At 38.4% G+C, this 144,179-nt stretch overlaps 1 protein-coding gene across 4 annotated transcripts; it reads left to right on the forward strand.

The window, feature by feature from the left end:
* The first annotated feature begins 30,478 nt into the window (after positions 1-30,478).
* ADGRL4 (adhesion G protein-coupled receptor L4) lies at positions 30,479-110,493 on the forward strand. Of its 4 annotated transcripts, XM_062611279.1 has the most exons (17): positions 30,479-30,624; positions 31,135-31,196; positions 32,636-32,785; positions 70,243-70,395; positions 76,333-76,488; positions 76,994-77,064; positions 78,820-78,993; positions 79,093-79,276; positions 81,488-81,604; positions 82,706-82,899; positions 84,143-84,313; positions 85,829-86,032; positions 87,063-87,283; positions 87,378-87,444; positions 106,568-106,659; positions 108,112-108,280; positions 108,812-110,493. In XM_062611279.1, the coding sequence occupies exons 2-17, from the start codon at positions 31,175-31,177 to the stop codon at positions 108,872-108,874; spliced, it is 2,208 nt and encodes a 735-aa protein (XP_062467263.1). In that variant the 5' UTR covers positions 30,479-30,624; positions 31,135-31,174; the 3' UTR covers positions 108,875-110,493. The 4 variants fall into 4 exon arrangements, with proteins under 4 accessions (XP_062467263.1, XP_062467262.1, XP_062467264.1 ...); XM_062611278.1 differs by lacking the exon at positions 30,479-30,624 and having other exon boundaries at positions 30,631-31,196; XM_062611280.1 differs by lacking the exons at positions 30,479-30,624; positions 76,333-76,488 and having other exon boundaries at positions 30,631-31,196.
* The last annotated feature ends 33,686 nt before the right edge of the window (positions 110,494-144,179 follow it).

The following is a 144,179-nucleotide window of genomic DNA, read 5'->3' on the forward strand; positions in this document are numbered from 1 at the left end:
AATGATTTGAATATTAACGTACAAGCAGAAAATATCTTACTTATACTGACAGAAAACTAAATCTGCAGCAAGTTTGAATTTTTATCTCTCAGTAGTTCAAAAGGTATGTGTATCCTGAGCCTTATTTGCACCCCATAGATTATATACCATTTTAATATGTCTGTGCACAAAAGAAAAACAGAAGTTCCAGAATCTGGAAAATATTGGAAAAATAAATAATAATAAAGAATCTCCTTAAAGTACTTTTAATTAATCAAAATTCACTTCAAATTAAAAAATTTCATGAAGATTTATATCTTCAAAATCTTTATGGGACAAAAAATAGCAGTAAAGCATGTTTCTGCATGACTGTGAATACTGATGTCATTTTGTTATTGATGGAAGATTCCATATCTGATTCTAAGTTCTATATAGTACTTTGGGAGTTCTACTTACCTAAACTATGCACATCTCAGTGAAATGTTCTTCAGGCTGTAAAATTTCTCATGTAACTCACCTTGATCCCTTAAATTCATATTATTTATCTATGTGTGCATACCACACCCTTTACAGCCCTAATACTTCAAACATTAAGACAACCATGCAGCATTTATTCATTTTAGCTGTCTCTCTAGTATATGATAGAGGACAGGAATTAAATTGTGAGCCTTCGCCTAAAAAAAGGCTTCAAGACAACCTAGAGTGCAATTTTTATTACAACCACAATAATTTTCAAATGTTTCCACCAAAAAAAAGTTATTAAAACTGAGTTACCATGGAAATACTTGTTTACAGTCCTGGGTCTAAATATTCACTGCTTTAGTTGTCTTCTGCTTCGCCTATACTTTATCGTCGGGTTTTTTCTGACAGCCGTTTGCTTGCTTTCCCTCCCATGACCTACAGCATTTCATTGTCACTTGTGCTTATATAAAATGCACCAGTGGTGTCATTTTTGCAGCCAGGTATGGCTCCTGGGTGGATAATTTACACATTTGCCTCTGCTTGGCCTGCCAGCTTTTCTCTTTAAATGCTGTTGTATCAGTGGAAGCTATGGCGAATAATCAAAGGCTTTCTGGTTTACAGATAACTGATATCACAAAACTACTATTTGATTTTGAAAGCCTAAATGTATTTAGCTTAGTTAACATTGATAAGCTGTATTTCCAGTAACACTGAAATGAGTAAAGGGCCCATGGTGAATCATACACTGTTAGTATGTGTTTTGTTTGATCTTGTTCATAGGTGTATTAGTTTCTTCTGAAGTTTGAGTGTAATTTATTTGTCAGGTTGAATGGCCAGAGAGGAAGTTGTTCATTGACCTGAAGAAGTGTATGGTGTCTTCATGACGATGAAGAACATAAAAGTGTATCCTTCTTGGGAAATATTAGAGTTGATAGGGAGTGTTTGAAGAAGAATGTGTCAAAGAGACTGACAGCAACATGGACAAAAGGAGGAAGGGAAATAGAAGATGAGAGGCTGAATTTGTTCTCTTTGGGATGTCACATTTAGGAATTTTAACAAAGAAAAGGTCGTTATCTGGGCAGCATAACTTCCTTAACCCTGCTTTTATCTCTTCTTGTCCTTTTACGTAACTTAAAAAATGGGTCTTTCACACAGAACGGTGGAGGAAGTGGAGAAAACATGATGGACGCAGGAGAAAATCCCACTGGCACACATCTTTTCAGTGCTTCTCATGTGCAGGATTTGGCAATATCTTTCTTGCACACTAGGTTCAGTGTTCTTTGGAGGCTGGCTGTCTCCCTCTCCCTCTTAAGTTGGAAACTATTTGTTTTGCTCTTTAAATGTTCTCCCTTTTTTTGCTAGTTGTTGCACTTGTCAAGAACTGTGTTAATTCTTTCCACAATGTCTTTGATCTGAGTCTACTCCTTTGCTAATCTATCTCTAATCAAAGAGAAATTCCACCCTTCATTCATAATCCAATTGTAATACTATACATTCAGCCAAATATTTACTATATTGTATGAAGTCCATACAGGTTTGCTGTTTGTTTTTTTTTCCATGTATGGGGTTATTAGATTGTACATCTCAGCAGTGCAAGCTGTGAAAGGCAAATAAGCTCTGAAGTTACCTAATATTCTTTTGGCATTTGATTTATTATTTCTCTTCTTGGCCTCATTCTTAACCCTACCCACCTTAAACCTTTAGATTTGTTAATCTAGTCTAACCCAAACCCTCACCTCTTGCCTCACTTGAGTCTGGTGAATCTCTTCTGGCTTAGTACAAAGGAAACAACTCACATCAGAGAGACAAAGGATAGGGTCTTTCCTGTAATGGGGATTTTGGCCATTGGAATAATAAAAAAAAAGGTAATAAGGAGTTATGGGGCAAAGAGCAGGTCTGCAAAGAAAAGCTTCAGAGCAGTAATGATGAACTGTATATTAGACTCAGATTTTATTAAATTTCACAACCCACTTTTCCAGTCCTTGATTAGCTGTGGGTCAGTTCTGTAATTTTGTCAACCTGCTATTCATCTCTACAACAAAACAGTGTTTTTTCCCTGTGACTGTTATGATTAGGCCATTTTTATGGATCAAAGTATGCAATTGTAAAAAAATCCATGATTGTAACAGTAAGCTTTAATGCAAAAGTAATAATGTTATATACGTGATGAGCTGCCCGGCTCAACACAGAAGAAAAGGCCCAGTGAATGTAAGAGACAAGGGACTTACCTTCATCAAAACAAGAGATGAATGAAGGGTCGCCTCTACATACAGCTCCAGTAGGTTGGTTGGTTTAGCAAAATAGTGGTTTTTGCTTAACTCAGACTTTCTACAATGGTCTATGTTGACAGGTACCAGGTGTAAAAGACACATGAAGGAATGTAAAGTGTGTACTCACACGAGTATGCACTTATGGATTTGTGAACTTTGCTGGGCTTAAGGACTGTAAAACCCAAGAGAATGCGATACAAAAGAAAAGCTGTTTCCTTTACAGCTTTCATTTGCAAATATTTAATAACAACTATCTAGTAAATATTTACTAAAGAAAATAACAAGGAAAAGTCTTCTCTGAAGTTTTCGGTGCCAAATTTAGAGACTACTAAACTATTAAAATGTGAAACAAGGGGATTTCAGCCTTGATTTAAATGCAAATCTCAACCCAGTCTTAACTGGGGAGTCATTAGCAAAATCTGTTATTAAAGAAACCATTCAGTGTATTTACAGTGCTCAGTTTTCCTGCCATCCTTCCTCCATCAGTGTACCATTTACCAGGAAGGAGCGCTTTCTTCTTGATAAGGCACTGAATAAAAGATGAGACTGGCCAAAATCCTATCCTATCATTTATACAGGTTTTATGTGAAACTTTCCTGTTTCTCCTGATATCTTTTTAACTGTTATATATGTCTGATAGCATAATTCATGCTGGCAAGTATGCAGCGTTTATAGCTACTGTGTACCTTTAGAATTGCCAATATTTATGCAAACAGTAATACACTTTTTTTTTGTGTGTGTGTGAAACGCAAGCTGGTTTTGCTACAGCATGCTAGCAGTTCAGAAATGCTCATGAGAGTCAGAGGCTTACCTCTTTCTTTTGTCTGAGGTTTTGGCTACAGATTGTCTCAGGGCAGTATTTCAATGGTTTGCTGAATATTTAAATTCAGCTCCACAGTGGTGAGGAATCCAGGCATTTTAGTTTCTGCTCCAGGTAAACAAGATGGGTGAGAATTCCCCTGACTTTCAGAATTGCACTTAGAGATGGTTTTCTCCCATCTTAGCTGATCAATGAAGTGCAAACTCTTCTGATTGTCTGCAAGTTTCCATTTATAAAATGGTCCATCATACCACTTCTGGGGGTCTTGACTATTTGCTACAGGTCAGTCCAGTTGTAAATCCAGCTTGCATGAAGGCAAGATTTTAAACATAGATTTTTCAGTTTAATGCTCAATCAATTTCATATGACAGTCTAATGGACTCTACTATAGTTTTTAGTGGATATAGAGGAGCAGCTTCAAGGACTGTTCATGAAAGAAAAAAGAATACTTTAATGTTAGGAGAGAAAGGGACTTGATCAGCAAGCTACACGTTCCAGCCCTGACCTGATGTACACGAATGCTCAAAGGTCTTCCATGAAAGTGGTTTTACGGCTTAATTATCTCTTATAAGGAGCTAAATATGGCATCAAAGCAGGATGGTCCCAGGAAGACAGGTGTAAGTACTTAACCTTGCTCTCAGTTTAATTCCTGGGATTCAGCTCTCATGGGCACAGAAATACCATTCATTGAAAACATGGAGATGAGGTAACTCAGCCTCTTTGTCTGCTGAGTTGAGGTTTGAATCAGAGTTAAGTTTTCAGAAGAAACACCAGTATTAGTATCTATCTGTCATATAATACATATATATATGCATATATGTAAAGGAAAGAGAATGAAAGGGGTGTGTCGTTATTTCAGTGTTATTGAGAATAGCTGTCAGTACAGTTAAATAGAATAGTTAAATAAGGTAAACATTTGTGTTCCTCACACATTGCCTGCACTGGAATGCAGATTTTGGCTTCTTTTATAGTTAGATTCATTATTTGAACATATTCATTTTTAATCAGTGTACTTCATTTTAATATAGCTTTGTACTTTCCCCCTATGCCAACACTTTATACTTTATTTAAAAGTGAATGATAGAAGTGAATATCTGATTATGGACATCCACTGCAAAACACTGCCTGCCTACTCATTGTAAAAACAAATCAAACATCCAAACATGATTTTTAATACAAGTTTAAGATCAAAGGACGAAGTGGCTGTGTTCTTTGGAAAACAGCAAAGAATCCTTATTTTAATGTGTTTGAATAGGGCGGGTGGCACTAGCAAATTACATTACAGTCCCTGGGTAATGCAACAAGAAAAATAAGCAATAAAATGCAGCTTATTTGAACTCACTGCTACAGTGAATAGTTGAGTTTGCTTTAAAAATCTCTGTCCTTTTCACTGTACTGTCATTAAAGAAAAAAATTGCTTGACACCTGCTTACATCTTATGACCTTTGTTTTTTATACAAGGATGCTCTTTCTCTGATGCCAACCTTAGTTTTTGCAAGGGACCAACACACAGCTCTGTTTTAGCTATATCATATTTAAGCTGTTGTATGCAGGAGACTGCCTATACAGTGAGTAAGCAGATAATAGGTACTAGTTTCCTAAGGGCCCCTGAGTTGATTTAGGGTGTGGATTTTGATCTGTAGAACTCCAGCGAGTTTGAAATATCTCTAGTGGGATGCACGATCCACCACAGCCATTGCTGTGTCAGTAGCAGTGCACCATCTGCATCCCCAGAAGTTTCTAGTGGGCTAGGCTTCAGAAGACCAGCCTGAGGAAGGTGAAGTACCCACAGGATCAAAAATAGCCTGAGTTGTTAATCTTGTTAACATGCAAGCAGGAAATCTGGATAAAGGACAGAAGGTAGGGTAATGTCTTCAGAGAGATAAACATATCAGCGGTTAGACTCATGATAGGAAAGGAAATCATGTTGCTGTAGGCGGAGTTCTGCTGGGAGATGGAAGTAAATCACTGAATTATTCCTGATGGTTGCTTGTGCTAAGACCCAAGGCTCTTTATGCATTGTAGAGACAATAGATCCAAATAATCGCCAAATAGGTCTAAATAATCTGTTGGGTTGAGGGGGGGAGGAGCTGGGTGGAAAGGAAAGGAAGGCATGTCAGAGTTTCATGGCATTCCTATAGCTTTTAGTGAAAATATTAAAACTTATTGATCATATAAAATTTCACCCACATATGCAAGATAAAAATATGCTGCAAAAACACTGGGCCATAAAAATAAATAAATAAATAGAAGTCAGTAAAACTGCACTTGATAAAAAATGAACTAAAGCCAGAAAAATCTAACTTGACTCAGATCCAAAGTACTTCTTTTCTTTGGATTTGGCTCCTAATTGAAGATGAAAATAAAACAGATGCTAGAAATGTCAATTAAACACATTTTTCAATCTGTTTTTTATAATCTCTAGCTCTTTATACATGGACAGACTTCTGCTTTTCAAATCATTGCTAGTCCTTATTTTTATTTAGTTAGGGAAGGTATTATGTTTATTCCATGGATCATGACTCAGTGTGTATGTGGTTAGTATGTTCCTATAAGCCTGTTTCTCATGTCGTTTCCAAGCATTTAATAATTTCACTTAAAATAAGGGACTTTGTAATTATTATCTGTATTTCCACAATTGCTAGTACAAATTATTACTACCTCTGCTTTATAAATACAAATTATAGAGTTAGACCATGTAACATCTGCTATTCAGGCTCATAAGAGGAAAACCTGAGAAAGTTATACCTGAGAGAATTCAAAAATTTCATTTACTTTTCCACTGTTTATTCTGTTTATTTCCAGTTCTCTTGTACTAAACAATATGACTTGAATAGTCTGGTTTATAGTTTACTTTCCTGTTATATGTGTCTTGTGAGAAAGTTTTGCCAGAATTTTCTCAGGAATCTTTACACCAAAACCTTAGAATATTTATACAAATTGCTCATTTTCTTTTTGGTGTTTTTGTTGGAGGTTTTTTTTTTTTGGTGTTAAGACTCCTGCAAAATGTCAGTCAGGAACTATATTTGATCTTTTTATTCACCTACCTACCATTGGTAGAATGGTTTGAAAGGTTTGCTGTGCAACATTTTAACAATCTGGCAGCTGGTTGTGTAAAGACACATCTGAATTTGGCACTTACCTGCCATTAGATGAGAGCCATGTATGGTCTGGGGTGCCAAAGGGAAGGGAGGAGAGGCTGCAGCTCCTTCCTTCCATCACTCCTGTGGGCAAAATGTATTGCAGAGCCATGCAGAGATCCACTACAATATGTTGTAGCTCTGGGAAAAATTGGCCTGGACCCTCAGACTATTATTTGCAACTTGACTATTCACAGCTGGAATAGCTGTGGGTTTGTTATTTGTAAAACATCCATGAATTTCACCACAGGCCTTTCTAGCAATACTGAAGCATCTGTGAATCAAACTGCTCCCCAGCTGTTCATTCACTACCTGCCGACTCCTCCAGCACTGCAGCCCTATTAATGGTGATGGTTACACTGCACTCCTGGTGAGCTCCTGCCACAAGGCTCCACTCTTACTGCAGCTACAGATGTGAATTCCCAATAAGAGGAGGGGTGTTATTTCTTTCTGTAAAAAGTTCTTGCCAATGGTTGGAGCCCTTGCCAATGTTTACTGTCAGCTATTGATATTTAGATTTCAACTATGTTTTGGTCTAGTGTTTGCAAACCAGTCAGAAACACTCAAGGTGATTTTCTACCTAAGGGAAAAAAAGAAGAAAAAAAAAAGTATTTCCATTAGGAAGGGAAAAAATGAACAGAGGCTGTGGAGAATATACTGAATATCCAACGAATGTTGTTCAGAGCTTATCTTCAAACGAACAAATCAGCTCAGAAGTCCTTAATAAATGGCCTTATCAATAAACCTCAGAAACTGTAATTTCTTTTTACAATAAGGATGTATTTAAGGTTTTATTTAAAAGCTTTTTGTGATAGCTAAATCATCGTAATCAGCTACTTGTTTTTAAGAAACACATCACATTTGCAGATTGGTGAAAAATGTTTGAACCTTTATTTAGTTGGTTCTTTGTTAGATGAGGGCACTGGAAAAAGAGATCAGAAACTAACCAGTGTCTGCACACTTGGAGAGAATTTCTTGGCTTTTCAAGAATACATAGTGTTATTTTTAAGCTGCTAACACATGATGTCTGAAGACTGTGATGCTCAGCTAGGAATTCAGAGGCTTAGGAGCTTTCCCAGGTTTCATCTGAGTCCAAATCTTATTGCAAAATGTCCATGGCTTTTTTATGCTTCATACAGAAAAACACAGGGAAGTTTTTTTATTTTAGAAAGCTTAAACAGAGTTAGTCTGTGCAGTGGATCAAGAAAATTATGGTCTTCTATGGGATGGAGAAGTTCTAGTGCTTCCATACATGGAAGCAGAAACTGACAATTATATGATAAGAACTGCTCTGCCTGAAATATAATGGGTTCTTTAAGGGAAGTTTTACATTTGACCATGATGCAGTCATGATTTTCTTTATTCTCAAGAGATCTGCAGATCTTTTTCAAGGAAGAAGCTCACACCCCATATACTAATTCATAATTTAAGCTATTTTAGACTTCTCAGGTGGCAGGGAAAGTGTAAAAGCAATTAGTTGATTGAAAGAAGGGAGAACTGCTTTTTTTTTTTTTTTTTAAATCTTGATTTCTAGCAAGATAATTTTGTCATGGGAGGTAGCAGCATCCCTTTGCTTTTCATTTGCCTACCTGAGCAGGAGGGGATGCTGAGATGATTATATATATATATATATATATTGTCTGATAGAGCCTTTGAAGAGAGCCATTTAGCTCTACTGACATGCACCCTCTGGCAGATGTGGTTGCCTGGAATCTGAAGCAAAATGGGATTAATACATGCCCAAACACTTCACAGGGACTTACTTACCTGGGAAATATCTTTTAGTTCTGTTTTACAGAGAAACTGAGCCACTGATATGAAGCATTATAATTCCCGGTACTAAGGTGTGAGACTTTTTTTGTTTGTATGATACCAAATCATAGCTCTGTTTTAGCTCTGTTTTACAGAGAAACTGAGCCACTGATATGAAGTGTTATAATTCCTTGTACTGAGGTGTGAGACTTTTTTTGTTTGTATGATACCAAATCTATTATTATTATCATGACAAAGACAATTTTTGCTAATGTTTATTCTGGGGGCATAAATTCATAAAAATACTGTGCCAATCATTTTATTTTGGGCAGTAGTCTTCAAGATCTTATTTAGGGAACTCCATACAGTCTTCTTATGTTATATTAAATGTGTTCTTTACTTCTTGAGATACATCCCCAGGTGCATTCTCTATGAACTTTTGATAGCTTCAGGAAGTACCATTGCTTATTAAAAAAGGAAAATCCTGTGCATCACTCTTTTGGAACTCTGTTTCCAGTGATAACATACGACCCAAGAAGAGATTTCAGTACTTAAAATTCAGAAAAAAAGAACTGACCAGCTGTGCAAAATCTGCCATGGTTTGCTTTCAGTTTCAATTTACAAAACAACAACAAACGACCTCATTCAATGCTTAACATTTTATTCTAGTTTTGCTGTAATCTGTCTTTGGTATTAGGATACTTAGTTCAACCATATCATCTAACAGTGAGGTAGATCTATTTATTTACTTTGAAGTGGTCATCTATTTCCTTTTCTTTTGCATTCTTCAGGTCTACATTCTGACCTTCCACAGCTAAAGGTGCTGGAAGGTTTAGGTTACTTTCTCTGAGAATGTTTCTATACCAGTTTTTGTATCAGAGGCAATACAGAGAATTCAAATCACTTTTATTTCAAAGGTTTTTAGCAAGCTGAAATATTACAGACATATAACAACACTTGGCATTAATGTATTTTTTTTCTCCCTCTGTAATATTTCTACCGTACTGATGTAAATGAAAATATACTGTGAACAAGGGAAGATATTTTTTCTTCCCATTGCCTTGCAATGCACTTTGATGTATAGATTTACTAGAGAAAAGGAGAATGGAATAGCTAAGTGGTAGCCATGCTTTCTACCATTAGCAAAGTATATTTGTGCAGATTTCATCCATGGCTGCCTGGCATTCCAGCTCTGATACTGCACATCCCAAACTGCATCCCAAACCCATCCACAAACTGCTGCTGGACCAGCACTGATTGCTGCAACAGTCCTCACATACACCAAAGGCTCAGCTAACAGTTATGACTATGCTCAGCTGCATTTCTGCAGTTCTTGTCTTAAGATTATATCTTGAAAAGTTTTTTGGGTTTGGGTTTTTTTTTCAATGAATTAGCGAGCATTTCTGTTCACTCAATTTAGAAGCTGAAGATTAAGAGGAACATCATAGTGCAGGTAATATTAGACAGAACCAATGGATATTAAGCCATTATTTGCACATTAGCAAGTTTTCCCTAGGTAGGTTTTATCATTTCAAGACATTTTGTTTTGTGGTGGTGTGTTGTTGTTTTTTTTTGTCTAATCACCTCTAAAATTATGAACACTCAAAGAATAAAACATCCTGAATAGCAAAGCAGCTTGAAATATTCATAACTAAGAATGCAACTGGTAATACTCATAAACAAAGTTATTTGGAGACCCCTTTATTAATTTTTAATTTATTTTCAGTCAATTCCTTATTACTTCCAAATTCCTGTAGGGGATTCTGTTAATTAGTCATGTGTAAAATATTCATTAAAAACAGCTTCCTATTTTCTTCTTTTATTGCAAATTTACATTTCTAATCTTATAACCAAAATAAATGCCATTGGGTAGAGAAACTACATTAATTTTGATCAACCCCTTGAATTAGAAACCCAGAGAAGAAAAGATATGGTAATAAAACCATAGTTACATTGTGATTCCAACTCACTAGAAACAGGTACACATGTATCAAACTGCTGTCTCCTTGATATATAAACAACAGGCTTTTTAGATAATTTTACAAATTGCTTTTAGGGAAGGAAAACAAACAAACAAACAAAACCAACAAGGAAAGAGAAAATCAGTCTTCACTGGCACTTACCATGGGCATTTACCATGCATTTGATAGGTCTAGGTATAGAAAAAAGATACTACTTTTGAAATCTGGCCCAAAAATTGAGGCAAAAATGGTTCCAAAGTAATTGACATTAAGTTTTTCTTCATTCTCACTTTTTATCTAATGATTAAATAGAGGAAATGTACTCCTGTGATTTAGTTGGATGACTGAGTCTCAGAGGTCTGAATTCAATTTTACTTCTGATATATAGTCACTTCCTGGCAACTCACTTAATCCCTCTGGACCTCAAGTTCTCTCCATGTAAACCCTGACTCATATTTCTGCCCTTGTGAATTCTTTGGTCTTTTCTCAACTTTAAATATGTGATGAGGCCAGTGGAAAGGATTTATTAATATTGGTAGAAGTTAAACATGCACAAATGTTTCTCGGGTTAGAATCTTTGGATTGCCTATTCTAATGGGTAGGAAAAGAGGTATTTCTGGTTTTCGACTGTATCAGGAAATGTGGAACATCACCATGTTTTGGACCATAATCTTTTGATATTATGCTTATATTGTGTTATTCCATTTATGGTACGATATTGTGTCTCTTCTATGGAGGTAAGGCTAAAGCAGTGTTTCTTCTTTTTCTTATCTGTTTTGGTATTTATCAGCATAAGCATAGAGGGAAAGCTCTGACAAAACTTTAGGCATCCATAAAAGTTCTGTGTGCAGAATAGAAGCCAAGCTCATAGCCTGGCAAAGATCTCCCTAAAATCACAGGCTGTTCTTTTCTCTCAATAGGACACATCTCCCACTGATGTCAGGCATATGGTTAATTTGCCATATATTGCCAAAGTAAAGCCATCTTGGTTTCTTTCTCTTGTTTTCTGCATAACAGATACTCTATAATAAAATGTTCTTCATTTTCTTAGAGAAAAGGCACTGGAAAAGCAGGAGAAATACTCTGGATATGGTAGGTACTGCTGAGTAGCAATTTTTGAGAAATGGAATAATATTGGCCAAAACCACAGTTTTTAATCTTTTTGCACTAAATACAGAGAGGTTGATGTATTTCCTGCCAGGCAGAGGAGACTGTAAGAAGGAAAAACACATCATGTTAGAGGAATGGCAATACAAAATTTTGTATATTCAAAGGAAAAATCAAGACAACACTGGACCACGAAAAGTGGTGTTCCAGTTCCAGCAGATCTAGACTGGAACCAGAGCAAATGATTTCATATTGAGGCAAATTAACATAACTTTGCTCCTGCCAGTATTTCTGGTTTTGAAAGTTTTTTCCCCAAATAAAAATTATCCAGCTGCAAGAATGCAGGGCTGGTTCATAGTATTCATACAATGATCATAATCTCATATGAGCTGTTATTTGCTCCTCTGGGGGTACCCTCAACAGCAGGAAGTTGACCAGCATGGGAAACAATCAGAACACAGCCCAGAAAGGCTGTTTCTTACCTCATGAGAAGCATCTGAATGCCACCGCAGCAGTAACAATGTCAGGATACTACAGGAGGCACTGTTGAAACTTCTCCCTGCACAAGGGCAAATTAATTACTTCACTCTCCAAGTAGTAATACACTTTGTTCTTCTCTAATTCCCAGCCTGGACATTATAGTGGAGGATAAAGGATGAGACTATGTGGAATGGTGTGATTGGCAAGCAAAGCAGAGCTTTTGTGGGTCTGTTATGGAGAAGGAAAGCTCAGTTCCATCTCAGCTAGGGAAATCTACTTTTCATGTTAGATTTCCATTTCATGTACCGCTTCTCCCTTTGTGATGTCATTACCAAAAAATTCACTTGGACATCAAATGCATAGTTTGTGGTATTCTAGATATAACTGGGACAATTTAGAATTGCTTTGAAACTTCTCTCTGGATTAGGAACCTTGTTGACCTGAATTCTCCCACTTAGTATCTGCAAGTCTGTCACGCTCCAGAAAGCCGTGAGAAAATGCAGGCGCTCTTACTTGGTAGTGTTCTGTACTCAGCTAAAGCAGGTACACATTACTATGCAATAAGCATAGCTTATGTCCCCCATATATTCATCCCAGGAGAAAAATTACTTTTCAATAGCTTTTTTATACATATTCTTCTCCTACTTTACTGCTTTCTTCCCATCACTATCTTTGTAGTCATTCAGTCATTTTCTAAATAACTCTTATAAAAATGGATTTATAAATTGTGACTCACAACCTCTTCCATTCCTTGACATAAGAGGTCATAACTGCTGCTTCATCAAGACCCAGAATTCTCCTTGGACACATTTAATGTATATAACATCACCTCTACATTAGCTCTAAGGAAATAATTATATATTGCTGCTCCTAATTCCAGGAACAGATTTGATCAAGATCAAATTAATCACTGCCTTAAAATCATTAGAGATCATGTAGTACAGTGCTGGCTGAGCCTGAACCATGACTCAGCCAGATAATACTTTATCTGAAAACTAATCACCATCTACCATATCATCATCTTGAGCCAGCAATTCATCTCCATTATCTCAGTGGCTCCTCTGATTGCAACTAGATCAAAACATCTTGCTGAAGTCCAGATTAATTTTACCTCATCCTTTTTTGCCCAATTTAGTATGTGGAAAAAGTCGATCAGTAGTGTTAGCCTGAGTTCAGTAAACCCAGACTGACTCCGATGAGATGCTTTCCACTCCATCAGTTCTCACAAATTAATTCCTCTGTGATCCTTTCAAGTTCTTCACCTGGAACAAAAGCCAAGTTAAAAGTTTACATGTCCTGGTCACTCATCCTTTCCTCACAATTTAAACGTAAGCACTAAATCTTGTTCAGCGTTTGTGTGGTGGAGCCTGGGGAGTCTGGTCTGCAGAATATGTCAGATGCCCCTGCTAATGTCCCTGCTAGTTCCTTGTCCCCAAGGAGCACAGTCCTTCAGATCCTGATTTCTTTGTATCTTTCTTAAGTATATGTTTACATTCTTTTTACTAAAGATCAGTTTTACATTTTGGTTTTTTGGATTTTGCTTCCAATATACCTTTACTCCTTATTTTTTCCTATTAAAAGTATGTAAAAATGTATTTACACAGGAATTTTGCCATGCCTAAGTCCTTGATGGTTGTTCCCCTTTCTGTTACTCAGAAATCTTCTTAGTCTTTTGTTTTTCTTTCCCCTGAACATGTTTGAAATTTCTGTCATTCTTCTAAATTTTTTTTTTGTTACTGCCACACACAGAAGTTCATTACATTTTAAAGCATCTTTGGACTCCTTCAGTTCTTGACTGTTAGCCTGTATTTCAGGTGCATTAGGGGCATTTTTAATCACATTCACTCTCTCTAAAGATATCTTATACAAATTTGTGCTCAGTATATTTCTGTTTCTCTTCTGAAGAAAAAAGGATTTTCGTGTTTTAGTTGAAATTCTTCAGATACAAAATCCACTATACTAAAACGTTAGACGATGAAAAGTGTAACTTCAAATCAGAGCAGTTTTAACAGGGAACTTCCATAGGTCTCAATGAAATAATTAAGGGAACCATGAAATTTATTATTCTTATGGCAAACTTACAAAGTGCATCTCTTTTGAGGTACGAATTTATAGAGGAACTGAGATAATTTCCAAGTAGGTTTATATCTGATTGTTTTGCCCTGTTAATCCAGTCAAGACAGTACAGGAACAAGTTGGTAGGGTTAAGTGCAGAAAAGGCTGCTTTAAATCTCTGAATAGAGTTTGGTGAAGATTTTATATTTCTAATGTTTCCCACATATTGCTGATTCCTCTTACCTACCTCTTTATTTATTATTGATTTCATGCTAGTGTACTAGGAGGATAATTGTGCTAGGAATTGTATACAAAATACATGTTAATTTTTTTCAAGTATATTGTGCTTATGCTGTAGGCTATAATTGTTTTGGAAGATTGCACTGAATTAGGCAGAGTACTTAGATTCAAAATGAGACAATATTGTGCCCTCTAGGACTCCCAAGATATATATTTAGATCCTGCCTTGACAATGGCTTCCTACATAACCTTGGCATGTCCTCTCATCTCTCTGTTCTTCAAGTTCCCAGCTACCCAGCCAAGACAGAAATACCCCCCATCTTTCATCTTTTGGAGGTAGATTGTAGCATGCTTATGTGTTTTGCTTGATTTTTCTCCTGAACAGTCATCTTGATTTTAGTGTGATAATTCCAGTGCATGAAAACTTTGTCAAAGGCATTTTCTTTTTCTAACACTGGTGCTTATCAGCTGTTTAAGAGGTATATAAAGCTTTAACCAATATAATTTTAATGCTATATAAATTATGCTGTATTCAAGAAAAGACTAAACATTTTTCAAACTAGTACTTCCTAATAACAAAGATGGAATTGAATGACATTATGCTCTGAAATTAAAACTATCTGATCATTTTCTTATACTTTGTACCAAAGGCATAAATTTTGATCTTTTCCCCCATAACCTTAATTCCCTTCATTTAGCCCATAAGGTCACTGCCCAGTTGTTTTCTTTCAAAAGTGTATTTCTCTGTTATGAGAAGATATGTCATCTTTATCTGAAGTGCTTAATATACCTTATTGTAAAAACTTTCCCCAAAGAATCAATTTTCAGCCTTAAAGGTTATTTCACTTTAGTGTGCAATATACCACAATTTCTGCTGTGTTTGATCCATTTGAGCTGTGGAGTTGGTAAGATTATACATGGTTTATACTGCATAGATTTTTAATGTTTCACACATTAGGTTTTAAAAATTGCCTTCATATTCCCTATATTGATTTTTGTGGGCCCCAGCGTACAACACCCGCTGAGTGGCTTTGCCAAAGTCTCCTGATGAAAGGATGATATAGGAATCCTCAGCAGGGGCAAAGACAACCATGGATTAAAAAAGAATAGCATTCATTTGACCACTTTTTTTTAGTCTCATTGTAGGGGTTTTTTTTTCTCTCTTTTTTTTTTTCTTTTTATGATGGCATGCACAGTGTAACTGCCTAAGGGCATGCTTATTATAGACTGTATTTTAAAGATGATTAAAAATAAATTCTCCATGTCTGTCTGAAACTTATTCCACAGAGAATCTTGTTTCATATTGGACGAGTAAAAGGATCTGTTGCTTAGTTAACTAGGTTCACCTTTTACCTCAGCACACATTTAAAAATCTCATATCGAATTTCCATTGCGCTTCGTTTATTATCCAGTCTTCCCACTTTCATCAGAGAAAGCATTATAATGACTGTGACTTTGAGAAGTTTTATAACTAATGTGTGTGCTTGTGTGCATATATTTATACATATTATTATATTTTATTTATAATCTATATAAAAATTAGGCTATCAAGTCTGAAAGAAAGATCTTGGTATCATAATAAGCAGACTTGTCTTTGCAATCATTCTGCAGCACACAGGACTTGGCAAATCATCAGATGGCAGGCTGAAGAGGTAAAGCACAGAATCTGCAAATTCTGGCCATGCACGTGGGAATAGGTTCCGGGCTTTCCAAGAACTTGTGGTGAAAATGAAACTTGGCAGGATCCATGCAGAAATTCATTTCATCTGTTTTCATTTTGCACTGTCTGTCATCTAGTTTTTGATCACTAAATGAAAAGGAGAAATGAAATTCTGCCATATGCATTCTATAAATTTCAATTTAGCTATCAGGTATCACACCTGCCACAATTTTACTTTTTGCTGTGTTTCAGACAACAGACATAATCATTTGTTTGTGTTACTGACGTTGGTTTGGGAAAGTTTATTTATGGTAGTATTTGCAGTAAATCTGCTCATTTCCATCCATTGCTGTATAAACCTACCACTTGAAATAGAGACAGTTATGTCAGCTTGTATAGGAAACATATTGTATAATGTTAATTATACGGTAATATTTATACTCTCTGCTTCTCTAGTGAAATGCTCTGAAAGTGACTGCTGTAATGTTTTGAACAAAGTCACATTATACAAGTTTCAGGCCCAGTTTCTCCTAGAACATGGAGGCATCATTTACAGTTTACATTTCTCGTTTGTCTCTCCCCACCAAGAATGCTTTGCCCTCCAAGGGCTGCCCACCACCTCCCCATGGGACTCTTTGTCCCTGATCATAAAGTGTTCTTTTGGGTGTCGAGGATGGGATGTTGGATGCGTGACCATTCAGAAATTTCCTGTTGCATTTGCTTTGGCCATGAAACAGTTGCTATGGACTGCCCCTCATCACCTACCCTTGGGTGCCAGAGCCCCACCACAGCTTTGGGATTTGGTCCTCAAGACATTGCCCACACCCACCTCACACCCACAAAGCCTCAATGCACCTGCATGGTAACAAGTCACTCACTTTTCACTTAATGCCTCCAGAACTAACTGTTCATACTCTCAGGAGGAGAACATTGTGCAGGTTAAATTTATGCTGTTAATAGGCAGAAGGATTAATGGTAGCCAGTTATCTCTCCATGATCTGTCAAATGTATTTATGGTGGCACTTATTCCCCGGTTGTGGATTTTTTTCTGGAAAAAATATAAAAATAAACTTTAAAAAATCATAAATAAATGAATCTTGTCTAGTATCAGGAGAATGGTAGAAGTGGGTCAAATCTTGTTGGAAAATACTGATTGGGTGGCAATGAATTTTTACTTGGTTCCATTTCAATTTCTCTGAATTGTTTATGTCAAGAAGAGATGGATAGAAATTTAAATAAAAAGTGAAACAGAAGTTAAAATTATTTTCTCTAATTCAATTTCTTCATTTTTCAGAATTTTAAACTGAAAGGATTTTTCTATTTGAAGATTTTTTTTCTTTGCTCTTTTAATTTTTAAAAGTAGACGTTTTCAGGCACTTCATGCTTTCTTGTTTTGACTCAGGCTTTTTGGAACTTTTTCAAGCTTTTTGGAATTGCTGGAAAATCAGAAAAGCTTCATGTGGTTATACACAGAGTAGAAATATAACCCTGTTAATTTACCTTTTTTATTTCCTTTTTTCATATGCTTTTGTTTAAAGACTAAATCTTTGAGCCGTAATGTGAGAGCAGGTATGCAACAGGAAATGCAAGCATAATCTATTAAATATTATGCCAATAATAAAACACAAGTCATATAACAGTCATGTTAATGAAACAGCATGATGCCATACATTGTGCTATATACTTGAGTTTCGTTAGTTTGGATTACAGGATCACGAAGTCTTTGTTTTTTTTGTTTGGGATGGTTTTGTTGAGGTTTTTTTTTTGGGGGGGGAGGGAAGTAAGAGGGAAGATTAACAAAAGAATTCCAGTTCATCTTTAATTTACACTTTAGTTTTTAATGACACTTCATTGCAGGCTTTTATACTTGTCGTTGCATAGGTAAGGACTTTACAGGCTTTCCATTAATTACAGTAATTTTGAAAAGTTCTGATTCGATTCATGCTTTGATAAATTTTGGTCTGGGGTTTGAGAAAAATATAATTCACTCTGAGGAAATAAGGGAGAGCATTCATAGGGTGAAAGTGAACATCTGTAGAGTGACTTAGTGGATAAATGGTTTTTTGAAACTAACCCATCTGAGTTATAATGAGAAAGCAGCTGTGGGGGAAGTTGTCATATTGCATACCAATAAGCATTGTGCAGATGGGCCAGCAGTCTCCTTGCACACATACACTCATACACTCTGTCATATCCATCCAAAGGTGAGCGTATCACTCAGTACGTGATTCATAAATTTGTTAGCTTCTTGGAGCAGGAAATTTGGAAAAATATCATCATATCAGTGCTAACAGTTATTTGGCAATTAAACTGAAACAACAGTTAGCCTAAGGTAGAATTTTGTTTTCTTTCTTTCTCTTTGATTTTCTGGTATTTCACAAGCTTATGTATAATACATTTTATTGTAATTTCTTTCATGCAACAATGGCAATCCTCTGTACTTCAATGATATTCAGTTGCTGCCAGCCCCAGCTCTTGCTGTGGTACACCTCTGTTGCCTCAAGAGTTCAGCTAGTGATGGTAGTGCCGGTGCCCATTGCTTGGCATATTCCAGCTCACCTTATGAATCAGACTTTTTTGTGTGCCTTTCATAGGAAATCCACTGAAGTGTAAAAATATACAGTGTCTTATACCTGCATTTCTAAGGAAGCTGAAGTACCATATACTTATTAATAAAACTGTTGAGAGTCAAGTATATCAGAGCATGTATCTCCTGGTTTTTTAGAAACTGACAGATTTGATCAATTAAACTCCAGTGCTCTATTCATAGCTCAGGTTTTTTATGGTACAAAGATTTGCATTCCAATTAGCGCCTGCAAAGAAAGATTTTGTGTTAACCTGATCAGTAATATTTCCCCCTCCTCGGTGTCTATCTTATCCCATTGAGACTGCAGCGATGTGTCAGGAAGAGCATCTCTGTTACCTTCTGATTGAACAAAATTCTCTTAGGCTTCCTTTGAAATCTTGAGGGCTTGTCACTTGAGGTGTTATTTTTTTAAGCATGAACAAATCTTGTCAGCCAAAGTGAGAAATCAGCTGTATTTTATCAGCACTTTGGGATCAAACTTCACATTCAGTATTCAGCACTGGGTGCTGTATGTGAGACAAAACTAGAGGTTACCGTCTGCTTTAGACAGACCACCTCTGGTGGCAGGGGGGATCAGTTTCTTACTGTTTGCAGATGATACTTTAAAAAAAAACAACTCAGATGATACTTCCATTTGTGTGATATATCAAGTGCTTAATACCTTGCAACACTTATTTATGTAGGAGCATTATGTTGAATTAAGTACAGCTTCTTTGGCTTAAAGTGCCTTGAATCCACATGCAACTTTTAAAAGAGAATTAATTGGCATCATAGGTCTTTTGTAATTAATCCTCCTTAAGGCTGAGGTAATGCTGCTTTGCAGCAGGTCTATCACTTACCCAGTTACACACTGATTGCTGCACTCCCTAGTCTTCCATCTGGACATCTGTAGAGCTCTGGGACTTAAAGAGCTGCATTCTCAATCCCATCTGGAGAAGTGTCACAAAGGCAGACATCTACAAGATGCTGTTGGAGTAAATAATGGTAATTCCTGCTCCTACACCCCATGCCAAGTCAAAGGAAAAATGTTCTGTGATAGTGACTAAAGACAGGACAGGAGCAAGCTTGTGTTAATGCTCCCTGTTTTCTTATGAAACAGAGAGTACTTTGCAAGCAGTTCTGTCATGCACACGTACGGTGTGTTTACCAGCACACTGGAAAGTTTCTCACAAATAACTGCAGCCCAACAGGCACCTGAGAAAAGGTGACAGGCTCCCAAGTTACCATAAAGGGGAAAAAAAAATGTAATTTCTGAGTTTGTTCTGTGGAGCTTGTAAAAGCCAGGGATGGAAGCTGGTTCCCAAGACTGACCTGTGTGTCACTGCTGTAGTGCAGAGCGAGTATTGGAACTGAAACGCTGTGTAGGATCCACAAATCAGAATGTATAGCTATCAGCATCGGTAGGCTACTGTTTGAACTAAGAATGCTTCTTAAGAAATTTTGATCACTTTTAGAACAGTCTGTGTACTGTGGGTGCAACGTGAGATGAGTGGTAGTCATAAAGAAGAAGCTTGGTTTAGCATGTTTATTTCAAGACAGGTTCTATCTGTAGAATTGTCCTTCTAACCATGTCGTCTTCTATTTCTGAGGCGTTCTTCTGCTTAGTCTATTTCTTCTTATTTCTCACCCAGTGAAAGCAGTAGATTTGCATAATACCTGTAGGGAACATCCAAACCACCCAGTACATTCCTTGCTTGTTGCTGCTGCTTTTCAAGCTTTTCCTTCTTTGGTATTGTAGGCAACAAGCATATCCCACTGCTTAAATTCTGGGGAGAAAAAGGGTTTCCCATGGATATTCTGTCCCTTCAAATGAACACTAATCAGCTTAGTAGGACTATCACCTTCTCCAGCATAAAATTCTTCAGTGCTGCCTTTCCTCCCAAGATTGCATCCTAGCAGGCATTCACAGCTCGCCAAGTAAAACAGCAATGTTGCACTTTTTGAAATCAGAGAAATGCCTCCAAGGGAAAAAAAAACACAAAACAAACAAACCCAAACCACACACTGCTTTTTACTTCATCCTCCAGATTTCCTTCTCCTGAAACCCGAATGCTACTCCTCCAAGCTACAAAGCCAAATCCATCTGACTGTATGAACGCCAATAGAAGATATTATCCTTTTTATACTGAAGACTGCTGTAAGTGAGCAATGTGTCTTCCAGGCTGCTCTCATGGCAGTTTAGAAATGGAGCTGGCAAAGCACAGCTGAGTTATGGGAGAAGCATCATGGCAGTTTAACATAGCAAGTCTCAGGCCTCCTTCCAATTCTAGGAGGCATCTCATAAAGCACAGTTAGAAAAATCACAGAGCTGACATGCAAAAGTTTGCACTGGGTTCCTTGCCAAAATTGCCAACTATGAAGTCAAACAAACAGAATCTGTAAATGAAATGGTTAACATGGGAATTTCTGTAAATCGGCTTTAGGAAGTGGCGTGGAAGCCCTTGCTTCCTAGAACTGACCTCTTTTCCTCATTTTAAAATCCCATGTAGACAACCTAATATGCTAGTAAAATATCAAGATACCTTGAAGTTTAGAAGACTTGATTTTCATCCAGAATAGCTTAAATCAGCTTCTTTGGCCTTTCATACCTTACATCAGAGAGCAAGAAATATTAAACATTTCTTATTTCATGCAGCATCTTGAGCACACATAAATATATATTTTAAAGACATGCTTAAAACATCTCTTTCTTATGATGTAGACCAGTGTGAGAACCCTGAGGAAAGAATAAATTACAAACTTGCATAACAACCACATGTCAGTTTAAAAACCATGCAATAGCTCGGCATGAAGGGAAGAGTTAAGGGATTATATGTGGAAGCAGTAACTCTCAAATTTGTATTATTCTAGGTTTAAGTCCCACCATTATCATTATTTTTAATGGTGTTTTTATATACTGTTGAATAATAGTTTGTCCACATTCTGGCTTTTATCAAAAGAACTGCTTGTGCAGCACTTGTGCTGGCAATAATGTCTAATACAGTTATGGTCACTTAATTAAACAATTTGGAAGTTTACTTTAGGTGACATTTAAAATTGAAGTTTCAAGTACTTTATTCTATCATGTTCTCTCTCGGTATTGTTCAGTAAAATGCTGTATTCAAGGAAATCCATAAAATTACAATTCAAAAGCTGTGATAAGAATGGATTAGTTCTGTACCATTTTTAGCTCTCATTACAATTTTTGTTGCAAGACTAAGTCTACAGATTGAGTATGAAGTATATCAGGCTTTAAATTCAGTGATAAGTCATTGTTAGGACAGAGAATTTTGTGATAACACAGGCAGAAGATTAATCCACTCTGATGACAGCCTTGCCAGTCTATGCAGAACAGAACACAGAGCAAGATTTATCCATCGCATTGACAAGGATGGTAAGGAGAATGGGAAATGGAACAAAATGAGTCCATTTGCATGACAACCCAAGACTATAATCATATGGTTCCACTCAAATTCTACAGTAATGGACTATAAAGAAAAAAGCATAAACAAGGCACATAATTTAAACTATATTGTACTCATCAACCTTTTCCAGTGTCTGTAGAAAACATAATCAGGGAAGAAAAATTAATTTCAGTCTGGTAAATTACACTTTAAATGCAGAGGGGATACAACAGAATTGTTCAAGCAAAGTTATTCATGTGGCTTTTATAAGTTTGAATAAATTCATTCTGTTCTGTATTCACAAAGATGAGACTATCAAACTAGATCCTCAGCCTGAATAAAGCAGCACAGTTCCTCTGACTCCAGTGAGCTCAAAATCTTCTCAAAATCTCCAAGGAAACTCTCTTCTTGATAGGGAGGCTTTGAAAATACTGAAATAAAAGATAATTTGAGATACCTAGGGGAGAATTTTAAAGAATGGAGATTGCCAAACAGTGTGAAAGATGGAATAGGAAATGTACATGTGCATCTTCCACATCCCTGCAGTTCCCTGAAACTCGCTGGAAAAGTGTGGAACTTCTCACATACATCCATTTGTGTGCCCAGATGTTTCTAGGATCATGGCTGTAAGGCTGTAGGGAAGGGATTTGTGAGCTGGAGTCTGACATACCATCATTTGAATTAAAGCAACAGTGATTCGTGCTAGGATTATAAGCTATATACTATATCATCCGTATACTATAAATCTATAGTTGTTTTATTCTTTAAGCAATTAAAACAATGCGAGCTAAGGCATAGCATCAAGTAAATATGATGTCATTATTGGAAAGCTCTTAGAAGCTTTGTCTAAAGGTCAAAATCAGAATTACATTACTTAGTCATGAACCTTTGCACTTTCTCATCTGAACAATGGAATCTCATTTTAATTTCCTTTCACTTTAAATACAGGCATTTCTGTGAAGGAAGTTGCATATGAATATCTGCACGTCTCCTTTCTTGCAGCCTTATGAAAAAGAGCTATATCATATGATATAATCAACACTCACTATGCCACATACATATAGCACCAGTTATTTTAAAAATATTTTTAAAAGTTAATCTGAAAACATCTGAATTAGTAAGTGAAGACTTTAGTGTACCAGTTCAAGCAGTACATGAATAAACTCTTTGTGTTTCAGTTCCTTTAAAGAACAAGTCCTACAGCCATGCATAAGCAAGATTTCCACTAATTTTAGCTTGCTAGCAGGAATTTACTTGGGAAGTGCCTGCAATACCTAGGTGTTCAAACACTTAACTACATATGACTGAGGCAAATACGTATTTCTTGTTCCTTTTTGAGCATTGCAGACTATATTCCATTCTGGTTTCATCATTGTAATGTGCAGAACAGACCTTAAAACAATTTAGGCTAATCACCAAAAGGCCAACAATGTTCCTGTGAGTGTGTGTGTGAGAACTTTGATATTGTGTTCATCTGGAACTTCATGTGGAGTGTAGATGTGAATTTACTGAGGCAGCCAAAGAAGCTCTTGTCCTTATATGCTCACTTAACATAGTATCAATTCTACTTAAAAATAATAATGGATAAAAGATGGAAGCAATCAAATTAAGCTCCTCAACAGACACCTCCATTCTACATCTTCTTAGCATACAGAAGTCAGATCAATTTACTCTCTGCTTGTGCAAAGTTTCTCATGCATTGTGTCACAGTATTGCAAATTCCCTGCCTCATTCACAGGCTTTGCTTCTCCGTTTTCTCTTCCTAGAATCTTTTTGGATCTCAGAGATAACCTTGATCTAGGTTAGCGCTGCTGTGCAATGTGTAACAGAAGTGGTAACAGACTGGATGGCTTCTTAACCGCTATTATAAAATACCTCATCCTTTTATGATCTTGATTTATGACATATCTCATGATGTTGTTTTAGAAACACACAAGGTAATGTTTAAAAAGAAGCTGTGCCTCATGTAACCAGTGCAATCTCTGCTGTATGGGTGAAGGAGACTCTTCTTGAAATGGCTAAGGTCAGCAGGGCCCTGCAAAGTTCACTTACCTTCCTGGGGCTTCATCTGGGTATGTAGCTGCAGAGGAGAGCAGGGATGTTGTGGCTGGCAGCCTCTTAGCAGTAGTTGCCAATGGCTCAATTGACCAACACCAGGTAACACCTGTACAGCTAAACCTGTTGGGAGTCCATAATCCCCTGCCAGATGGGACTGAACCAGAATGCCAGGATACATGCAACAGCCAATCCACAAGCCAAAACAGTTGGAAGTATGGGATTGGTCAGGAGCCAGTGCAGATGGCAATGGAGGGCTGGTCAGGACTGCAAGTCTTTGCTTGGCATTGGATGGGTGCTGATACAGATGGAGAATGGGATGTGTCAAAAATGCAGTTCTCTCTACTTGTCTTTATAGAATCTATGCATGAGAAAGGGAGACGTCTTCCAAAATATACTCTTAGCTTCTGGGACTCAGTCCCCTCTCTAGAGGTATCCCCTCTACACCTGAAATTAGAGATTTGACTAGAAACATTCAGCTTAAATTTTGTTTGAAGGAATTATTTGTATACAGGAATAAAATGTGGATTTTTTTTTTGATGCATTTGCACTAATAAATCTTTAGTACTCAATTGTTTGCAGAAAGTGAACAAGGACTAGTTACGAATGCTGTCAAAATGGAATTTGCTTTTAACTTCAAATGAATATTCATGAATAATTTCCTCTACTATTTGCTCACCACTCATATTTAATGATATGGGAAATGGGATGAATAACAAGGTGCTGAAATTTGCTGACAATACGCAATTATTTAAGTTAATATAAAACATGGAGCAAAGTAAGGAATTTCAGGAGGAGTTAATAAAACTAGAGTGACTGAATAACAGGATACCAGATGAAGTTCAATGCAGACAAGTACAAGATAATAAACATTGGAAGAAATATTGATGGGGTATGAATTAGCTCTGACCTCTCTGGGTTAGGATAGACATACTGTCCAACAGCGGTGAGGAAGGAAAAATGCCCATGCATCACAGAGTGATGATACAGTTGTTTTTAATGCCAGTGTTTTGTTTTGACTTACAGCACTCTTGGCAGTTCACAGGATGAACTTTCCACTCTAAGTCCTAAATGGTTGTCCAATATTTTCCTCTTCTGAGTATTATTTTGTCCCTCATCACAGTCCTCAAGTGTTTTTCCTTCTGAAAGGGTTCTCAGATAGGAAATTCACAAATTCCTGAGGTGTCACCTTAAGAAAAGAGGAAGGGATGCAGCGGAGGCAATGGGGAGTGGTGAGGAAGAAAGAGGTCGAAGGGCTAAGAGGGCTCTGGATATGGCAAGACAGTGAGAAGTGGGGCAAAGCACAAAAGCAGCATAGGGGCGGTGCTTTTAGGAGCTGTTAACCAGGACGTTCATAACTGTGAGGGACTAAGAGTACGGAAAAGAGCATCTTCTATTACAGCATTGTATACCTCATCTAACCCCAGTGCTCTCCATCCCTGTGGCCACATTTAGATGGTCACACATCCTCTTCCACTCCCTTTTGGCCTGCATCTCTGCAAGATATAAACCCACTGCAGCTGGAGCTTCCTGGGAAGTGTATGACCAAATCCTGAGATCCTCACTTAGGATCTAATCATTTCTCAACAGACATGGAACTTAATTCAATAAGGGCACAAACATTATAATCTGACCATTTTACAGCCTCTTACCCAAGGTAAAATCTAGGATGGTTTTGTGGCATACTGGCCTGCTGGAATATTGCCTGGAGTGTTGCGAGGGTAAAAATCTAGACAGGTTAGGACAGTGACTTGCCACTACTTCAAGTCAAAGAGTATATGATAGATGAACAAGGAGTGTCAGATCTCCTCTCCCATGTGAGTTAAACAGTGTTAGTTTTTGTCTTCTAAGAGCTTGTCTGGTTATCTGGCAGTTAGCATATTAGCACTGCAATGTAAGAGCCCTTCTCTTCTAATGCTCTAGTATAAAATGAGTGTGGATTAAAACAATTGATAATCTGGCATTTCGTTGGTGTAATTATTCATGAGGTTCACTCTATCCTGCAGAGATGTGACTACCATTACAAGTACCATAACATGAGCAGTCCCAGGAGAACATAAACAAAATTGGAAATGGAATTACTTTATCCCTTTTAGCTGTGAGGACCTTTATACTCAGCCTGTACATCTCTTCTGTATTATAGCAGATGTGGAAACAGAGCGCAATTTCAGGGCAGCTAATCTGGCTTTCAGAAACATTGCATTCACTTTAAATTCCCTCATTTCATGACTTCATCCAAGGTAAAGCAAAGAGCAGAAAGAAACTAGCTCTGAGCACTGAAATGTGCAATTTCTTTCAGATGGACATAGCTACGCAGATTTAGTAGGATGTGTGCATGCATATGTTTACGTGTGATTGTGTGTTTATTGCTTCAGAATTGCCTAGAGTGACATCATCCCAGGAGATATATTCAGCCCTGTATGTTCAGATGGAATATGATGTTTGCACATAAAATGATAAGCATTCATGAAGCACTCAGACAGGAAGGTGAGGTGAGGCAGTTATAAAACAGATGCTAACAATACTTTTGAGCTAGAGTCCTCTGAGGTAGGCTGCTCTATGGTAGACTAGTCTGTGTTCAGAAAATGTTTTCCCTGGATTTTTTTATTTGAAAATAATTGTAACCAACCATGTAAATTCATTGTTTTGAGCTGACATTTAAGTACATTTTCAATTGCATCCAGACTTTATTGACTAGAAAAAAAACAACCCTGTAATTGCTCTAGTGACTAGGATAAATGAAATATTTCTGAAGTAGTATAAAGACCATCTAAATTCCTGAAGTGATAGGATTTGGTATGGAACCCATAAATGGATTTAATATTAAAAAAAAATAGAAAGCATCAGAGAAAAAGCTTTATCCAAGACATTTGTGCATCCTCAGTCTGTTTTATATCCCATTTTCCTTTTGGCAGCAAAGCTGGTGGTTCAAATGAAGAGTCATTTACCAAAAAAAGCAAAGGCTGAAAGGGAAGATCATGATCATCTTATTATTCATATCAAATATATATCAGCCCAATTCAGTAACTGATACATATATGTGCTTATGTGATAGAGATAAATTAAGTGTATGCATGTGCATGTGGCTGTTCTGCATGCACAAAATGGATTACGTTGAGCACAATGTTGATGGGTTAGATACCAGAGTCTGAGGGTGCTGAATATATGTGGTACCCAGTGACAAGGAAACTGAAGATCTATGAACCCTACAGGAGCACTCAGGATCTCTCAGTCTGATGCACACTCTTACCACCCCCTCTCAGTATGATCGATCCATAGTGGTCTGAAAGTGCGGTCTGCAACCTCTGGCAGATAGATTTATAAGATGACAATCAGATGACATCCTTTGGCTCTTCTTAAGTATCTACTGGCATACTTACCTGCTAATTTGAAAAAGAAATACAGATCCTTACATACCACACTTGTTTTTCCCTGGTGTAATATAAAACTACAAATGTAGACAGAATCTTTGGCATATATCCAGCTAGCAGTCCAATTTTGATCACACCAAAGGAATAAATGTCTTTCATAGAGTTGGTCATGTTTATGTTAATTTAAAAGAAGCACACCTAATACTAGCACTGTTCAGTTTACTTCCTTTGTTGGTACTATAGGCAGTTTCCAGAATTAAAGCAGTTGTTTTATATTTATCTTTTGAGAGCTACCTGAGACTGAGCTCTAGGAAATGTTAACTTTCTTCCCTCATCAGCTGTGGGTGTTAGTTTTGCAGCATTGTCTGCACAATCAGGATCCCAATTACCTTTAAGCCACTGTGAATAAATGCATTTCTTCATGATAAAAGCTTGCAAAATATACGGTAATTTCTGAGAACAGGCTGATGTCTATCAGTTCACCACCAAAAAAAAAAAAAAAAAGCGCAAAAAACCAACAACCTTGAGAATTCTACACTCACAGTGCAATAAGATGTTGTAATCACAGTGATCAGTAATCAAAAAATGTGTGGTTTGAAGTCAAGCATGTTAGCCTGTGTATATTCATGTCCTCTTAACTCGGTCTTGCAAAGATAAATGAGCCTATTTATAAAACAAACAACACATTTAAGTATAGAATTGAGGCTTTTGCTTCCCACATTTAAGAATGGAAAAGCTGTCTTTTGGAGTGTTTCCATAAACCATTTATTTTTAATGCTTCTTTATTTTGAGGCAAGCAGGGGTGGATTCTACAGTACTGACATTCCACATTCTTGCACCATTTGACTTAGTTTAGACTATTCTCCAGTCTTCCAGGAATATGCATGTTTGTGCATGTCCCTTCTCCCTGCCTGTAAAGACAGACATCCTTCAGTTTTGTGACACCTCAATATTTTATTCTCAGTGTATTTTGAAAATTTTGACAGTACAAATTTGAAAGTGTCTGCTTTCTTATGTGTTCATCTGCTCATCTCCACTTGTTTAACTCTTTATCCCTGTGTGCCAATAGATATTATCAGTAAATCCTCCTGGTTTAATCTCTAAAATGTCTCAGAAATCTCCCCTTTCTTCTTCATTCTCCCCCTAAAATATTTGTCAAGTCCATCCTTCTCCACATCCATGCCTACTACGACCTTGCTGTCTTCAGCCTCTAAATGACACTCACATTAGCCAGTTTTTAAAGTAGTCTAATGCAAAAGTAATCCACTGCTCCCAGTATTGAGATCTCATTAAGATATTCCTAAATCCCTCTTCTTCCCTGTCTCCCTATTGCCTTCTAAATCTGATCGAAGCTCCTTTTATCACCCAGTTCCTCTTAACCTAACCTTCCTTCTTCTGTCCTTGCTCTGTTCTTTGACATCTTTCTTCTTTATGCACTCCCTCCTCACAATGTAAACCATTTCCCAATTAGATCTATGGACTGCCTTTGACGTTGTCCACTATGCCTGTGAGTGGAGTAAGTAGTTTAACAATGTTATTCCAGATGGAAACTATTCTGATGTGATTTGCATATTTCTCTTGATAAGTTTGGACCATTGACTACTAAAAAGCAAGTTGTCATGTGCTTTTCTAGCAGAAAGGAAAGGAGGCATTTGTCTCCTTATAGTGAGATTATGGCTTTTTTTCTGAGTCATCCACAACTTCCCCGTAGCCCTTGAATCAGAAAAGGAATTAAAGTTTTACCTATAAATTTACTATCACTATGGTTCATGAAATTGCTGTCTAACCAGTCTATCCAAACAGCCCTTGCAAGAAGCTGTTGCCTAAATGAAATAGAAATGTATATCTCTGACTTTTAGAAAATATATTTAAAGCTCTTAAGACCTGAATTTTAGCTTGTAACTTCTCTCTCTCTCCACTTACTCATTGTTAAACACATCTTAGCTTGATTTTGGGGAGTAAAAAGACAAAGGGCAATAAGATATAGTTTCTGCATTATAGGTTTCCAAACCCAGCCCTTACTTAGATGAAATTAGCAGCAGGATCTGTAAATTAGTACATACAAGCAAAGCTTACAGTTTAACGTGTCAGCATGAAGGACAGGACATTCAGATCAGAGCTCCACTCAATCCATCTGATTTTCTGTTCCTCTGAGTCTCTGTGCATCAGATTATGGGAAAACTTAAAAAAACAATCTAACTCCTAGTCCCTTCCTCTCTTCCCCTTTAAGTCCTACCCCCTCAAAAAAATCAAACAAGAGAAGAACAGTCTTCCTACACCTGGACCCTTTGTTCATTATTCTGTGGTTCAACAAAATTAACATCCAGCTACTGGAGTTTCCTCTCTCTTTGCCAAGGTGCTACAGAAGTATTTTGTGCCAGCCAGACACCTACGTGCTATTTCTACGTGCCTCGAAACACCCTGGCCCAAGTAGAGTTTAACTCATTGAATTCCAACCAGCAGGAAGCTGGAAAGTGATGGTGAGCAAATAGTTCCTAAGAAGTTTAGAAAAAATGTTGCCACTTCTACAGGTAATTCTTAAAAGCAAGCTGATGCTTCCTTGTCAGTTCCCTAACAAAGTTCCAACCTCAGAACTTTCTTGTCAGACATGAAATATTTTGTCACACTGACTTTCCATAGCCTCACATACATTTTATTTAGTTTAGAGAGATCCTCCACTCATCCAGCAGCATGCTTTTTTGTGCATGTCCCTTGGCTTCCATCTATAAAGACAGGCATATCTCAATGCTCCAGTTTTACAGTGCTTCAGCATGTAAGTCATCATCTCTGGGAAGCTGGGTAATGACAGTATCCACATCAACTATAACAGGATTAGAGAAAATGTTGCCATGTCCACGCATAATGTAAGTACATGCCGAGGTCTCATCAATTAGGATACTATAATGAGGACAGAACTGCTCTCACGTTTAACACAGAAACATGCTAAACCTATATTGAATATGTCCTACTACACAACACCCTGTTTCAGTCCTACGAACTTCTAGAAACTTTGGCTTCATCAGCTCCTGAGATTCCTGGCCGTACAGTTCCTTCCTGCCTCTTTCCTCCCTGCCTATACGTCTTTGTTTTTCTCACAAAGCAGAGTTCAGTGGATTTCCTGTACCTCCCTCACCAACCATTATCCTTAAGGCAGCATTGCTTGGCTGCAGTAAGGACCTATCTCAAAACTGAAGAAAGCGGTAGGAAGAACAATTGCAGTCGGTCAAGACTGTCTCAAAAAGAAAACAACAGAAAAAAAAACAGGTCTTGGGGCTCACATATATTCAGCTCACCAGGAAAAGGTGGAAGGAACCTTGTAGACCATTAACTTCAAGCTCGTAAACCCTGAGGTAGTTACTAATATCCTCCACCTCTTCCTCACTCTCCCTGATCTGCTCCACCATTCTTCTGCTACTCCTTTATTACTTCTGCAACCAGGCTTCAGCTTACCCCTTCCAGCTTCATCCTCCGTCTGTCCTAGGCACTACTCCAGGCACATGGTCCTTTAGCCCACTCAGCCCTGAATCTTCTCTGATATCCCTTGCAAGACCCAGGCTTCTGCTTCTCTTTTACTTTCCCATTTATTCCCTTCTCAATTTATTCCCTACTTGCCAGAAGACTCAGTCCTAAGCCCCTCCTGACCCTTCCTGTCCTGCCTGTGAGTCTCAGGAGCTTTTGGAAACGTGAAGCTTGGGACAAAGGGCAGTGTCAGGGCTGAGCCCACAACAGCACGTCGCTCTCTTGATAGGCATGTGTACATATTTTGCACATGTTCATACATTTTAAGGACGGGAATTTTTTCTGTGACACAGGGGCTCTGCACCAGGCACTGCACAGCAAACAGCATCACCAATGAAACTGCTTCCATTCCTAGGTAGGTGAAATCTCCTTCCCTGGGGAGCGAGTGGCAGGTGGGAAGGGAGTGGGGTCTGGCAAGGAGAAAGGATGTGTTGGAGGTGTTGGAAAACTGCTGGATACATGGGACTGAAACTCCCTTTAGCTCTGATCAGGGCTGCTACTAGATTCAGTAATTACATGGTTAGGATCATTCCAAACCCAAATCCCACAAATACCAGCCTTTATCTCACTGTGGGTTTTGTTCTGTAAAAAACAGAAACATTGTGGGGTTCTGTGGGCTTGTGGTGTGTTTATTATTTTTTTTTTCCCCCTCTCCATCTGCTTGGGAGAGGTTTAGATTTCACAAGTTATGAACAGTAAAATGTCAGCAGAATCACACAGGTTTCTGTTTTAATCTCTGGAAAATGGTTTCCTCTCTCAAAAATAGAGGGAAAAGATGAAACTTGGTGATAACTAAATCAATATGGATTATATATAATTGTAAAAAAAAAAAAAATAGTGTGTAACTTTTAGTCTTTTGAATTTTTTGAGACATTTTAATTCGTCCAAGAAAACAGTGCCTCAGTGAGATTTCCTGAAGCAAGGAGACCTGTAGTTGTAACAGGAGGCTATCCACAATGATATTTGGGTAGGGAAAAACAAGACTGCATCCAAAAGGATCTTTGTGTTCTGCAACTTCCATGGTGTTCTACTAACGATTTATGAATTAAAAATTAAAAAACTTACTTTCCCTTCTGAGTTAGCTGCTTCATTTTTAGCCTGTTACAGGGTGTGTATAATTATAATAGCTTCCTTAAAGGGAGAGATTCCTTTTTTCTTTGTGTGGAAAACCATACGTATTCATGCTGTGGGAAAGTAGATATACCCTTTAGGAGTCATCCTATGTATGGAAAAAAGAAGACAAAACTTTCATAACATAGAAACAGTATGTTAAGAGATTAGATTTAAATAGTCTGGATAAGTTTTTAAACCCTAATATCATAATGCTGTAAATAGTATGACATGTCATTTTAATGTCTCAGACCATGCATATGTGTTAGCTACACAGGTATGGAAGTGCTTATAAAAATAAAAATTCCCATTAGGAGAACTCTGGTATTTTTACTTGATATGTATAGGGCAGCTTGGATATACGTAAGCACTCAATATGTAATTCAGAGTACAAATAAATGTCTCTGCTTTACTGAGTACTAAGAGAGCATTGAAAGGTTTTCAAATGTTTTCCCCAAATCACTGAATAACTTCGATGTTGTTTACCAATTTTATACTGGTTGAGTACGTACACAGTATCTTAATCTACAGTGTCTGCTGTTTCTAGCCCTTGGGTAGTTTTACCAGAGAAGTCCCTATAATTGGTGGCCCTTGCCCCATCCTGTGATATACTGAGTCCATGATGATAAGTTTACTGGAATACACCAATTTTGTGGTCATGACTCCGATTTTCCTTTGTTCCAGTTCTGATTTCCGGTCTGCTGGACTATGGCTATACTTCTGCAAGCTGCAACATGACATGCCACAAAGATGCCAGGTGTGAAGTTCAGGGTGGGACAACAGGTTGCTATTGCTCCCAGGGATATACAGGAAATGGCATAACATTCTGCTACGGTAAACAGATTTTACCTATATGCATCTTTATGTTTTTGCTTGAAAAACTTACTCAAGAGCTCATTAGCTCAAAGATTAAATCTTATGTCACAACACCTTACACTAACATGTTCTCAAAGCCAAAAACTTTGTTTCTGAAAAATTCTAAAACTTACTCTCAGTCTAATATTTTAATATAGCACACGGTGCATCTCAGTTGAGTATAATATGTTTTCCAGCTTTTCTTTCCCATGGGAGATGCTCATGTATTTTCTCTGATTCAGCTTCAGCAATTTCCCTTGTGACTCAGGATTTCTGAAGCATAGAGTTGGCATGACTGCCACATTACAACCCTCTCATCTCATCCACACATACACAACACTAGACCACTCTTCCCAGCAGCTGATCACGATCAAAAACACAGCTCCTGGGCCACTCTAGAGGACTGTGGACATTTTTGTGCCACAGAGACATGCCTGCATATGAGGCAAACGTTAATTTTTCCACTACATCTGAAGAAAAGGACAATATCCCTGCCTTTATTTTTGAGTTGTCCTCCACTATGAGTAGCTCTAGTACCTATTTCTTCTATTAGATAGCTATGCCCAGCTGAAAGCAGGCTGAATTCGTATGAATCTTCTAAATTTTAAGTGTCCTGAGAAATAGTTATAAATATTAAGCATCCTTTTGATCAGGTTTTTTGTTTCACGCATCTTGGGAAATTTAGCAGTAACAGAGGCACTTTTTTTTGCCTCTTTGCATAGGTAAGTGGCCCACGTTTAGTTTGGATTTTTATAGCTCACTTGCTATGGTGTACTTGGAATTGTGCTTGTTTTAAGAAAATTTAGAAAGCAAAGACATTTTCCCTAAGAAAGCTGCCTACCCTTTTATAAGCTGGAAATGTTTAGAGAGAAATAAAGGTGGCTAAAATAATAAAGAGTAAGGAATTAAAAAGAAAAAAAAGAAAAAAAGAAAAATTTTGTTTGGAAGAGACCTCTGGAGGTCATCTGGTTCAGCTCCCCACTCAGAGCAGGTCCAGCTTAGAGAAGGTTACTCAGGGACCTGTCCAGTGAGATTTGAGTATCATAAAGAATGAAAACTACATACATCTCTGGGACCCCATTCTAGTATCTAGCATGGTAGACACGTGACTAGGTAGCCTAGGCAGAATAAGTGTGATGACTACTATATTTTTGAAAACTTTTTTCAATATCTAGTTGTGGTTTCTCTTATTGTAGCTTGTAACTTTTGCCTCTTATGTACATTTCAAATAATAGTTTAGCTTCATGTCCCCTCTAAACCCCCATAGCCTCCCATTAGGTGGCTGTAGAAAACAATAATTTCCCTCTTGCCTTGTCTTCTTAAGCCTGAAAAAACACTGTTGCCTGAGCCTCTTCTTTGCATCACTTGTCATGTATTCACTAAACATATTTCTTAAATTTAATGCTGGCCTTGCCCTAAATATAGGTCAATCATTATTTGTCTATCAAGCTGGTCAGAGAGAAATAAGAAGAAATGGCCTTCACTACACTAGTATTGTATTTGCACTAATTCAGTTTTACTACCATGAGTAAGCTGGTTGATTTGAAAGCTAAATGTACATTATGTTTGCAGAGTCAGGGGCCTACGCTTGTGAATAATGCAGAGAAAGAATTAAAACAAGTCAATTTTTAGCAATGCTCCCTGAAACAGATCAAACCAGGATTTATTTATCTGCCATGATGCAGGATCCTCTATGTTGTGTGTACTTTTCTAGAAAGTTATGATTATGAATCATTAATTATATTTACAGTAAGATACCTGTTGTTCTTCACACATCACTGATGTTCTTAAATTCATCTATTATATATGTACCTAGTATAGTGCTATTAAATCCATTTGTGTAAGGGCAGATTTATCTTACCTTCCATGTTCTTTTTCCTCATATAGTATATTTTTCTTACATTCTCTTTTGCCTGTATTGTTTTTAGGGAAATCTACATTCAAACTTCATAAAAACTTTTATAGAGCATGTAAAGAAAACTCAGTAGAGTGAAATATACATTTGCAGATCTTGTCAATCAATTAATTGTTTATTAAGTATTATACTGTTTGGAAACTCAAATCTTTAAAATGAAATTTGCAATGTCAGCCCAGGCAAAACAGCTACTAGATGTATTAGTGGTGCTTTGCAGTTGAGCAGCAATGGTTTGAAGCAAGCCTTACATCAGGAGAATGTTTTCTTTGGTAAAATACTTCAACAACCCACCAAAGTCACTTACCCTCTAGCCAAACAACAAAGCTTGTATCAGAACTATGTGGCTGTTGCCCCTGAAAGAAAGGCAACATTTCTCTGGAGCAGCATGTTCCATGGTGCATTGTTAATATTGTGCAGTAGCTCTTTAATAGCATAAAAAAGAAACCTGGATTTTAATTGGGTAGGTTCTAAAAAAGATTAGAAATATAGGCCAAACTCTATCATAAAGAGTATAAAGCTACAAAAATATAAAGAAAAGCCTCAATTGTTTAATGATCTATTAGACCTTCCTGTTCAATGTAGTGAAAGCAGGAGGTGTATCTGCTGTTCTAGGGATAGCTACCCATTTTTTTTCAGTTAATAATCTTAGGTTTTTATAATGATAGTCCAGTTACCTTCAAAGGAGATCAACAATTAGTTGCTAATACAGTAATTTTCTAGCAAATATATAGAATACTTTGTGTTTACATATTAGCCCTTTTAGTGATTTAGATAAGTTGTGAGAGTCATAATTACTGTCAACAGCATTAGTAATTTTGCATAGCACAGAACCAACTTCATTGTGCTTATCCTGGTGGACCATTAAAGCAGAACTGTTGTTTCGAGGATTTATTCTGGAACAAACAATTTAAATTCTTTCTCCTTGTAGAAATGTTGGAGAACAAAAAAATTCTAGTTCTTGTGTTAGTCCACTTAAGCCTGTAGCTGGAAAACTGTCCCTTTTTATTTATAGGTACTCCCAATGTTTTTAAAAGGTTTATGTTTTTTTCTCTACTTTCACTTGCTTGTAACACCTCTTGAATACTTGTAAAAGTTATTTCTTTCCTAGCTCTGTCTTTTCAATGTGATGCACTTAGACATTTTCCCTTGAGTTTACTGTGCTGCAAAAGGCAATAATGCCCTGTTACATTTATTTCCTAGCGCCATTATTGATGAATCATGAATCACTGATGTCAGCATACCTTAGGAATCGGGTTTGTTAGTTTTTACTTTGCTCCCTTTGCCAGCTGGCTAAGTGACTGTAGAGAGCTCAAGATTATTGGATTTGCTGTGTATAGATAAAGACATATAGATATGAATTTAATTTCCTGGTGTCAAAGTCATGGCTTTTAAAATAATTATCCTCTTACAATCTTTCCCACAAGATTTCAACCACCATAAATTAGGTCATATTTTGGACTTTCCAAAGGCAAACTTTGGCCAGACTAACAATAAACTAATCCTCTTCATAATCTCATTGTCTTCAGTAAGAGTATGTGCAGGAATGCACATAGTCAGGAGAATAACTGATTGTAGGATCTGGCCTCTTTTGTATATTGGAGTTATAACTTACGTAGCAATAAATTCCTTCCGTACAATATCTTCCAGAAAGCAATAAATGAGTCACCTTGTCAAGCTTTAAACCTCTGAAGTACAAAATACTGTGCCATTCTTCTTACTACTTCTTTGGTATTAATATTCCTTGCTTTAGGTAGTATTAGATGAAAGAGAGCAACCTCTGAAAATATAATTATTTGCCTCTTAGGATTCCATTCTTGGGCAGATGTGTGTTCTGAATGTAATGCATGGGGCTTTAGGTTCATGTTATCATACACCTAATTGAAGTAGCACAGCTAGAGCTTTCGGCATAAAAATAAAAAATATCCAGATAAGACTGATTTATAGACAAGTTAACTTTCTTTTGTGCAAAAATGCCATGGAATTTGTGCAGATAAATAGCATGCATTTACCACTTTTGTAAATCCATCTCTTTATATAAAGAGTTGGCCATATAAATTAGGTGTTGCTCATAATTCCAGCTTTCTTCCAAAAGAAAATGAAATGAAACAAAAAAAAATTCAAATCCTTTAGAGAAGATTGGGCTGGAAGTGAAACTTCATAGAAGCCAATATTTTATTTTTAAAACAGAGGGAAAAATTATTTGGCATTATTGATGCTTTCCTAAGCAGCTCTGCTGTTTCAGTACTGGCTGTTTCTTGATTGTTGACTGCCAATTTGCTGCTTTGCTGGCACACTGCAGGAAATTAAAGTAAACAGTGTGATCACACTGTTTACTTTAACTTTGTAAAATACGGAAGAAAAATGAAGCAGTGTTGTTTGTTCCAGGAGGGTAGGCAGGCAAGCAGGAAAAGTCTGAACACAATATCCCTCCCAGATATCCCCACACAATATTCCCTTGTAAATGTCACTTGCAAATTATACTACAAAATTAATCAGTCTTACTTGCAAAATAGTTACAGCTCTTCCAGAAATAGTGAGCAAGGATGTAAGCTATCAAAGAAACTGTATACTGAAGCAAGGCACTGACTCTTTCTGAAGTGCAGTGTAAGAGGATTTATCATTTTCCAGAGGCAAAAAATACATCAGTTCAAAGTGGTATTTTATATCAAAATACAGAATCCCTGTTAGAACACAGGTCAATTTGTGTAAACTCAGCTGAATCAAATTGAAAGTCTACTCAATATCTGAACACAAGCATATTTTCTTGTTTTACTGAGGGTCATGCGACCAACTCTCTGGCTTTTGACAGCTGTAAAAAGGAGCTTTCCTGTGATACATCAGCTCTTTGCTCTAAGGTGATGTCACTGTGTCCCACCATCAACTTTCATTGCAGTCACTGAATTTGTTTTGATTCACTGATGTCACCATTGCCATTCTACAACCCCCAATGGGTGTGTAGTTTTGTGGGAATTTTTACCTCTTAAATTAACAATACCCTGTAAAACCACTGTGTATAATCATTTCATTCTATCCATAAATGTCCTTCAATAGAAAGTGATCTAACCAAAATGCTAGTTCACAGGAAGAGAATTTTTTTTATTACCAGCAGGCATAAATCACTGGATGTCACTTCTGTGTTTACCAAATAGTTTGAAATCACTGATATGGAAGATCCAGTCCACACACTTCCTAAATCCATTTCACTGCTCTCAGTTACCACAAGCTATGAAAAGGCAAATTGCAGCTGCTTTAGCATAGCACAGCAGGAGAAAGATATGTCTTAGCCAAACATAAATAACAGGGCTCCACACAGTGGGTGACAGCTTGGAAAACCTGGGATGTGCTATGCAGGAGGCCAAAGCAGACCACTGATTCACAGCCCTTTTTATATACTCCTCATAACCTCTAGGCTCATCTCTCACTCTTCCTTACACTTTTTCCTCTTCCCTCCTTATCCTGTCTCTCAGTCTCTCCTGCTTTGCCTCCAAATTCTGCTGGATCTATTACACATTTTTAGGGTGGAGCATGGTAAATCTAAAGTGTGGGCTGTGTGAAAGGGCTGAAGTCATCTTTGAATTCAGAATTCCTGCTCTAGGTTTAGGTGTCTGGCTTTCTGCTGATCCCAAGAAGCGTTAGGAGGCACTGTCCTGTTTGTTGCATATGTAGATATTATATTTAATTAAGCCCACACCTTCAGGGTTCCTCTACAGGGAACAGAAAGTTTCCTCCCCTTCCATCTCTTCATCAGTCTGTATCATCTTCAGTGTAGCTGAATGTCTTTCACCTTTTCTTGAAGTGCAGAGAGTGACAGCTGAGCTGTGAGATGTTACCCAGGTGAGGTATCTTGATCTCACATTTTGGACTGTACCTGTATGCAGATCATGAAATTGAAAAGCCTGAAGAAATTATTGAGGAGGATTTGATACCCTGGTTCATAACAGTCCACTTGACTGGGAAAGCATGGGTGTTAATGTTAACGTAGCAGGTTCCTGGCTGTTTGTGGACCTACGGCTATATGTATGGCCTTTTTTCATGCAAGGTGCTACAATTTTCTGTGAATTGGGTAAGGTTTTACTGGTTATAATTTATGTAGACTGCTGGGGACTAACCAGCAGTTGCATGGCTGCCTTCTAGTTGCAAAAGACAGAGCTATGAGAAAAAACAAAGAAAAGAGGAAAAACAGAAAAGCATCTTTCTTCTTCTCCGTGGTTTTTGTTTATATTTTCTTGAAATGGAACTTTGAGCATGACTGAAATGCAGTAATGCATTTTTTGAATGGGCCAGGAAGAAGACAAAACTTTCTCTTGTTACATCTTTAATAGTATCCAGTCTCTCTTTTAAATTAGTCCTGTTTGTATCTAGAAGGGATTTAATGATGGGTGTAGATGATGTGGTAGAAAAGAGTTATTTGTCTCTCTCAAAATGTACCCAAACTTTCAAGCTGATCAGCTGCACATGGATGGTTTCTTACTTGTTTAAGTCAAAATGTGTTTTAACCCATGCCAAATAATTCTAATTTCCTTTCTTGAGAAAATACTCTTTTCATCTTGCTTTATGGTACTAAGAATCAATCAATATGTTACATGTTTAGAGGCTGTGGAAAAATTCATTTAAGGAGCTTTAAACTTGTTATTTCAGAGTCTGCTTACTTTGTGTTTACCAGAGATATGACTCACTTCCTGTATCTCTAGCATCTGAAGCAGTCCAGATAGGTCCGGCAGTAACAAAACATTCTTCTCACTTGTTGGTTTGAAGTAAAAGGATGAAAGATATTTCCAGAACATGTATGCTCATACATGTTTATTAAATGTATGCACATGTGTGTGCGGGGACATATGTATGAGTAGGTACGTGGATAAAAACCAACCTTTTCCATGCAAAAAATGTAAAGCAATCTCAAAATCATCAGTTTTACTCATTCTGTGGTTGTATAGTTTAAGTTAGCTTTTATTAAGACTGGGATTTATGGGAAAGAAGTTGCTTCCATAAATTCCTCTTCCTTGAGATATCTTCTGTACCTAGGTTTGTGTATGATAGAACCCACTACAGCCATCAGATTCTGCAGCTGCCTTTGGGGCTATAAAGTTAGTGTTACCCACTTAACAAGGAAAGAATCATAAGGAATTGCACACAGAAGAGATGATGATGTCATTTCCACACATCTACATTAATTTGCATATAATATCCTACCAGTCTGGCATACTCATTTTACTTCTCTCTCTGTCCAATAACTCACATAGTTCAATAGTGACAAAGTGTTCTGTTTTTTTTTTTTGTTTTTGCTGCTTTATTTGTTTGTTTTCCTCTTGCAGAATAAACTGGCCAGGAGTGGTGAAGTTGTCTGTAACCTCATTTGAAATGTGTAATTTATCTAGGATGATATGTAGGTGCACAATTTTTCTGTGTATGACTGTGAAAAATTGCCGACTGAGCTGTTGGCAGACAGAATATCAAACCCCGCTCAGCTCTGTTTGTATGAAAAGGTTTAAGAAGGTAATTGACACTTTGGGCCTCTATTTGCCAAAGAAAGAGATAATGACTTCCCCAAGAAGATTAGAATCTAACCAAACATTGTGCTCTAAATATAGAGCACAAAGCCAGGTGATGTTTGCGAAAATGCTGCTTGGCTGCAGGAGGAGGGGGGGCCTGAAGGACTGCAATTTTGCACTGTATATTTTTAAGGTACACAGATTTAATTTAGAGATTATGGCTCGAAAATGAAATTTACAGTATGTGTGTTTTTCAACGATAAGAAATTGATTTTGTGACCTTGGTACACACTAATTGAAATATCTGGCACTGTGTTTTGCTGAGGTTAAAGGAAGCTATATATGCCTGGAACCACATTCTTCTTTCACCTTGAACTGCACAGTTAATCGCAACCACAATCACTAGCAGGAAGGAAGCTGATATTTCGCTGTGGTACAAGGAAGTTGAATAATCTCTGTTCATTGTCTAATGGATAGGTTGTTTTGTGATTACTTCAGGTTAAGTTTAAAAGTTTCACATTAACTTCAAATGGAGACTTCTGGTGGAATTAACAATTAAGAAGCACCAAGGCTTGGAGCTCTATTCTGTGCCCTCTGCTACTGTGCCAGGTGATGGTACGGGGAAAAGGCTCTCTGGTTGTGCACTTCTTCATGCTGTTCCAGCAGCAGGGAGAAGAGAGCAGCACATGGGCTGCTCTGCCCTTGGACTGTTACTCCTGTACATCCTCCTGCTTGAAAGGCCAGTTGCAGCATTTAGAAACAGTAGCTATGCCCCAAGGGACTCCGCAGGTGGGTTGCTGATTTAATGCATCTTCTTTATTTAACTGGTTTTCTGCCTTAGCTTAGACTAGTACAACTGTGACAGTCTAAAGTTGTCTATAAACTAGTGTGGCAGGGTGTCCCACTATTTCACTTATTATTTAATGTTACACATTTGTTAGGTTGGTACAGGATCATGTTTGTCAAAAAGGAAAATTAAAGCTCCTGAAAAGCATTGACAATAAATGGTTATTTGTTCAAAAACAGCCAAGTCCAACCTTTGTTTATGTTAGTAGGCTTCATGTAATGGTGTTGCAATAAAGAAAAATAGCTCTTCAGGATATGCATTGGCTTTTATGTTTTATTTGTAATGAAAGCTATGCACATAGGTGGCAATCTACATAAGTTACAGTGAAGGAGAATATAAGCATAGATGGTGACTTGCATGTTTATATATTTAATATTTATTTGTGGCAAAGTGTCTGAATTTCATTTTTAAAGAATGTGAAATTAGGCTGAGGTATTGCAGTTCTCATTCCCAGAAATCTTCTCAAAGGAAAGCTAAGAGAAAAGCTGAATTCATCCTACCACAGGAGACCACTGTCTATATCTCCTGCCCCAGCTGCACAGAGCAGCTGTAGATCTGTTCCCACAACTCTTGTCATATTTGATTCCAGGCTGGGAGAGAGTCCAGTGATCCTCACTGCCTTCTTCATGTTGTAATGGGTTTTGGGTAACCCCAAAGTCCAAATGGGCTGCGATCAGCACAGCCTCATCTCACAGTTTGCATCAGCAGCGTCATGAAAGAGAGGGAGTTTTGCAATGGTGATCTCTGCAGCACATGAAAGTCTTCATCACTGATCTCTGTAGCACGTGAAAGTCTTCATCACTGATCTCTGTAACATCAGAGGCCCCAAAAAACACCAGAGAAACTCTTCAGGATATTGGCATGAACTGAAAGGGAAATTCAGCTAAGCTCTGCAGGTCTAAATAGGAGGTCTGAGCCTTTCTTTAGTTCTTTGTGGTGGTGGGAAAGGAGTAGGTGGAAAATTGCATTGCAGCAGAGTCTTTGCCTTACATATGTGTTGAATAAATCATTTTGGTAGGTAGTATTGATCCTGAGGAAGCTCTGCCTTTTCAAAATCAGCCTGTAACTAGCTCAGAAAGGAGATCAGTGGAAGCTGGAGCTACTCAGACAAACAGGTTTGGGCCCTTTGTACCTATCCAGAATGTTTCATTATTTGAAGTTGTGATGAAGCATGCAGAAATTCATAAATGTGACCCACTGTGCAACATAAAAGTATCAATATTTCTATGCTATTGTGTAAGGGATATCTGGTGCATACAGAAAGAATTTCATCTCCCTAACTACCACAGAGAAAATGGGAAAGGCAAATAGCCTTCAGAAGTGTATTGACTTGAAAGCAAAGATGAGAAGTTTCTAAAACTTAACACAGTGTTTCATCTAGGTCCATCAAAATAGAAACTATGCTGCATAGCAGTTGTAAACAATGGAAAGATGTGATTTAGCTTCTTTTTTAGGGTTGTCATGCAAATCTTGGTACACTGATTCCACAAAGCTTTGATCATACTCATCTCCATGTTTAAAATCCAGGAAGTTCTTAGTAAAGCTGTTGCTTCAGGGGTACATCACACAGCAGAAGCTAGATGTTCAGTCCAAGGTGTGTCAGGACACAGTGGTGGGCTACAGAAGTGCTGAGCTCCGTTTGTATCATTTTGCTCAGGATGTCTGAGGCTTAGATGGATGTCAGAGGAGAGGCTGAGATAATATTTGCACAGCTGTGGGAGCAAAGAAAAGAACTGTTAAGTGAACTTTTTGTTCATCCTCTAGAATAAACAGGTAGTATGCTAATACCACCAAATGCTTCTTGTTGGAGGGGAGAGATGTGCTAAAAGGCCTCTGGGCTGTAGTCGCTGTTTTCAAAGAAAGCTATTGCAGCTTTTATTAGCTGTAAAGTGCTCTTGAATTATTACTCAAGTTTTGGCCTTAGACTGATGAACATTCAGAAAACTTTTAACCTGACAATGGCATATTACCCTCAGGGCATGCCACGCCGAAAGTAGCATTCAAGTTTCAGCTTGACACTCAAACTAGTAAGGGGTCTGTGCTGCAATACGGACATATGTTTTTGAGTGCTGGAACAGAAATCCAAGTGCAGGGCTATTGCTTTTTTTCACTGGCAGTGTGGTAAAAATAGCCTCTTGATATACCTTCTGCCTCTGTTCTTGTTGCAGTAAGCAACGGTAAGGGCACAGCTAAGTACAGTAATGTATTTTATTATAGTTTCCTGCAGAAGGGGTGTTGCTGATGACTTTCCTCCGGCAGGGGGGTGACTTGCAATTGACTCTTGCAAGCCACAATGGCTGTAGGACACAAAGTCACAGTTAGGGGTGGATTTTCCAAAGAAATATGTGTTGAGCACTTTTGAACTGTCTGGCTCTATCCTAGGTGCCTAAAGGAGGACTGTGTTGTTTCAAAAGAATAATCCCAGTTGTGGGTGCTGAGCAATTGAAAATCTGTCCCTGAACTGCCTTTTTTTTTTCTATCATCTGTTGGCAGTTTGGGCTTTTGATTGATTTATTACTTTGTTTTTAACTGCAAAGACCCTTTATTCAGGAGGGGAACTATGTGAATGAGCTGGAGCTGCTGGTGGTAGCAGCTCCTTGCCATCAGAGTTTCGGTAATTAAATAAGTAGATAATATCCTCCTTATTGAGAAGATTTAGAAAATCATAAGGACTTTGCATTATTACAGTGTTTAACATCCGCAAATGGAAAAAAAAAAAAACATAATGGCAATTTTCATTAGCTGCAATGCATGTGGAGAGCTCTTTTTCTTTCTTTGAACAGCCAAACACTAAACAATTCCTAAATCCCTCCTTGTTACTTATGTTTTCTTCGTGGTGGTTAAAAACCCCATAAAGCAGAAGTTGAAGACTTGCTATTAAAATACTTGCTGACAGCTCCATTCAAAACATCCTTTCAAATACTGCTATCACATCATGATTCATCTGCTATTCTGATACAGTTGCTTTAACAAGTACCTTCCTTCTTGGTTAGGGCTCGTCTCTTTTTATCACAAAATTCTTCCTTTAGACACTTTATTGAATCTCTGCTGTAAACAAGTCTTTCCCTGGTGTGGTAGTGTTTGTGTTACAGAACACATGTAACCCCCTAAAAGCACAAGAAACCCTAACCTTTTATCATCTCCTTACCTGGAATATATATATATATATGGGTGCAAGCACTCAGTGCAATTAGCATAACAAGTCAGGGTTTCTGGTTCAGCATAGTGACCCTACATCCCTCTGTACCCAACGAGTATATGCTGCCCTATTGTTGTAGCACCATGCTTCCATGAGCTAACTCTGCCAGGGCAGATCTTTGTCTGGTGTACAGCAGCACAGCTCTATCAATTACAGCAGACTTATGTAGCTCCCACCAGCTGAAGACCAAGCTCAGGAACATCCTGGGGATTAAGTGGTCCCCAGTGAAGCAGGGTGAATTTCACTCTTGAAGCTTGAAGTTAGAATTATTTACAGCCACTTTAACAGGACAACAGCTGCTCTTTACCTGGAGATGAGCCAACAGCACTGAAAAATTTTGGATCTGAATTGCAGATGGATGAATTTCAATTTGATTCAAGTAGCTGGACTGCATGATTCTGTACTGTAAGCTTTCAAAGTCAGAGCTTGAGAGAAAGATCATTAATTTGGAAGCTGATACTCTGAAAGACTTTTATGAAGCAATATATTTTCATAGCAGACTCGGATCAATTTAAAAGTAGTAATCAAGGGCCATGTGCTACGTGTTCACAGACAGAAAATGTAGAGAATCCAGCCAGAGCCAGACACTTAACATTCAGAGCATTAAGACTAGCACTGAGGATATTGCCTCTGTGGAAAACAGTATGGTTCGGAATTAAAGCATTGTGAAGTTTTGAGATAACCAGATACAAGGATGCCTCTGGATTCCTCCCCAGAAACAACAAGCTCAACATAACTTTTCTAGGCAAATTTGGGATTGACTTCTGTACAAATTTTGATGGAAGAAAAGGTCCCTGCAAATATCCCACAGAAAAAGGGTGTTAAATTCTTGAGACAAAAGAAAAAATTGTAATAGTACCCATTGAAACTACTTTTTAACATATTTGAAAGGCATTCTCCAAATCCAAAGTAACTACAGCAGTTTTCATCAAATGAGATGTAGACCTAGAGACTTTTCCCTTGCCAGTCCTAAGAATTTTATGAGTTGTAACATTGCCTTAAAAAATAAAGCATCCACACACTACTGTTTTATGTCATGCAAGTAAAAGCATTGTACAAAACCAAAATTTATATTTACTTGGATAGGGCCACAACTAAACTCCTCTTGGAATTCTTTAACCTCACTCCCTTAGTATCCTCTTTCGGGATACTTATAGGAAAAAATAGTGGCCATTGGCAATTATAGATATTTCAAAAGGCTGATTCATTTCATCTCTTACGGCAGTCATTGACAGACTCTGCTCTGTGTCATGCTGTGTCTGAAACCAGATCCACAGCCATTCAGGATTTGTACTTGGAGCCAGATACGATTTTCACTTCTTTGCTGAAATCGTCCTCTGTCATGACTTGAAGCAACAGAAAGGCACCTCTGTGTGCATTAATTACACACTCTCAGGTTGATTTTTCTCCAGGTTTCCATATCAATCTTTACTACCCAGGAAAGAAACTAGGGAATAATGAAATCTTTCATGGGTGGCTTTATTTTAGTGGATGTGTTAAGATTTTCTGTGTGTCATGGCTTAATCCCAGCTGGAAACTAAGCACCATGCAGCTGCCCCCCACTTCCACATCTCTGCCCCCACCCCCCCACCCCTCCTGGTGGGATGGGGGAGAAAATCAGAAAAGTAAAATTGAGAAAACTCATAGGTTGATATGAGGACAATCTAATAGATTGTCTAATAAGTAAAGCAAAATTTGTGCATGCAAGCAAAGCAAACCAAGTAATTTATTCACCACTTCCCGTCGACAGGCAGGTGTTCAGCCATCTCCAGGAAAACAGGGTTTCATCACTCATAGTGGTTACTTGGGAAGATGCCATAACTCTGAATGTCCTCCCTTTCTTTCTTATTCCCCCAGCTTTATATGCTGAGCAGGATGTTGTATGGTATGGAAAACCCTTAGGTCAGTTAGGATCACCTGTCATGCTGTGTCCCTTCCCAATCCCTTGTGCACTCCCAGCCTACTCACTGATGGGGTGAACTGAGAATCACAGAATCCCAGAATCAGCCAGGTTGGAAAAGACCTTTTAAGATCATCAAGTCCAACCATTACCCCAGGACTGCCAAGACTACCACTAAACCAAATTGCTGAAGGCCTCATCTACATGGTTTTTGAACACTTCCAGGGATAATGATTTCACTACTTCCTTGGGATGCCTGCTCCAATACCTGATTACCCTCTCTGCGAAGGAGAAGCAGAAAAGACCTTGACTTTGTGTAAGCACTGCTCAGTGATAACTAAAACACCCCTTTATTATCAATAGTGTTTCCAGCACAAATCCAAAACATCATCCATACCAAATACTATGAAGAAATTTAATACTATCCCAGCCAAACCAGCAGACTGTCAGAGTGACATTGCAGTGTGATCATTCTCTGTACCTTTTGAACTCAGTTGTCTTACACTAAATTAAAAAAAAACAAATAAACCCAAAGTTTTTAAAAAACTGAAAGTTTTGCATAAATAACCTAATACAAAAAGTTAGACTGTAAATTCACATATATTGAAGAATCCACATGAAAAATTAACCTTACTTGGGACTGAGCTATTGAAATAATTTGACCTTGAGTTTGCATTTCCCTAGCCATCAAAGTCAAGCAAACCCAAGAGGTAAGGCAGTAGGAAGACAGGTCTCAACAGTTACAGGTCTTGTGGAATGTTTTGTTCACTGCAAGTACCCAGATGAATTTTTATGTGAGATATGCCTATCTATTTTCCTTGGCTTTGTTTTGACTGATACAGTGTTATCTTCAGAGGCAAAATTTTTTTTGAACTGAAGAGTTTTTAGACCTGCAGTCTACATTTTTCTACACGTCGGGCAATAACGTAGTAGGAAAAGATTCTTTATAAATACACACAGGTATATAGACCATACTGTCTATGTACATTTAAAAGGCATTGAAACAATCTGAATTCCTTTAATCTATGTAAAAGGTCCCAAACTTTAATTCACAAAACTTATACCCTTACCCAATTTATCAAACAAATGTGTTCTATAAAAGGATGAGAAAAAAATAAAAATATTCTGAAGTTAAGCACGCCATACATAGTTTCACTAAACTAGATTAGGACAATGGAATACTTTCACAGGTTTTTTCCATAGCATACAGAGCATAGTGCTTGGGAAAAAAGAATCTTTTTTTTTTTTTTTTCGCATAGTGTGGGATCTATTAAGCAACTACAGCAAATAGCTAGATAATTTATTTTTGCTTTTACGCCTCTAAGCAGATTCTGTTTGGATGGGTTGCTCTTGGAGAGTGAAATTCCTGAGCAAGCTTATTACCTCTGTGTCAGCTTTTACTACTTTGGTTCTCTTCATTTTAATAGTATAAGTAAACAACGTATATAAAGAAAACAGTGAGATTTTTACCGCTGATTTCTCCTCAGAAAAGTGACATAATACGGTGATGTAAAGAAAGATGACTCTGTATTACATTGCTATATGTTACTCTGTAGCATGCAACCAAGCAAAATCTTAGAAAATCCCAAACACTGAAATTTTTTGAGACTAGAAAATGAGAATTAAGCCTTTACTGGGATCTTTTGGGAAGATGTTATAATTAATAATTATCTCGTAGCTGGTTTGTTGTTATTTCTCTGTGCCAGCCTTTGACAAACCAGATGTAAACTGCTTTTGGCTGGTCTGTCAGTGGGCTCCCATTATTATCATCTGGGACATAAAACCCTCCCTCACATATTTGTATAGGTAAATCTGGTCACTGACTCTTCCCAATCCCATCTTCTCTGATTTCCCTCTCTCTATAGAGGGAAATATATCTATAATTTCTCTGTCCTGATTGGTGTTAGCAACATCTACTAATTCAGTATCATCTGTGAATTTGATTCTCAGGCTGTTCATCTCTTTTTCCAGAGCATTAATAAGTATGTAAAATAAAACTGGGCTTAACACCAATTCCTGTGGCAACCCAACTGGATACCTCTTCACAGCTCAGCACAGTGCTGTTTGTCATGACTTATTATCCTCTGTTTACATTTCTTCAGCCAGTTTTCGATCCACATGACAGCACTCTTATCCAAGACATTATAAATTATTTTTCTAATAAGATTTTGTGAGCCACTGTATCAAATGTGATACTACAGCCCAGAAATATTGCAGTCACTCTGTTCCTTCCATAAGCTAACCCTGAAAATAGTGAAGAAGCAATTACATTTGTCTGGCATGACCTGTTCTTTGAAAATACAAACTATTTATTGGTCATGGTTCCCCTGTGGTTCCAAGTGATTTTTACGCTTATAATGTTTATTCCATTATTTGAGAAGAGATTGAGAGTAATCATACTAGAAGATAACTGCAGGTTCTCTCTCCCACTCTTCCCCTTATTCTTGGAAGACTTTCAGCAGTTGCTGAGATTCACACCTACAGTTTTAAGGCAAAGAAAACAGCATATCCCAAAGGCATACCCTTCAGCAATGGGGAGTCACATGTGAGGCATACTACCAGAGCACAAGGAATGGCAGAGATGGTACTAGCTATAATGTAGGTGATAAAGTCTGAGAGACAGGACAGAAAGGCAAGGAGTGGCTGTTAGGAGGGGGAGGAGGACTGCTATGGTGGTCTGAACAGAAGAAAGGAGCAGGAGAAGTCAAAAAAAGTCTCAAAACTAGGATTCTATTTGACAGGGGAATTCTGGAGCTGTCTGCTCTAGGGAAGGATCCCTGCACTGTCATTCATTCAGTAATTTTTCCTGGTGCTGTTGAAACAATGAGACATGCCTTGCTTTCCTTTGTAACTCTTGTGCTGCTGTTTGCACCACATGCCACCTGGGGCATTGGAAAACAATTAAAATAATAAACCAGTTTCTCTGAGTGAATTCAGATAGTTTTGTGCACAATGCAGTTTCTATCTGTAGCCCATGTCTTGTCATGCCATCTGGGCCATGTTGATTACTGGGGATAGGAGCTTTTGCTCTCATAATGCCATGTTCGGGGTTTGTCCCTTACTCAGAACAGAAATCATAGAATCATAGAATAGTTAGGGTTGGAAAGGACCTTAAGATCATCTAGTTCCAATCCTCCTGCCATGGGCAGGGACACCTCACGCTAAACCATCTCACCCAAGGCTTCGTCCAACCTGGCCTTGAACACCGCCAGGGATGGAGCATTCACAACCTCCCTGGGCAACCCATGCCAGTGCCTCAACACCCCTACAATAAAGAACTTCTTCCTTATATCCACTCTAAACTTCCCCTGTTTAAGTTTGAACCCATTACCCCTTGTCCTGTCACTACAGTCCCTAATGAAGAGTCCCTCCTCAGCATCCCTATAGGCCCCCTTCAGATACTGGAAGGCTGCTATGAGGTCTCCATGCAGCCTTCTCTTCTCCAGGATGAACAGCCCCAACCTTCTCAGCCTATCTTCATACAGGAGGTGCTCCAGTCCCCTGATCATCCTCGTGGCCCTCCTCTGGACTTGTTCCAACAGTTCCATGTCCTTTTTATGTTGAGGACACCAGAACTGCACACAATACTCCAGGTGAGGTCTCACGAGAGCAGAGCAGAGGGGCAGGATCACCTCCTTCAGCCTGCTGGTCACTCTCCTTTTGATGCAGCCCAGGATACGGTTGGCTTTCTGGGCTGCAAGCGCATACTGAAGCCGGCTCATGTTCATTTTCTCATAAACCAACACCCCCAAGTCCTTCACTGCAGGGCTGCTCTGAATCTCTTCTCTGCCCAACCTGTAGCTGTGCTTGGGATTGCTCCAACCCAGGTGTAGGACCTTGCACTTGGCATGGTTAAACTTCATGAGGTTGGCATCAGCCCACCTCAGAAGCGTGTTGAGGTCCCTCTGGATGGCATTCCTTCCCTCCAGCGTATCAACCGAACCACAGAGCTTGATGTCATCAGCAAACTTGCTGAGGGTGCACTTAATCCCACTGGCCATGTCAAATACATGGACAGACCTCGCACTGGCAGTACTGAGAGGTATTCTTGCCATAGAACAGCAGGATCACACTAAAGATCAAATCCTTTTTGTAGAGGGATTACATTTCCTGCCAAATACATGACATGGTTCAGTTTCAAGTACATACAGAATAAATCTGTGACAAGACAGACATTTAACAGTGGCTTAGTATCCAGGACTGTCATGGCAGACAGCTCTCACCATCTGATCTAGCAAGATCTTCTGGTCAATATCTGCATGACCTTGGAATCCACCTCTCTCAAAGAATTTTTAGGGATGATGTCTAATGAAGTTTTAGTACAAATTTATATACATACCTCATAAGTATAGATTTGTACAGTTAAATTATATTGGGAAATGACCCCTGAGAAATCACTCCAAAAGAAACTAGTTTTCCTTTCTGCCAGCTCTTGTCACTGCTCTGGAAATTCTCACTGTCTTTGTGTCACTTACTCACGCTTATCCTTGGAGTTTAAAATGCATTCATCAAAGAGATAACCAGTTTCATTTTGTGTATCACTATGAATTATCCTGTGAAAACAATGCTACTGAAAATGTGATGGCTGACTTGTGAGAAATGTGTGAACACTTTGAACATATTACAAAAATTTTAGTCTAGCTCCTGGAAAAAAAACACAGCATGAACCTGTGGGGCAGGTGTGGGACTGGGGGGTGTTTCTCCTGTTTCTTGCAGTGCTGAGTGCCTGCTCTGAGAGCTCCCAAAAGCCAAACTTTCTGTGCTGGTGACAATCAGAGGCAGATGCTGCCACTTCCACCCTGGAAACTAACTTCTAACGAACTTAATGCCCTGCCCAGACTACTCACTTAGGAAAGTATGGATAATGGTGTAATGAGTTTACTTATACAACTATGCAAGGAAAAAAACATAAGGAAGTTTTAAACCAGATATGACAGCCTTGAAGATTTTGCACCACCTTCCTCCTCTGGAATTAAAAAATGTTTAAAGCAGACTAACTTGGGATATGTCAGCATGACTATATGATCCCAGGATCCAACCCATACTTCAAGATTGTACCAATTGGAATAATGCTCTCATGAATAAAATAATGCAGGATAAAGTGTTTTTTATGAATCCTTTTCTGAGCAGATTAGCTATGTACATCTTGTAACACAGGCTGGCTGTGGAATATCAAGCATGGCAAGAGACCTGTTAGAAAATGAATTGCATTATTCAGCCAAAGCAATATCAGAAATATCCTGGAGTCTACACTATCTTAATGTTGATTTAAAATCATATATTTATATTACCTTTTTATGTCTAGTAAAGCAGTGTGATGGAGCCTTTCTTTTGCCAAACTTGTATTATCCCATTTCTCTGAGTTAGGTAAACTGTAATGTGTCTGCTTTACAGATGGGTAAACTTAGCATAAAAAGAGGGAAGCCATTGTTTTCAGTCAAGAATGCCTAAATGTAAGCACTTTCATCTATATTGGCCATTCATAGTGGCAGTGGCTCTGAAAATTAGACTTTTTCCATTCATTTATATGACAGATTATTTTACTTTAAACAATTCTTGGATAAAATACATTAGGAATCCCTAGGGCAGGAACTCGAAATCAGGACTCCCGCATGAAGACATTACCTGCCTGGGTGGAGAGATGTGCTCACAGGTTTGGGGTGATTGAATTGCTTTTGCCAACTGGAGCAGCTTCAGTAGGAGGGATGGAGCGTATTTCTGCTCAAGTCCTGTCTGCAGCTGGGTGATTAGGGTGCTTTTCAGGACCAAGGGAGAGCGGGTTTGTTTAGGACTGCATTTAAACTCCTGCTTGCTAAACCACTGCTTATGAAGAAGACATCACCACTATTTTGTTCTCTTTCTCCTTTTCTTCTTCCCATATTTGAATAAGAGTGACTGCAGCTGCACTAAGCACAGTGCAGGTCCCCATATGTGTATTAGGCATATTATGTTTATAGGATCCCATCACCTTATCAGAATTCCCAGTGGAATTCAGGCACTGCTAAAAAATAGAGACTGGGCCTCTTACTGCTGGCTGAATCAAGGTAGCCCCAGGAATAACAAGGAGCATAACACAGGTATTTCTCAAAATCCTTTTGTTGGTGCCAAAATCCTTTTGTCAAGTTGTGACTAAAGAAGTAGCCACAGAGCAAGGAGTTAGAGAACTCCAGTCAGTAGCTAGTCTTTTCCAGCTGGCATTTTGATAAATGTTTTATATATTATAGTACAGTATAAATTATAGGCATATAAATTACAGCTAGTAGCACGGGATATTGGACCTGCTAGGGGGTTTAGCCTGCATGTATGGCATAGCCAACATACTGTTTCCATCATTTTAATAACCTTTATAGAGCAGGTGGCTGATGCAGTTAATGCTGCTATCATTTTTCTTTCCTTGTGTGATTTGCTGTGATGACAGTTCCATCATTTCATTTTGAGTATTTAAGGCTATTAGGAAGCATTTTTAGGCAATCGTCTGGTATAGGTATTTTCAAGCATGCCTAAAGCATATAGGGAGTCACTGCCTTTCACACCGCATATTTCTAAGTATATGACATGTTCTGTGTTAATCGGTAGAAAAACTATGGACAAGATCACCAGCTGTGATAAGCTACCTAGTTTAATTTAGATGGAGTTACAGCTTTCTGTTCCAGATGGGGTTCAAGGCCAACATCTTACAGTTGCAAAGATTTCAAAGATGTGAAACATTTTTAAGATCATTGGAATATATATTTTGCATTTCAAAGGTAAAATACAGAAACCAGTATGTCATCAAACCATTTAATTTTCTTCCAAGTTTGAGAGTAAATTGACAAGAGATCAGCAATTGGCAGGAGAACAAATGAAACATATTGAAAGAGCCAATTTGCTAGTATCGAGGGAGGCAGATGTGTCAGTTTTGCATCTGCTCAAGCAAAGTATTTGTGGCTGTTTTATTCCCCTCCTCCTTTTAAAAAATATTTAATTATCCAAGGGTTAAATTATTAGATAATTGAATAATCATTTATAAGTGACCAAGGAGCACTCTATTCATAGAAGAGCCCCTTTCTTCACTGTGCTGTAATTCCAGCAGTTTCAGTTAATTTGTGGAAGTTTCTGATTTTTTTTCCCAGAACTCATCACACCCGACACACACCAGATTTCAATTGCAGCTGAGTAGTTTCCTGGGTCCCAATGCTCCAGATACCAATTTACTACCTTTGTCTTGAACTAGCTGTTAAAAGGGAAGGAAGTGGAAACAACATTGAGATTTCCAATGATGGTCTGTTTCAGGATATAGGCATGCATCATGGCAGAGAGCAGGAGGCAAAAAAGCAGGCAAGGGTAAGTGCTTCCATGTTTTAAATGTAGACAGCAAGGTGGGACCCTTACCTATTTACTTTCTCTGTGAAGCAAGTAAACAGGCAGGCATGAGCTTAGGCTGTCAATAGGTGACATTCAGAGATGTAAGTCTGAAGCATGGCAGCAGCTGTTGTCTGAAGAAAAATGTGCAGAGAATGAAATGAGTAATTCTCTGCCCTTGACTTTCTCACTATTTGCTAGTTTCTGTTCTCTTTATTGTTGGTTTATCATCTATTGAATTCTTATATTTTTTAAAACACATCAACAAATTTAGGTAGCACAGTTATGTAACTTCTAATATTTCATAAATTTTCAAGAGATCTGGTATGTGGTATGCACAGGGTGTGGATGCAAAGGTGGATAAACAAAGAATATCAGGAGTGAAGTAGTAGGATCACTGGGTTTGTAGAAGCTTTATTGCCAAGTTATATATCTATGAATCAGATTTCATGTATGCGTGTGCCCTGCAAACCAGGAAACTGGAAATGGGGAAACTACGTGACTTTTCTTTTATTATTTAAAATAGATGTTTTCCATTGCCAGGAGTTTGATACTTTGTGTATGTGTTGCCTTGTATAAGCTTTAAGTATTAAAGTTGTCAATGTGACTTCAGGAGTTAAAGCTTTAAGTGAGAAAAACAATCCACTCCAGCCCCAAACACCAAAATGTTGTAGAATTATTCGTTTCATGTACTTCAGGAATTTCTAAAGCACTGACCGCTGTAGCCTTGAGGTGCCCATTAAAAGTATGCTTAAAAGTAAGAAGCTATTCTGCTCAAAATAGATTATCACAGGCCTCACTTTTGGCCACAATTTTTATCTTAAATTCCATGTTAGAATTTTTTTTCCACAGGAAAAGAAACTTTGCTTTAAGGAAGGATTTGGCCTACTTGAGAGAGATGCCTCAGTTTCTGCAAGAAAGGCATCCACTGGCTGAGCTGAAACACCTCCCCTCTGTCTCCAGACCACCTTCAATACTCAGCAATGGAAACGACAGCACAGGGCTCAGAAACAGGCATGTGCAGTGTGCAATGTCTCTGTGATATCAACAGAGTATTCAAGGTTAAATCTCCCAACCACTTGAATCCATGACAGAATTTCCTTTTTAGCTCTGCTTGTTAGTGAGGAGACCAAGGTACCCTTCCAACTATGCAACTTATTCTTGCACCATCCTTCACTCAAACAAAAAACATTCTGGAGAGCACTGCTTAAATGGAAGTTTCACATTGTTTCATTTCTTAGGATTCATCATTTGGTTTAAGCTTACCCAAACAAGATCAAGGTGCCATATTGAGCACCTTGAGTGAGTTCACATTGCTATCAAAGGACATGTGACCTTTAGGAATTTGAGTATATTTTGTTTAAATTAAAACAGACAAGGTAGAAGAAAGGATTTTTGTAGATGGCTAACTGAGACAAAGGCAAGTTAAGTGATTCCCCAGGCTTCTACGCACAGTCTATAGCAAAGTCAATAAATGAAAATGAAACCTGTAAGTCTTTCAAGGGTACATCCAGATCACCACCTCCAGTTCTGGAGGTGGCTTCAGGAGCATACATGGAGGTGGAAAATTAAGAGACTACAGTGTAAAGGAAAGAGCAGGACCTGCCTTCCAGGAGAAGAAAAAGCAACACAGAGCTGGAATAAAAGTGGCAGAATCCACCTTTTGTATTTGGGAATTACTGGGTGGGGGGTATGTTTACACTTGCCTACTTTGCCTCTTGTTATTGGGAGCTGCCTCTTGCTGAGTAGCCACCAAAGATGAAATTTCCTGTTAGCTGGTGACTGATTGTGCTGTTCGTATTATCATCACAACAGCATCCCTCAGCAGAAATTGGTGTGCTAGCACCCTGCTGACATAAAAGATGTGGACAGTATCTGTCAAGCCGTCCATTGGAGAGTCCACAGCCCTTCCCTGTGCTTAGTGTAGATGGGACGTGTTCAATAGCAGCTGCAAATGTTGAATAATTAAATTGTGTCTACAGCACTTCATATAATTATTGCCCAAGTGATAATACAGTAAGATAAGCCTGGTGTCGACAAGCAGACTTTTCCACCTTCAGAGTCTGGTTAACAGGCTTGCTGTTTTGAAATGCAAGAAAAGTCCATTCTGACGGGAAGGATTTAAATAGAAAATTAAATGGGTTTACATATTGCTCTGCATGACAGATTTTTTGCTAGCTTTCGACGTCTGCATGATCTAACCGAGCATGTGGAAGTAAGATATACATTTCTGAGCGCTATAATAGTTGCAGTTGTTGTGGGGAAGTGTTAAATATAAGCAGCTAGTCCTGAATGCTATTTTAGTCCACTAAATATTCTGTGGGTTAATAATACTAGAAGAACAGGGATGGTCAAAATAATTTTTGGGTATCTTCTCAATTGACTATCTGTTCAGAGGGAATTTACTTGCTGGTGGTCCTTTCTTTCTCAAGAAAACAAATGTAGACAAAAGATGACTCCACAGTCGTGTCTTGACTAGAAATAAGTGCAGCTAGAAAATAACTAGAAAAAACTCCATGTGTTCTTTCCATCTAATAAAGTGCAAATAGTATACCCCTTGCCTCTTTCTGTTAGATGATTGTAGGCAGTGTTATTGTGATTGAACATCAACTGCTACTGCAGCTGTTCTTTTAAATATACAGTTGAAAACAACGGCTCTGGTATGGTGACAGAAAACATCAAAGCAACAAAACACACTATTTTATCTGATGGGGGTAACAATATCTCAGCTAATATAATGGCTGTCAACCCTGCCCATTGTATAGATAAGGAAGCTGATGATGTCTGCATGCTCTTTGTTGGTACGCCAAGTTGCAATTATCCTATGACAGAGCCCTTCTGGGCTATGATTGATGAAATATTTTGAGGGGGAAAGCCCTTCAATAAGTGGATTTCATTGGATTTGATGATGACATCGTTTGCACGATGGCTGGCAAAAACATTTTAAGTAAAACTAGGAAAATGTGGCCTTATTTTATCTGCCTTGGATGTCCTTGCCACATTCATTTATTTGTATTGTATGTTGGATGTAAACAAGTCTAATTCTGAAGTTCTTGTGTTGACCTTTTTTGGCACCGAGATCAAAGTACTGTCTGCAATAAAGATGAGAAGACTTTAAAGACTTCAGTGGCTTGTCGGAGTAGGGTATGTTTAAATGTAAAACAACACAACAGTGCAGCCTTTGGTTAAAACAGACACCAAATGAAGTTCTAAAGAAATTTGTTGCTCCACAAACAACCTATCGTTATCTTTCAGTTTAATGGCCTAAAAGTTGACCAGTTTAGAAGACAATTTTTCCTCCTTTCCTGGGCCTTAACTCACAGGGTGACTGCCACTTGTCTCTAACAGATGTAACATGGATGTTATGACATTCATTTTCTCTTAACTGGTTTCCTTATTCAGTTTCCTGTGTGGATTTGGGAACTGGTAAAATCCTCCTGAATAACAGTCATCTCTCTGTAAAATGTCAGCCTTACCAAAGCACATAATTACCTTTTTTGCAACAGAGTGTGCTGCTATCCTATCCCAACCATGCCATTTTCTCTGGCTTCAGTTATCCCCTATCCCAAATCTTTCAGTGCATCTCTGGAGGAGACTCTGAAGGTTGACATTATGGTACCTGATCTGAAGCAAGGGAGCTGCAATAAGAATTTAAGCTGTAATCCAGTTATTTTCATATTTAACAGTTTGACGACTTGAAAATAAATGTCTTCTAAACACTACTTTTTTGTATAGCCTGTATTTAGATTTGAGAGGTAAACTTACTCCACTTGACTGAATAAACTAAAGGTTTAATGCTTACTGTAACATGAAGTTTGCAACAAATTTAAGCATAGAGAACCTTTCCCAACACATTGTTCTGAGATCTTCAGTATCTTGACTAAGCTGGGACTTTTGGAGGAAAACTAAGGATATCCTATAGAACTGCCTGTGCTGGTACATCCAGAGACAGGCGCAGAGGACAAAAGGCAATGACTTCTTTTAATGAGCAAAACATTTGATACATGATGTAATAGTTTTCCTGGTTTAAAAAATAAAATAAGAGTCTTCACTGCTGCTTTTGAATAAAACAGTTCCTTGTCCAACAGTTGCAAAACAGAAGCTTGCAGCATATCTTCATATATCTAATAAATGGCCCAACTTTCAGGGATACTTAACATGCTGTAGAAATCTACCCAATGCTTCTGCATGTTCAGTCTACTTGTTAATCAAGATGTTTATCTTGATTATGTTTGCTTGAGCTTAGATTTAGGCACTTACTTTGAGAGATTTATTTCAATAAATGAAGGGAAGCTACTTTTTTTTTGGGTTTTTTTTTAGTGATTTGCTAGGGAAACAAGTTTTTAGCATTTCCCACTGAGAACTTTGCAGCTGAGTAATGTTTAGAAAAATAACAGTGAAGGCTTCTGCAGTGCCTCCCTCTCTGACAGTTACCCAGCATGGCAGTCTGTGGCAATCTGTTATGTTTTACATGCATTTATTCAGTACTTTATGAAAATCCTCCTTTTCTGTGAATTCTGCCTTCTTAGTATGTAAATTATACCCCTCACTTTAATCAGTGGCAGCAGTGTTTTCTGTGTTTTGTAATTGGGACTTTGTCTCCAAGTGTCGTCTGAGCAGACACAACACAGTACTGCATAAAACAAGTGAGGCAATAGCAAGCAGTGTGGCTGTGCAGCACAGTGTTATATCCAGGCTAATGGAGTCTGTATTTAAAGGGCTAATTAGCCTGGTTAGAGGGTGGCACTAATGCAGCCTCACTGCTTGCATTATGACCTGCCTCTGAGCATCATGTGGCCCTCTGTTGTGGTGTACAGGCATACCTCCATTTGCCAAAAAGATGCAAAGCATTTATACAACATATCTACACCCTTCTGCCTGTCAGCACTCCCAGGCATAAAATGCACATAATAGCACTTTATGTGGCAGGTTGTATTACAGTAGGCAAACTTGAAAGTGTTTTCAGTTCTGACTTGTGCCACATTTCAGTGTTATTTCCTGTTATAAGTGTTACTTCTGTCCAAACTGTAGATATGTTTTTAATGGAACTTATATTTTTGCCTACTAAGTGTGTTTTTTATCTTTGGGATAATAAAGTCTAAGCTCCTGTATCTAAGAATAAATAACCTTGCTAGAAAATTACAGTTATGTAGACAACACTGATTATGAATAAACAGAATATTTCAACCTAGTATGTAATAACTATTTAAGAGCAAAGTTATTGGTGTAGTCAGCAAGGCAAAAATCAATTTAGAGTGAATTAGGATGCTATATGCTCCCCTCACAATCAAAATTCGTTAGGGGACTGGAGTATGTTAACTCATTCTGCCATTAGACACAGAACTAAAGTTTTCCAGATTGTATGCCTTAGAAATAAAGGTCCAGAAAGAACTATCAAGACTATTTGGCATGAGGAGACCATAGGCTCCATCTCTTCAAAGCTCTAGGGTTCAGGAGGGAGAGATTGAAGAGGCCTTTAGAGCAGTCTAGTTTTTGGAAGAGGTTGCTCCAAAAAGGAGAAGGGCTATATATGTTTCAAATGAGCAAATTCTACTAAAATGATACTTGGCTATTGTATGGGAAAATGACTGATTACCAAAAACCTGCAAGCCTTTAACTAAGCCTGAGCAGTACCATAGACCTAACTTCTCCTAAGCTTTGTAACCTCTAATTTCATTTGCAGCATTACATTTAGCTTTAATTCACATCAGATGCCAAAAAAAAATACGGGGGGGGGGGGGGGAGGAGGAGAGGAAGGGGCTGGGAAGGCAGGCAGACACCAAACACTGTGTGTTTTTATAGTGCCTTTTGTTATCAAAAATGAGACTTTGGGATCAGTCTCTGAGATATCACTGTCAGTAGTTAAGGCATTTTCACCATGGAGTTAAATACTTACAGCATTGACAGTAGCTGGAAATACTTCAGTGGTTATTGTTGAAGTCATTAGTCTAGCTGAAGTAATGCTGGCATGTTTTCCCTCTGGGTAGAATTCCTCAGTCTAATTGTCTCCTCCTTGCCAGACCATATTTGATATCTTTGAGTTTGGAGACTGGATGTTTTCCAGTAATTAATGGTTTTTCTCAGTTATAGATTGAAATTATTTCCTTCTGTGAATTAGTCTATTATCCAGTAGTGAAGCTATTGAATTCCAGAGCATTTAAATGGGATATCTTACAATAGGGCTAATACAGAAAACATACTGTCACAAAGCCACATGAAAGCTATGTAGGAGATGTTTAGTTCACATGTAATTTTTTTTTACAAGAATGAAACTGTATTGACTTTAAAAATAGAAATAAATAAATACATTATTATTTGCTGTTGGTATTATCTTCTAATGACCTAACCTTAATATTAATTTAGAGCAATACAAGTCCATGCACTCACAGACTTGCATTGTCACCTCACCTAACCTCCTGAATAGTACTGACAATCAAATTTCATCAAGCTACTCTTGTCTTGAGTACTATAACTTGGGTTTTACAAAAGTACATGATGAACTCAATGTCTCTGATGCCCAGACTAGACTCCTTAAAGTACTTTGTCCACTCAGAGCATAATTAGCCTGTGGTTTCAGAAATCAATGAATACTGTTGCACAATGGGAAATAATAGCCTCTGTAGTCACTGTTTTATGGCCTGTGTTATTTGAGCTATTACTTCTCTCAAAGAAATTTTACCACATCTTTTATTGTATTCTGCTTTTTAAGTCCAAAGTGGAACATAATACAGATCTCAAGGGTAAAAGCAAGAAATGTTTTTAATACTGTTTCAGATATCTTACAGCAAATTATTTTTCAAAGGACAAAATTTACTGAAGATAATGTAGTACTTCCTAATGTACCATCTATTTTTAAGTAGCAGATTCAAAACCATGAAGAGAGACTTCTAGTTAAACACTGAGCCTTGTTGTCCTTTCTACATATGGACCTGTCCTTGTTGCCCAAATAAAGGCTTCCTACTAAAGCTCTTAAATCATGTTATAACATGATTTAGCAAAAACCTTTTTGGTAGAATCCAGTTTTATTTTTTTCCATCCAAAATGCTGCTAAAACGGTAAATGTAAACTGACAGAATTTATCTCCCCAGGGCCAAGAAGGCAGTCTGGAAATGTGAGATGTAAGAATTCATGTTCATCCTGACATCCAGTCTTGTGTTTCACTTGCCATTAGATGGGGCATTGTTGAAGAAGCCAGAGAGATTATGACCTCTAAGTGACAACCCTTGTGAAACTGGATGTAGGAGACATCCATCTAGTAGCTTTTGGGAATTAGATATGGATGGAGTAATCCTGATATGGTTATATTGTCTTTCTTTGGATGAATGGAACATCCGTTGCATGTAGTTCAATGAATCGCAAGATTTGGTGCATGTAGTGTACAATCTCTGCAGTTACTAGGGAACTATTTCCGAAAACTGTTTACAGATTGTAATGTAATATGCAAAAGAAAGTTTGAATTTAGACAAATACCAGAATGTGTCATGATGAGTTTATGTATTTTGATTCAGAAAGTTGTGCAGTTTTCAGAAATTAATGTTGGAAATAACGAGAACCAGGTGCATTGGGAATTAAACAACTTTGAGTCTTATTTCCCAACTATTCTATGTAATATGTTATTATACAGTGCCTCCTAGAGTACTAGGGGGGATGTGTATATGCAGCATAAATTGTGGCATTTATATAAATGGAGGAAAGGGTTAAACAATGTAATTGAGATACATCTACTTTCATGGTGCCGATTTTATGCCAGCATTACAGTAAATAGAAAATGCAATGGGAAGTCTGTGAGGAATTACAATATCTGTTTTATTTTTATTTTTTATTTTTTTGCTTGTTTGTTTTTTGTTGGGGGTGTGTGGGGGTTGGGTTTTTTGTGTGTGTGAGGTTTGGGTGGTTTTGATGGGGGATTTTTTTTTTTTTTTTTTTGTTTGTTTGTTTTAGGTACAGTTCTATTTTCAGTGCTGAAACAAAACTTCTACTTGGACTGCCCATTCAGCTCTGCAGGGGCATAGTTATCTAGCGGGAAATTCCTCTCAGTAAAGGACAGATGTGCTGCTCACTTTCGTTTAAGCAAAAATACTCTGATCGCGCGTGTACCGTTTTACTTTTCAGTTTGAGTTCCAGTGAAAACAAGCAAGTTAGCAACAAAAGTAAAATCTGGATTGGTAATGATAATGTTAAATAACTGGGAAGTTTCTGAAACTCTTCTGCTGGTTTCTCTGAATAAGGGGGACATTGAAACCTGCACACTGCAGGCAGTTCGAATCCAGCATGTTCTCATTCATATGCACCTCACCTTGTTTTCATTCCATGTGCTTGAAGGAAGGGAACCAAGACACTGATGATGTGTCTCAATTACACTCTCTCTAATCCTTGACTAGTAAACTTGACACAGGGTGTCTGCCAGGAAGTTGAGGCTGAGTAATTAGACCTGTGTGGGGTGAGGAAAGGAAGAGCAATGTGGTCTTCATCCTTGATTTCTGCTCTTGGCAGGTTTTGCATTGTTGCTTCTATAAAGCAAAGATGTAGGTTAATGGGAGCCACTCCTTGGACATTAGTGAGTTTGAGGTCAGGCCCTGTTATGGAAATAGGCTCTTCATGCACTTGAACCAAACATGAACGTGTTTCCGCATTTACTTGAGGGTGAACAGAACAGTCCTGCTATTTCAGAGCCTGCCACAAGGAGTGACAGAGCAGGTCAGCTGGGGAAAAGCCTTCTTCAGAACCAGAGCCTGCCTCTTAGTTCAAATACTCCCATCTGCCTACTCCAGGGAGAAATTAGTCAGTTGGATCTTAATTTCTAGACTCTACAGGTACAATATTAGTCACCCCAAACAAAATGGCAGTCAGTGATTCCCATCAACTTCAGTTAAATTGCCTTTAACATACAACTATCTCAGTGCCTGGATAGTTAATCCATAAACCATTACAGAAATCCATGTACTTTCTCATTTGTATCCACCCTCACGTGCCATCTATATAATAAACTTACATGCCTCACACTGTCACTGGCATTAAATATTTGAAACTGCCTGTTGTGCACTGTGGAGGGCTCCCAGAGCAGACAATCCTTCACAAGTATCTAGGTGCTTCCAGCCCAGGTTCCCAAGCATGGTGGAAACAGTGCTACTGCTGCCACGTGGTGTTCAGGACCCTAGGAACTTAGTCCTGTGTGACTGAAGGAGAAGTTCATATCCTGACAGAAAACAGCACTACTTCTTATTAGTCTTTCCTGCATGCTTCTAGTGTGTTCAGTAAAGCTCATCAGATAATGTTTAACTTAAAGTTTCTCTGCCTCATTCAAGCCATGCTGTCTCTCACCACTCTTTCACATCATCACATAACATGATGGCGCTGCAGTGGGTTTCATATATAAACTATAAAGTCGTGATGCATTTCCCAGTTGTGTTTCCTGAATAAATATCCTTCTTGTTTTGTTTTGAAATTTGGGAAAGTGAGGCCTGGAATTTTTTCTTCCCCATTTGCTAAGCTGTTTTCCTTCTGTCTTATCTCTTGCGTGGGACCAAAATGTTTAGATTTGAGTGGTAATGTCTCACTTGTTCACATCCTGTCAGATGGGAGCCTTGGGTTGTTTGAGTTCACAGTATGACTAACCATAAGCTGCATGTGACTCAAACTGAAAATGAGGTTATTGTTTATCCCCTCCTATTCAGTGCCAGTTTTCCAGAGATTGCATCTGGTTTCCAGTTTTCCAGAGATTTCATCTGGTTCTCGCTCCTCACCACCAAAGCCAGTCTGACAACCCCAGCAGACCATCTTCATCCCAGATTTCATCCATTTTACTGTCCCTGACATTACTCTGCTGCAGTCTCATTCCTTCTTTAGCTCTGTATTTTAGTAGGTCACCAAGCCAGGTGCTCAGCTGGTGAATTAATGCTGCCTTCCTGGGTGGAAGGCAAAAGGGGAGCCTGAAGTGCTGTGGGTGCAAGGAGATCATGGTCTGCTTCCCAAAGAGTGAGTGGCAGCTCCTAGCCCCTTGCATCTGAGCTGTAATGTGAGTTATGCTCCTTACCTGCACTCCTGATGGGTACCCTGAGATGCTCACTGCATCAGCAGGGGATGCCGGACCGGCTCTGACTTGTGCCTATAATAGAAGGGGTGAATCTTCGTAACATTCACAGGTCTTCCCCTCATGACCTGGTTAGGGAAGGGGTGTCAGATAGACAATAAATAATTAATTTGGGGTTTGGACACCCAAACTGAAGCTCCCCAGTTGCAGCTGCACAACTCAGAAGCTTTCTTGCTGAGTCTCTGATGGTCACTGCATCTTTCAGGTCTCCTCTGGGGCAAGCGATGGGGATGTTGCTACTGTCTGCAGTGCATTTAGATCCCTGCTCATCAGGAGGGGAGGTAGTGCTGGGGAAAAGGTGGGTCAGGGCCACTCAACAGCTATTTATTCCGACCTTTACATCTGTTTCACTGATTTGAGCACCCTGGTTTCTTTTTATTCTCAAATTCCTGCAGATACTTGTCTGGGTAAATGGTTTATATCCAGTCAAGGACTAGCACTTTTAAAGATTCCCTCCTCTGCCCGCCCCCCCCCCCCCCCCTCCCCCCTTATTCTTCACATATGAGTGATCACAAATTATAGACTTTCTTTTTTTGATACTTCACAAGTGTTGAAAAAGCAGGTTGTTCCGTGTGGCTAAACAAATGACAATTTCATCACTGGCACTTACCCTATAATAAATGCTTTTCATGTTTAATTTTTAAAGTCTGAAAATACCATCGAGAGATGAAGGAAGCAGTTTAGATAATATATTAACCTTATCCATTCTCTGAAATTCAGACTGATTCTGTTTTGAATACGTAGGAACATGCCTTTCTTTAAGACTGTTCTGCCCCATTTCTTAAACTAAGGGAACTTTTTGTTGTGAGGCCCTTTAGTTCAACCATACATGAAAGATCTGCTGATCTGAAATCATCTCTGCATATACACGTAACCTGTGAAGAATGTGAGAGATTATATTAGTTTGCTGAATTAAGGAATTTTAGGAATTCAGTTAGCTGCAGAGCCATCAAGTTCAAACCAGTTAAAACCTATTTCCAAGCTACAAAAACATTCTGAGAAGACACTGCAAAAAGTTCTTGCAAGGAGGTTTATGAAATTTCAACAAGACAGTGCTTCCAGTGGTAAGATTTGCTATGCAGCAACTGCATGGTCCCCTGCCCTAGTGTAGGACAAAGATGAATCCAGCCCATTATACAAGCAATTCATATTTAAATGAGATTTCCAGCCCAGTTGTTCAGTCTCAAGTGGTTTTGCTAAGCATCTGCTTTCATGCTGATTTAGACCAAACTTGAACACTGAATCTGTGGAGAATCATAAACAAATTGTGTTAAACTACCATTAATGGAAACACATCACAAGAAAAGGAAAGCAAGGTTGTTAATGGTATCGCTGTTCTTAACTTGGGCTGTGATGTCTGTAGAGGCACAGTCCTGCAGCACTGAAGTAATGTATGTAAGATCACCCACTGTTCTGAGACCTCCAGACAAGCTAAACACAGCAGGGTGAGTAGCCCTGGAATTTGTTTTACAGGAAGCCTTTCATTTCCTTGCTTTTGAGGGGTTAAGTGAGGCACTTCAAGTACTGTTCTCCCATGAGGGCTACACTAGGGAAGGGTAGTTTTAGTTTCCCCCGGGGGCTCCATAGCAGCTTTGGCAGTAGAGGCTGCTGTTGAAAGAGAACAGCCGGATGCAATGAATCAATGTATTCCCCAGCCACTCTGGCTGCATTTCCTTCCTATGCAATGCTGTCCACTTTTCAGACTGCTGTGTCCAATACTGGTCCCCAGGCCTGTGCTGCCACTGCTGATCTTGACAGATGGGTATGCCCCAGAGGCCTCCAACTTTGGTTTTCAAAAGGCCTGGACTGGGACAATATTAATTGTTGATGCTTTTATTGCTTCTTTTTATGTCACCTGGGGAATGCAGTGAATAGAATGTGAATGTATTGTTGTATACAGTAACAGTTTCAATATGAGCTGCTTGTGGTCCTTAGTAACATCAAGTGTTCATTAAACTTATGAAAATCTCACTATCATGTGCATGCTTGTTCAGGTATGGCTTTGGGAAAGCTCAGAATATCAAACTCAAGCTCTGATCAGGAGTTCTTAATTCCTTAAAATCCTTTAATGTCAAGGTGTCAAAAGACTTCACCTGCAAAAGCCAGATTTCTGCTGCCCTGGGAAATCTGTTGCATCTCTGGTGAGCCTGGCTTGTTATCCAGGTCAGAACCCACAAAGCACCCTGGCCACAGCACAAATTACCCTGTATGGGAAGCTAGGACTGGGGCTCCTGACAAAGCGGAGGAACAAGAGCCTTGAGTGCTCTGCCTGTAGCAAGGCCCCAGTAGAAAGCCTTGGGAGATGCAGGTCTGTCTAGCCATGGGCCTTCCCACCATAGGTGGATATCACTGGTGACCAAACTCAAAGTTCAACATTGCTAGTTTTCCAATCAGGTCACTGTATTAAAATAATTCAGTGCCAGAGAGGCCAGAATACGTTATCAATACAAAATTTCACTTCTAAAAAATCTTATTTCCTATGGGTTGGTGAGGACTGAATATGCACAAATAATTCTGTTTGAGTGAGTTCAGCTTTGTTTGTTCATTACTTGAATGAAGGGTTAAACAGTTCATTTCAAACTTTACAAAAAGGGAAAAAACAAAAGTTGCACGAATGTGAATTAATGACAAGTTTCACTCCAAACCTAACTCTTCATTTTATATGTCATCCTATCATCAAAAAGTCTGTCATGGAGATGCGCTCAGTGTAATGGAAATCCTTCAAAGCTGCTGCAGTAAGACTTTCCATCATGACATTTTTCATGTAAAATATGTAAACAGTATTACAAAAATATTATATTTAAAATTGGTAATTCAAAGCATTTTCTCATGCTTGTCACAATAATAAATTATATCATGTTGTAGCTGTATTGCCCTGACATTTTCCTACTGTAGGTTATAATTTTATAACCATGTTGTATTAAAGCAGGATACATGACACGGAGGAACCTTAGAATGTACATGGGCTGTGATAGAAGAAACCACCTCTATTTTATTTTTTTTTTTTCCTAAAATCAGATTCTTTTAGCTTCCAACTGCATCATGGCCTTAAAATCCACAGATCATTCTTCCTTTTTCTGTTCATGTGTTTTAATGCTTTATATTAATTGAATATTCCTCATAAGAACGTATTATATCATCACTAAAGAAAATTAATACACATTTTACCCCATGAACAATGTTACCTGATGTAAAAGAGTGATTGTTTAGACACTGGAACCAGTTTATAGCTCTGTGTGACAGGGAAAGACTTCCATGAGTGCCCAAGCTTCTCAGTAGGGCCACTCAATCCTTAAACCAATAGTGTTCTTTTAATGAACACAAGCAATTTTAATACAGAATTACCATCCTGATTTAAAATTCAGTTTGAAAGGGATATATTGGCTTTTCAGATTTTTATTTTTTTTTTTCCTTTTGAAGATCCTTACATGTTTTTGAGAGACAGGTAGAGATATGATTGCATGCAGCTAGTACCCAATTCCATCTAACCATAATTACATTTATGCACATTAAAATACATAGTAACTGCATTTTTAAGGTGAAAAGGGAGAACTGGTTTTATTTTACACCTGTATCATGCAAGTACCCTACCAATATTCAGGTACACATAAATGTATGTGTACATACATGCTTATACGTATACATACGTATACATACAGTACACATGTGTATTCCTGTATCCACACATCTATGGATTATTTAACCCAAATTTCCTAGAAAAATATTTATAAATTTCCTTACAGTGTGATTTCTTTTATTTAATGATGAGATTTAGAACAATTCAAATATCACAGAAGGGCCGTGTAAAAATGATTAAAAAAAACATACCCAAAACTCCTCAAACAAACCCCCAAAAATCAAAAAAAAAACCCACCCCAGCAACAAAACCCCCCACAACCTGCTCCTTACCTCCTCAACTGTCATTTCTCAAGACATCATGGCTATTCAAGAAATGTCTTCTGTATCACAGAAACTTGAATGCAGCATTACCATTTAGCCACAATAATTAACCATGTGATTTGGCCAATCTTGTCTCTAAAAGTCTCCAATTTTTTCATTAGTTACTGAAAAAAAAAAAAGTCTTTACAGGAACTAAGTGTTCAGTTGGTATCTGTGCCAAGAATGACTGCATGTGCCATAATTGAATTAGGTAGCAACAAAGCAGGTGGATGACATGCTCATTGTCATTTAAAGTATCCTCTTAGCATAGACAGAAAATTTTAAAAAATTAAAAAAAAAATATATATATTTTATATATAAGGGCCTCACAAAAAAATATATATATTTCCATCTATAAATCCTGCTATTTTTTCCTGACATCATTTAAATCACAAATTCAGTAATATTATAAATAATGGAAAATTTGGAAAACTATTTTAAGTCTCTGAGCTTCATATTGAACTGCTATCTGAAGAAAAAGTTTAAGTTGTTTATACAGAGAACTAGAAGATATTTTGCCATCGTTGTTGATCTTGTGAAGTATTTTGTGTGAAATTAGGTGGATTGAACAGATCTACTTAAACTATATATGAAAACCCTTTTTTTTCTTGAAAACTTCTTCCTTACTTCCGTTTCTCATTAACCCAGTAGTTTTTTGTAGTGAGCACCACCCTGGGCCTAATTACATCAGTGACTTTTATGCCATTAATTTAAAATGGAAGCAGGATGTGGTCCAGTAAATTATGCCCCAACATGGTCGGCTCAGTATTGTGTTAGACCATGGGAATAGTGAAAAGAAAGGTACTTATGAATTTAACTCTTAATATTAATTCTTGTGTTTGCAATGTAAGGTACTGTTAGTCTTTGATGTTCTGAAGCTTTCTCAAATTATCTGAAAGGCGCTTTCAACAGGTAAGCCTCTTAAGGCAATACAGTTACCATTAATCCCCTTAGACATACTGAACATTGAGGAAAACTGCCAATAATACAGTAAAGTTAACTAGGCATAATTGTAAAAAATGTATTGATGACCACTGCATGACTCATTTTAATATTGCTTATAAAATTGTTGGACTACCTGAAAAAGGGTAATACTGGTGGAATTTGAGGACTATAGTTAAGCTCCTAGAAAACAAATTAAAAAGGAAAGTTCTTACATGTAGCTTTTCTCTCTTTAGCTCTGTCATTTCTCTGTTGTGAATTAGGTCCTACAGTTATCAGTGTCCTTCAACTTCTTATCTTCCATGACTACTATCCAATGAGCTTTCCAAAGTCAACTCACATTGTTTCCTAGGATCTAATACTTTCCCAAGACCAGGTTTACTTGGCAACTAAAATAGGAGAGTCCGATTTTTTTTTTTTTGTTCTGAAATGCCAGGGTTTGGGAGCAAACTGGGATTGCAAAAGAGCTAAACAGACACATGCAAATGATATTCAAAGAAGTGGACCTTGTTATCAAGATTTGAAAAATATTCTGGGGCCTGGACTCTGCAATACCACATGCCAAACTGAATTTTTCATATTCTCATGCTTTGCTTTTGAACTTGGATCAACATCACATTTTTTTCCTCCCTGTCATAACTCCACTTACACTAGTTTGGTTTTACTTTGGCATTCTTTAATAACCAAATCATACACCATTTCTGCTGTATTCTCATGAATATCAAAGCTGTAGAATATTGTTGGTGTGTGTTTGCAAGGTGCTTTTATACTTGGATTCCTCAATAATTTACATTCAGTTTTAGTTATAATGACCATAATCCATTTGATACTGTTGACCCAAACTCCCCTGAGGAAAGCTGCAGTTCTGAATTGGTATTTGCCTTTCTGAGTCAAATGAATAGCGTTCAAAATTACATCAGACTTCAAATCTGAATAATGTCCTGTTCTAGGGTTATACAGGGGGTGTAATTAAGTTATCTTGCAGAAATGTATCCCTGCATTATTTTACATTGTTGTACCATGTGCACCATGCTCTTGGTGTACTTTAATCTGTTCTAGCTTACGTGACACTTTATTTACCTGTACCTTATCTCGTCAGGACCTTAGGAGAACACTGGCCATCAGAAAGCAGAAGCACCTTTCTAAAACTCATCCTTAGGTGTCTTTTCTGAAATCATATGTCTTCTCCCTGTCGTGCTCAAGAAGACTCAAGTCAGTCAGTAGGACAAACTTGGTTAGTTCATTGTCTAGGACTCCTATGCAATACCTCAGAAGGTCTTCAAAAACAGGCCAAAAACCCCCTAACAGTTTAGCTATACTGATCCTGCTTTGGTGTTAGGGAATAAAATGAGTGACTTCTTGATATCCTTTTGAGCTTTGTTTTCTATGATTTTAAATTCCCAGCTGCATCCTCAGTGTGACTTTCTATCTGCAGATTTTTGGATAGCAAAAGAATGTTACAAAATACAACCATGGCAAAACATATACTTGTCTCAGTCCTTTATCCCAAGTGAATATCCAATTAAACAATTCACTTCAGTATCCTGCTGGTTTTCTCATCTGTTGACTCACAGAATGAGGGCAGAAGAGTGCTGCTGAACACCTGATTACATCCTTGCCAATGGGAAAACTGTATAGACAGACACCAAGAGTGCCAGCTCAGCATTAATAACTTATATAAATAAAATACCAGAGTCCACATTAAACTTACTCTTTACTGTTTTCTTCAATTGGCAAATTTAAATATATTTCTCCATAATTTATGTTTTGACAGATGATAATGAATGTGAAAATGCTACCCAGCCTTGTGGAGAGCATGCCAATTGCACAAACACAGTGGGAAGTTATTTCTGCATGTGTATGCCTGGTTTCAAATCCAGCAATGGTCAACAAACTTTTGTACCTAATGATGGAACCTCCTGTGTGGGTAAGTTATTAATGTCTGCCAGCTTGCTTTACACTGTCACTCTTTTTGCTTCTGTTAATTATAGAAATCTAGTAAAATGTTTTTAGATTTGTGAAGTTCGGGGCCTGAATATAAAATTCCCTCAACTTGGACTGTTACAAACTTAATATTTCAGTGCGGCCCCACGGTTCTCACTGCTTTCAGTAACACTTCAATCTTGAATCTGCTTGCAATATTTTTATGCCACAGTTTTAGACAATGAAGTTAAGGTAACACAGAAATCCCCAATCTACCTATTTATGCCCCTGTTTCACTAATGTGTGAGAAAAGTGGTCATGTTCTTAAAACAAAGCAGTGACAAAGTATTCTGCATTTAGGTAGCTCTGGACCAAAAAAATCCCCTATACAAGTAACCTACTATGCTCCAAAACTATGCTTTTTCTTTTGGGGGCTTTGGTTGAGATATTTTTGGTAATTTTTCAAGTCTGATCAAAAGCAATGAGCAAGATCAGTAGTTAACCTACCTCCTGTGCCATCCATCAGCCTCTGTTTCTGTAGCAGTTGGGTGGAAGCTGCTCAAGATTACAGGGGAGGAAAAGTTCTCTGGAAAAATGTTATTTCTGAACAGCTATGCAATCCTTTAGGATTTCCTTTGGATGGAAGAACTGTAACTGTTTCTCTTCTTTCAAACTCCTGGTAATTTTCTCTATATGTTGCAACAGTCCTCAGGGAATCAGAAAATGAGAAATAAATCTATTGCCCTTTACACCTTTATGCTGACTATGTCTCATTCTGTATACGTCTCCTGTGAGCTTGTGAGTGCTGACAACCTCTCTTCTTACTGCTCTTAATATCAGCAGAATGGCTGCATATTAAGCCAGAAAATGATCTAATCAACGTTTCTTGCCCATTGCTCACAGCCAACTAAAATAGCTCCGCTTTACCCAGCTGCCATGAATCGTTCTTAAATTAGCTGGGATTGAGACTGTTAGCACATTAAGCTGTAAATATTCTTGCTGTTTCTGGTCCAGGCTTTGATTTTTATGTTATGACATTTTCTCAGCTTCAGAAGTTTTGTCTTCAAAGTTCTTCCTCTGACTGTTCTTGAGTCACTTTAGCTTTTCATCATTAGCTTGCTTTTTTTTTCCTATTGCCCTCTTTACTGGACAGACTGATCATTTTTTATCCTCTACTGGGGGTTAGTTTACCACTTCTCCTTTTTGTAAGTTCATATGGGAAGAGGTGAGAGCTTCCAAAACTCACGCTGAAATAAAAAAATTACCTTAGGCGCCTTTTCTCATTATACAAGTGTACCGATGACTTTGGCAAGTAGTGAGTCCTAAAGACAGCCTTTTGATCCACAATTAATTTTCTACTCTATTTGTCAGGGAAACCATAATAGGATATTTTGTACCCAATGGATCTGCTGCTGGTGGTGGCAGATATGACTTGCTCACAAGCAGCTGTCAGCAGTGTATTCAGGGTGTACTACACACCCCTAAAGCAAACACTGAAGTTGTCATTGTAAATACAGTGCAAATTATCCTGCACAATTAGGAGGACAGAGCTACCAAGTATCCACTCAAGTTTATAGGCACCAAAGTATTTTCAAATTCTGCAAAGTCTTAAGTTTTCTCTTTAGTATATAGGTATAACGCATATGGCAGCACCTTTGAAAACGCAGTAGTTGAATTTTGGAGAGTATGCCATTATGTTTATGTGTTTATGCAATCAAACCTATCTGGACTTCCCAGTGGTGCAAGTGTGGTACATCACTGTGTATGTGTGAGTGCTCTTCAAAGTCCAGATGAATACATATGTGTGTTTCTCCCCTCTTTGGATACTATACTAAACCAAATACAAAGTGATTATAATTCTCAGGATAGTGGACCAGAGGAAAACTTGGTATAGTGGATTTGGGAAATATCAGTTCACCCTTAACCCAATCCTTCTGTTGGGGGTCAGCAGTATTTCACCTATGTTAGGCGGTAGAATTGGTGAGGAGATGGCAATGAAATGCAGATAGAGGAGGAACTGGAAGGTAGTAAGAGAGAGAGAAGAAAAGAGAAGGAGAAAGGAAATGGAGAAGAAAAAAAGAGGAATGCAGAGATGTAATGTTTCTGAAGATTGTATTTTTCTGTTCTCCAGCATATGAGTTATTAAAATCTATTTACAGTATAAAAGCCATGCTTTTCCCTTAGACTTCACATTTTATTGAATGTTCAGCTGCAGCTGAAAAGGTGAAATATAAACCTACTTTTTTCACCCTGGTCAACACAGTAAAAACATTAAAATGGCTATCTGTAAAATGAAAGTGACATCTGTGCTACTCTGCCTTTTCCAGGAACATGCTATTAGTTTTACTCAGGTATTTTGAGAACACTGGGAAGGCACCATTTCTACATCACATCCTTTTCTGTGTCAGGAGAGTTGTACAGTGGATGGGATATGCTATGTGGCTAACTTTTCTTTTGCCTGTGCTATTCGTAGGCTTTTTCATTTCTGCTTTGTGTGTGCTGCTGACTTCCACAGTATGGAGGCATGGGGAGGGAACATCTAGTCCTTTGCAATTGGACTTTTCAATCACTTGCAAGCTACTAATAAGCAGAAGGTATAATGTAGACATCAAGCTGTCTTGACTGACTGGTGAAGAATCAAAGCGATGTAGGTACAATCCAGTAATTGGCAAGACTGAACATAATAACTGTTCTCAGTACTTTTAATTTAATTGGAATTTCCTTGCCTGCTGCAGTAAATGAGGAGTGACAAAGCACAGAAATAAAATAGAAGGTTCTAAATCTATTTTCACACTAGCCTAAGTGGTGTTGGTGATATTATTTTTCTGATTGGAGCTATTATAAAAGCTTCAAAGTTCAGCTCCAGGGTTTGTTTTGAATATTTACTAAAAGGCCAGGGTTTTGCAGAGCTACGGCAAATGCTCTTCTGTTTAAAAAGCTGCTGTTCTTCAGCCTTTGCTCAGGAATGTTTTCAGCAAAGACTGCTCAGTCAAGCCTTGGCAGCCCAGCCCCACTGCTGTAGTAGATCAAGGAAGACGGTTTGAGATCCTTGCCCCAAAGCTCCAGCAAAATTGGATCGCTGAAAGCACTGACAAGCTGCTGTCCATGTGTGGTCCAACAATTGCATATTTGGTTAAAATGGCATAACTACAAAATATAAAGAAACAAAAACTTACAGCCTCTGCATTTCAAAGCAGGAACTTAAAAGCTGCATTTTTGCAACTGTCACAAATTATTGGCTGCCCCTGACAATCTCATTGATTTAAAAGGGATGTGAAGCTGATTAGTACCTTGCAAGATCAGGCATATTTCCTTTTAATTTTGTCATCCAGGAGATTTATTTTTTTTTCTCCAGGAAATAGTAAATTATATAGGCATGATATGGACTCATTCCATATGTACAGCTCAACTGCAGAGTCTATTTGTGTATACTCAACAACGTGTCTCTGTCAGACCATCCTGTTGCCAGAAATGTGCTGTGGTACTTAAGTTTCTGCTGTTGTTTTGAATGATCCTGACTTCTCATTAAAATTTCTATTATGTTTAATATCCGACATAATTACAAGAGGAAGAGTAATCCGTATGACTGCCCAATAATGACAAATAAATGATTTACTAAACTAAAGACTCATGAAAAGTGAAATATCACAATGATTCTGAAATATTTGCACCAGTAAATCACATGAAAACTTGAATACTTATCTGTGGTAGTCTAGAAAGTATTCAAGCATTTATTTATGTATTTATTTATAAATCATTATCAGTTTTAGCAAAGCCTCTTGTCATTTGCTGGTGTTTTAGCATTGCACTACACACTGAATATCTTGCTAAGATGTACATGTCCTTCTCTGTGTAGCTGACAAGGCCAAGGAAATCTTTGGTATAAGGCTGATGTGTGTTCTTGTTATACAAACTGATATTGTAGTGGTTTTCATCCTTGCTGCTTCAATTCATTCAAAGTTTGTCTGTCTTACAGAGAGTCACACAACAGGGCACTGACAGTCACCCACTTGTTTCAAAAAGAGCTTTATAATTTACTGATGTGAGAGGTTATTTAAATGCCAAGAGTAAGAACTTTAGCCTTATGTCTTTAAATGACAGCATTTAATTATGAGGTAGACTATGTAACACTATACCAAGCTTTTTCCCTCCCTCTTCATCACTTTTGCCAGATTCATTGATGTATAATGTGGTTAGCTCCATGACTGCATGAATACTGAGGTCACAGAAACCATATGAACACAGATAATGTAAAACTCAGTTCATTAAAGAGAAATATTTTCAGTTTGGGGCATTAAATATGGAAACAAACTATTGCCCTAATGCAGATAATTATAATTTAACCTCATACCTTAAATATCGGTGCTTGCACCAGTCCATTCAAACACACTGCTTCCACAGCAGCTATCCGTGAAAGGCTGAGGTGGATTTGCTGGGAAAGGCAAATACACCCACAGCCCCACCTTGCCTTCCCATCTGTACCTTCCCCATCTGAACCTCAGGCTTAAAATGCAGCATTTCACGTGAAAATCATACTCACTGCTCAGTGAGGAGGATGGGGTGGGATCTCAATCATCTACTAGAACCCCAGCAGTTATGAGCAGAAGAAAGAGAGCTGGCTAATGAACGTTTTTCTGTTTTTCTACCATTTCTGTTTATCTAGCAACCTTATTTCACATACATGGTTGCTCATTTTTGTTCTACTCCTTTTTTAAAACCACCAACAGTCTTGTGTAAAAATAAGAGTGCAAAAATAGTTCCTGTATGCTAATAGTGCATTTCCAGCCCTCTATATCTGCTTTCTGTTTGTCCTTAACATCCATCTGGCTACACAAAAGTCTTCTATCAATTCACGTAGCTGTTCTCCCCCACTAATCGGTTAATCAGTCCTTTTTCACAAATTTATTTCCTAAATTCAGTGTCATGCCAGTTCTTCAGTTCTCTCTGATTCATCCATTCCCCTCTCTACCTTTATTTTCTTTCAGTTCAGTTCTCAGGCTGTTCCTTTAAAGCTGCTCATGTATCACTTCTTCATTTTTCAACTCTTTTCATACCTGTTCCAAAGCTGTTCACTTTTTTCTCCTTTCCAGCACAGCACTTCACAGTCCATTACTTCATTCATCAGAAATATTTGTTTTTTTTTCCCCAGTTTACTTTCTCCATTGAGTTATTTGATATTTATCCTTGGCCAACCAAATAATGCAAAATAATCCCTACCTCAGCCAAAGAGTTAGTATACAGCTCTCTATAATTGATCAATTCACGGATTCCCTTACTGGAATTCATCAGCTTTACTCTTGGACTGTGCCCCACCCGGTTACTGAACCTGTCTACCTAATGGCAAATTATTTAGAAGTACAGAAGACATTTTAGGCAAATGTAATTTAAATGTGAATTAAAAAATATCCCACATGCCAAGCACTTTAAAGGGCACAGAGCTTAAATCTTGGATTAGCAAATGGATGAAGTGATCTTTTGTAGCATCTTTTTAAAGCTGTAACTTAAAAGAAAAGGCTGCAGTTTTATTTCTCTTTTCTAACTGAATCATAAGGCTGAGAAAATCTATTTAGTCTAATCTCTGGAAAATGGTTTTCTGATGATTTGCATCATGCAGAGCATTTTGTTATGATAGAATTAATATGGTTTTAAAAGTTTTATGGTTTTAAATTCATGGTTTTAAAGCATGAACAATGCACTATTATATAGTAATAAAAGTGGTGGCATAAAATATGATCAATTAATATTTATCCTTTTAATCCCTAAATATTATAATTGGCAGGTATTTTGCCGTTAAGTTTGCCTTTTCAGTTTTTGCTTTTTTTTATTCCATGAAATTTTATTATGAAACTGCTTGCAGCATGCAGGGCTATTATCAACAAAGCAGCAAGGTGTTAGTCTGTAAACACTTAATGAAAAATTCAATTTCTCACGATATTTGCAGATGTAGATGAGTGCAGCAATGAAGGAACTGTTGCCTGTGGAGATCATGCAAAATGTGAAAACGTGGATGGAGGGTTTAACTGCTCCTGTAAGGAAGGTTATCAACCATCCACGGGAAAATTGCAGTTTAAGCCAAATGATGGCACTTCCTGCCAAGGTACATGATATTATCAAGGTTTATGTGTTATTAGAGAGCTACATCTTCTGAGAAACCCACCAGTGCCTCTTTATCTTCAGCTAGATTAATCAGCAATACATGAAAAAGAGGCAAGGCAGTGACATCTACATTTCCTGAGAATAGAATCATTTTGTAAATGTATTGTTGCTAAACAGTGTGATGAAATCCATTTGAAATAGTGGTTGTCAGATGTCTCCTTCTCTCCATAATTTCAAGCTGTCTCTTAAGTTTACCTGTAGAAGTCCCAAGGAAAGGGGCCTAAGTCTCTACCTGAGTAAAACAAAAGCTGAGAGTCTGTCCAGTGGTGTAACTTTGGCCAAGATCAAGTCCCAGTAGTTGCAGTTTGAGAACAAAGTGCTGTGTCTTAATGTGCATAAATTCAGAATGCTGGTGGTGTGAGGAATGACAAGAGCTCTTAAAATAAGTATACATTGAATATTGATTAAACTGCAGTATATAATTAGTTTCTGTTTAATTTCTACAGAAAATCTGAAGGCCAAGTGTGAGTTATACAAAGACTGTATAACTGAACGTATTAACAGAACTTTAGCTGGGGTAAGTAGCATTGGTTTATAGATTAATTTCTAAATCCTTTAATTGTTTCTGTTTGAAACTGTTATTTCAATTATAATAGTTCTTAAGGAGCTTTTAACAAATGCTTGAAGCATACAATTGAACTTAAGTATGTTTACAGAAGTGTTTTTAATAATTTCAAATTATTTGAACTGGGTTATATGTTCAAATCATGATAATAACTTGCTGGGAATCTGTGTGTTCTGTTTCCAGCAAAGTGAGTCATGATGCATGACAAATTCAGAAGTGTGATGATCACTCAACTGTTTCTGCAATTTCTGAAGTTACACACTGCAGCATTTACTGATGTGCAATTATTTGCTTGTTCAGAGTGAAAGGCAGCAAGATAGCTTACAAAAGTAATGTCAACAAGTGACAAAATAGAAAATGGAGCAATAACAACCTGGTATGCTAATATATTTACTGCCAAAGCATAGTATGTAAAGTGGTGCAGAATTTATAGATTCAGGGACTCTGGACTCAAGATTTCTTTTTCACCAGAAACAGAGATTCCTGAAGCAAATTCAAAAAAAAAAAACAAACCCAAAACATTAATGGAATCACTGTTCATTAGTCTACATTTATAGTATTGTCTAATTTAAAAAGATAAATGAAACATAAGAATAAATAAATCAAATTGTATATGTTGGGATCTTATATTAAGCAGTTTGCCAAAGTTAAAAAATTCAGAAAGATATTTATTGAAAGGCTTTTATTAACCTAGTGTAAGATGGTCATTGTGTTAACATGCTTTCTGTGTTAACCTGTAATGTAATGTATTATATTAAATGTAATATATGCTTACCACCTTTACATATGAAGGCATGGTAAATGCCACAGCAGGATTTAGGATTTTGGGGTTTTATTTTTTGTTTTTAAAATACATAGTCAAATTAAAGTAGTAAGTTAAAATACCTCAATTTTGCATAAAAAACTGTGTCAGATTTTAGCCTAGATTTTTAGCCTGTGTTCTAGTTTGATTCAGCTGCAGTCAAAGACAAAGCAAGCCCCATAAAAGCTGTTCAGCAGCAGAGTCTACAGATCTTACAAAATCAGGTGTTGGGTTCAGGGTTTCTTTGATGTTTTTCTTTTGGGGGGGGGGGGGAGGAATTTTAATCTCATTAAATTTCAGTATCGTGAAATAAGAATTCTTTTCTTATTCAGCTGTGAGATGGAAATTTGCAAGTTTAATCATCTCACCTTCTTCAGACTGTTGCTTTTTAAACCAATTGTTTTATATAACTGCATTAAGCAGTTCATAAACTGAAGCATTGATGGTGAAATAGTACAGTTTGATTTAACTACATGCTTTATAATCTGCGTTTAAAAAAAAAAAAAAGAAAACCCTACCAAATATACTATTTCTCTGCTCCCACATTTTCAACTAAAAATTTAACAGAAGAGAGTCAATGGAATAATCAAATCACTGATATTTAATGACTTTTGCAGAACATTTGCCAGCTAATTTTGGAGAATTAGGATAAATAAAAAAGAGCTGCAGTAGTCAGAAAAAAAGTTTAATGATAGCATATGGCTTATTTTTATAGTAGCTGTTTATTAAGATTATAGCAGACATGTATAACCTATTGATTTAAATGGTGCCTCTTTTTATGCACAAGCATCTTAAAAGCCAGTATGTTAATTCACAGAAATCAGCCATTTGCACTGGGTTTACTTTCACTTGCAGAAATGTGACTTCATTTGTTTCATTAAGATGCGAGTTCTTGTATTTTTCAGATTAGTCATTTGAAAACACCCCTGGAGATGCTGCAAGAAATTAATAAAAATACTTTGGGACCGCTTTTACCTGTAGATGTGATTTCATATGTTGAAGCACTATCTTATTCATCATTAAATACCAGGCATTACTCTGTTTCTGACAATGAAACACTTCGTAATACAACCATTAATGTGAGTAGATCAAGCCTTAAAATTAGATGAGGGGGATGTGTGTCTTATTTTACAAATAGCATATGACTCCTGCACTTAAACATATAATTTTATGTGCAGGTTTTGGTTAGTACTGTGAACAATTTTTTACAAAAAGACAAGATTACAGTCTGGGAAGCTCTTCCTGTAGATGACCAAAGACGGAGCCTGACTAAGCTGCTGCATACTGCAGAACAAGCAACGCTTCTCATGTCACAGAACTTCAAAAAGACAGCACAGCTAGATGCTAATGCAAGTGACATAGGTAAGATAAAGAAAATTAATCTAAGATATACTTTAGGTGTGGATTACACTGAGGAGTTTTTCAGCATGATTATGAAGATTAGAAATGGTGTTATGTGAAAGACACAGGTGTTAATTTGTATGAGTTTCATAACTAACACCTGACTTTCAGTGTAGGTATCATAATTTTCAATGACTGAACATGTGAGCCTACAGCCCAGAAAAAACTTGAGAAGCTGTAGGAAATTGTCCTGTCAGATTCTCTTTCAATCTCTCATTCTAGTCACACCGTAACAATGAATCTGCATTCGTCTTACATGTACAAAATTATCCTATGCATCTAGTATGCATTAAAAAAAAACCCTACCAGTGGAATGAAACTTAGATTTGCCATATACAGATTTTTTCCTCTTTTTGGCTCAGTGAAGGTATTGTAAATGATCATGGAATCGGGATTGTGGTTGGTGAGTCCGATCTGGAGTGGCTTTATTTCAGAAGAATTTCCATTTCAAGAGGAATATCTGAGGAGAACCAGTTAGGCTAAACTGCACGTTTTGCTTTCCTACCTTTCTCCATGTGTGCTGGTGCCTTCACAACAACTCCTGCTGATTTTCCTGTATTAATAATTGTTCTATCATTCCTTCAGTGGGAGCAGAGTAAGGTTAATACCAGCTGCTTTTGAAAATCCTGATAAAGCATTGTTTATGACTTTGGCAATGGTCACATCTTCATTTCTCTGAATGTACCCAAACTGCATGTGACCTGATTTCTTATTTTAGATTCAGTACAGTCCTTCAGTACCTCTTACCAGTTTGCCAATTTGTAAGATGACATGATAAGACAGTCTTCCTTTGATCCTGAGGCAGGTCAAACCACCTGTTCTTCTTTCACTTTTCTGAAAGTAAATTAGCAAGAGTGATGAAAAATGAGAGATTTTGTTCTATTACATAAACTCTTTAGAAGCAGATTTATGTCAGTCCAGAGCACGTCTGGGCCTGCAGCAGATACAAAGCGATGCCACTAGCTGGCTGTAAATCCCCGGTTCCCCCACCACCCTGACAGAAAGGAGAGGGTCTCCTGGCTACAGAACTGAGTCCATGAAGGTCTTGAAGAGAGGATTCATGTGCAGCCTCCAGTAGCAGTGTAGATGTTAGTCAGACCAAGGTGTGAAAAAAAGCTTATCATCAAGAGAATCTTGAGGAATTTCCATGTTGAAAGGTGGATGATTTTTTTGTCTTGCTCTTGTTCTAAAATGAGAAACTAGATGAGCTCTTTTCCAAATTGGACCCAAACACTGCAATCTTTTGTTACGGTTTTTCAGCATCAATGCATTTTTCACAGGACTTAAATGTGCCCCACACATCTATTCTGGGGCAACACCTACAGTATTACCCCTCTCTCTCCACTGCTTGCAATCTCTTGAACTCCAAGCTTTTCAAAACTCCAGCTACAGAAACTACTATTTCTTACATCCTGACGAACGTTTTCTGACAGCTGGTCTATTGAATAGCTCATATTATTTTTGTGTGCTGTGCTATAAGCAATGCAGATTGTACAGCTTAGTGATATTCCTCCATCAGTCAAGTTTTAGATTTGTTTGCTGTTTTGTTTTTTAAAAGAGTCCTGATTGACTTTTTTTGTTCCCTTCCTGGGTGATTGAAACTCAGCACTATAATGAACCAAATAAAGAGCTCAATGTCCTCTAATGTAGTTTGTGTCCTGAGGGGTGATGCTTGTTTGTTAGTTTTTTGACAAGACACATCATTATTTCATGGTGCAATGTGCGTTTGGTAGCATGGACAGATAACTATAAAATATATACTTTTCAAAAATTGGCTTTTGTCAAATGTTACTATTCAGTAGAGAATTTTATGCTTTGCTTTTTATAATTGTGATTTGTGGTCCCTTTTAGAAATGCATTTTTAATAAAGCAATAGCTCTTCTTAGAGTAACCTACATTGTTCTTTCCAGTTCCTAATTTAATGCAAGGTGAATAAAAGACAATATTTTTCATGGAAAAAGTATGAGAGCAAAATGTATGCAGGAAAATAATAAAACATAGGGGTTTAAGCAAACATATTAATAGCATTTTTCTTGAAATATTTGGTGCAATGATATACTCTTAAAAGTCACGTTAATTATGCAATTCAATAGCACATTTATTAACCCAACTGTAAATTATGGTACACTGTAATGGATCTCTGACTTGTGCAGTATTTTTCTTCTTTTTCAGTACTCAAGGTTTTTGCTTTTGATTCACATCACATGAAACACATTCACCCTCATGCATACACGGGGGGAGATTATATAAAGATCTCTCCAAAGAAGAGAGAGGAATCTCATCCTAATGGTAAGAAACAAAGGTTAGAGAGTAGGTGGGCTATTAAACACCTTGGCTAGACTTGTACCCACTAGTAAATAACCAAATATGCAGTTTACTAAGACTGAGCTTCAGCCCTGTTAACTACAGAGGAGTCAAGGTGTTTCTATCATCATCTCTCCTACGCCTTTACTGTCTCAAGACTGGTGTTTCTAACGTTTCCAGTATACAGTGAGCTTTAACACTGGATATTGTTGCCAGAGACCTGAGCTTTATCCTTTTCTTAGCCATAGATCTGCTGTGAGTTCATACTGGCCCCATCAACTAGTTTTCTTACTTCTCCTCCAAAAAAGTTGTGTACCTTTTCTATTTAAAGAGTAGTTCACTAGGGCAAGAATACATTTTCTTCAGTACCAAACCAGTAAGGCAAGGAAATTGGCTTGGACCTCATAGTGCTACAGAAATGGTTTGCAACTACTGTCATCACTGAAAATAAATAAATGTGTTTAAACAGTTCTAGAATTAAACTACCTGACCTAATAAACATAGAAAATATTTTTTAAATCCTAATCTTCCAGTTTATCTGAATCTCACCACCTGTCAGTAGCCCAAAAAGTGATTTGCTTTGGTACCAGGAAGAAAAATCATGACTTCTTTTTTTTTGTATCAGCACTGCATCCTAAAATCCCATTTGCTTTTTTTTTCCCTATGTGCCTTCCATTCTGGGTCCACTGCAATGGAAATCAAAGTAAGCCAGGTAATTCAGAGAAGCCCAGTATTTACCTCAGGTCTGAGCCATTTTAGTTTGAGACCTGATACCACATATGTAGCCAACTGTAAAACAGCAGCAAGCATGTATTACTCTAGAAAAAAGTATACATGTGTATATCTAATTAGAATTCCCAGTGTGAGCACACATAGATATTTCTAATGGCAGTTACATTGTTTTAAATAAAGCTATATTTCATTGTCTCTAAAACCTTTTCATAAGTATTCCACAAAGATTCCGTTTTGCATATTTTATGCAAGAGCAGTAATAATGTCTATTGTTTATTGTTTCCTTAATGTCTTCAATATTGTTCTTCAATAAAAACCCCACAAACCACTGAACATGGTCTATTTGATTGATAGGCACCGTTGCAGTTGTCTTTCTGCGGTATAGCAATATTGGTTCTTTGCTTTCATCGCCTAAAAACCTCTCCTCAAAAGATACTTCAGAGCAGAGACAGACCGTAAGCTCATCAGTTATAGCTGTGGCAATTAGCTCAAATCCACCTACACTCTATGAGCTTGAGAAAATAACATTTACCTTAAAGTATATGAAGGTAAGGGGCTTTTTTATTATCAACATCAAATAAAACAAAATAATAGTTAATCATTTTATGTGATGTAACCATACCTGCAGTGTACAATATATTGAGACATAATTCTGTTGTTTGCTGATGTTTGTCATTTATTTCTCTAGTTAGATGAATTCCAAATGTGACATCATAAGTGCAATAAACTAAATATGATACAACAGAAAATAGCTATGGGACTAAAGCAAGGGCAACAACGCCAGCTTTGCTGGGTTATAGTATGAATAAAATGTAGATGCCTGAAACACAGAATATTACAGGGTCTTGAATATCCTGTATTTAGGTGGGGTTTCTGAAAGTTTATCACATGGTTAAGCATGCATATTAAAAAATACGAAGATATGCTTCAAAGTTACTGCGAAAAGTTATCTTGGAGGTAGGAGAATATACCAGAACCTATAGTATTTCGACTTTGTTATTTCTGAAATCTGAACACATTTGTTTAAAACTAATAATTTTAGTTCCATAGTGTGTATAGATTTTACTGAATTTACTTGTGCATGAAGAATCACCTTGCATTGCACAAAGAATTATCAGAAACATAGAAAGTGTGTAAAGACATTGACGGTAGGACAAGGTGTTAACCTTGGTTATGCAGCTTTTAAATTTGTTATTTGTCTTCTATATAAATTTGCATATATTTATACAACTTATTAGTACAGTGGGGACCTTATCTTTGACAAGTTAGTAAGCACTAACTGTAATAAATAATACTAATGGTCTTATTCAGCGCTGTCATCACACCTGATATAGCAGGTGTGATATGACCCTGGCTTTATCTCAGATCACTTTGTAAAATGCATGGAATAAGTCTCAGTTTTCAAACTGCTCATTTGGAAGGGACTGTGAGCCGGACAAGCAATGTGGCTGTAACCTTGGGGTTTAGTCCATGTTCAGCAGGTGCAGGTGTATGTATGTAACAATGATTTCAGTAGGTAAAAATTCCAACACCTTTGCAAGTGCCAGAACGGTTCAGTAATCTGATTAGACTACATTTTTGGTAGGGTGTTAGCTTTGTGGATAAGATGCTTCCCTCTCTAGCCATGTTTTGATTGCTTGGAATAGGACTTGCAGAATGTCATTTTTGTTTCCCAGCCTTCCAAAGGTGCAAGCAGTATGTAATGAATTGCACTGGCTAACGTAAGAAAGGTCTCTTGATAGGAAATATCCTGCCTTTTGCCATCAGTAAAACATCTTGTTTCTGTTCCAGACTCCGGATAAAGATATTAAATGTGCATTTTGGAACTACTCAGCAGACACAATGAATGGCAACTGGGCTACAGAAGGCTGTGAGCTGACACATTCCAACTCCACTCATATCTCATGCAAATGTAATCATCTGACTCATTTTGCTGTTTTGATGTCCTCAGGTGGCTCTGTTGTAAGTGCTATTTTAATTTAGTGTTTTACCTCATACTTTCTCTTATCCTCATTCCTTATGTTTTTATTTCAGTGCAACTTATGTACTTTTCCCCTTTTAGGTTGTCTCTTGATTTTGTTCAGCAAACACACAATTTATTGTGCACAGGGCAAACAAAATTCCTCCCATATGTGTTTGATTTTCCTTTTGTCCTTTCTGCAGTATTACAGAGCAATGATGCAGCAAAATATCTTGTTCCAAATACACAGTCTGTTGTGCTTATTTTTGGTGCATTGCTTTTAATTTTAAATCCCATTTTAAGACTGCTGTGGGATTTAACTGGCATTCACTGGTGGTCAGTAACCATATGGCCCTGAATTTCTCTCTCACAAAACTTTGCCACCCATTTGTCTAACCTTGGCATCTAAAAATCTGCTTTAAGTTCTTTCCTGAGAATTTTCAACAGCATAAATCAGTGTAAAGTTTATGACTATTAAACATAGGCACTCATGACAAGCACAAAATCATGAGAATGACCACTCAGTTTATCCCTTTGTTACATTAAGAGGCCCCATAGATTTCCAGGGCCTGTGTGGGGATCTGTGGGAGCTCAGGTCCTGCCTCAGGAGGCAGCTTTACATGGTATCAGAACTGACAGCAAGCAGAATATTAGCATGAATATACTGTATTGAGACAGTTCTCTCACACTGTGAATTTCACGCTGACAGAGGCTGTTTCCTGGTTGCTAAATAGCATCCTAAATCTTCAGTTTATATTTAAAACATTTGCAGGTACTTATACAGTTGTTTTCAAAAAGAAGTTTGGGAGGAGAATAATCTCTGGTTCTTTATTTAGAAAAAAAATTACTTAGATACATTTTATGGTCAGCTGAATAGTACCCTTATGCTGTTGCACAGTCATGTACTTCAAGAGGTTCTTTGTGCAAATACCAAGCAGCAAATGTAACTGTATTCCTGTACAGAAAATATTCACATCTAATATTAAAATAGCCTGTGTTTCTTTGGAGAATGTTCATGTTACGTATCTGGGATAGCATTTGTTTGAAGTGATTGTTATTTCAGAGTCTTGTTTTGATCATGTTGCAAATGCAGTAAGAGGGTTATTCAGTTTTGCTTATCTAAGTCACTGCTGTGATAAGTCCTTTTATATTAGAAAATGTTCATGTCATATTAATATATGTCCTACTGCCAGTGTATTTGTTATTCACAAAAATGATCTGATTTTTTAAAGCATATTAGGAGATACTGATGTTAATAAAAAAGTTTTGTTAAGAAATATCAGAAAATGCAAGAGCAGAAATATATGCAGCTCATTACTAATTTCTCCATGAATTATGTCTTACAAAAAAACAATACTTTTTATACTATCCAAAGTGTAAGTTTGCAGTGAAACTCTACAAACAGTTTTGATTAATACTTTGTAGAAAAGACGAAAAAAAATGTATAATAGAATGAGGTCTTTCTTGAGAAGGTACAAAGCTGTTCTTTTAAATATTATATTATAATTTTCCCCCAGGGTGTTACAAATTATAACATTCTTACAAGAATCACTCAGCTAGGAATAATTATTTCGTTGATTTGCCTCTCCATGTGCATTTTTACATTCTGGTTCTTCAGTGAAATTCAAAGCACTAGAACGACAATTCACAAAAACCTCTGCTGCAGCCTTTTCCTGGCGGAACTTATTTTTCTGATTGGAATTAATATGAACAATAATAAGGTGGGTAGTTTTCACTCATATCTTGATTTTGTGTTGTAAAGTAAATGTACTGTATAAGACATGATTTTCCATCTACTTCCAATATTTCCCAGTATCAGTATGAATATTCCAGTGACATTGGTTTCCCAGTCTAGTAACAGAAAATACAAAATGATCATTTAAAGAAGTAGGGTCTTCATCTGAACTGGTGTGTATTGACATTGCTCTATGGCTTTCATTTAAGCTTTTTCATCTTATCAAAGACTGTGGTCTTGATATGCTTATCATTTTCACTTTTCTCATCTATTTGGACGCTGTACAAAGCCATGCTGGTGGCTTTCTGGGTGACAATTTTCCCTAAAAGCCAGGCCATCTGTAGTGCCAAGCTAGCATTTAAGATACAGCAGTGTTGGCTGGAGGACCCATTTTCTTTATGCATGTGAGGTCTTGACTTCTCCCTGTTGTTTTTCATACAAGAAGGGCTGTTGATTTTTGCATCTCAGAATAGTTTTAGGAAATTAAATTATGCATAAATTATCAAAATAATCTTACTGTAAGTAGTCGAATAGAATTTAAAGTTACTTGAAAAACTGCAAACTGCTATCCATGAGATGACATTCCAGTACCAACCAATCAAGAAATATCATTTTACAAACATTTTGTAGTAACAAAAGTAATTTTGGAAATAATTCCTTGTGATGCCTAATTACACTGTTATCAAAACTGTAAAAATGAACTTCATCTGGATCAGGAAATCATACAGACTGCTCCGATGTAACTATGGTATCAACCTTGTCAAGTTGTTTATATAGTTTTTCTGAGAAGAAGTGCACTAGAAGTTGAATGTAGTCTCTTTATCTTACCAGTTGCTACAGAAAACAGTAATGAACAAGTGAGCTCATGGGTGTAGGCCAAGTTCTTGTCAATCAGTACTACACGTGGGCTGCTGGACCACCACTTTAGAGTTCACTACGTTGCTGTGCATATGCTGTTTTATTAACAGACATATTAATAGAATTATGACTCTTGCTTTCTCTGATTGAATTTCTAGCTCTTCTGTTCAATTACTGCCGGATTACTCCATTATTTCCTTCTAGCTGCTTTTGCATGGATGTGCATTGAAGGTATTCACCTCTACCTTATAGTGGTGGGAGTCATCTACAACAAGGGTTTCTTGCATAAGAATTTCTATGTCTTTGGCTACGTCAGTCCAGCTGTGGTTGTTGGAATCTCTGCCGCACTAGGATACAAGTACTATGGCACCACAGAAGTGTAAGTCACTGTTTCTGTGTCCAAATCAACATACTTAAGGATGCAATAGTCACAATAGCACATTTCAAGGCATTTTCTGCTGCTTACTTTTCAGATGTTGGCTCAGCACGAAGAACAACTTTATATGGAGTTTTATAGGACCAGCATGTCTAATAATTCTTGTAAGTATAATTTTCATTTTTATTGTAGTACATAAAACCGATAATAAAAGGTGTTTAATAATCACCCACCCATTGCCAGCATAGCTGTGAGTGCTAATTATAGGGCAAAATTGGCTAATTTAGACCTTTTTATAGTGTTTCTAAATTATTTATATGCTGTATGTCTAAATACTTTACTAGCCTGAAAAATTAATATTTGACCAAAAAAAGCTCAATATAAGATAAGAGCTTCTTTTCTTGCTTGCTTACATTCTTCTATCCTGATGGTTTCAGAAATTCTGTGAAGCATTTCTCTTTTTTAAGAAGTAGCATCTCTGTATGTCATTGGCATCTCAGCATGGCTCAGCAGGAGGTGTACACAGACACTATCCTAGCAGACAGATAATCTGGTTTTTCAAATGTTGTGTGACTTAATCTCTTATCAGGGATGGGTCATCTTTGTAAGATTAGACTGTCATCTTTGTGGCTTTATCACTTGCTTGTACCCTGTCATCATCAAAGTTATTTTAAACTAAATTGCGACGTCAGAGAAAAGAACCCACTATTTCACATGGGCAGACAAGTCAAGTATTGATAGCCCTATTTCAGCTGTGAAAAGGGCCTTTTTAATTCTTACTGGAAGTGGCTTCAAACCTGCAAATTTGGCAGGTATTATATGTTCAATTCTGAAACAAGACATTTTGGTGCCTCAGGAGCATTTCTGAGTGCTATAAAGTTTAACAAACCATTCCAACTGTAATGGGGCATTATTGTGTATGACTGAGTTGACAGTGATCTGGCGATAGCTGGAACTAACATAGTGAGAAGGTACAATGGTGAGGACTTGTGGCATCTGTGGTCAAGTCAGTTATAACCATACACCGGGTTTATTTATTTGGTGATAAATGTGAAGATTTGTAAAAAAGAACTGGCAATGCCTAATGCACACAAGACAATAGTAAAACAGTTTTATTTCAAAGTATTTGCAATTTCAAAGCTGAATAAAGTATCAGGTATAATTCTGATCAAATTTCACCCCGAATTCCTACTGTAGTCTGGGGATGGGCTGGGAGCAACCTGCCAGATGCAACTGCAGGGTGATTCCTCCCCATCTCACCCTCCTGGTGAGCACGGCAGACTTTGAGAGAGCCAAGGCACTGTAACCTCCCTTGGATCTGTGCTTCTGCTGTCAGATTGCCCTGATGGACAGCAGGTTACTACAGTAAAACAAATTCATGGGGAGAGACCATCCTTTACTAGGAAATTCTTACAATTCTTAGGTTTAAATTGTCAGTTTCCTATTTCCACTCTGGACCTTATCTCTTTCTTCCATGAAGGCAGCAAGGATGGGATTTTTTTGTTATTGCTATCGTTCCTGTTCCTCATCTGCCTTCAGGTGAAGATTTATGGGCAGTGATGTATCACTGCACTGTTAGCACAGGAAAGCTGCATTATCAAAATATACAAAATGCCCCAAATTTATGCATCTGTAACCTCTTTTTCAGCTCCAACTGAGCTGTGCTTAATTCCAAGCACAGTACAGAGGCAGAGCAGGTCTTCAGTGGCTTTCGTATAAGTCTAGATGGCAGCGGAGGCAAATCCTGCAAAGCATGGATGTGCATAAGGCCTGTAGCCTCATTTTGCTCTGAGGCCTATAGCTATTCTTTTGGCACGCCAGATCTTCCAGCGCTCCCTGCAAATATAAAGGAGGTAATAGAGGTTGATACAGGCCCTATGTGCCAGTGCAGTCCACCTGTGGGTGAGGATAGAAGCCAAACAGCTTCTTTTGTTTTCTCCCACTCCTTTGCCTAAGTGAAGCCACACAAAGGAGCTGTAGCTGGACAGCAAGGGGCCTGGTGGTTGTCTTGGTTTTTTTGTATGTTATGGAATGGTTTTGTGATAACTTGTTTTCACAGTATTAGGATACCTTTGTTATTGCCTCTTCATAATCATGTTACTAGACCTGGGAGGAAAGGCAACCCACTTTCAGCAAGCTGCGTTGTCTGCTGTGGATTTTTTTTTTTTAAAACATTCGGACAGCTTATTTTGATAAGGTCATAATAAATTGAAGCCTGAACTGCAAGAAGGATGTTTTCAAAGAGAGCAGGGAGCTAGGTAATTGGCTTACACTCTGTCCAGGTTAGTGTCTAAGGAAAATATGGAAAACCTTAGGAAAATAGGCACATGTCAGGGATGAAGTTGGTGTTAGATGTCTGCTTTGTGGAAGGCGCATTGGTGGCAGTAATTCAGTTTCCATTGTCCAGTCTTCCTATTAATCATGCTGCATGGGCACCACAATAATATTAAACTTTTTTCCAAAGTAGTGCCACTCAGGAAGTCTTTTTAATTACAGAAGCCAATCTTTTTCCAAGATTTCCATTCTGCCCACAGCTAATTAAGGGGGGCGGGAAAGGAGGTAATTAAGGACTCTGAAAAGGAAATGTTATTTTTGTTCTGGGATAACCAGATAGGTTACTGCAACCCTCATATAGAAAGTTGCAAAATCTGGCAGCTTCAAGCTTACCTTTAATCCTGAGCTTCATCTACTAATTTTGAGTTTGCAGGCTTTCTAAGATAGCCTGGAGAGTTTGCATACCAAATCTCTAAAACGTCACTCACGACAAATATGATTCTTGCACAGAGACCTTAAAATTGATAGGACAAGTGCCCATGTACACAAATGGTGCTTTCAGTTTCTGAGAGTGGGGACTCAGGAGATTCGTGCTTTAGATTATACTGTAATATGGCTTTGAGACAATATGTGAATGATATAGAACAAGAGCAGTTCTGTACCAGCAGATTTTCTGTCTCATGGTACATTATTTCAAACACATCCCTGAACATTAAAACTACAGTAATAGTGAACCATAGGGAGCTCAAGTGTTTATCAGGAGTACAAACTAAGTTCTCTTCGTTGCCTAAGCAGAAACAGTACTTCTGAAAGTATTTGTTTATTAATATTAATGTTTTATTAGAATTCTTAAATGAAAGTTATGGCCATATCCCATCTAAATATTACTATTATTAGATTGGTGACTTTACATGAAAAGGAGTGGGTCAGGAGCTCCTTAGATGCAGTTAGCAAAGAAAGGGCATTTTGAACCTTTGTAAAACAAGCTGCGAGCTGAAGATAATTTCTAGAACTTATTTCTTCCTCCTAATACTTGTAATCTTTTGAACCACAAATGTTTTACCTAAAACTATGCATTAGATTAGATCAAAGCATACAAGTATGGAGAAATTATTTATAACAAGTTTTTAAAATTTTTAATAGACATGTGATTTGTTTAGCACAAGTTTTAAGAGACATTCACACACACCACAACCCATGCCTGATTGAGGCAAATGCAAATATAAGCTTCAGAAATAAAAGGTATGAAAAAAAATATCCATAGAATATGTTCTTTTCTTTTGTAATAAACTTACAGTAACCATCTCCATGTAATATGAAATACTCATTTGTCTGCAGGGCAATATAGCTGCAGTTTTGATGAGCATGAAATGTCAGCCAATAACAAACTCCTTCCCGTTGTGCAGGACTTCTATACGGCTTTCCACACCTCTGATATGACAGCTTGCTCTGTGTTGAGTGGGAGCCACTCTGGATTTTATCTCTCTATAAGAAATTTATTCTAAATACTGGCATTTTTGGAAACTTTATCTTTTAGATTCCATGGAAAGATGATAAATCCCTCCACTTGTATCTATTGTGAGGGACAGCTTTATATATTAGTTGACCAGCTGGCAGTAGAAAGTACATTGTTTGGAAGGGTTGGGCAAAGACTATTAATGCTGCATTCATGAAAGTCTGCAAGCTATTAAAAGGAAAATTTAGAAGAGAATCACTGATAATCCAAGTGCAGCTATAGGCAACCTTTCTAATATACCTTTCTCCTAAACATTTCTTCCATTAAATCTGTTCAGTTGAGCTTTGTGGAGCAAATTCAGAGCCACCCATGATAACATGAATATGACCTTGGCAGCGTTGTCTCGATTCATGCAAGTTGGACTTGTACCCACTGTCATTGCCATAATAAATTGGCATACCTCTTTAAGAATGAGGACTCAGAAGTGTGACATGTAACGTTAACAGGTGCAATTTGCCATTTAATGGTAAAAATCCATCAGTATCATTTGTTGAGATCACCTCTGTAATAACAAAACCCAGACTTGCTCTTTGAGGTCAGATTATTTCCAAAATTGAACATCATTCAAATAGCACTCTCTGTGTCTTTTACCTAAACATCCTAGTGCTGTGCAGAGAGGAGGTGGCTCCTGTACGCCCTTGCTTGGTTTAGTCCTCTTATGTGTGTTTTCAGGGACCTAGAAGGTGTCTGACTTGGCTTCAAGCTCCAGTTTCTTGAAACAACTGGTAATTGCAGTGTTTGCAGCTACAAAAATGGCTTATAAATGGACCCTGTAATTTTCAGGGCATTCTTGTAAACTTGACTTGGAACCTATAAGCCAATAGTTCTTGGGAGAGGTGTCTTCAGAAAAACCAAGTTCTTTTTATTAAGCATTCCTGTATGTAATAAATGTAATGAATAATCAACTGTAAAGCAAAAATATTCTAAGAATTGCAATGATTGATTAACCCTTCTGTTTTAAACTTCCCATGTATAAATGAATGGGTAAATGAATAAAATATACAGATTGCAGTTGCAAAATACAAAAAAGAGACATATGAGTGATGAAAGCAGGCTAACAGTAGAGTAATGCTTCCCATTAAGGAACTGCCTGCATATTCATTAGAGCTAGTCGATTACTTAAAAAATACATTCATCAGATAATTTATTTGATGAATTTTACCATTATTTGTCAAATAATTTATTCAACAAAAAAGGTAAAATTAATGGATTAGTGCATTCATCAAATCTTATTGGACAGCTCTAATACTCAGTTCTGTACATTTAGGTTGATTCAGGATTAGTAATACTGCTGTAATCAATGCAGAAAAATTTTGTGGCAAATCCATTACTCTGCTTCTTTCTCATATACTCACATATTTCTTGTACTTAATCTAGGCCATTCAAACTGAACATCTCCCTTGTAGAAAAGTAAATATTCAAAGAGTTTAAACTTTTACGTTTTTGCAGATTCCAACATTGAGCATGGTCTGATAGTCCACTGTTCCCACTTGAAATAAAAAAGGGGAGGGGGAGCAGGCAAAAATCCCAACCAAGCAGCCCCTCTAAGGTCAGTTACACAACTCTGATGTAATCAAGAGCACTGCCTCCTCGGGCTTCTTCACGTTATTATTCCTGTTATTCATTGAGCAGCTCATGTTTGTTACTCTTGACATTTCTTGACATTCTAAGGACTAATAATGAAAAAGTTGTTCGACTTCTGACTTCCATTACAACAAACCATATTTTTTAATGAATATATATGTTTTGGAAAATTCTGTGGGTTTTTTTTCCAAAGGGTTATTTGTGATAAATGCTTAGTTAAGTTTCATAGATAGATGAGAAAAGCATACTCTGTACCATTTACTGTATATTTTTCAAAAAGTAGTTGGTTTAAAGATTTTTTTATATCCACTCTTGTTCCTCAGTCTGCCTTTTCTGTGGAAATAAAATTCCTACAGGGACTAGCAACTGCTTTATTATTCTTTATGAAAAAAAATAGTCCCCTTTTCATTAGCCCCTCTGTGGCTTCACTTAAAGGTGTCTCCATGGCATTTCTTACGCCACTGTGGGTAAAGTGGAGATAATTAATTATATAGTGGTATTAAATACTGAGTGTGCAGCTTTGGTCAAAACAGATTAGTTCAAACAACAACGGTGTTCAGCAAGAGCAATAAATTCTGTGCTAAATAATCATTGAGTCAGAAAGTAGTTGCCCTGCTCAGTGGAAAGGATGAGCTTTAAACTCCAAGCCACAGCTTCCATACTGCCATACCCAGTGGATGGAGCTTCTCAGCAACACCAAGGCTTTTATGTGAAATTAAGGTCCCTCCTTTGCACTTTTCCTTCTTCCCTTCCTCTGTCATTAAAGCCCCTGTTCTAAAGTCCCTGGAAATACTTGGGAAAAGAGTCTGTAGCCGTTATGAAAATTACTTGCTCTTATGTTCATAGAATCGTAGAATAGTTAGGGTTGGAAAGGACCTTAAGATAATCTAGTTCGAACCCAATATGATGTTATATATAACAACATAACAATATGATGTTATATAGGAACACATTCATCACATAAAGCTCAAAGATCCTAGAAAGATGTTCTGTAAAAAAGGTTTTTTTGAGTTTTTTAAAGCAACTTAGTGAGTAATATGATAAGAGAACACGTCAAAAAGTTCTTCCTCAGATTCACTGAAAGGACATTAGACTTGAAAACTCAAGCATGTCCCCTATCAAGAGTGAAACAAGTGGAAACAGCAGAGGGGGTACAAGTGGAGGGCGAGGGCAAGGGGAGAAGTACTAACAGGTGCCAGTTCACTGTGCAGTTTTCCTGAAGCATCCCATAACTTAGTGTAGGTTAATGCCCCAGGCATCCTTCTTTTCTAGTAAGATTTCATATTTGAAAAATCATGGCAGTCAGATGAAGTTCCTGATGACTGGAAAAGGGGACATATAACCGTCATTTTCAAGAAGGGGAAAATGGATGACCTGAGAAATTACATACCAGTCAGTCTCACATCCATGCCTGGCAATATCTTGGAGCAGATTCTCCTGGAAGGCATGCTAAGGCACATGAAAAACAACAAGGTGCTTGGTGACAGCCAGCATGGCTTCACTAAGGGAAAATCCTGCCTGACCAACCTGGTGGCCTTCTATGACAGGGCTACAGAACTGATGGAAAGGGGTAGAGCAGTTGACATCATCTACCTGGACTTGTGTAAAGCGTTCGACCCTGTTCCACATGACATCCTTGTCTCTAAATTGGAGAGACATCAATTTGACAGGTGGACCACTCGGTGGATAAAGAACTGGCTGGATGGCCTCACACAAAGACTTGTGGTCAATGGCTCAATGTCCAGCTGGAGACCAGTAACAAGTGGTGTCCCTCAGGGATCATGGTTGGGACCTATCCTGTTCAATATCTTTGTCGGTGACATGGACAGTGGGATTGAGCGCACCCTCAGCAAGTTTGCCGATGACACCAAGCTGTGTGGTTCAGTTGATACAATAGAGGGAAGGAATGCCATCCAGAGGGACCTTGACACACTTGTGAGGTGGGCTGATGCCAACCTCATGAATTAACCATGCCAAGTGCAAGGTCCTACACCTGGGTCGGAGCAATCCCAAGCACAGCTACAGGTTGGACAGAGAAGAGATTCAGAGCAGCCCTGCAGTGAAGGACTTGGGGGTGTTGGTTAATGAGAAATGTAACATGAGCCGGCAGTGTGCGCTAGCAGCCCAGAAAGCCAACCGTATCCTGGGCTGCATCAAGAGGACCGTGACCAGCAGGTCGAAGGAGGTGATCCTGCCCCTTTACTCTGCTCTCGTGAGACCTCGCATGGGGGACTGTGTGCAGTTCTGGTGACCTCAACACAAAAAAGCCATGGAATTGTTGGAACAAGTCCAGATGAGGGCCACAAGGATGATCAGGGGACTGGAGCACCTCCTGTATGAAAACAGGCTGAGAAAGTTGGGGCTGTTCAGCCTGAAGAAGAGAAGGCTGCGTGGAGACCTCATAGCAGCCTTCCAGTATCTGAAGGGGGCCTATAGGGATGCTGAGGAGGGACTCTTCATTAGGGACTGTAGTGACAGGACAAGGGGTAATGGGTTGAAACTTAAACAGTATAGATTGGATATAAGGAAGAAGTTCTTCACTGTGAGGGTGGTGAGGCACTGGAATGGGTTGCCCAGGGAGGTTGTGAATGCTCCCTCCCTGGCTGTGTTCAAGGCCAGGTTGGACAGAGCTTTGGGTGGCATGGTTTAGCGTGGGGTGTCCCTGCCCATGGCAGTGGGGGTTGGAACTAGATGATCTTAAGGTCCTTTCCAACCCTAACTATTCTGTGATTCTGTGATTTCTATAAACTGTGCCTCCTACTTTAATGTTTCCATATATATTATGCCTCAATGGATTTTTTTTTTCCCAAGAAAAAAAGCACAACTGTTTAAATCAGGTTAGATTTTGTTTGGCTTTTTAGTTGCTTAATATTCTCTTGCTGATTCTTTACCCTGCTTTGCTATAAGTACAATTCCTATAAAAACTTATGCTTACCCTGAATTGTTTATTAAAAGGACCACCATAAGTTTGCTTTAGATAGTTAACATAGACTGAAGTATTTTGGACCTTCTTAGTCCAATGACTACATCCACTGTCCAATGACCACATCCACTTAGTCACAATGACTACATCCACAGTACACATTTTCTCACTCATATCACATATTCTTCCACTATTCTACTGTCCTTTTGATTCATTGCTTGCAGGCATTTAGAGAAGCAATTTAAATTTACAGTAGTAATTGCATACGAATACTCTGGAAATCTCACTTGGTCATTGAAAGAGTTTTTGTGGCTTTGAGTAAAATGGGATTTTGAGACTACATCCACAGCAGAATTGTGACTATTTCTAAAAAGCCCAAGAACCAAACCTTTTATAGTGTTTGGCAAACTTTGGCAAACTGTGGAAGGCATAGACAGCTTTCTTCCAACTAGTCACACCTCCAAAATGGCAAATATAGCCTGTTGTCAGACTTGACATCTCAGTCATGATCATGATGGTATCTCACCCATTCACTGAAGCTAGCTGTGTTAAAAGAGAATATAAAACTCCTTTGCCACATAAAAATACTCCTGCAGGCTTCTGCATAAGGCTTCAGATGCAGCCTAAGAGAGTTTTGCATTTATGAAAAGAAACCATTGAAGAGGTATAACATGGAGTCTGAAGTTTTTTATGCACCTGGAATCAATTCATTAAAGAACCTGATTTATGTCATGACCATTTTACAAGTAAATGCACCTTCTAAAAAGGTTCTTGGAAAAGGTAAAGAGTAAATAAAGTGATTAATTACGCTGTGAGCAAGATAGAACCTGTTCCTATCACTGGATCTAGTTATGGCTGAGGTCAGATACAGCTCTACTGGCTCATCCCTGCTGCCCTTGGCTGCAGAACTGAGGTTAAATAAAAAGACTAAGGTCAGCATGTGTTTAGCTTTGTAATCCAATGAGAAACATTAAATCTGAAGTCTGAGAGTCGGATTACTCTGTTGAAAAATATGGAAACTCCATGTATTTATATATTTATTTACAGCTTGCTGTAAGTGTTCTAAAAATATAAAGAAAACATATAATTGAGTCTAAATCTACAGCTTAAGGTATGTAAAATAACAACTTGAAAGTATCCATATATAAAGAGAAACCCTATGTGATAATCGTGTATTTCCTGAGACAGAGTTTGACATTAACTCATTTAGCTATGTTTTATCTTTTAAAACAAGTGAAATCATTAAAATCTTAGAATCATAAAACTCTAATCCTGCATTAATGAAAGTATTTCCAAAAATATAGCCTAAAGGGAGGTTGTTAATGGTTTTGTTACAGTTCCTACTCCTAGGTAAGGCTGCTGTTGTATACCTAAAGCATTGGAGAAGATATATTCACTGGGGACATGATAATGAGATAAATCAGTCAGGAGACAAACCCAGACTGTTTGATGGCCAGCTTGTGTCCAATTTGATGCAATTAATATGGCATACATTTTCATTTTGAAGCTTAAACTGTTGTATTGTTAATAGCTTAATTCTGTTCTCCCCTGACTGAAATAACGATGACCCACTGAATGTTGGCATTTTACCCAGCCATTAACCATACAGACAGAAAGACAGAAATGGATTGCTCTCTGTGGCAGAATTCAGAGCATCACAAGCTCATTAATTCAAACACTCATAATGAGGGTCATTGTAAAGACTGATACAGATACAGCTGCTCTGAACTTCAGACATTTTTTGAAAGAACCAAATTCAATATGATATATGTAAAAAATTCAAGTATATGCCTAAGAGAGCAGCGGGAGAAATTTTCTCATTCTTTTTTGAGAGATCTGACATCAGCATATAGATGGTTTCATCAATTATTGAGACAGAGACTAAGAAAGGAAAAGGGAACGATTTGGGGGTTTCGTTTTTGAAGTTTGAATATAAAGTGCTCAGACTGAATCAGAGCTAGTATGTGTGAATCTTTAGAATTAGCTGCCTCTTTCTCATACCTTCTCTTCTTTGTAACTATAGAGAGCCTCAAAAGGCTGGTATTTAAAGTGGTTTAATAACTTTTGAAAGGCTGGAGTGTATCTTTTATACAAAGATATCATGTATGAAACTACCAATTCCTTTTTCATTATATAAATACATGTGTATTGGAAACAGCCTCAAAACCGCAGCGTCATATTAAACAATTACCCCTCTGTTTAAAAAAAGAACTGTCTTCACATAGTCCTGGATAAGGAATGGGGAGATGAGGGAGATCCAGGTCTCCTTGCTCCAGTGAATATTTAATTATCATATGCCATGGAATAAATCCAGCAGGGCTGACAGAGCAATAGCAATGAATAGCTGGTACAGAGGTTGGAGAAACTAAGGGTCATAGCCTAGTCTGAATATTAAGTATAACAGAAAATTATTCCCATGCCTCCAACATCCTGGATAAATGCCCTGTCTGTGGGGATTTTCATTGTTCAGGTATGTCCTTTCTGATTTTAATCAGAAAAGCTGTCCTAGTCAGGAAGCCTTTCCAGGTGAAAGTATAGTCTAAAACAGTAAATGTCTTTTAGTGCTAATGAGCTGACATTTTTCAAAAAAAAAAATGTTGGACAAAATTTTCTTGAATGCCTTGTCCTGATCTGTTTCATTTTACCTGATGTCCAGGTGCTAAGTGAGCTACTGCCACGAAAGATGGGCCATTTCCCTCTGAGCTTTCAAACGCTCTTTTGTCTTACTTAAAAAAGGGAGGGGGAGAGGAAGGAAAAAAAGATTTTTTAGTTGCCAAATTTGACAGCTGTCAGCTACCTTGATGGAGCAGAATTAAAATATATCACTTCACTCACTATCTTACCATTTAATTGTAATTAATTATGAAAGAAACTACAACTCTTCAACATGAGTGCAAATATTTTTATTTGCAGGCAGATGTTTTGCATGTTTTATTAAATTTTGTGTATTTCATACCATTCAGCGCTCAACTAAAAATAGCTATCATTCTGTAACTACACAGAGAGATTTTTGTGTGGTGTGAAGCACTAACATCGTATTTACTTAAGGATAGAACATTATGTTACTCTTCCAGTATGTAAAATACAGACATTTAACAGTGAAATGAAGAACCTATTTTAAATATAGCAGTTGCTAAGCAATGTGCTATTAGCAAAACTCCAACAGCTTGAAACATTTAGCATTTTAGGACCTACATGCTCATTTTTACATTATTAGTTTGTGAAATACAGTTAGCAATCAACAGAGACGTTTGTAATTTGCTTAGACAATAGATAAGAATGTTTCTCAGTGATCTTCTGGATCCCAATCTTGAGGGAAAGAACCAAGTAGTCATAGAATTGTTTGGGTTGGAAGGACCTTAAGGATCCAGTTCCAACCCCCTGCCATGGGCAGGGACATCTTCCACTAGACCAGGTTGCTCTAAGCCCCATCCAACCTAGCCTTGAACACCTCCAGGCTTGGGGCAGCCACAGCTTCTCTGGGAAACCTGTACCAGTGTCTCACCACCCTCACAGTGAAGAACATCTTCCTAATAGCTAATTTACATCTACCCTCTTCCAGTTTAAAGCCAGTACCCCTTGTTCTATCCTTACATGCCCTTGTAAAAAGTCCCTCTCCGGATTTCCTGTAGGCATCTTTTAGGTATTGGAAGGCTTCTATCAGATCTCCCAGGAGCTTTCTCTTCTTGAGGTTGAATAACCTCAACTCCCTCAGCCTGTCTCATAGAAGATGTGCCTCAGCCCTCTGATCTTCAGCTACTCTGGACTCACTTGAACAAAGCCACATCCCTCTTGTCTTGAGGGCCCCAGAGCTGAATGCAGTACTGCAAGGGAGACTCATCAGAGCAGAGTAGAGGGGGAGAATCACCTTCTTTGCATGCTTGATGCAACCAAGGATATAGTTGTCTTTCTGGTCTGCAGGTGCACATTGCTTTGGTCACTTTGAGCTTTTCATTAGCCAATGGCCTAAAGTCCTTATCCACAGGGCTGCTCTAAATCCATTCTCCACCCAGCCTGTACATGTGCTTGGGATTGTCCTGGCCCACATGCAGGACCTTACACATGGCCCTGTTGAACTTCACATGAAGTTTGTGCAGGTCCACCTCTCAAATCTGTACAGGTCCCTCTGAATGGCATCCCTTCCCTCCAGCATGTTGACCACACCACACAGGTTGGTGGCAAACTTGCTGAGGGTGCACTCAATCCCACTGACCCTGGTGCTGACAAAGATGTTAAAACAGTGCTGGTCCCAATACTGACCCCTGAGGAATGCAACTTGTCACTGGTCTCCACTTGGACACAGCCAACTCTTTGGGTGCAACCATCCAGACAGTTCCTTAATCATCAATCTGTCCATCTTTAAAATCCACGTCTCTCCAATTTAGAGACAAGAATGTCACATGGGACAGTGTCAAATACTCTGCACAAGTCCAGTTTGTCAGTTGCTCTTCCCTTATCCACCAATGCTGTAACCCTGTCATAGAAAGCCACCAAATTTGTCAGGCATGATTTGCCCCTAGTGAAGCCATATTGTCTGTCAACAATAAGTTCCTTATTTTCCATGTGCCTTAGCATAGTTTCCAGGATTGTCTGGACACCAAGGTGAGACTGACTGGCCTGTAGTTCGCCCAGGGTTTTCCTTCTTTCCACCTTTTAAAAATGGGAGCTCTGTTTCGCCTTTTACAGACAGTGTGAACTTCACCAGACTGCCACGACTTCTCAAATGTGATGGATAATGGGTTGGCCACTTCATCTGCCATTTTTCTCAGGACCCATGGATGCCTCTCATCAGGTCCCATGGACTTGTGCACCTTCAAGTTCCTTAGAGGTTCTTGAACCTCTTCTCCTACAGCAGGTGATGCTTCATTCTCCCAGTCCCTGCCTTTCCCTTCTGCAACTTGGGCGGTGTGACTGGAGCACTTGCCAGTGAAGACTGAGGAAAAAAGTCATTGACTACCTCAACCTTCTCCATATCCCAGGTAATCAGGTCTCCCATTTCTTTCTGGAAAGTGCCCAAGTTTTCTTTTGTCACCAACGTATCTATAGAAGGTTTTCTTGTTGCCCTGTCCAGATCTAATTCTACTTGGGCTTTAACTTCCTAACCTGATCCCTGGTAGCATTGAGACAGAGGGAGGGATGCAAATCTGCAAACAGACTTAGAGAACCATCCTATCTCTAAGTGCAGTTAGGTTAACACAGCACATTGCTTTTCCCGTCCTATCCTAAAATACATGTGATTAATTGAACAGAGCTCCCCAGTCTAATTCCATTGGCAAAACCTCCTTATTGTTGACAAGATGATAGGGAAAGCACCAGGAAACTTCTTGGCATTTTCAATTCCTCTTACTCTCCTGTGAATTTCTTTACAAGAGAAATTATCTGGACCAATGCTGTGGCTGTGGGTTAGATCTAACCATAGGACTTGTACCACTCTGGAGAGCTCTGAACTCTTCCTTGGGTGCCTGCTGTATCTTACCAGCACACATCACAGTTGTGAACATGGGAACTGTACCATGGAGATTGCCAAAACACAGCCACAGGAAAATTTCACTAACCTGCTCTAGACCGCAATGTGCATCCATTATACATGCAAGTGCTAATCTGCAGAGTGATATCCAGAGCAGGGTCCACTGTTGCCTGCAAATCCCTTGAGAATGCCACTCTCTGTGATCTGTAAAGCCTTGACAGGACTCTTTTTAACAGGAGTCCTGCAACTGGTTTAACAGAGCCAGAAGTCACTCCTAAGTCCTAAATCCTTGTGACCCTTCACAAAGGTGATCTCCCCAAGAGAGATGTGTCACTTACCATCTTCCCTTTCAACTCAGTCACAGGTGTAGAATAAAACCTAGCTCATCCAGATTTGTGGCTCCTTGGAGATTACTCTGGGTTACACAGATACATAAATGTAGATGCCCCTATCTCGAGAATCCTGATTTCATGGGATCATAATAACTGCCCTTATTCAATGTCTATTTCACAGTTTTCTACCGTTTGCTCATAAATATACCACAACATTTCCAGAATTTAAGAAAGCTAAAAACACTTTTACAAATATCTTTATGGAGAAATGATTCCCTGGAGATGTTATGAGTGGAGACTGTTCCTATATCAGCCCTTGTCTTTGATTAACCACTTAAAAAAGAAAAAAAAGGGGGGGAATAGATTAATTATTAAAATTAGTCCTGTAGTGCACCTGAGCGTGCTGAGTGACACCTGATTCCCACTGAATCTCAGAGGGAGGGAGGGCTGAGGATGCTCAGCACCTCACAAAATTGGGCTTGCAGGGAGAAAGTCGGAGGTTTCCTTTGTGAAATAGTAAGGACTGAGTGTGCTGTTTGCCCAGTAGAAGTTTGGGGTGGCTTGTTCAATAAAATAAGAGAAAAAACGAATTCAGTTCTGGGCTTAGAATCAGTGCAATTCCCCTTTAGCCTATTAGACTTGCTGAGAAGCCCCTCTCAGGACTTGCAGCAGTTTCTCTGACTCCTCAGCCATGTAATAACACTGAAAACAAAGGCACAGGAACTTGCCATGTCACACTGTAATGTCATTATTCAGTTGATAAAACTGTGGCCCTGCCACAACATTTCACGCTTTGGGTTTACCCAAAGCTGTGGAGTATCTCTGCTCATTATGCAGGTAACTTCTCCCCAAAGCCGGCATGTGGCAGCAGCAGTTCCCAGGCTGGCCCTTTCCAGGCCTGTGCAAAGCCCATCCTGAGCTTGTTTTCACAGTTGCCTGCACATATTGCTCCACTCCAACTTACTGCCTCTCTGGAGACAGCGTGCCTTATGTTTGCCATTTCATTCTCATTCACCTTGCTTGTCACCTTAAGGCAGCCTTAATTATAGCATCGTTGAAGGTTTATTCAACAAGATCTGAAGATTGTGCTTTAATTACAAAAATGAAAACACGCGATTACAACCAAAGTAAGTATAAAACAGTATTTGGCTATAAGTAGCAGCTGAAGCTTTTTTAGATGTTTCAGTGCCTCTCATTTAGAAGCCCCTCAGTTTGGCCCAGCTAGAAGATTAGGGGATCCAGGGTTCCTTGTGCCTATCTATATTTTGATGACTTTTACAGCCTACTAAGTCCATTTCTGCTCATTTGAAGTTCATGTTTGGATACAAATTCAAATGTCTTAAGTGGCTGTTTCTTTATCTGGGAATTTTGGGTGATTTGATTTTCCATGCCATTTGTTGAAACATGTATGGCTCTTTGAGGATATTAGTTATATAAATGCCATTTCCCCTTACTTTAGTCCAACTTCTCAGTATTCCTTCTCAGTTCAGCCATCCAGTGTGAATTTTTTACTTTACATTTCCCAGAAATAGCTGAGGCAAAGAACATGTAGAGTATCAGGTTGAAGCAAAATATGTTTGGTTTAGGATTCCTGTTGGATTCCCAGTTTTCTCTAAAGGCCACACTTGGCACATTATCATTAGCTAGTTTTTTGTCCTGGATTTACCCATGAGTTCATGTTACTGTTTTCCCTCAAATTTTGCTGCATTTCTGTGTCACTGAACAATTGCAATTACTTGTTGTTACCTGTATTGTCCCATAAGGACAAAATGCTGTTCCAGAGGCCTCTAACTTAGGTTAAAAATAAATAAAAACAAGCACGCTATGTAGCCTAAAAGCTACTGTTTTGAGACACTGAACATTGTGTAAAGGCAGTCTGTGCACTTTGCTATAGATATTTTTTATTGATGGAGTGCTTCAAAATAGGGCAAAAAAACAATTTAAGGCTTTAATAAATCTTAGAAATGACTGGGTATTTCAGAAGTTAAGCTCACCCTCATTACCCTGTAACACTACCTCCTGCGAGGCTACCTGAGACGTATTGTACTATAATTGTGTTCTGGCAGCTAACTTCGAGAAGCCAGTGTTAACCTCTCCCATTCCCCTGGTACAGGTTATTCCCATTAGAATGGGCTGATGAATGAAAAGATTGTAGTTAATGGGTATTACTTTAATGCAGAGGCCCAAATCCTATTATTCTGTACAACGGATAAAGTAAATAGTATTTGTGTAAAGGAGCCCCACTAGGACTAAGAGAAATAGAGTTTGCTGCCACAAGGCCCCATATCTGCCCCTCAGCCTCCCCCCATCCTTGCTCATGCTCAATCCCATGCTCAGGAGAGCATCTCCAGTTCTGCAGCTGGTTTATGTGGCCAAAAGATAAGGAGTTTTGGCCCATAAAACTTCTTACAGAACCTATTAATGGCAAAAAGAAGGCTCTCATTGACATTCGTGATTTTGATGACAGGCCACCAGAGAGGAAGTTTGGTCGTGTGGTTTGTGCTGTGATCTGGATAGCTCTTTTCTGTAGCTGTGTGTATTCTCCATGCTCATGGTACTTTGGTCACATTTCACCCTACCTTTTTCAGATTAGTAAATACATTAGGTAGGTTATGCAGATTACAGTGTGTGCACTAAATTGTTTGATATATTATTCACCAACAAATATAAGATAAAATCTAAGTCTGCATATAATTACCCACAACTGCTGACTGACTTATAATTAACTTTGAAAAATTGCTGGTTTAGGAGATATTATAGATTACAATTTTAAATATAAGGAGCTTCAGAATAGCTCTCACGATCAGTGCGAGTACAAGGTATTCAGTGAAGGATTAATTCCCTAAACTGCTAATCAGCTCTATCTCCTGTCTTATCAAATTGTAAATACATTATGCTGTATTAAAGTATGAGCATGCAGCTAATTAAAGCAGAGCCTGCATTTAATATCACATACTCCCCCCTTGACACAACAAAAATATTCTGAGGACATACATAAGTGTTAACAAATGAAAATGATTCTTTTTAAAGTGATGCTGTGCTCCTACATCAGCCTTTTGTTTTCATTTCAGAGGGTTCAGGGTTGTTTTTTTTTAAAGAAGGAGGGAGGAAAACCACACAGTATTTCTGGAGAAACAAGTTGGGGAAGGCATTAATTCTATTCAGTCTACAGCTGGAAGCCCACAGGAACCAACCAAGGGATTACAACCAAGGATCTACAAATAGCATCTGGATGACATCCAGCTAAAATTTGGTTCATTTACTAACATTTTTAATAGATTCTGATGTTAAATGCTGCAAAGCAGAGTAAGATTTTTTTTTTTTTTTTTTTTAAGCAAGAAAGCAAACCCATCCACACTGTTAAATGAATGCAGTATAAATTCAAATGAAAGATCAATGAAGCCTAGCTGGGCAAAGAGAGGTTCAGAACTATAATTGAGCATCATTTGCAAAACTGTGGTTTTTAGTTGCTTTTTTCTATTTCAAACTGAAATAAAATAATGCCATTTTAAAGAAGGCAGGAAAAAAAACTGAAATTATTCACCTATGAAACAACCATAAAATATAAGAGAGAATACACAGCAAGAAGCCTTTCAACCAAAGTTAGTTCTTAAAAAATTCTTTGTGTAAACCTCAAAGTTTTTTTGTGCCACTTGAAAGTTTTCACACCCCAAAGACCTCAGAACATATGATGCTATTCAGCAACAAAAGACATACATTTTGTCAAGCTCTACACAATACTGTGTAATAGAAAATCCATAGGGAGGAGGGGCTTTTTTGTTTTCTCAATTTCCCTTTTTCCTTTCCCTTTTCCTTTTCCCTTTTTCCTTTTCCCTTTTCCCTTTTCCTTTTTCCTTTTTCCTTTTCCCTTTTCCCTTTTCCCTTTTTCCTTTCCTTTCCTTTCCTTTCCTTTCCTTTCCTTTCCTTTCCTTTCCTTTCCTTTCCTTTCTCCTTTTACTTTTTTCTCTTTTCTTTTTTCCTTTCCCTTCCTTTCTGCTTTCCTTTCCTTTTTCCTTTCTTTTTTCCTTTCCTTTTTTCCTTTCCTTTCCTTTCCTTTCCTTTCCTTTCCTTTCCTTTCCTTTCCTTTCCTTTCCTTTCCTTTCCTTTCCTTTCCTTTCCTTTCCTTTCCTTTCCTTTCCTTTCCTTTCCTTTCCTTTCCTTTCCCCTTTCCCCTTTCCCCTTTCCCTTTTCCTTCCTTTTCTTCCTTTCCTTCCCTTTTTCCTTTTTCTTTTTTCCTTTCCCCTTTCCTTTCCTTTCCCCTTTCCTTTCCTTTTTTCCTTTCTTTTTTCCTTTCCTTTTTTCCTTTCCTTTTTCCTTTCCTTTTTGTTCCTTTCCTTTTTGTTCCTTTCCTTTTTCCTTTCCTTTTTCCTTTCCTTTCCTTTTTCCTTTCCTTTTTCCTTTCCTTTTTCCTTTCCTTTCCTTTCCTTTCCTTTCCTTTCCTTTCCTTTCCTTTCCTTTTTCCTTTCCTTTTTCCTTTCCTTTTTCTTTTCCTTTTTCCTTTCTCCTTTCCTTTCTCCTTTCCTTTCTCCTTTCCTTTCTCCTTTCCTTTTTCCTTTCCTTTTTCCTTTCCTTTTTCCTTTCCTTTTTCCTTTCCTTTTTTCCTTTCCTTTTTCCTTTCCTTTTTCCTTTCCTTTTTCCTTTCCTTTTTTCTTTCCTTTTTCCTTTCCTTTCCTTTCCTTTCCATCATCTCTAGTTAAGGTCAATAATCTCAGCAGAAAATCAAAGAGTTTTACCAATAATATCAATAAACATTTGCAGACCATTTGTAGTGATACTGTTGAGATAAGGTGGCATTACAGCCTTGTTTGATCAGTGTTTATTACAGGGCTTATATTTTCTTCATAGAAGTGGAACAGAAGAGTGTCTCCTCCCAGCACTGGATTCTATAGGTTTCAAATATACAGAAACTTCATCTGATTTGTTTCATTTCATAGAAACATAGAATAGTTAGTTAGGAAAGGACCTTAAGATCATCAAGTTCCAACCCCCCTGCCATGGGCAGGGACACTTCGCACTAAACCATGTCAAGCAAGGTTCTGTCCAACCCAGCTCTGAACACCACCAGGGATGGAGAATTCACAACTTCCCTGTGCAACCCATTCCAGTGCCCAGGAATTTCAATGTGTAATAGCTCCTGAAATTCAAAAGCATCCTGTTTTGAACTAAAAGTCCATTTCTTCACTCACCGCAGGTTAATTTGTTGGCTTTTGGAGTGATTATTTATAAAGTATGTCGGCACACTGCAATGTTAAAGCCAGAAGTTAGTTGCTATGAAAACATAAGGTAAGTTTGCCGATTAATACAAATTCTATCTTCTCTAAGTTTAAATAGAGCCAGAGATGAAAGTAAGCTTTGAAAAATAACAGTTTAATCTTCTGGAGGATTTGTAGAAAAAGAAAGATCATTTCTTTTTCTGTTAAAAGGTATATTTTGCAATCTTTATTCCCACAGAGCAGTACCTTGTACAGTAACTCTGGGGTTGTGTGAGAGGTGTACAAGGAATACAAGTGGCCCTTATCAAACAGAGGGTAAAGACATATGGCAAGGTTAAAGAAGTAATTGTCCTTTTTTTTTTTAATTACTTTCCACAGCCTCTATGCAAGCCAAAAAAGATTTCAAACCTTATGCCTGAATTAGGATAAAAATATTTGCCTTGAATTAACAAGTAATTTAGTGATAAGACAATCAAGCCATTCATGTTGTTTGTAAAAAGTCCACAGTAAGACATTGTACTTCTGTGGTGGTAGGGGGTATGGCAGGATTCTCTCCAGGATTTTTACTTTGCATGCTGCTATGATTTTTCCATCAGCTCAGTCTCTTTAAAACTGATTTATAAGGACCTTGAAGACCGTTTGTGCAGGAAAAGCTGAAGTGTACTACAGGGAACATTGAAAACAACTTACTGTTTGTGTTGCTTAGGAACACTCCTGCAGTTTCAATGCATTGCACTAGATTTATAGTTAGGATTTAGCAATTGTTTGATTGATTACTTTTTCGTATTCTTCACCCTTTGTAGCTTCATGTGGTGACCTGGTTTTAACGAAGTTGAAAATTATTCATTTTCAGATGAACAATGCTAAAAATGTCTGTTGTTCAATGGAAGTCCTGCAAGGACTGGTCTGAGAGTGTATAAGAAAGAAATCAGTGGCTTCATTTCCAAGACAACATGCTGTAATTTGCTCAAGTCTGTGAGCAAAAACAATTTTTTTTTTAAGAGAAAGAATGAAAGAAAGTAAGTCTAGTTTTGCAGCTGGCACCGTCTTCTGCAGTGAACCTGAGAGGCAGCCTGGTAACCTTTTGATGTCATGCACATGTACTGACCTAAGAGCATACTGTACAATTTTCTGGGTTATTTTTTGAGGAAGATAAGGAGGAGGAGGAAAAAGGGGGGAATGCTTCATAACAGACATATGTTTTTCCTTGGGGTATTACACTAACAGTAGATTTAAATCGAATCATATGGTGCTGCAGTACACCAGAGAAAACGTATCTGAACATTAAAGAAGCCAGTGTTTTAGGGCCCTCCAGTTCTACTCTGCTCTTCAGCAGTGATTATGCGAGCTTACTCGTGCCACGATGCTACAGCACACCCCAAAGAACAGCCCATGTATTTGCATTTCTCAGGACTTTGCAGATGTGAAAAAATTGCCTAGGCAGCATTTACCTTCCAAAGAGGTAAAAGAAGGAAAATAGCGCTTGCCCACATGTTGTTCACAATGCTTCCTTCCTGTCTAGATCCTGTGCCCGAGGTGCTCTTGCTCTCCTGTTCCTCCTTGGGGCTACGTGGATCTTTGGAGTCCTCCATGTTGTCCAGGGATCCGTAGTTACAGCATATCTTTTTACAATCTTCAATGCATTCCAGGGGATGTTCATTTTCATATTTCTTTGTGTGTTGTCTAGGAAGGTAAGTGTCCCATTCTTTGTGGGAGGCCACTCAGACAGTCTCGTGTACCTACAGACGCAGCTCCCCAGTCCTGAAGTGGAGTTGTGGTGCAGCAAGGAAATCCTTGTGCCATTAATGGGGGAGAGGAGAGAAAATGTGAAATTGTCCTACACTTTCAGTGGAGACAAATCTCTGATTAACTTTTACCTTCTCACATATTTCTCCCCAGGTTTAAAACCAATATATGAAATATGAAAAAAAGTGTTTTGGTTTTCTTTTTTAATTATAAAACTGGTTATAGTGTCATTAACCCAGTGAAATAATGCAGTGTGTGCAAAAAAACTCACTTCCAGCCTTTCCAGTGAACAGCAGGATTCACCCACACTATTCTGTGATAACACTTCCTCCATTCTGTCCTAAGGTCAAAACCAACCCTACCTTAAGACATCTAGTGAAAGGAGCAGTACAAAATTATTTGAAAGACATATAGAAGTATTAATAAATATATAATAATAAACAATCCCATATTTTAATGCAACATTTTTATTTCAGATTCAGGAAGAATATTATAGGTTGTTCAAAAACGTTCCTTGCTGTTTCGGCTGCTTGAGATAAACGGAAGAAAAATATGCACAAGCATTTCAGTGGAAGAAGGAAGCAAGCTAGATGATGTTGTTATGGATATTATGGAAAAAATGTGTTATTGTGAAAGTACGAAATGATACAGTGAGCAGGCATATCTCTTAATTGAATTACTGACTGGTTTTGTACATATGTGTGCACTAATGCAAAGCATTTATATTATGCTGTATACAAACGGTATACAAAACAAACTCAATTATTGCAAAATAAATATTAATGAAGGCTGGGGGAAAAAAAGCAAATTTCTGAAGAAGATCAAGATTTTTCATGACTTTCAGGTTTTGTTTCTCATATTAGAAATATCTGCAGTTTTTGAAAACAAGATACCAAAATCTAACTGGCACAGCAGATTTTATGAATTGCCTTGTTAGTGAAACATGTTCACTGTATTTTTTCGTAACAATGAGCTTCTTACATTTAAGTTGTATGTGGTCATCTGCAGGGAATGGGTTCCATTAAAGAATCAATAGATAAAGATCAGCTTCAGGCCAGACTTTTGAAAACATTTCTTTTAATTTAAAGTAGATTAAAGAAAGAATTTGTTTAATATTATTCTCTTATCACTCTGAAATATATGTTTGTATATTAATCAATTCTTTATTTTTATAACTTTTAAAGAACTGTTTAGATCTTAAGAGCTGAGGTCAGATCTGATACAAGAATGGTGGGACAGCCATTTTATAAGTGAAAGATTGTTTTGTGAATACTTTGAAAAAGATCTGGTTCTTGTTTTATTTAATTGCCAAAAAGACTGAGATCTGCTAAACTGGCACAATGATTTTGGAGGCTGTGAGAAGGAGATGCTTTCATAAGTTCGTCACTTGATATTTGGAATCCAGACCTTGTAGCATCAAATTAAAAGTGGTAGTAATCACCCATGCAGAAGAATGCAGATTTAAATTCAGTGGTGTGTGCCTCCATACCACATAAAATTGTAACCACAGCAGTTTATTCACAGAATCTTTGAGCCAAGCAGTTGTCTTCCTCTGAGGCTCCTGGTTTTGAAACACTTATCCTGTGTTTAACCTTGGGAGCATCCATAGATCTACTGAAATACAAACAGAGTAATTGAGGTGCAGGTTTTTCCAGATCAGGGCATAGATATGATGCATCAGCGGTTCCACCTTTCCCATCTGACTTACTTTAAAAGTATGCTTTAATTTCACCCTTTTAGCACCTAGCTTGTGTATGTGAAGTGCTGAGCAATCCTCAATCCACATTGCCTTCTCAGGAAGTGTCTAGGATCTCAGATGAAGCCCAGTGTTTTTACCTGTGAGGCACTGTAAATATGTAGTTTTTAATAAATCCCACTGTTGTGTTGTCTGTTAAAATAAAGCATTACTCTGAGATTTATTTATATTAAAGGAAACCTTTTGTTGGTAATGGTCTAATTTGTTTGGTTGGTTTTTATCTTTTTCCCTACACACAAGGCTTTCACTCTATGCACTGCAGTGATATGCTTCATTAAGTATATTCCATGTCTCTGACAAAACTTTGGAAACCACAAGAAAAGCCCTTTTTCTTGGGGGAAAAAAAATCTGTTGGTCCTTTGAATGTAAAATATGTGAATAAACTCATGTTCTTAGCTTGCACATTTTGACGTTTCCCTTTATTTAAATAAATACACTGGTGTAAGTTCTCATGGTTATAATTATTTGCCCTGAATTGTTTGCTGTATTATTTCCTTTGTTCTTGTGTGTGTTCTTCCAGGTTTGGGAAGATACAGGTACATATTACTTAAAAGAGTATTTTTAGAAGGATAGCTACTAATACATCATTTTTAATCTCCTGCAGAAATGTAACTATACTAAATCTGACTGGACAAAGAAGCATCTCTACGAACTATATAATGATTTCAGCATGCTCAGTGAGATTGAAAACATTCCTGGAAAAGAAAATATATCATAAATTGTTTAAGTTACAATAGACATCTTAATGAAAGGACGTCCTTTATAGGAAAACTGTTTTTTCCAGTCTCTGGAGCAGATCTTCATTGAAACTGTTTTCTTTACATGCAAGGATGAGTTTTCGTCTTTTAATACAACACATAAGGAGCAGGAAAAAAAAAACTTGTTTAGATTCATTGCCTTAAAGCCTGAAGGGTATTGTAATTGTCCTCCCTAATGCATGCAGAAATACTGACAAGAAATAAAAGGTTTTATTTGTCACAGCCCTTAATAACACAAGCCCCAACCCAGAGAGAGAGAGGAGGAGAGATAATGGGCATCAATTGGAAGAAGGGTTTCAGCAAGATATGAGAAAAAATCTTTTCACTGTGAGAAGAGTTAAGCATTGGAAATGGTTACCCACAGAGGTTGTGTAGTTGTGTTAAAATCTTTAGAGGTTTTTAAGATGATAGGGTAGAGCCCTTAGCAATCTGATCTCATACCTGACCCTGCTTTGAGCAGGGACTCTCTGAGGTCCTTTCCAGTCTGTGTTGTTCTATGAGTCTATGATATGAAATATCAAATCAGAAAAATTACAGTTGGGCATTAGTTATGATTTTGTTAAGCAAACTTGCACACAGGTGCCATGCATCAGCTGCATAAACTGTTTTTCCAAAAATAAATTTTATGTACTTGTTAGATCAACTGGTAAATAATTGGCTGGTTTGAAAAATAAGAACTTGTTCAGCATTTTTTCATATTACATGCTTTTGAGAAGTATGTGACATCTCCAGGTGGGGCCAACAAGAAGAAAGAAAACAAACAATGATTGACAAGACAGATAAAAAGTAAAATGTTAAGGTTTCACTCTGAAAGCAAGTGCTTGCTGAAGAGAGAAATTGTTTCCATTAAACCAATCAAAGGGAAATTGTGTTCAGTGTTGCATTTCAAGGTGTGCTTCAGAATATAATAAATAAGGTCTGGATTAAGAAAGACTGGTTTATTCTGAAATAATTATTTCCTCAAAGAATTTGAAGTCTATTTCAAAAAACCCACAACATTTAGGAGTCAATTAGCATCACAACCTTTGGAAGGTTCAGTCTGTCAGAGCTGTAGAATGAAGCATGTAGGCATTGAAAATACCATCATTACTGTTAAAATGTATTTCAGACTTTGCTCCACTCTCCATTTGTCATAGTCCTTCAACTCAGAACACAGTGGTACCCTGAAGCCAGGAATCTGCAAACTTGTGCATCTTATTGACCAGCCATACAAAGCAATGTTGCACATGGTGATGTTAGGCAGAATGAACAAGTATTTTTGGGTCTGGTTCCACCAGATGATACACCTCCAGCATCACTTTTCTCACCGATAGTACCACTTTTATATCTACTTTTTTTATCTTTATCACAATAGTTCCTTAAAGCCCAGCTCAGAATCACACTCTTGCCAGATGCCAGTTAGTCACAGGAGAAGTCCTACCTCCCTCTTTGAAGCCTTTATAGAAGAGACAAAAAGGCAAAAATTTAACTTGGGAAGAAAGCTCAAACTTTATTTCCCTTGGGAAAAGAGCTAGTGGGAGGAGGGCTCCTGGCCAGCAACCTGTTCCAGCATGTGTTACTCCTTCCACTTTGCTCTTGTACATGCAGGGGACAAAGCATTACTGTGCTGTGATATTACAGAAGATGCTACCTCACTGAAGTCATCCCCCAAAGCTATTTTTATATAAAATTAAGCCTTTAAGATGTATGCAGACTTGAAAACAGCTGGTCATCAATGCATCAGTACTCCATTTAACCACAACCAAAATATCAAGTGCAAATGTGCTAAAGCATTTTCACAAGTTGCCTGGCTCCCTGCCAGCTCAGCCCTCATGGCCATTGCTGTGGGCAGCTTGTCCATATAGACTGCAGCTACGTGAAGGACCGTACTGCCTTTTTCAGACTCTCTATCTCCATGACAACCCTCCTGAACAAACCCTATAGAGAACCAAGGTCCCTTGCAATATCCAGACATTGCCAGGAGTCAGATACATAGCCAGGCATAGGACCAAAAGATCCTAGAACTGATGCTTTGAAATAAGATGCAAGATGTGACTAACAGAAAGTACCATAATACCATCAACTTTACTATTACACAGCAAAACTGACAGCAGCAATCCTACTAGGTGAAAAGAACAGAAAGTATGAAATAAAAAAAAAACAAAAACAACAAAACCACAACAAAAAGTAGCAGTAAAACTGATTGCTGAGAGTCTATTATTTTTTTTTCAAACTGGAACAAGAGAAAGCTTAAAAAGCAGATAGAAATTACCACGAAACATAAATATGGCTTTTGACTGATTCTGTTTATAACAAGACCTTACTTTTCTTAGAGACCTTATTTTTACATCTTCTCAAAGCAGGGTTGCACTTTTCCCAGAATTCCTTCTCCAGAGCTATCCCTTTAAATTTGGCAGAAGCTTTACTTCTAGAGATGTTTTACAGCTCTTTCTTTATTCTTGTCTTGCCGGTAAGTACTCAAATTTTATTATATTTACTCTTTTGGATTCCCAAGAAATAGCATTTTTTCATCATGTTTCATAATGTAAGGGAACTCTTCTGTTTTCTGAAGCACAGCTTAATATTCTTGTTAAAACTAGCTCTAAGACTAACTTGTTAAAACTAGCTCTAAGACATTAATTTTCAGTGCAGTGCCAATAGGCACCTCCCTCTGATGTAAGCCTTTGTATTTATTCTAACTATTTATATAAATGCTGCAGTCAGCTCTGAATCCACATAAACCTAACACCATTTAAATTAATTTTGTGAGACTTTTGCGAGACACTACTGAATAATTTAGTCAAATCCAAGTTGATTATAAACAGTTCTTTTCAATAACTAAATTTGAAATCTGGTTTTAAAAGGTAGTCCAGTATATCTTATAAAATGTGACTTGAAATTATGTCTCCAATATCCATAATCAGTTAAACTTTAATCTGGGTAGGGATGCTTTCCTCCTGTGTTTGGCCCACCATTATTGGGCCTAATGGATTGAGTTAAAGGCAGCGATACTCAAAATCCCACTCCTCTCACTTTTTGAGTGTTTCTACACTAAACAGACTTCTGGCACCACCTTGGCTTCTGACGGGTTTCAGAAATAATTGTTGATGATACAGTAAATTTGTTTTCTATCCCTTGTGTTTAAATCCCAGTCTTACAAACACTCATGCATTTGCTCAGTTTTATGCACGACTAAGTCTTTGGCATTAATGAGACTGCTCATGTGCATAAAGTTAAGCATATGTGCAAGTGTTGTATGATCAGGGTCTTAGGATGCCAATTTGCAGTAATAACAGATTTGCATAAACTCATGATCCCAGGCACTGGGTTTCCTGCTTATTATCAATAGTGAAATTCATTTAGCTGTTTTTCATTCACTGATGTTATGAACCACTTTCTTTTTTTTTTAAAGTGAACTTAAAGTTGCTTTTCTTGCCAATCCTGAGCCATTTTTGATTTCACCTGTCTCCCTTAACATACTGGTGGTTTCCCTTCCTGTCGGCACACTTAGAAATGCCCATCATAACCATGTTAGTATCAGCTCATTTATGTTCATGATGAAAGATTGTGTCACACTTATTAAACTGAAAATATATTCCTTGCTGCATAAGAATGCTGCAGAAATATTATGTACAAATACCCAGCTAGGAGTTATCAAAGTCTTCTGCTCAAGTCATGGCATCTGTCATCAAGGGTTTAAGCCCTAAATGAAATCAGTAGCAGCTGTAACCCATTTAGATGCCAGCTAAGGAAGAGGAAGCTTGTTCACCTCTTCAGCAGGTGGGTTGCATGGAAGCAGAGAAAAGCAAGGTATACTCTTACTGAATTTATAGAGCAAATCCTAGTACAGGATAATCTTCCTTCTTATGCTCTACTCTGGTTTGTCTTTGTTACAATCAGCACTTAATGCCTGTAATTATCTCCTAAAGACTTTGGGGCTTGACTCCTCATTCTCAGACACAGTGATGCACACAGTGCCTCTCTAAATGGGTGGGGCAGAGCCCTATATCCACTCCCACCACCTCAGCAGACATTAATGAGGACATACCTATGCACAGACTCTCACCTCTGTGGTGTACCTAGTACCCACAATCTACTGCCCAGCTGAGGAGGATGGAGTGTAACGTTCAGCTTGGCAGTGAGTAAGGGATGTCAGTGCTGCACCAGGAAGGCAGAAAGAGAACTGTGATACAAAGGTTAAAATGGCAATGCTTGGCCGGTAACAAAATGAAGGAGTGAGCATGTCCTAACTCAAATATGTAACATTTTCAAAGAGGGAGGAAGGAGGAAAGATTACATTCTGGGCCAAAATGCATAGCTGAGAGCTAACACCTAGAGAAACACATGCTTCTCTGTCTGAATAACAGAACTTCACAAAAAGGGAATAGTGATGCGGAAGGGGAGGTGATGACATTTAAAGGAGGGGACACAATAACAGATTTATGGATTATAGGGGAAATGAGAGACACAAGGGTGTCTGCCCTGGAGATAAACAGAAGTGAAAAAAGATCAACTGAATCTTAAAGCAGCTCCTAATGATGTCCTATATGCTACCCTTTTAAGGAATGATTTGTATGTGATATTTCTAGGCTAAAAATATTACACACTAGTGAAACAAATAGCATAATCCTGCAGAAACAGCAGGAAAAACTTAACAACAAGAGAAGAAAAGGGAAAGATCCTGTGGTTCTGCTCAGCTTCCATGAAACTTATGCTAGCCTGTGAGATCCGGTTGTACTGTCATATGGCTTGAATGGTCTTGTTTGGTCAGGTTTTTTCTCCTTTAAAACGATTGCTTTCTTCAGAAAGACATTGTGTGCACAGAATACATATGCTGTAAGCTACAAATGAATAGCATCCTTCCAGATCTCACAACCTGTGCATGTGTCACAGAGATATTCTTCTCGTATGTGTTGTATGTCTGTGCCAAGAAGGACGAACAGAAATACACTCTGTACTTATGCATAGTGTACAGTAGTTACATAAAACCACGTTTTAAAGTAAACTGTCCTTCCAAATGATTCCTGTTATCTTAACTATTTGAATGACCAAAAAGTTAGATTGTTTCTACTCTGCACCATCTAATTCAATCCCATTCAGAAATGATCACGTTTCATGGCTATTTTAGACCTCCTCCCCCAGCTTAAAATTCAAGCAGTACTAATGGAGGATGTTAGAAGTGACAGTTGTACCATGTCTTTTCTGTGTACAAGAGCTGCTAGTGACGGGCTGAATATAATGACAGTGAAACAGTATCTTCTTCAGGTCTCTTACAGTGCCAGCGCAGGCTGACCTTGGTGGCTTTACCTGTCAGGTTCTGCAGATGAGTGTTATGAGCTGGTTGCCAAAACAAACATCCTGGGGAGTGCAGCCGTGTTTCAAATCTCCCCTTTCTATAGGAAGGGAATTTGTAATGAAAGCATGCTCTGGATGTAGTTCTCAAGCATGCTGCATGCAGCAATGAAAAAATGTCTGCTTTCATGACAAAAACAGTGGTTGAGATGGGCTCTAGTTCAGATGCCAGATGAAATAAATTTACAGAAATAGCAGGGCTGATGACAAGTATAGAACTAGTTCATGGCTCCAGCTGTATGAGGAAGTGATCATCTGAGGCAGGATGGCACTGTGCCATCAGGGATGGTGGGAGGCAAACAAGACTCAGCCCAGGAGAACACACTGCCAGGCCTTTGGCCGGTGTGCAACAACAGAGGCTCCCAGGCAAAGCTGCACTGGAAGTCTGAGATAAAGTGAAGGGGGTAAAGGGAAGTGATGTTGTTGGCATTAACATCTCTTGTTCTGTGTTACAGGAGCGCATGTTTCTGTGAAATGTACCACTGGCACATTTAAGAGTACAGGTTCCTGGGATTTCACAATGCTTCACTTTAGTGAACCTAAATTTCAAATTGTAACTCCCACATCTGTCACTAATGAGGGCAGCAAAACTTTAGAGAGGTCTGAAAGCCATCTGGAGCCACAGAGAGGAAAATCCCTGGAGCCCAGACCGGGAGGAAGGTATTAACCCTCTTAGTGCTGGTGGAAAAGCAGGAAAGCCAGTTAATATTACTAAATGAATGAGTTTGTGTGTATCTCAAAGCCATACTGCAATTATCTGCTTTCTTTACCAGCTCAGGGCCCTTGAAAGCATAATTATAACAGAAGCACACAAAAAGGCTGTATTGTCTCTTTGCCCCTGCTTGCAGACAGGAGCAACCTGAGGGTATCATGCACAGGTCTGTCGGGGGGTGGAAGTGGCCGCAGGGAGCATCCCAGCGTATCCTGCCTTTTGAAAGGCAGGAACTCATTGTTCTTAAACAGCTCTGTTACCCTAACAGGGGCTGCTCTCAGAGGCTGCATCCGATTGTAGCTTCCTAGCTCTGGCTTGGCTCTTGCAGATGATATTCCTGTGACAGACAAGCCTGCTCCTCTGCCACTTGTTTAAATGGGTTCAAGAGTTCTCAGCTTCCTGACAACTCCCCCCCCCCCCCCATCTGTCTTATACCAATCAGTTAATTTGCTAACATCACCCACCATATCTTCTGATCTTAGGCAAGCTGGCTGGGTTTACTGGTGCCTTTATCGCCACAGTACAGCCACGAGTGAGGAATGCAGGTCAAAAGGGAAATAAGGAGGAACAGCTCTTTTGAAATGGGGAGGAACAAGGTCAGGGCTGCGGGGCAGACAGGAGAGGGTGGAAGCTCTGAAAAGGGATGTACTTTAAAAACAAACTCATGCTGCACTAATCCAACTGCTATTCAGCTTTATCCTGCTTTGCTTATACATTGCTAGAAACCCCTTTTTATCTTCCTTTGTTTCTTTTTTCTTTCTCTTTCTTATTTTGCCAGTTACAAAGTCTTCAGGACACAGCCCTATTTTTCTTATCTATTTTATAAAGTGCTCTGTGTATTTCACATGGCATACTTTTATTAATTTCTGATCAAGGAATCTTTTTCAAATGGAAACATTAGAACTGATCAGAAATGGGAATATTTTTTTACAAAAGGTTGCTGTTTGGAGACTGCTCTACCTTTTAGTCAGAATTTCTGTCCTAACCAACAACAGAGCTTTTTTTTTGCTCTCTTCCAGTTACTTGAGATTTACAGGGGTGTGAATGAAAACAGACTGCAACTTTTGTCTTCATTACAAAAGGGACAGAGATTTAGAAGAAAAAGATTCACTGAGCAGTTTTATTAGAATAAAATGATCCTATTTGGCTTTGGCAGATTTGTGCTTGTTTATGTCTATGGAACGATCAGATATGCTCATCTTTGTTTTTTTCAATGGTCTGCATGTCCTAGGTGAACAGGACAGTCCTTCTTTAACTCTCACAGTGTTCTTCCAGATCATGGTTGAGCAGAGGCATGACCATGAAGAAACTTGCTTTTACTTCTTCCAGCCATATACCAGTCAATAGAGAAATCCATTTGCTTTCTACCTAGCACTAAAGTAGAAAAAGAAAGTGTCTTTTGTGTGTGTGTTTGAGCACAGCAAAGCAAACAAAAGTTTACTTTAAACTTTTTCAAATAACTCTTTTTCCTGGCAGAACTTTCGCTGCTTTCTGCTGGCTGAAGGGCATTGTAATTCATGCAATAATAGGGGAAAAGATCTGCTGGTAGAAACTATTTACTTTAAACTTCTGTTTGTTTTGCCTCCACTCTAGGAAAGAATGCAATATTTCTATGAAGCTTTGTTAATTTTTTTTTCCTCCCTTTGACTGACTTGAGCACTGGTGAAAGCACCCGATCAACAAACAGGAAAGAAAAGGGCTTTCATTCCCTGTAGGACTGAGATAGCATGAACTGCTGCACTGCAATCCCCTTTGTGAGCGAATGGCTGTTACCTGGTAATAACCCATGTACTTGGGCCAAAATTTTCAAACAAGTCTCCTAAGCTCAAACACTGGCACTGAATTCAATGGTGGAGTCACTAAACCACTTCAGACACTAATTTTAAAATAGAATAAGGTACATAAGTGCCAAACTATGGGTTTAATCGGTTCATTGCCATTTGTGGGAATGCTGCCACTTTGAAGAGCTGTGTTTCAGATCCAGTTACCAGACACACTGACCTGGGAGCTGGTCCCCACATGGGGACAGAGATCCCTGGGAGGTGAAAGCCCCATGGTTATTGCACCCATTCGTGGTGCCTCATCGCTTTGCAGGCAGCAGAACATGAATTGCCCACCCTAAAGCAACTGGAAAGTGAGTTTCCAATAGTTTCCCTTGTCACCTGCTGTGGACTCTGTGAATGCCTGTGTGTGTGTGTGCTTTTCTTACTAAAAAAAGCTGAAGATGAGAACATGCAAAGGGTCATATGGGTAATGTGCTCGGGCCAAAGAGCTATTTTTCAGGGCAGTGTGGTATCTGACATTTTGTACTACTTTCTCATATGTAAGGAAAAGGTTGAGAAAGGAGGAGAGTGGAGATAGTTTGTCCTCTCAATGCAGAGGTGATTCCTAGAAAGAAAACCGCTATCGTAGCTATCGTATGTGCTGGATCCAGTGTTTCTGGGAGATGTACCCTATATCCTGTTGCTTAATAACAGTGCAAGGGTTGCTTTTTCCACTCTTAATTCATATCCAGTGGCAATGGCCACACTGAACCACTTAAGTGCCTAGTAGCTGGGAGCAGTGGATCTGGGTAGGGCATGCTCCAGCTCCTTTAAGGGTTCAGATCTACATCTCTTACTTGTCAGGAACACTTGGCAGTTGCCTGCCCATGAGCTGGGATTCAGCAGAGTAGGGGCATGTTTTCCTGACAAATCTCAGCTACTAAAAGCGAAAAAACCCATGTGGCCAAGAGGAGCCTGTATGTCTTCCCCTTTGGAGGTGCTCTGAGCCAAGAAGCGGAAGTGCACTGAGCCAGGAGGAGGAAGCCTGTGCTCTGAGGGCTCCTTCCAAGACTTTCTTTTTTTACCCTTCCTTGCCACCCCCTTTTATATTGTCCAGCTGCTAGGGATGAGCAGGAAAGGAGCAGGAAGAGCGAGAAAACAGAAATAGCCCTGAGACTAGAGTCTAGAAGCCAAGACACCTCCCTGCTAGTGTCTCAGCTGCAAGGCTTTACTGCTGGAATTTAGTGCTCCAGCTTTTTTATCTGCAAAGATGTGTCAGGGAAGGGGTAAGCAACTCCTCTCTTTCCCTCTCTCATTATGTTAGGAAAGCGAAGTTCACACTACGGTGATTTTGAGGCAGTCTGCCCTGATGCCAGAGGTGTCCACTGGCCTTCCCCTTTGAATGATGCCATGGAGGGGGCTGGGGAACCATTCAGGATTTTGTGGCAGTCTGCCCTGATGCCAGAGGTGTCCACTGGCCTTCCCCTTTGAATGATGCCATGGAGGGGGCTGGGGAACCATTCAGGCTCTGTATCACAGCAGATCTCCATGTACCTGCTCTTCTCTGTGTGAAGGCACAGGCAGAGCTGGAGGTGCCTGCACTGTCAGACACAAGCAGAGAGGTATTTGGTGATTGCAAGAGAGATACTGATTGCAGATTTGAGAGTCCTGATTTTGGCTGCTGGCCTTTAAAAAGCTCCTTGATGTGTCTTGAGCTTCTATAAGATCTGACCCTACATATTGATCTAGAAAACATTAGATTTATTTTGGCAATATGAGCTCCATTCCCAGGATGTTCAGGAACATAGATCTTCAGAGCCAGAAGGGATTAAAAACTTCACCTCCTGTGTAACAAAAACCTAAGAACCTTATCCGAGAATGTCTGCCTCAAGCTCATAGCTTGTGATGAGATATTGCAAGAGTCTTAAAATACCAGGATCTCAAGAATTCTTGCCCATTCAGCCCCCTTCCCTTTCTCAAGTCTGCTGCAGTTCTTGAATAAAAAGCTCCTGAAAATATGTATGTAAATGTGGGGAATTTTACAACAAGCTTGCAAAGGAGGCAAATTTGTTAGGCCTTTGAGGAAGCATGAATACCATAGGATTATAATTCATTGTAATGTCATGGCAAACTACAATTTCAAAGTCATAAGTCTTCCATTTTTTAGCCAATAAAAAATTTAAAGGAACAAAACCCCAATTTGCTTTATAATCAATAAAATGTACAACTTCTTTATCTTATTAGAAGAGGCTGTCGGTTGCAGTCAACCATTGTCAACAGGCTGTTTGATCTGTCAGTGAAACAAATCATTACCAGGAACACAGTGCTGCTGCTGCGGCTTTTGCGGTGTTTTTAATGAAGGCTGGCAATACTTCTATTCCATTACAAGATTCGGAAGTGAATTTGTTGGAGTCATACCCTGGCTTTAAGTAGAAGAGTAGGGTTTAAAAATAATTAACTGTCCTATTCCAAATAACTCAATAGATTCAGGAATCACTCAGAACAAAGCAGCTCCCTGTCTCTATGAATGGTATTTAAATCTAGGGTGGCATTTTATGCTGGTCTGCTTCACCCTAATTTTGGCACTGCATAGGATTAAAGGGCACACATGGCTGCTCTCGAGTAGGCTAATCGAGGCAAATAAGGAGTCTGCACGCTAATATGTAAAGAAACAGGAGGAGGAGAAAATATGAGAGTGGGAGGGGGTGAGGGGCTGCTTAGCAGGTGTTTCCCACCATGGTTGTGGCAGCCCCTGTACATTTTGGCCCTAAAGTTCATGCTGGCATCCAGCACCATTGTTTCTCTGTGGCAGGTAAGGTGGCCATCCCTGGAAAGGGGACCCTCCTTGCCATCCTGCACATTGCTGACTCAAGCCCTCCACACCTTTCCTCTATGCTTTCATGTCCTCTTAGGTGTTGGGCCATATAACAAGGTAATGAAGGTGAGACAGGGCAGGCTGAAGCCACAGCCATGTGTTTCTGCATTAAGGAGTCCTGCAGCCCCATAGCATTTCTCCTGCAGCACCATGACTGCTCACTTCATGCAGTTGCTGAAACATGAGGGTCAGGACAGAGTTTCCTTCCTACCAGCCCTGAGGGAAAATGTGCAGCCTTGAAAGGAGGGGTACCCTGGGATTAAAACTAATCTGAGGCTGAGATGATAAATGTAGGATGAAAGCTCCTGTGAAAGGCATCTTCCTAATTCAAAGGTGATGCTAATTGAAGATATATCCTTAGGTCACATAATTCCTGAAATAAACTACAGAGGGGCCAAGTAAATTAAGGACAACTGATTTGCAGGTCCTCCTTCACCTCAGACTGTGTCTTAGGCACTTAGGTCATATAAAAAGATCTCATCCACCTGCCAAAATACAGGGGGCTGGGAACAGCAGCACCCCTGCTGAGTGCTGCCTATCATTTGTTCTTTGGGGTGGGGGTGTGCTTGAGAGAACAGGTAACTCTGCCCCTGGGAAAGGGTTATCCTGGGATGTGGCTGTAGGTAATCAGTCTTGTCCTGGCCATGTCTCCCTGAGGAGCTGGGTTTGGGAGTCCCCTCTGTGGCCTTTGGAACTGTTTCAGAAGCTGCTTGAAGCTGGATGGGACCCAGAATTGTCAACAAGCTGAGCAGCCTCTCACAGTCCTGCTGTGAACTGATTATCACATCTAACAAAATAATTTGCTGGAACAAATAACACTTCAGGCTCTGTTGTTTCAGGTGAAACTTAGTCCTAGTAAGTATAAATTTCTAATAACAGCCACAGCATCACGAGTTTCCCAACCATCAGGCTTAATTCAAATGGATATTTCAGACCCTTATGGGGACACTCTCTTCTTTGTACACTGGAATCTGGGGATTTGCACACATAATTCCCTTTAGAACTAATAGGAGTTACAGTATGCACATATATTCCCCTCTCAGTGCAGACATTTCGCCGTGAGGATAACAACTACGTTTTAAATTCTCCTTCTGTGACAGGTTGCTGTGATGTTACATATGCTCAGACTTAAGCCCCAGCTCCTTCCAGGAGGCATGCACCTTGCAGCCCCCTGGCAGCACTCCCACCCCGGGCTTTCCTTTGCAGCGCGGTGAGACTTCCCGTGAGCGACACCGAGGCGTTCACAGCAGATGCTGCTAAGAATTTAAGCACGGAAAGGGCCTCTTCGCCTCGATCCCAGAGATGAAATAGGTGCTTGCGGACCCCCCTTCCTTGCTGTCCGCCAGCCCGGCCTCGGTGCCCGGGTGCCCGCCAGCGGCGGAGCCCGAGTGCCACCTGCCGGGGGGTGCCGGACGCAGCTGGAAACAGCCTGAGAGCGGGTCCCGATGGAAAACCCCAGCGCAAGGTGAATGAGGAGGCAGAGGGGACATCAGAACTGCTGCCGGAGGCACAAAAATCTGTGCCAGTTAATAGCGGTGGTGTAACATCGGGGGGTGTTGTCTTTGGTGGGAGAGGAGGAAGGAAATACCTATTTCCTTCTAAGTCCATGCAGAATTCATGTGTCTGAAAAACAATGAGTAAGGATTCTTAGGGCAGATAGCTCAAAAAGGGAAAGAAAATGAGAACTGACTTCGTTCTGCTTCCTGACATTTTTTTCACAGCCATTAAGAGCACTGCTGCAAAACTTCTGTAAGGCTCTTTGCTTAAACAGGATTTAACCTGATGTTTAAATGAGCTGACCAATCAAGGCCTGGAGGGTACTAGAGTATACTGCCTGGAAATGTACTCATTATACTATGTTGCATTTGCAATGTTTTGCAAAAGCCTGCTCGTCTAACGAGATCTGCTCACATAAAATGCATTTGTAGCATAACTGTAGTGGTGAAAAAAAGGTCATAAATATTGTGCTGTGCCTGACCAAAACCAATTCATTGTGTCCCATTCCCTTTTTAGTGAGTGTGAAGTTGACCCTGTTGAAATTAATTGGTTGATGCTTTTACAAAGCATGTGTGATAGATAAATCAGATTCTGTAGAGGTTGATAGGGCAGTTGCTTTTGAGAGCAATTTTGGGGTTGTTTTTTTTTGATGCTGATAGCTTCAATGATATTCAAGGTGCTGGTAGCTGCAGTGCTCCTCTGGCAGACCGACTATGTTATTAGAGTTGGAGTAGGCTGATCCCCAGCTTGCACAGTGTTGAAGAGCTGAAGAGAGAGTCTTACTGATCCACACATCCCTATGCTGTGCCTATAGCTGAGACGGTGATGTACCCTGCCTGCTGAACTAGTGTTAGCCACCATTCTTCCATGAACTCAGAACTGCTATTCTGTTGTATGTATGAATTACTAATAAGAATTTCCCATCATGCTGTATGTAAAAGGCAGGACACAAATTTATCTAGCAGCAGAATGTGGAATGCCCAAATCACCTTTTTCAATAGTTGTGGTTTAGCCTGAAGTGGGCTGTAAAGCTACAACCATTTTGTCAGCTTTTTCCAGCTTCTTTACAGATTTAACCTCATAGAACTAGCAATTGTTACATGGAAACTGTGTCCCCATGCACACAAGCACACACACACCAGAGTTCATCCCTTCTTCATACATTAAGCTTCACTACTTTATGCAAGCTAAGTATTTGGCCTTCTGTGTATTTCCGTGTCTGCAAACAGAAAATCTTTCGTAATAAGTCTCTTCTATATGCTGCGAAATTCTGGAGGATCTCCCAGCTCATTGCAATTGTGCGTATTTTAGATCAGAGAGGTGATGGCTTATACTTGGAGGCTCTGAAGAGAGTGTTGCATGTTATGCTAGTGACACAGCTTTGGCTATGGGCCCTGATCCAAAGCCAGTTGCAATCAACTAGTCAAAGGTCGTGTCTACACAGCATAAAGAAATTGTAATTGCAGCTTGTCCTAGAATTACCCTTGGTAGTTTAAGCCAGCTAGTATGAGAAATAATAACACAAGCAAATGTATAGCTGAAAACTACCAAAATACAAAAATCTCTAATGTAGGTGGATAGTGCCTCCTGAAGCCCACCTCCATACATATGCAGAAAATGACCAAGTCCATGTCATGTTTGTAGCCAACACTGGGCCACCTCTGCACCCTGATGCTGCGATTCCCTATATGGCAGCCATGGTTGGAGGGGCGGCAGGACTCTTCCTTGCCCCAGCTCCTGCTGCAGTCCCCCATGAGTCACACAAGGCCATGAGTGCCAGAACAGGTGTCCCAACTGCCCCTTGTCTCCAGACCAGAATAAACCTGTCCACATACCAGCCAAAAAAGGCCAGCTGCTGGAAAGTGATGATTGCAGCACAGTGCCAGCTGCCATTAAAGGGGAGAAGAGTCTCATCTTCATGGCCTGTGGAAGGGCAAACTTTGAGAACATGAATGAATTTTCGTAAGAGACAGGAGGTACTTTTAAAAATTAAAATATATGTTAGTCATACAAATGTATATAGCTAATACATTTAGATGTCTCTACAAGTATTTTGCAGTATTTGTATGATTTCTTTAAGCTACCCTCCATATTTTAGGATCTGGACTATTATTTCAAAGCATGTACCCTTTTTTTAAGAACACAGGATCTCTTCTTGCAATAGTGAGAAGCAGAAAGGAAAAGTTGGTGAACTGGACTTCTCCTGTTCCATTATCCAGACTTTTTGTGTTACCTATCATATCTCCAGGAAGTTACTGTTGAGAGCATATTTTACTGTTATTTTTTAATACAATAACAGTGGCCATTATACAAAAGCAAGGAGATCTCATACTACTCTTAAAAAACCACAGAAACGATCATACATTTCCGCAGCACGTGCCTTAGAAGTGGTGTGGCTTGCCATAAGCAGTCACTGATTGTTTTAGCTCAGTATCTATGAATGCTGTTGGGCCAACCTGAAACTGGGGGAGAAGGGAATGGGGAAATTGGTGAGCGGGGAAACAAAGAGGCAGAAGAAAAGAAAGGAGAAAGAAGCATTACATTGCTGACCTTTCTTGAAGGCAGACTTCCAGCAGATCACTTTGACCTGTCTCCTGTCTACCTGTCAAAGTGATTATTTGTTCTTTTGCAGTGCCTAGAACAGTTGCAGGGTAAGGGTTTATTTACTGTTTTGCATCATATTGAAATCATTTACTTTTACAATTGTGGACAGCTGGAAAAGGAGTTAGGGAATAAGATAGGAGAAAAATATTAAGAGCGCTGGAGAGAAGATGAAGGATTTTAAGACAGGGCACCAACTGTTTTTAATGCTTGAGATCACATAACAATCCCTTATTGAACACCAAAGACTACCATATCCATAGCTGGAAAGTAAAAACTCTTTTAGTCAAATGTCTATGTACCAGTAGAAGAGTAATAAACATGAGCAGATATGTTTATCTTTCACCCATACTTTTATGAGAATTAAAAACTTAGAGAAAGGAGTTACTATCATCTGTCCCTGATTTAAGACATTGAAGCCTAAATCAAATGATTTAGTAAACATCTGAATAGGTCATTTAAAATGCTCTGGTCTCTGCTTTTAGCCACGTTGTTTGTTCAGTCCCATATAAGCTCTCTCAAAGCAAAAACATAATACCCTGCCTGATTTTTAAAATGAACAAGACTTCTTTTGCAAAATCTCTTCTCTACTACCCAGAATTGTTGGGTCTTTTTAAAGCTGATGTGGGTTTTGGGGTTTTGGGTTGTTTTTTTTTTTCCTTATGAGTTTACTACTATTGGTTTTTATCTGTTGCACTGGTTTTGACAGAAGAACGTTTTAAGACCAATAATATAATGTTTAGGAATAATAACCCTACTGCCCCATGTTGGCAGTACTATTCTTACAAAGCCAAGAATTCTGTCTGTGAGAATAACCAAAAAACAACACCTAAGAAATTTTCTTTAGAAAACAACAAGCATAAGTAATATTTTCTCAGTGTTTCCACCAGCGGCTTTGGGTCTTTTTTGATCCAAATAGGATAGCTCTGTATTGGCCTTAATGACTATTTGCTTACGAAGATTTCCAATTAGTCATGTAAATTTTTCAATAGCAGGAGTGTTATGTGCTTGAGGACACATTCAGTGCAGAGGATTCTTCTTTTGTTTTGAAACTGCTACTTGCACTTTCATTTGATTTGCCCAGTATTCTTATTAAAACACAAAACAAGCAATTGTTTCCACTTCCTACCTAGTCTTTCCATAATTAAAAAATAATCAGACCAGTTTCTGGGTTTATTCTTTGTAAGAAAAACAAGTTTCCCTGATAATATACTTACAAGTATTTTGCCAAGAGAACTCTTCTCACAAGTTCCTATGCAAATATAGGTATACCTAGGATATGTACTTATATTTGAACTCCTGTCTGTAATGCTCATTTAATTTAATCAGAATTACATGCTCACTAGGGTCCAGCATCAGAAAGTGCAATATTAACTTACAGTGCCAAATTAATCTTTCAAGATTTTTTTCTAACTGTTCATTCATATTTAGGTTGATTTTCCTTTCCCTCTACCCAGAAGAAAGGACTTTGCAGTTCATGTGCATGCAGTGCTGCTTGTCAGCCGTCCCCGCCTTCTAGCTCCTGACACGTTCCAATTTCTGGTCAGGCCCTTCAAAACAAATCACAAAAGTCTGCACAAATATTTCATTTACTTTATTCACAGAGCAGGTATGCGAGAACACTAAAGCTCTGTGCCCTTATTGATTGGGTTTTAGTGAAATCAGAGTAAAAATTCATGTACCAGATGATTTTCAGACAGCCGCTACCACAGAGCATTTCACTGATGGATGTCACCAGACAGGAGGTCACACCACAGCATATGCACTCGATTATGCTGTGGAGTGACTTCATTTGTATGCAGCAAGGATGGTAAGCATGGAACTGCCTCTGAAGGGTAGAGTCAATCCTGCAAACATTTATGACACTGCAGGCTAGTCTGGAGAGTTTTACCTTGCCCTTGTCCATATAAAATGTTTTGTCAATCAAGATTATCTGGCCAGAGCTTTCCTGGAGTCTCAGCACTACCAGTTCATCAATCAAAGGGGTGGAGGGACATCAGGGAGAGTCTTTATAGCATGTCTTATAGCATTTTTCAGAAAAAGCTACTGAACCAGAACTTGGGGTTTCAGACCTCAGTTTTCAGGGATTGCTTTGGATAAACAAGAATCTTTTAGCCTTTCCATGTATTGCCATAGCTTAAGAACAGAATGTAGATCTTGTCTCTCTGTTATGTGGAGTAAAGTCATCTCTTTAACACTGTCTTGTGTCCACAGAAACTTGATCTCAACATTATTTTGTAACATGTTGAATAATGAACATGTAATCAAAATCTTACCAAATATTTGTCTGAAAAAAATCACATGAGGGTAGAAGACCTAGATTCATATCTGTACTGAACTTTGGTATAGGAGAAATCTGAGCCTAGGTTTTCCATATCCCAGACCTTATTCCTACTCCATTTTGCGGAGCACCGTTACTTATTCTCTTTCTTCAATTTTAGCAGGGCTGCTTAAGTCCCTGTGAATCAGATTTTTTGTTTTCAGATTCTTCTCATTCTATTTTTTAAAATCGCAGAAAATAATCACAGTAAAAAACAATTCAGATAAAATTAAACATTTTTATTTAACCCCAAGCAATTTTTATTTCAATTGTGGATCATTCTGGAAGGAAAAAAAAAAAAAAAGAAAGAAAAGAAAGAAAGAAAAATATTAGGCTCAGATGGACATCAAATTACTTGGGGATTTTTAAGAAATGTCAGTGGGGTATCAGAAAAATCAATTATTTCCACAGGTCTTTTTTTAGCTCTTTATTCATACAGCCTGCATGTCTCCCATTCCTTTCTCTGTCTTTCTCCTTTTTTTTTCTGTTCTTTTACCTGTTCTTCTTCTCCCAAGATCATTTTTAAGAGTCATCTCAGGTTTATATTTTCAGGCGTACTGCTTGTTATCTTACAGTCTGCAAGCAAATAAAAATCTTCTGTATCTTCTCTATCCCAAGGAGGTCAAATGCTACAAAACTGAAGCCACAGCAGGCTTATCTTAAATATAGTTTCAATGACAAGGGTGGGTTACTTATTTGTGTCTTCATATGTTGTTTTCCTGAGAATTTAAAGTAAAAATTCATTAAGTTTTACTGAATCTTGGTCACCTCAAAAAAAAAAAAGAAAATCTAATTAAATAAATTCAGATTTTTAACTTTGTTTTTTTGTAAACCAGCAGTAATTGTTTTTACTGTGCAGTGATATAACCAACCATACCAAGTGCTATGTTGAAACTGAGCTAAGTGATGAAAACATTTAACAACATACTTAGAGAAATACAGAAGAATAATGAAAATTGTGAAAAATCATAAGTAGACATCATGCGTGTGTATGCCAAGTATGTAAATGTGCTCAGGTGTCCATAAAGTTGAAAGGGTTACTCCTGGGTGAAGCCCGCTCTAGCACAGCCTGGGGTGTGCAGGCCAGAGATATCCCAATGCAGGAGCTGTATGTGGATGTGCGGGTATGGGTTGCAGCATACAGAGACAACAAATTTGGCTGGAGAGAAGCCACAACAGCAAAAGGCACATGCTTATGTGAAGACTCTGACAGAAAAATAGCTGGTAAAGGAGGAAAATGTGCTTAAGGACAAGTGGCTTTCAAGAGAGGAGTCAGCAGTGGCAGGGAGACGGACATGCCCAAGATTAAGTTTTATTAATGACTCAAAGCCACACTTTGACTAGTTTACCTCCACAACAGCTCTAGCTTCACAAGTTAAGCTGAAGCACACATTCATAACTTCCATTTTCTATGTATGAGTTTTGTAGGCACACAGTTACACTAAATCTGGGCATTTGGATGTCTGCCTGCCCAGGACTGTGTGTTTATTTCTCATTTGGGAATAGAAGCACTGGGTTTGCTCATGGAAAGTAGTGAATGAACTCTTCTGCAGGTGCAATCTTAATGTATTCTTAAACTGCTGGCCTCTGCCTTTTCAAGTTGAGTTTTATAGTGCTGTTTTGGGCTTGTGTTGTGTTGGTTTTGTTGAGATTTTTTTACAAAAGTAGTCCAAAATGTTCCTTAACAGAGATTTCTTTAACCTCCCAGAATCTTTTTAACTGGCTTTGCCCAATGCTTAACAATAGCAGGGAGATGGAAGAGCAGGGAAAAAAGGTACACAAGGATCATTTGACCATTGGCATATGATGCCAAACGCCAGAGTAAACGTCTATATTCTTTGTTCTTTCTAGTAATGTAACTTTCCAATCATGTAAAGTACAGCATGCCAGGAAACTTGTAACAGTTAATTCATTTCTGGCAGTTCCCAACTGCCAGAAGTCAAGGGAGCAAAAGAGAACATAGTGTAAGCCACAGTTCACATGGCTATGCTACAGACCACTAAGACTGTTGATTGATGCAGTGTGAGTTTACCCTCCAGGATACAGCTGAGGTTATTGGTGGGACAAGGAACTGAAGATTGTGTTGCAGTTATTGGCTCCATTCATGAATTGTTAATGTAGAGGAATAAAAGAATTCACTCAAGGCAATCAATTTCCCTTTAAAAATACAACAATTCACCCCAAAAGAGTGAAAGAAGGCTTAAGTGATAAATTGCAGGAATATTGCTTTCACATTTGACACCCATTAGCCCTGTTTTATATTGGGAAAATAGTATCATTAAGCAAAGTAGACAGTGCTTTACAACTATTAGCTTATGAAAAGATTCAGCTACTACATAAAGATAACTGTTATTAAATAGGAGCATTTTGCAAAGCCTTTAAAGGATAAGAAGCAAGAAAAGTTGTCTTTAGTAGTATAAGTCTTTTTCTACATGCTTTCACAAAAAAAAAGCACGTCTCACATCTTTAAGACAGAACAATAGGAGCTATTTGAGTTGAGAGGCACTTAATGGGAACCTAGTTTCCCTTAGCAATAAATGCATATGCCTGTATAAGCTAAAGGAAGTTGCTGTCCTCCTCTGAAAGCACAGAAGTGAAGTAATTACTGTGTGCTGAATTCCCCTGGTGAAATGGTAGTGACTATTGTTTTGCCCCAGGAGGAGCCATTGAGCAGATATAGGGTGGTCAGTATCCAGTTCTCCAGGGTTAAGGGCCAGGCTAAATAGTGCCTCCTTCATCTTCACCAGCCTTTCCAGACAAGCTGAAACAACTTTCACCAGCAACTTTCTTCCTATAGTCCTTTTCCAACACAGATCATAAACACTCACTCAGTCTTATAATACACTATCTTGTAAGCTGTTAAACAAATAATATGTGACCGAGTTTCAAAACTCCTGCCAAACAAACCTTCCTCCTAATGTCCAGAAACTGCTGTCCTTTCTATCTCTGTGTCTACTTTAAGGCAGATAAAGCCAACTTCTCACCATGCTTTATCCATCTGTAACATGTCTTCCGAGCACATTACACCCCAAATGCCCCTTGGAGAAGGAAGAGGATAAGGCTGATAGAGAGGGGCAGTTCATTTTCTAACCTATGCCCTCTTCATTCTGAACAGCAAGCATATATGTCTGTTGAAACCATTAGCTTTCATCCCAAGTGCCCAGTTATGTCCTAAAGCAAGACTCAGCAGTATTGCAGATGCGGGGATTTGTGAAAGGAAAGAATGATAGAAGCAGGATGGTGAGGACTACATAAAACATCAAACCACAACACACAGGAGCAAGAGAATTCAGAAGAAGGTTTAGGTTTTTGCACTGAGTGCTGGCTAGAAAAAAAAAAAAAAAAATTTAGAGCTCTCATCCTTGCTGTTTCTTATGCTTTCTGAACTGTGGACACTTGAATATATAATCAGGTATTTTCCCCTTAATCTTTACCCCCATATTTTTTTTTTTTTTGAGGTGAAAACATTTTCTAGTTCCATAAGAACTTTCAATTCTAGCTGGTGCCAAACTCTGAGGTAGAAATCACTTAGGATAAGCACTGATCCTTAATGACACAAAGCAAAAAATACTTAGAAAGACTTTGTTACTAGCTTGTAAACATAGGGCAAGGAAATGCCTTTCAACCAGCATGTGTTTGCCTTTATTTTGCCAGGACCCTGTCTTAGAGTTAGTTCAACCATCACTTGTCCAAGTATCTTCTTAGTCTCAACAGTTGTCTGCAGGAGCAACTGCTCTTCACCATCTGCTGACCAGACTATCTTCACCAACTCATTTTCTTCCATCAGTTACTCCTTCATTCTGTTTTCCCTCACCTCCATGATTCATTTTATTTTTTGCCAGCCTTCCTGATCTTCAGCAAACAAGAGCTGTCTGCCCCCAGCATCGCAACAAAGCTAAATGCAGAAGAAAATCTGAGATACGCTCCAGCAACCAGGGGAAGCTGGGAAGAGACAGCAATATTTGTTTTCGTTATTGATCACTATTTCTAATATAGGGTTACCTCAGCCTCTCAGTCAAGACAGATATTTCTTTGACGTAGATGCTGAGTCTTCACCTAGTGAGAGATTTTCTCTGCCTTTAAACTTTTATAGTCCAACAGGCATGACATACTATCCACATTTTGTATTAAGCATGATTTGCTCCAAGAGCAACATGGAGCCATAAATTGAAAGTGGTTCTTCTCAGGCTGTATCCACTGCCTCAACCACAAAGCCAAGTTTTGTGACTCCTGCAGGCTATTTAGCAATTGGAACTAGGAAATATTTCACAGTCTCTTTTTCTTAGTATCTGTAAATTGGGTCTTACTGAAACCAAAAGGGTTGTTTCATTCTGGTGATGTTTGTAAGTTTGCTGTGTTTTGTCATGTTAGAATTCAAGCTTATATACCACTACAGCTTTTTGGTGCTAGATGACAATTTTTCCTCAGTACTAAACTATTAAAAATATTTAAAAAATCAGGTCCAGAAGTAAGTACACTCTTACTTCAGCTGTACATCAGCAAGCAATTCCAGCATACTTTGCTTGCCTCCTTTTCAGAGCTACATCAGAAAAGTTAGTGCATAGCACATTATGACTACTGACAGGTATTTTCAAGCATGCCACTGTTTTGTAAGAAGCTTTGTACTTGACCTTCTTTGTAATCAGGAAAGGTGCTACTTGGACTTTCAGATGCCTGTCACATGCATATCTAAGTGATCCAAATTGTATCTCTGTATATTGCAATTATGCTTAATGTCACCATTCTATCCCACATATTTCATTCTGGCCACTTATGAAGTGAATGAGCAGCACTTTTTCCCCAGCCAAGCATTCATACAGCTGTGCTGAAAATTCGATGAAAAATGACTGCTACTGCTGAACCCAGGACACATACCCATGTTATTTTCTCCTACAACTTGCCCAAGTTTTATTCAAGTTATCTACAGATCATTCTATTCTTCCCAGATCAACAGCATACATTATATTTGCAGTTGCCATTTGATTGGCAGCAAGCATACTATTAGGTGCTAAACAAATCTGAAAAAGTAGGTCACATAAATTTGCAGAGTGTAGTTTGCTGAATACCTGTGGAGATTTACGTATAGTACATTGTATGGATTTCTTCCGAGCAGCCTTTGCCCACTATGTGCATTAAGAATGATACGGTGGATGGGAATGTTCTTCTAGCAAAACGCCATTCATGCTTTCTATAGGACTATCCTGGAGCCAGAGCCAGTGCACCTTAAAACTTGAGCATGAGCTGAGGAGTATAAAAGCAAGAAAGTAACTTAAGGACCAAGAATATACTAAAGACTGCAGAAACAGATATCAAAAAGGTACAGAGAAAGAAGTTATTTCACACTTATAAAACTTTTTGCCTAATATAATTAAATGGAAGCCAGGAGTAACTCTCATCTCATCCTCTAAATACTTCCATAGTCCTCACAGCACATCAATGTGAGCGATATAGTGTCAAACTAAGTCCCAATCTAACACCGCTGATGTAACTCCAAATTATCAGGTTAGATAGAGGCAACATTGTGCAAAAATCTATAGCCTGTGTTACTAAAGCCCCTAGTTTAGGTACCATAATGGTTTCTTTTGGCCTGTAAACCTTTGAAATGATCATTCTACTTTTTAAAGAAGACTCTTAAACATCTTAAGGTCATTGCATTGGGTTACAATTGCAGCTATAAAATGACCAGTAACAAACCAAACACATTTTTTTGAAACATGCTTCTTATGTTGCAGACCCTGCTTCTCTCACTCATTATAGTGAGATCCCTTATTGCCCAGTATTGTACTAACTCCGTCTGGTCTATTGTACTGTTGTAACACTCCTTTGCCCATTGTATTAGGTTAGCACCTCCTTGGCTATAATAAGTATGAAAAAAAATTCAAGGCTTAACTTGTCAAATGGAACTTTTCAGTGACTTATTGAAAGAACCCCTGCAGTATTACAAAATGCAGGTTTTCTGTCATCTAACTAAAAGATCTCTTTAGAAACCTTCATTTTTTATGTGTGTAAAGACAATTTCTTCTAGTGAAACTCTTTGATTCTTCCCTGGATGAAAGCAAGTGTTTTAAAACTTTTTGAGGTGCCCCAAAGGCTCACTTCTATACTACGGAACGTGAAAGACTATGAACATCTCACATAATCGCCACATAGACACATTGCAGTGTGCTCCTGGCAGCAATCGTTCGTTACATTTTGCAGGCTTTCATAAAAAAAAAAACAAAAAACAACCTGAATAAAACCAGGGAAGAGAAACTGTGAACTGTATTTCTTCATCATGAGAATCTGGGGGAAGCAAGGCTAGAAAGAAAGCAGTTGTCAGAGGTTGTTAATGAGGTTAAGATAAATTGTTGCTGCAGAGTTCTTACCTAATGAAACATAATCAGAAACAGAAATGTGAAGCAAAAAGGTATCCTGCTAACCTCCTTTAAGCAGATATACTCCAAGTGTTGCTGTCTTTTGTACTTTGCAAGAAAATCGTAACATTTATTTGTACAAGAGAAGCTCATAAGTCAGCATTCTTTTCTGTCCCCTTAGGTTCTGCTTGGAGCACCTTCCACCCGCCACAGCATATGAATTTCTGCCATCAGAATAAGTTGCTGTAGGTGAATCAGGTCCTTGGACTATCTTCTTACATAGTTGCTGTTTCTCCCTTTCTCATCATTCATTACGCTGTAATGCTGAGGTGAAGCTGGGCTTTTTTCCCTTTTAGCATCTCTATGGCAGGCATTAACATACATTATAATGAGCATAGCATACACATGGGGAAGATAAAATATTTTATACAAATAACTCTGCTTTGGTCTTTAGGGATGATTTTGTAAGGGGTGTTTGGGGAGGGTTGGTTGTTTTGTTTTTTGGGGGGTTTGGGTGGGTTTTTTTGTTTGTTTTTTTTTCTTATTTATTAGCAACAGATATGGTGAACACCAAAGGCCAGTTTTGTGAATGTTTTTTATGAAGACAGCGCATCCCACATCTTTGAGTGCGCAAAGGAGGGAAGAGATGGGGCAATGTCAGTACCTAACTTGCTGCCGCAGGGCACCACAGGAAGAGACAGCAGCACCTTCAGGATGGTTTAAATGAAGCTTCCCTTCCATTTTCTGAACAGTTAAGAGGAGTACTCATCTTTGGTTTTATTTGGTCTGTTTCATAGTTAGTGCAGTTTAAGTCCCTATGCAGTGATGTAGTGAGGGGTTTAGAGAGCTGCAGCTTGGGCTGTTTAGGAGATCAAGGAGCCATCTGATCGTATTGTTGCACTGTGCTTCTCATTCGGCTTTGAGTTTGGGGCAGAGTCATTGTGTCTACAGTGCCACAGAGTAAGAGCCAGGCTGAAAATGATGAGAGATAAAAGTTAACATAACTTTTCCAGATAGCAAAGAAAAGCCAACTGGGGAAAACAGAATATATGAAATTCAGGGTCTTCCAGAAGTGCAAGACTAAGAAAATACCTGAAGCTCTCTTTATATTGTTCTGAAGGATACAGGAAGGGATCAAAGAGAAGAAAAAAAAAAAGTTTACTTTTGCTTCTTTTTTTTTCTGCATTGTGCTCTTGCTCCCTGCTTCAGATGGGAGAGTGAAGTAGACACCTTTTTCCAGCCTTCTCATCTGAAGGATTTTAAATGGGCTTCAAAACTGAAAAGTAGAATTTCCTATATATAGCTATCTTTTTATCATGTAGCTTCAAATAATTCTCATTTGTTTCCAGAGTACTGTTTAGTGTACTTTTATTTAAGCCGTTTAAAATATCTCTACCTTCTTTTCTTTATTTTACAAGGACAAATCTGAATCATTGTTCCCTGGGACAGAGAACCAAAAATAGACTTCTTAATGCTGAGGTAATAAAATGGCCAAATATCACCTGTGTGTTTCAGTTTAAATCCCTTTTTCCCTCATGTTATTTCAATCTGGCTATTGAGGAGACTTAACAGTGTCTCTGTAAAAACAATAGGTTTCCAATTAAGTATCATTAGGTGGACAAAAATATCTGGTTTAAGTCAAAGATCTTATGAGGCTCCAGAGCAAAATGAGTGACAGTGAAGGTAAAGTGCTATGACAAGAAATCAAACAGCTCCCTCACTGGGAAATCTGGCATCCTTTCCTTCTCTCCAGATCAATCTGAAGCTGTTGTTGGCTTCTTGTATGCCTCATGCTCTTTAGCAAAGTACACTCCTCTTATATCTCAGGGTTGGGGAATACCCTTGTGAAAAACCCAACTGTTTCCCTGAACCTGCTCTTTCATACATTTACTGAAAGTTTTCTCCTCACCCCGTGTACCAACTTTCATTGCAGGTGTGTAGAGCCCACTTCAGTGACTAGTCTTTCCACTGTTTATGAAGAAACACACTGCCTTGTTTTGCCTTTGGTTGTTGTTGTTGGCGCCTTATTTCTCACAGCCAGAGGTCCATTGGCTCAGTCCAGGGCCATTGTGAAGATCTGTCCACAGGTCTCATCCTTCCTACGGGGAAGAGGCAATTTGCCCATCAGATGGAAACAAACTCCCATTTGCTGTAACTTCAGGATGAAAAGGCAGACTGTTTGAAGCCCATTGCTAATGTTCCCAGAAATACCTTTAATGGTCTTCATTTCAATATACTTTGAACCTGCTGCTTCTGTAATTTATCTTCTTCAGCATAAAATTTGGCTCGCATACCTGTGGTTCCACATGTAGTGTAGACAGTTCTATAACATTAGAACCTATTAACTGCTAACTTAGAAGTCTATGGTAGCTATATTTTGTGAATGCTTAGTGAGGTTTGAGCTGGTAGCCTATTTGCTTGGGTTTCCTTTTTTCTTGTTTACCAAGTGACTGGCCTGGCTTTTCAAACTGTACTGTGAGATCAGTTTCTTTTCCATGCTTCATTAAGACAGAGCGTTTGTTACCCTCACTTCAGACATTGCCTAAGTCTTGGTACATGCACTGCTGTCACTCCCTTTTATCTTTTTCTATACATTTCCCAATGTGTTGGGTGAGTTGAAATTTACAGATGGAGCTGCTGATGTGCTTTCATGTAAAACATATTTTCTTTTACAGCTGTATGTCTCATATTTTAATTTCCCTTTGTTGTTACCAGCAGTTACTTTTATGCCTGGAAGATGAGCTGTTCCTATACTCCTCCATAGCTTCTCCTAGACACATTTTTTTGTAGATTGCTTGGTGAGGAGAACTGAAAGGTTATAGGGCTGCTACCTTCCAGAAAGACACTGAATTATTTAGTATCAACACTTCTACCTAAAAATGATAGCATCTTTTGACTCTAAGTTCAACAATGGCATTGCCGTCATCAGTTAGAACAATGGCTCGAGCATACTGCTTTTACAGATAGCCCAGAAGCTGTCTGGAGAGCCTAAACATGGACAGATTTGTAATGTTTATGAGTAATAGTTACACTGAGAAAGAGATTCAAGTTTATAAACACAAAAAAATCTCATGTTAAAAGTCTTGGCTGTGTTAATAGGCAGTTTTGCTGTAACTCTGTGTGAGATGGCAGCCACAGGCACTGGCGTTGAAGAATAGATGCCTGTGGTGGCCAGACCAAAAATGCAAGTGGTATAGAATGTTTGTATAACTTATTAGGAGTTAAAATAATACATATGTTTAAATTCATATATTTATTATACTGTATAGGGTTATATACTGCATGTATTTGTAAGTGCACAAATACAGAATGGAGTGGTAAAGTTAACATTCATTTCAGAAAACTCACAGATATATGAATCCAAATAATTTTGTTATTTGTAGGAAAGGCCTTAAATCTATGTTTAAAGAGTATGCCAAATTCTCATTTACTTTTACCTCTTCAACTCTTCATTTTAAGTACAACAGTGTTCAGAAATTCTGGGAAGATTAATAGGAATGTTCAGATTATGTATTAGATAATACTTATGCTTCTTTGTATTTTGTAGTATTCAGTTACAGGGTTTATGCACTAATGATCAATTCAAAGGAATCTAATTGTTGTTATAAAGTCCTATAAAAATAAGAAGGTAGTATCAACCAATATCTTCCTATGTTAAAAATTTTGAAATATTGGGTTAGATACAGAGCTGGGGTAAACTGACCCAATTCAATGTAATTTGACTGAGCTACACCAGTTTATCCCAGAAGAAATTCTTTCTGTGAATGAATCACAACTAAATTTCAGGGGAGAAAAGAAAGCCAATAAGACTAAACTGTAGAAAATGTTCATGAAGTCTTTTTGGTTACATTCCATTGCCTTCCCCAAAGAATTAAAAGAAAAAATTGATAATTGTGTCCAATTTCAGTTCTGAATGCTCTGGTCAACAACATTGTTTGTTGACTAGTGCAAAAATTCCTTGAAAATTAGTTTCAGAAGTTGCTTTCCCAGTCATTTGCCTTTGAACACCAAGAAAATAATAATCCTCCTAGTGTTTATCCAAAGGTAAGCAAAATGAAATTAATTTAGATATGACAATAAAAAAAAAGTATATGAACATTAAGAAACTGAATTATTTCTGAAATAAAGTCTTAAAGAACATTTTAAAATGTTCTGAGAGGCACCTATGATAGAGCAGATTTTCAAGCCCTATTCATATTGAAAACTATTTTACTCCTTGAGTGTTTGTACTGAAGTTACAGTGATTACTCAAAGAACAAATCAGTGTCAGTATATGCTAGATATAGCTCCAGTTAAACTCCGTGAACAGATACCATTAACTTCAGTGTCAGGTAGTGAGCGTAGTGAGCCAGAGCCTGCATTTAACTTTTGCCTATATTAATACTAAAAAGCATTTAAAATAGGGTTTGAGCAGCTAAACATTAAGGCTGCATATACCGTGCTGGAGAATGGCCTTGTAGTGCTCTGGCCATGCTAAATTCTTCCTGCAGCAAGAAACATTCCCTATTGTAAGTCTGTTAGAATTGTTTCAGTCAAATTGGTGAGAAATTTTCTGCAAGATGGGAAACAATGCAGGTGTGTAAGACACCGGTAACCTGAAAATTGCAGGCCTGGATTTGTATCCAGATCTTGCATCTCCTGAATACACAAATTTGTTCTGCCTTTAGTCTCTATATTAGAGGGCAGAAATTAATTCTTCATAGTCCTAACCAAAGATGTATTCAAGAGTTAGTTTGTCCTCTGATATTTACAGGCACCATGGAATCATAGCACTGTAGTCCTTCATAAGCAGATATGAATATCAGTGCTTCATTTAATATTTTAAACTGTAATTGTCTTATACAGAAAATAGGATTATGATTAATACATGCTGTAGTGGCTATAACCATGTAGCAACTTTCTTTCCAAGTAATGAAACATACGGTGCTCGATTCATTATTGAACTGACTTTCACAGCAACTTAACTAAATTGTGTTCCTATTTTTATATGATTATACCTTTTAATCTTTAGAAGTTGTAGTCATTGATTAAATACTGGTAGGGGATTTTGCTGCTCTTTTTTTATTTTGTTGAGGGTAAAGTCAATGCTTGTTGTTTGAACTGGCAGAGCATTATCTGCTCCTTCCTCAGGAATAATACACGGCTTATCTGACCCATGACCTAATGTCACTGTGACCCAGTGCTGTAAAACTAAGGTATCAAAACCTCATATATTCTGTGCCAAGAGTAAGTTCATACTGAGCTTGCTCCCGATACCATAAACTTATCTGATACTCTGACACTAGAAAGTGATGATACAGATCCATTATGTACTTGCAGTGGTTCTGTGGTATAAAGGAATAAGTCACTAAGGTGAAGGTCTATGAAAGAGAAAAATAATCATCATTATACCTGAGGATATAGGCTTCTGGGGAAAAAAGTCAGTGCTTTCTCCTCCATTTGTAAAGAATATTGCATATTTTGGGTGGAACACCAAAATAAGTAATGATTTTGAGAATTCATTACATATATATATATACACACTACTCCACACCTTAAAAAAAAACCAAACAAAACAAAACCAAACCCCAAAACAATCACAATTCCTTTCATAGGAGAGCCTCAAATTTTGCCCAATACACTTGGCCTGATGTAAAGAAAAAGGAAAGACCTGAGAATTTTCTTCTTTTTAAGATTTTTCCATTGATGCCTCAGGCCCTGTTCCTCCAAGAACAGAAAAGCATCCTCATGCAGGGTTACATAAGATCATGTGTCTTTTTCTGAAGTGACAACTTCTTTATGTGCTCACAACGACTCCTGCAAAAGGTTTGTAGATGCTGAGTCTGCTAAACCTGGTATGCTCCCTCTTCCAGACATCCATCCTAAGGCACATGGGATGGCCTGGAATCGCCTCACCTCCCTGCAGCAGCGCTCACATTTTATACAGTCAGAGTACATTGGAACTAACGTTACACAAGTATTTTTCTATCTGGATGCATTACTTGCCGTGATAGATCTAACTAAGCATGCAGTTACAAGCAGTACCTCAGTTTGTAGGTGAACTTTTAATGTAGTGCACAGAGCTCTCCGTTATCCTATATGTGCAATCACCATTTCATCCCCAAAGTGACCAAGATGGAGGCATGACAAGGCTAAATTTCAGGGCCTCCTGATTTCCTGTTAGTACAAATGCCACAGCAGCTAATCACTCTGTGACCATGAAGTCTAAGTTAGGGTTAAGATAAACTTGAAGAAGTTATCTTTAGTGCAATAGAATTGCATAGCAAACAGCAGTCCTCAAATATGACATGACTCAGATCTCAGACAGCAAATTGTCTAACATTTAACCATATTGAATGACTTGGGAAATAGTATATACTGCATTGGGGTGGTGAGGGTGGGGGTGGAAATCCTGAAGTCACTTAATCAGTATGCTGGCTGACAAGCCAATGATGATAGTGACAGTAGTGGGCTGTTAGGCTTCAGAATGTGTTTTCCGTATATGAAAATAAAACCCTTTGAGCATTTAGGATAGCTGAGGTATACCATAACAATCTGTTTTCAGATTGAGAATGTCAGAGTTTAATTCCATGCTAGTCTTTTTCTCAGTTTCATTTTTTTCTCTGGAAATGAAAGGCAAATCCATGTTAGGTGTCAAGAATAATCCCACTGACTATTCCATCAAAATGCACAAAGATGTGGCTTTGGCTTAACAACGTATATTAACTAAAATATACCAAAATAAAATTCTCAGCTATACTACAAATCTAGACCAATAGCATCTTTCAAACCATTCATACACCGAAAGCTAGACAAAATAAAGATAGCATTCCTACCTCTTTCATTTTTCAAACCTTGTTTCCAAATCCCACAGTTATCACTCCATTAGGAGTGTGCTAGCATCAAACTGGGATAACAGGAGGGAATTGGGCCTGTTTGTTTCTTCCTAGTAAAAGGAATGGAGGTAAAAAAAAAAACAAAAACAACCCCTTTTAAAGCAAACTAATGTAACAAAATCCCTTTGTGAATGTACTAGGATCAGCATATGACATTTTAACCCAACCCAGAACACATTCTTATTCATAAGACAATGCTCAGAGTCTCTAGAGAAAATAATAAACATTATCTCGGAGGCTATGTTACAATAACAAATGCTGAATATTTTGTGGAAAAAAATCAAGGATGAATGTTATGAAACAGGTGTGAATTATTTTTTAATATATTTTTAAGTGAGGTTTCTTTATCTTTAGAAATGAGGAAAACTGAAGGCTAAAAATCACTCTAACTTAGCCAACTGATTATATCTATTTTAACCTGCTATGGTTGCTTGGCAGCTCTTTTGCTAATCCCTGCTCTGTCATTAAGCTATATATTAGCAGGATGGAAATGCCACCACCGCACCATAATTCAGCAATGTGAATACAGAACCGGGAGAGTGCAGAGCTATCGGCAGCAGTACAACAGGAGATAACAAGACCCTGTTACTCAGGCAGAATGTGTTATGTAAAGACAATTGCAGTGTAGAAGCAATAGCTCTAATCAGGTTAATTAGGCTGTATTCATGTTTCATTTATGGTGCAAGTGACCTGTAAATTCAAAGCAGTCTACCTCATCTTATTGCACTCCTTATACAGCCATCATGTTCTCTGTAACACTCAGCACCATATAATTTCTTTCTTAAAAAAAAAAAAAAATAAAATCCCAAGATATCACCTGCTCCTTTTTAAAAGTTTTTTTTTTATTGTTTATGACTAAGAAAAGAAAAAAAGGAAAAGATACAGGTTGTGTATAAAGCCCATGCCCACATTAAAGTTCCTGCCTTTGCAACTGAATTAGGCACTTGGGAGTTGTTTGTGGAGGGCCTATTTAATTGTGCTTTTTTTTATTTTTCATGTATTTTCTTGCTCACTAACGTGACATGTTGAATATTTAAGAAAAATTGTACTGGCTTTGAAAAGTGTGGCTCTCACCTTTCCTCCTTTTATCCATTTCCTTAAAGTGATAGATTGCATGTTCATTCCCTCAGAGCTAGTTGGAAGGACATGTCTGCTTTGGAGAAAGTATTAGAGCCCAGTGCTGTGACCCTCAAATTCTAGCTGTGTCTTCTCTTTGCTTCCTGAACTTATTATGTTGTCCCTTTAAAGTAATAATGGGTCCACCAATTCTAAGATCACTTATTCCTCATCCCCAAGAAAACAAGGCTGGGTGGAGAAGAGCTGTTGAAAAGAGAAAAGACATGCTGCAGATGAAGAAAGCACAGCAAGGTATGCAATCTTAATTATTTTAACTCAGTGTCCAGCAATCAGGTATCTGCATGCTGATTGTGAGCCTAGACTCCGTGCTCCCCATTAAAAAAAAAATGCGGTATTTTCATTAAGCAGTTAGAACAAAATTATTTATGTTATGCTTTAATTATAAAGTCTTTTATTAAACTTGAAAAATGCTACAGCTCCATTTTAATGTCCCTTAAACATTATTTCCATATGCTGTTAATGCTTAAGTGAATAGTCTTTCTTGTACAGTTCTGCATATAATATAATATATGTATTTTCTTATACATTCTGTCCTGTAGAGGTGTGGCTGGTTGAACAGAATAACACAGTATCACTGCAGAGGTCTAGTTGTTGCGCTGATGAGCAGTGTCATAAAAAGCAGGATGACAGAAGCAGGAATGTTTTGCATGTTACCACTTACAGTATTACACTGCTGCTGTGCATTTACTTTCATTCTTGCTGCAAAAAAACGTGACTGTAGGGAATTTCTAACTATATTTGACAGCGAATACATGCCAGAAAAGGCATGCCGCTGAATTTCACAGGGCCCGCAAACTTGGCGCATCTTGTCATATCTCACACAAGTTAACACCCTGGAAGAAAACATCAGGGAAAATCCATGTGCACTTAATTTTTTACCATCTGAACACACACTGAACCAACAACCCGGTTATTAATCTCTTCTAATGGCTCACATGTCTATCATATATTTTTTAATATTTTATTAGACACACATGTAATTTCAAGGAAAGCCTGACTACTCATCCAATTCCATATCTTTCCCTTTATGAAAAAAAAGCTGCAATATTAAAATTCTCCAGATTTCAGGAGGTATTGGTAGCAAAGCTATCCAAACAAGACAGCCCTCATTTACTTTCTGACTTTCCCTGTTTTTCCAGCCCAGGCAGCTGTGAGGAACAGCAACAGAGCAGAGGGGCCACACCACTGCTTCCCTGACTTCAGCTCAGGTGCACTGGCACCACAGTAATAAACTTCATTATTCCTCAGTCAGGTGGCATCGCTCCAAGTAAATGAAGTAATCCTGTAAAGGGACTGCTTGATGGAGCCTGCAGTAAATGTATTCTCAGGCCTGATAGTAGAGACCTCAGGACCTGTGCTGAGGTTTCATCCTTCTCCTCCCTGATGAATATCAACAGCCAAGAAAACCTTGTTCTCCTCCTGGAGGGTAAAGTCTAGCTGCCTGACTATGTGCATTACTTGCAGGTATATTGTACCTTTCACAGCTGCAAGCAAATACCAGGCATACATTCCTGAGCTCTCCTTCCTGACCCCTTAGTAACCCTTGTACCCAGGTGTTTTTTTTTAAGTGATATTTAGTTTACCATTTGACCAAAAGACAAGATTGAACTCCAAGTAAATGTTAAACACTTTCAAAAAATATTAAACACTTGCAAAAGATTAAAAAAAAACTTGCAAAACCAACATTAGGGTGTAAAATCCTTTCTGATTTAGTTTTGCTAGGGACTAGTCTAAATGTCATTACTATAAGTACGAAATTCTAGATGTATTTTCTCAAGAGTGGCAGCAGCCAAAGACTTTTGAGAACCCACTGAGAAGGACCTGATACTCCCAACTCACAGAGGTTCTTCTTGAAATGTGGCTAGG

The sequence above is a fragment of the Pezoporus occidentalis genome, unplaced genomic scaffold (genome assembly GCF_034315485.1).
Source record: "Pezoporus occidentalis ecotype Australia unplaced genomic scaffold, CSIRO_AGI_Poc_V1 ctg151, whole genome shotgun sequence".
NCBI classification, from domain to species: Eukaryota; Metazoa; Chordata; class Aves; order Psittaciformes; family Psittacidae; genus Pezoporus; species Pezoporus occidentalis.

What these genes read in the sequence shown, in the direction of transcription:
- ADGRL4 (XM_062611279.1), top strand. Translation starts at nt 31,175, where the DNA reads ATGAAACTGCTTCCATTCCTAG. An exon ending in TGATGGAACCTCCTGTGTGG is followed by an intron (nt 70,396 to 76,332) that starts GTAAGTTATTAA and finishes CGATATTTGCAG; the next exon opens with ATGTAGATGAGTGCAGCAAT. An exon ending in AGTTGCTATGAAAACATAAG is followed by an intron (nt 106,660 to 108,111) that starts GTAAGTTTGCCG and finishes CTTCCTGTCTAG; the next exon opens with ATCCTGTGCCCGAGGTGCTC.